A 122994-nucleotide genomic window follows, 5' to 3' on the forward strand; every position below is an offset into this window, starting at 1 on the left:
CCTTTACCCACTCGCAATATGTAAGTAAGTCTAAACTAGGCACTATTATTAGTTATTCAATTGACACACCATATTTCATACAAAAAGCTTTTTTATAATTAAATACGTACAACTATTACAGGAGTTTTACAACTTTTCAGATCAAACAATGTCATTATTAATAAAAAAATACACAATAATATCTAGATCTTTTGTCGTTTCATATTCTGCATTTGAAAAATAGGCTGTTATTTTTAAATTACAAAATAAAAATAATATGATCATTCACTCTAAATATTAGGTATATTTTTAAGCAACTCACTAACTTAATGATAAAATAAAATTCAAAATAGTTAAGTAATCGTCACATTAAAATTTTAAAAGATTGCATGAAATACGTAATTTCGCTAGTTGTCTCTATTTTTTTTATCTAAAAAGGCAAGAAGTTTTTACTTATTACAACGGTACCTAAACGTCGTACTTTCTTCTCCAATAACAGATGTTAATTACATGTAAGTAGTTACTTATTAATTAATAAAACACTCGCTCATTTAATTTTCTAAATAAATACAGTCAAAAATTAACGACAGTATAGGTATTTACATCCATTTCTATACAGCCCTTTATAAGTAGGTATTTCAAAACTGGTTCACGGAAATAAATGTTATTATTACATACATTAACACTATGCAGTACGGAGATTTTTGTATTACTTTCATACATAAAATCGTCAACAAATATTAGTATGCATATTTACAAACTTTAGCATTAATTTTCCTATTATTCTATTATTGTACTAAATTACTTACAAACGGGCTATCATACAATTCACTAGTGAAACGTTCTCTAATAACAATTCAACGTGTTGCATTATAGTTAGATTCTTACAAGCATTATTCATGCATATTATTTTTCTATTATTAGTTAGTCAAATTACTTCGGCATCGAATTGCCAATGACATGATAAAAAGTAGAGATGAAACGGATATCCGGTAACTATCCGGTAGGCCGGATATCCGGCCTAAATTTACTATCCGGCCGGATACCGGATAGTAAATCACTATCCGGCCGGATACCGAATATTAAAAAACTACGACAATTTCCTATTAATAAAATGAAACACACACACAACACATGAATGAATCTTTGAGGTAAACATCAATAAAATGGCTTATAATAATGACGGCTTTTATTTAAAGTCCAAAAAGTTTCAAAAAAGCCATATTATTAGGCCTTTAAAAAAAACTAATTTCTTTTTCTGGGCTATTCACTCTAATGACGAATACATAAATAGTAAATATCTGTTAATGTCGAAATATTGCCAAATAAAATAAGCGATCTTTTTTTCACTGATGGTCTGATGTCATGATGCAGTTCAGTCAGATTACGCAGCAAGTTAACTAATTTAATTTTCACTATTCAATCACACACTCAATATGGCAACTGAAATCGCCTGAATTGATCTGCCCCCTAGACAAGTGGCAAAATCTGACATTCTATTCGGACTGATTCGATTTTCGAAAAGTGTGACTAGTCTAGTCTACTAATCGCGTTCGAAGCACTTGTGCGGCGCTAAACTCGTCACGACATGCAACGACACAATGGGCCAACTATCCGGCCGCCGGATATCCGGCCAAACAACTATCCGTTTCATCTCTAATAAAAAGCCATAAAGAATTATTAAGATATTCAAGTCCTATTACAATTTGACCGTGAATTTTCTTTAAAGTTTCCGATTTACACCACTCTCTACAACTCAAACGCGTGATTGGCATTATTTCAATATTTAGACCAGGCTTGCTTTTGTTTTTTAAGTGAGTTTATTTTTTTCAATACGGGCCTAGCCTTAGAATTGCCTAATAAGATTTGTCAAAGAGTAGCATGGTGGTGCGTAGATCGTTTTACGTTTACCTACTAAGTAGTTGCAACGTGTTTGACAGAGCCTTTACAATTATTATACTGTTTAGTAAAACAAAATAAATGTTTGATTTTCCTCCTTATTAAATAAACTTTAGGAACATCGATTGAATATTAATTGATGCCAATTTTATCTCATCCCGTCGGTTTACTACTTAAACATTAAAAAAGACAAAGCCTATACTAACCGTTACCTACGTACCTATTCATATTATTGTTTCAGTAAATAACCACAAACGTAGTATTGTCATTGGCAACAGGTGCCATCATTGTTAATGCTATTCACACATCACGATAGATCACGAAAATAAATGAAGAATCAATGGCCGGTATCAAACGTTGAAGACACACAAGTATAAGAAAGACGAAGAAAGCACATTGAAGTAGAAAAAACAAACTAGAGTTCAGTTAATCCGTAATTTAATAGTTACTATTAACATGAGGTTACACAATACTTAAATCTAGAAGGTGCAGAAGAAATCGAAAATAAAAGAACATTAATAACTGGATTATTTTTAAACAGAATTTAGATAACTAATTTAACAAATTTTAAAATACATACTGAAGTTAGTAACTAGACTTTCCAGCTAATTTTTTAAGTACCTATAAAGTAGGTACAAGTACAATCGAGTTCATAAATACCTATATTGGCGATGCCAATTTATTTCAAAATATTGTAGCGAAGTAGCGCAGTCATTATCGCAACCTAATTATGAACTGTTTATATTATTAAATATTGATTTTGAGTTTGTATTGAAATATACTATCGTTAACACGCTAACAATACATATTTTGGAACATTAGCACTGCCAATATATTTATGAACTCGAGTGTACTGACTTATTCGTTATGAAAGTAAAACACGGAACCTAACAGAAATTGAAACTATCAATATCGTACAATGTGTAAATAGCCACATAATTTAAGAAATTATGAAGATAGTATTTATAGAATATAAAAATAGCCGTGACTAAGTATTATTCTTGAAAAACTCAGAGGTATACAAAAGTAGAAATAATAAACTAAAAATAGTTTTTAATTTTCACGACATTTATGTTGTGAGGTATTGAACATTTAACAAGTAAGAAGTAGGTACATGACCTATTTAAAAGATAAATACCTACCTACTTACATAATTTTGAGAAAAGAAAATGTTTCCCAAATAAAATGAAAATTAAATGAACAATAAGTAACAACAGGAATTAAGCAATTACAATGTTCAAATACCTAACTAACTCCTACCTAATTTCCAATATTCAGCCCTATTTTTGCAATTTCAATTTTCTTTTAATCATTAATTATTACCTATTATTATTTGTTAATTTGATATTAATTGTTCAATGTCCGCATACTTGCCTCGATTGCATTAACCATAAGCCAAAATATAGAATGCGTCCGCTTACATCTTCGTCGAATAGTTAATTTAATTCAATTAACTCACGTTAAGCCACTTTATTAACTAATTTACGTTTTATAACTACACCACAAATTCACAGCACTGTTTAGAAAGTGTTCGTTTATACTTTCACGTTGACATTTTGAATTCGTTTGGCGTTAAAATTGGGTATGACGCCAAAATGGCGTCGCATGATCACAAAATGGCAGATTTAAGAGTTTATTCTAGTGTTCGGTATTTTAAAAGTGGCAACCGGTCAGGGTCACCACGACGGGGTACTCAGGTGTTCTCGTCAGAGGAGTCGTCTGACGATGAGCTGGTGAGGAGGGTGGAGGCCATGGTGAGCTGCCGGATGAAGGGTTCCCTGGGCAGACTCTGCTGGCCCAGGGGCAGCCGCCTTACGCCCATCCTCTCACTCTCTGGCAGGGATTTGCTACACTTCTCTTCTGTTATCGCGTCGCGGGATAGGGAGCTGGTGGTAAAAAAATACAATGATATTTATTTTGTAATTAAATTTTCATTTTTACACAAAATTGTACGTTACACTTGTATTGTAGAGCTCAAGAGCTCTTTTGGGATGCGTTCTTTTACCGACTACTTAAGTGTGAGTACACGGTAAGTATAGGTCAAAATTTAGTCATTAAGTCACCGACCTTCATCTTTTAATATCAAGTACCAAGTAAAATAAGTGTTAAAATTAGATTTTTTTACAAAATTAGCGGCTTGGCCATAACACACACGACTTACTGAATACCTTTTACTGGTGTCAAATTAGCATATTCCCTTTTGTAAATTTAATCGAATCCGAATCGTAAACAAAATCCTTTTAAATCTACAAAAATACACTTAAGTAACTGTAAACTTGTGAAGGCATACATTGAATTGGTAAGGTAAGTACCTAACAGTACACACAAAAGACACATAAAGAAGGAAGTCTTACCCAGTGAGTTCCAACATTGATCCTCTTCTGCACTGTCCTCGATGTGGACCCTGCATGATGCTGGCTGGTCTGGTCGAGGCTCCCAGCGGGTCTGAGTGCGCTACGTCTTCCATCAGCAGTACCGAAGGTCCACCTAAGCTGGTACTCCTCTTCGATAGCAAGCTAGGCCCCTGCCTCGCCTGGCCTGCTTCCCTCGAAGACTCGCCCTTGCTACTCTCCGCCCTACCCCCCTCCGAGTCATACGCAGCTGCCTCCCCTCCACCCTGGGTCGAACTAGAGCTCTCTCTTCTAAATAGACCTATGATAGATTTGGGATGTTTTGGCTTTTCTATACCACCTAATGAGTATGAGCAGGACAAGGGATAGGAGAGAGAAAAAAACTCAAATCAGAATTTGTTCTCTTAAATACAACTACGAATAGTGCGTGATGTAAATATGAATATAATAATTAGACGGTACTTAAATAAAGTTTAAGCGATAAGATTAAAAAAGCTTTGGGCTGAAATTAGGGCATGAATATCGGAATCTCGGAATCTCGTAATATCGGAATCTCGGACAGCAAGATCCGATATTTCAATTCCGATATTGAGCGATCCAATATCGTAATATCGGAATCAGATAAAAGTTTTAATTGAGATTTTAAACAAAGCGTTTAAACTCGCCACAACCTGCCACAAAGCCCAAAGTACATGATTGGCAAATACTAATGATTTTCTCATGTCTCTCACCATCACTTTTTGTCCCACTGCAAATATTTTAATATCTTTACTATTTATAGTTAACCCATTATAGACTGAGTTTTCTGAAAGTGTCAGATTTTTGTTTTTTTGAAATGTGTTCATAATTATGGTCTACATAATGCTATACAAGCATAAAAAAAATTATTCGACCTGTAATCTGGAAAAAAAATGCTGGTACCATATGGTACCGCTAGCCTCTTACCGTGTCAGTTGGTTAAAACATAACTTTATCATGGACTTTATAAAAATTGGGTAAATTATGTATTTTATTATTATTATAATATGAATTAATATACAAGCAAATAACAGGAGTGATATTAAATGTAAAAAAGCTGTATATTGGGTAAGCAATATTCATTTTTATCTTTGAATATTCAAAAATTTGGAATGGAGCTTGGCATTGCACGCTGCACATAGCCCCACGTTACATTTTATATACTCTGATATTGTTCGAGAGTTGCAATTATCTTGAGTTCGTTCTATAAATTTCTGCTTCGTTTTGGGACCTTCATCGTCCTCCAAAACTGCCAATGTTTGTGAAAGTTACATCTAAAATAAATAAAAACCTATGGTTTTGTAAAGTATAGGAAACTATTTTACTTTATCTTCCTGTATACCATATATACCAGTGAATATATCACACACTTCCCAATAAATACAGTAAAAACTAAAAATCATAAAATAATTAAAAAGACACGGTAAGCGGCTAGCGGTACCGTACGGTACCAATAATTTTGACATACAATATTTCCCATTATTATTACCTATCGACGTAATTTTACACCATTTCACAATAAAAGCACTTATGGATTACAAGCATATTCAAGTTTTTTACCACTCTCTACAATTTTTGTAACACGTGATTTGAATGACTCTAAAATTCGTTCCGCCAACATAAAACAGTGTAATACAATGAAGGAGTAAAAGTTTGATTGATACTTGTGATTTTACCAAAAACTCTTTAATTATTTGCTAGTCCATCCATATAGGCTTATTATCAGCCACCATTCATTATCAGGTGATCCGTCTGCTCGTTTGCCTTTTGTCACATAAAAAACCAAATGCAATGGATACCCATAACGTAAAAATGGTTTTAAAATACTTCAATTTTATGAAGTGCTGTTTTGTACCAAATTAAAGATTTTGATTAAAATCATTATTTTATTGTAAACAATCCAGAATTCTTACGAATATAACCAAATATTAATTTTATAGCACATGAACTCAATTCCGATATTAATATCGGAATTCCGATATTGAGATCTAATATCGGAATCCAATATCGGAATTGAAAACCTTCCGATATTACATGCCCTAGCTGAAATGCATGCAAGATTTAAAGGTCCTTTTAGGACATCATGCAAGATGAACAAATATTAAACGGTAGAATAGAAGGTGTGGTTAACTTGACTATTAATGAAATCCTGAATAAACTAGAAACTTTTAAAGTTGTGCAACCGGGATGAATAAGCAGTGAGCTTTGATTGAATGCGAATATTGTAAGCATTCAGTAAAAGTCACCATTTTTACGCCTTCTCAATCGGTGGTGTGTTATTTACACTATTATTCACCACCATCACGAACGGTCAGAAAATCTAACAATTCATAATTAATAACAAAATCAATAAATAAGTATCCATCACTAACCTTTTAGAATTAATTTGCAATTTATTGTTGCTGTGCGTACTAATTTTACAATCAAATTAACTTTCGACCTTTGAGTTTATATTTTTTTCTTATTTTCTTGATTTCATTCCGATACATTCAATAGTTACTTATAACAACAAAAACATTCCAAAAGAATGATAGAGCTCTATTCTAGAAATTAACCTGGCACACTGTATCATGATGTATTAACCAAATTGATATGACTACTAAAAGTGTGCTTAGTGTGCAAAGTATTTTTCTGCTAATACTAAAAATTATTTAACTTTTTTTTATGCTCGACAAGGCATGTATTTGACCGCAATCGCACCTGTTATTTAACCACCATGAAAATAAGTAATAACAAATGCTATTTTCATATTTTATCTCTATTATGGAACCAATTTTCTATAATTATGATGAGCTCAAAAAATACAAACCTAGGAACGTAGCGGAGGGTGAGCTATACGCCAAATACTCCTTATTCGAGGCCCAAGAGGGGAACTCTGACTGCTTGAGGGCGGCCGTGCCCTCGGCCTCCTCGCGTTTCCATGGCAACATGGTCTCCGTCGCCGTTGGGGTGGCCACGCGAGCTTGCTCCGCTACCGTCATGTATGTATCTGCGGATTAATATTGGGGTTCATTAACCTAGGGTGATAATTTTCTAACAGATATAGAGGTAGGTACGTTTATCAACTGTTTTCATGGAAAAAAAATGCCAAGAGAAGTAACTTATTAAATCTGTGACTATAGTTTTTGATCATAAAAGAAACTTTAGCATGAGGTCTAGCATTTATTAAAGTTGTGAGTTATTGAGTAGAGTCATCTACATTGATTTTATTTTGTTTTCTCTATCCAATGTTGTACACGATTCTTCCGCAAAATATATTGATAGTTTAGCTCTTTTATAGTAATTACTTACCATTATCATCTGACAGTCTTCTTTCATCTTCTTCCAGAATATCTTCATTAGGAACTAAAAAAATATAAGCCACATAAGATGTATAGTACAAAATGAAGCTTTACATACCTACTGGGAGTTTTCTAAAAACTAACTATGAAAGTTCTCTAGCTCTATATTTCTTTTATATCAAGTTGTTTCTACGAGTATAATGAGTTGATTACTTGATTCATGCTGTATTTTTTCTGTTAGATAGAATTCACGTTTGAGATAGGTCTAAAGAAATGTTTATGTTACTGATAAATAATTATTCAAATAATTGCAAGCCCTCTGAAGACATTTTTTGGTAGAGTAATTTGAATCTTATTTCTTTCATTATTGTTATGTTGTTATGGAAATATTGCAATAAATACAATAATGTAACATGCGGTACTTACGTTTATGTAACTACTGAAGATGGAAAGGAGAGGGGTATTGTTTACAGTCATCCAGAAAACCATAGTAAATGTTTTGGTACCTTTAAGTAATTTTAAAAATCTAACATATTTTAAAATAATTTAAGCAGAAGCTACATTGTAAAATGGTTCTCTGAATAGTGAAGCCAAACTAAAAAGTATATAAATAGAAAACTACTAATTTAAAAGGTATACAGACACAAAATACACATACATAATTCATAATACATAGATCTACATAAATAAAAATAGTATGTGTTTAGTAATAACATGCGTATTTACTTCATCGAACTTTACTATTAAGTTAGAAGCGTCTGATGAATATATTTTATAGACGCGTTATTTGATATAATATTTAAAAACTATACAGAAGTGTGCGTGCTGTTTTAAAGGTTTGTCGTAATGCTACATTTAATACAGATATTATTGGACACTCATTGTTATATTACACTGGGTAAATTACCTATTTCATTAGACGTACCTATTACAAAAATTACTGAAAATTATCACGCGTAGGCGCTAAATTATTATGTTCATTTTCTTTTGTTTTGTAAAGTATTGTCTTTTGACAATACCACAAAAGATGAATAGTTAACAGTTCATTTTCGATGGAACTCAAATGAGAAGATACAACTAGGTACTTTAACCTAAAAATAAGCAGCTATACGGTTGCGTACAGTGTCTGCATTCAAATGTGTTTCTTTACTCATTTTCATTTGCACATTTATTGACTCTATTTTCAATTTAGCGTGTTTGTGAGTGTCTGTGAGAACTGGTATCGAGTTTGCTGAAGTTGCAGGCAGTTCTCATCGAAAATAAATAAATCCATTATACTATAACAAGGAGTGTCACGGACAGTGCACACGGCTAACTAACGAAATGTCGAAAACAATTTTGGAAATTCAAATATGTTGCCAATTAAAAAGCAAAAATTAATAAACATGTAATTTATGTTTAATTCAATTATTAATTTGATTTTATTGTCAGTTACAGAGACGTGTTTTAATCGCAATCCCTGCAATAGGTAGGTACGATAGATTTTGAAATAAAAATACTTGATTGTGAGTAAAGATTATGTTGCCGTGTGCACTACAAACGATCATCAGACGCATAAGCAATGTTTAACCATTATTTGTCATTAAACACATACCAAAGTTATACGTGGATCTGTCCCTTCTCCACGGTAACGATTTCTCAACAGCTGTCGGCATAATCTCTTCAGGAGTTTTAGCATACTGTTTTACAATCCTCGCTTTCAACGGATTGAATCCGGGCAGGTTAGCCAACTGGTTTAAAAGCGAACTACTATTCTCTTTATGCGAGGACGTCGGACTGACTTCTCTATATCCAGCTTTAATCGTCAGTTGTCGAGAGAATTGCGGTGCCACATGAAGTTGCCAGAAGGGAAGAAAACGACAATCAAACAAACGTTAAACAAGCAGAATTAGCAGTGGAGACTAAGGTTTGGGTTAGCTTCAACGGCACGTGGCAGGAGACAGATTATACAATTCTTGATATGCATGGAGAACTGCTCAACTTTAATGACTTAAGGATTTAAGTAGGTACATATGATTCTACTCACAAGAATAGATTCAAGTTAATGACATTCAGCCAATCACAGGCTTCAGTCTGCGTCTGGATCGAGTATTGAACTTTCTTTTCAAAGGCTTCGAGACTGAAATTCAACAATGACGAACTTGAAGCTATACTTGAGTTTCTATTCAGTTTTGAGCATCGTTTTTACAATACGTGCCAAAATAGTTTTAATTAGTCGGTGTTGGTTCTAGCTGTTATCTTGCTACCACTGCTGGTTGACTTAACTTGGCTATATCGAGCGAATCAAATCCGTATGCAAAGAGCATAAGGTCCATGTAGTATCTGAAGATCTGAAGAAAGAAGCCAAATTAACTCTACCAGGCAGTCAATTGTGACCAACGTTTTGTGAAATAGAAAGGGTACTTAGTACGTGAAAAGATTTCAAAATCAATACTTATTTAGTGCTTTTAACTTCGATTATCTAATTTACTTTAGCAGTTCTACATGCATTATGTTAGTAAGCAAAATCAACTCTGTTAAAAGAAATCATAGAAGAGGGAGTCAAGATTTTACATAGAAGAAAATGTTCATGCCACCACATTTAACGTCATTCTCACAGTAGTAGCCATCTCAGGAGGTCATCAGAACCCAGCAAAATAAGTTACAATCACCAATTTAGTACATTAAGGAATAATAACCCAATTAGATTTCTTTTTGAAAATCATAAAACTCAAGTGCAAAATAAGTGAGAAATACATGGTTACACAATACAATACTGGAGTCGTATGGATTTGAATTTGGACAATTTCAAATAAGTACCTAATGTACTGATACTGGTTAAGTAGTTAAATATTCAACGTGATAAATCATTAGGAACATAATTTTATAGTGTTGTCTACTTAAAATTGAGTGTGTCCAACTATCCAGGAGCTTTCTTATTTATCCAATGAAGACTGAGTAGTCCCGCTAGCTGTTTTGGACTCGCAAGAAAAATCATAAAAATGCGGGAGTAAGTTGTATAAAGTCTCTCTTTCAATATATTCAAATCCAAACGGCGCCGTGTGGAAGGGTGTCCATGCAGAATACCTACGCGGGGATTTTGCAGTGAAAGTAATACCGCCGTCTTCTCCCTCCCGTCTGCCCTCCCGCTCGTCACAGTCCTCTTGCAACACCTCGTCTATGTAGTCTGCAATCCACAAACTAAGTTGCAATCGCAGATCGACCATAAATAAACTAATTTGTTCTTCATACGAGCGTTACCACTATCTACGGTTTACCAACACCAAATGGTATGTTCCTTTCTAAGTGTGGGGTGTGAGAAGGGTTACGGTTCACTTTCGAGGGCTAAAGATCTACTTTGATAAGTGTTGGCACAAAGTATTGTTTTTCTTTTCGTCTAATTTCTTTGGAACGTTTGAAAGAATACAATGGAACTATGTCTAAAGTCGTGTGATTGAAAACTTATTTGGCTTATCATGATGTTACTCATTCTTCATAAGTAATTTATGCCAGTCAGTTTTATTTATACGTACAAATAAGCAAAAAGTGTATAAAACAAGTGAACAGTGATCCTTACATTGACAACTTGATCATGCGCTACAAACAAAATTTTGTGTTTCTGATGTTGTACGAGTAACTGATCGATTGATTTTTAATCGTATTCGTAATGAGTCTAGTGCACAAATAAGCGTTTGTGCCTGCAAATAAATATTACGATGATCACAGAATCAAATCAAATGTAAATAAAATTAAACAAAATCAAATACTTGACCCACACGTGCATGCGATCGACACTCGTGATAGTAATAAAGAATAGTTTAAGTACCTAATCTATAATACTTTATTTTACCGTGCGTGAACTGTTTGGCCGAACCGTTTTGCTGGAATTCGGGGAAGGTGACATGATTTTTGCCATCCTGTAACAAAATGGAAACAATACTGTAAAACAACCATTGCACATAATGCCCAGCTAATTATTTACTTAACGTTCTCAGATTTTCCGAGCCCAGGTAAAAAGCATATACCTAACTAGTTAAAAGCGCGAGATTTTCTACTGGCTTTTATTGCTACAAGGTCAATTAAGTAGAGTTTATTTTTTAGCTTTTAGTATCTTGAATATTATTAATTTTCCCCAGCAAAATTCAAACACATAGGCATAGCAGACTTGGCTATAAATATTTAAAGATTAAAAGTACCAACCTGCTTCCCACGTTTACTGCGCTTGTGGTGGTGTTTTCTGTCGCCGACTCGGCGGCGGATGTTCATGTGCGTTTTGTAGTTGACCTGCTGGATGCCGAGGTCGCGGTCGTTGACCGCGTGCCTGCTGTAGCTTAGCCGGCGATGCTGAGGAAATAAAGTTAAAAACATCATCAGCAGGTCATTTAGTCAGATGCAGGAAGAACTTCACTAATTTAGGTATCAGACACGGATAGTAGTCGCATATTCTCTACATTCACATATACTGCTTTGTCTTTAAACCAGGGTTCAACATTGGATACTTACTCGCCGGAAAGGTTTGCAAAGCTCCTCGGCTAAGAGATGGTGTATTTTAGCGTCAGTCAAGTCTTTTTTCGATGGATTGTACTCCAACTCTTGCATGTCAATATTCCATGTCGATGAGTCCAATTGACTGAAGCTGGGACTAAAATAGAGATAAAAATTATTATTATAGAAGATCCTGAAAACAATATTAGACTACTTGAAAACTATCACTGTACCTTCCATTGAAATTAGCATTCGTATAATTTTTAAATATAGCTGACATAGATTCAGCACCAGATATGTTACCAATAGTAGAAGCATTTCTTTGCATATATTCTATAGCATCTTTCATAGCTAATTTTGAATATGTCTCCAAAATTTTTGGCTCAGCACCCTGTAACGTTACATAGTGATAAAACAGTGCTTATTTTGGACATTGAGATATTTGTGTAAAGTATCTTACCTGATAATTTCTTAGCAAAAACGGTCTTATAAACCGATTATCAAATCTCTTGAATTTATCCCTTATATGGTGATTACCATGTTTACCTAAAATATCCTCTACACCTGCCATCAAATGGTCCATAAACTGAAAAATATAACATAAGCATATAGGTAACCCAAAACATCTCGTCTCCATCCAACCAAAATTTTTGTAGTATTAACTAATGTACGATTACCCTTTCATGTATCCTCTCATTCATCGTAGGCTTCCTCTTCTCCGCCGTCTTCACGTTGAGGATCTTCACCAGCGGCTTTATCGTGATGCCCTGGATGAAGACCGTGAAGTATATCACCGCTATGGTGGTGGTCACAAACATCGGCTGCAACTGCACCACCTCCGGGTCTATTAATAGCACCAATGCGAACGCTACCGCGCCTCGAAGACCTGTTACAGTCGAAAATCGTCACTCGTTGCCTTTTGATAAGGTTAAAAATACCGTTAGAAATATTCTTCTTACCTCCATAAGACATAACAAACTTCTCGACCGTATTAAGTTTGTGCAAACGGAACTTATTAGCTACAGCACTAAATATGTACACCCCTGAAACAATATTATATCAATATTATTTTGTAAAAAATCTAACAGTCATAAATTTATAGCTGTTTCCACAAAAATTTGCTCCATTTCTAATTGTTATTCTAACATAGTCATCTGTTCAATACGTAACAACAATAATTTCAATATTATTGCCATCTTTCTTTCGATATTGATTCAGAAATATTGCCCCTGAAAGTAGTTTTATATGACACTACCTATATTAGAATAGTCAGACGCAGATGGCGAATCGCTCGGTCGAGATAGCCGTGTTCACTCATGTGAATGTCATCGACAGCTTTTATATAAATCCATCACTAGAATAATAAACCTGTTTCCAAGTAGATTTTGCCTCTAAAACTTGAAAGATCACTTATTTTTATCGGTAGTAAAGAGCCAGTTTAATGCATTTTCTATTTAAGTGTCAAATGACCGTACTCTTGCTTATCGGGAAATCAGAAGGTTAGGGAGTTTACGATAGCTTTTGATGGACGAGCGAGACTATGTTATACAAGTTTCTTAAATATTAGGTATGTCATGTCCGCATTAATTTTATTTTGTGTTAATTCAATGACTATAACCACTACTTTAATTGCTTGTAGGAATAAAAAAACAAAAGAACTGACAGTTAAAAAACATACGTTCTTCAAAATATTGAATAGAAGAATATGGTTAATAGCACGAAACCACGCGTTCCAGTCGTGAGATATGTCAGTACCAAACTTTTTTACTGGTTAAAGAGTATCAGAAGAACAAAAAATTAGAAAAAAATCTTACCTATTATCCGAAATGTTGAGCAGAAGACGATGGTTAGCAGCACGAACCACGTGTTCCAGTCGTGGTTGTTGTTCACGGTGGCCACTCCCAGGAACATGAAGATTATGGTCTCCGAGGATGACGACAGCATCTTCATGGTATACTTGATGGTCGTGTGCGACTTGTGCGATATGTTGCCTTCCACATAGTTCTTCATTGTTATACCGCAGAATGTTATTCTGGAATGGTAGTAATACGAGTTGCTTTGAGTTAAGAATCCTATTTAGGTCATAGGTATATCAAATAACGATAGAAAAATAACAATCCTAACTTAAATGTACGTCGAAGGATAATTTGCATAGTTCCATTAAATTACTTCCTGGAAATGCCTACGATTTTGTCAGGGATAATACAGAAATAAAGAAACAACAATTTAATGAGTGATATCTCATCCCATAAACTAAAATACCCAGTTACTTGGATAATGAGCTTTTCTCATATCTACCACCTCATAAACGCTCCATTCAAGTACGGCTGGTCACTTTTGATTTATTGTCGTCACGTACGTGCTAAATTCACAACTTAGTTTTATTGCAAGGACCATAAACTGGGGCAATCTAATAAGACATTCCATGAGAGTATCTTATATCCTTCAGGCTTAACCCTAATACAGGACACTGAATAATTTTGTAACCGTCGCTAAAGTGGTTATCCCGTGGGAATCCTCAACATAATACGATAACTGCTAGTAACTATACTCGTAATCCAATTGAGACTAAAGTTCGACACAGGTAAACTTACAGAACATAAATTCAGATCACTCTATACATTTCAAAACATCTTCTATCAGTTAAATTTTTAAAAAGGTTCCGTAACCCCAAATTTTTCATGTTCACAAATTGATGCTTTTATCTATAACTTTGGTATTAAATAGATTCTTCTCTAGATGAAACGCTTAAAATATGCAATATCATTATTCCAAAAATCGCTTTAATAGGCAGTACAAAAAGGAGAACTTAATGCCATGTGGCATTTTCTTCCAGTTAACCTTAGGCAAAACAGAGAATTTGAATTCCGTTTTACTAGTGACCGGACCGAAGTGACTAAGAGCAAACAAGCAAATAAACGGACTTAACATTCCGTCCTCCCACTTTTATCCCTGACCGTTTCCGTACGGGACTCCCGGGAATGGCTTTAAAGGGATCCTAGCCAAAGAGAGGAAACAGGGTTCAAATAGATATCCGAAGCAAAAGGAAATAGGAATATTTGAAATAATAGGACACCTACCGTTCGATCGTTTTTCGCATACTCTCCGCAATAATACCTACTACCTACCTACGACCTAGATTGCCTTAATAAAATATGTATACAAATTAGGTACTTTACCCACATTAAAAGTAAAACCTCAACAAATTATTATTCATGAGTTTCTCCAAATCCTAACTTAAGTACTCTTGGAACCATGAATTTTTTATTTGGTCTAAATAATTATCACACTAATTATTGCTGCATTTTTTTGTGAAATAAGACTTCTAATTACACTGTTGTTAATTTATTTATGTTTTTGTTTTGCTCATTTTGCGACGTTCTCTTAATCTGGAATTGTATTGTGGTCTACAACTCAGGAATACAGTAAAAAGGGAAAGTTATATTATTCTCACAGAGCAATAAACGTGTCTAAACCGATGCTTTAAATTTCAGCGAGTACTCAAAAGATTTTTATTAGTGCTATTAGAAATAGCACTCTACCATGAGCACAGTTTCGCATTACTTTGAATTTACGGCCGATTTTATTGCAAAAAGGCCATATTTACGGCGCAACAATAAGTGTAACATTTCAACCGTATTCACACATAAAAAGTTACATTTATCGAAAGCTGTTCCTCTTTTATTATTTTCAAAAGTATAAAACAAAGGGGAATGTGTAATAAAGTGCGCTGGATTTATGTAGCTTGACGACTTTTCAACATTGATTGAAACTCATAATATTATGAAACCTAATACTTACGCTAGAATACCACTCATATGGAACATCTCGGCGTTCAAATACGCCAGGTACGCCATGACGAAGATGAATATGGGCTCGATGACCCGGACTTCGTTCGTGAACCGGGTCACCAGACCGGTGCCGAAGCCCCAGATGACGCCGATACAGGTGCCGCCTACCGCCACCACCAGGAATGAGGCCAGACCAGCTAGAATGTCGGTGTATACTAGCTTTGATGGTCCCATCTCTCTGTGGAAGAAAAAAACATTTTTTTTTCTCAAACTATTTAGACATTTATGAACAAATCATTTATAATGAGCATCAATTGATCTACAAACATTTTTCACAGATAAATGATAATAATTAGACAAACACAATTTTTCACAACATGCTTGATTTGTTCTAATTGATTAATAAATAATTTATTTCGGACTAAATTAACAATCATTGTATTAAATAATGTGGCTTAAAAACTATGTTAGTAGGTACTTTCATAAATGAAGCTTGATTAAACAATGATTTTTATTGATTTTTCCGACTGATAAAAAAATAGTTTAAAAAACACCTCTTACAAAGTAAAAAAAATACGTAAAGCTAAATTACTACGTCGTAGCAGTCGTAGCTACGAAAGTTTTCTAAGTTGTAGCACACATGACTACTACGCTACAGGTCTACGCAAATTCGTAGTAGGTAATCTACGACTACGACGTAATTTGCTACGTCGTAGCGTGCGTAGTAATTTGTGACCTTTACTTTATACCGCATAGCCCTAAATAATTAGGTGATCATAATTTTAAATTATAATATTCCATAAGCAATCTTATTGCTATCAACGTAACGAAACAGGTTTTTCGTCATCAAAAACGTGAGACGTTGATACCTACATAACTAGTCGGCTTATAGCCCTAGGGGGTGACGGATTCGTTCAATCCGTTTGAGTCAATTAAGTAAATTAATTGTTCTAATCAACGTTAGTTCGGGTGCGTCGTGTTGGGAAACGCTCCTAGCGAAAAATGGCTGTCTAATAAATTATTACAGAAAAAATAGTTGGTATTTTTGTGTTGAATGTGTTTGTCCGATTCTAAATGTAACAACGAAATAAATGGCTGTCTTTGATTACCTACCGTGCTTGCATTTTAAAGGGGTTTTATTTATTCAGGGTGGATAAAATACGAGTACATCACTATCAAGTAGTCAACTATTTTTATAAAATCTCACAAATAGACTTACGTGTAAGCCTCAAACATGTGGTAAAGCACGACAGTAACAGCGTCATTCAGCAGCGACTCCCCAAACACCACGATGTACAGGATCTCATCCACGTGGATCTCCTCGAAGACGGCCAGCACCGCCACCGGGTCCACTGCTGAGATGAGCGCGCCGAAGAGCAGCATGTCCAGCAGTGGGGTTGTGCAGCCGAACATACCGGTTTGACCGCAGGCCCACAATGACGCACCTACGGCGAAAGTGATTCTCATAAGAACATTTATTATGTTCAAAACCTACGATAACATACAGAAAAACAGCAGTGCGCAAAAAAGTATATTTAGGATAAAATATTTTTTGTAAATTCAAATTGTAATAAAAATAATCCCTTGTGGTATGCTAAAAATATGCCTGTGTTACGAGTGGGTTCACTACTATACTCGTATTCAAGCGGCGGGGATCGAATCCGCGTATCACGAGTCGGCTAGTCTGACCGACTATCATGATTTCGAATTCGCTTATAATAGGTATTTAATTGTGATGCTTAACAAATATATCAGATTAAGGATCATGTCTTTTTACTGCTAAAGAGAATTGATCGGTGTAGGTATAAAAATCGAAACATGGACAAAATCTACTGATATTTAGAAAAATGCAGTTAATCATGATACTCTTCCAGTGGCATCCATTCTCTACAGATGTTACCATCCTTAACACTAATTATGCAATTACATTTCGGTCGCTGAAGGGATTAAAACTTATTTTATGTTTCGTTAATGACCACTAATGACCAGGCGGCAATTAAAGAACGAATTTAGGAAGTCTCGCAAGCTGAATTACTTAGCCACTTATTATTGAGATACGTTTTAAAGTTATGCCCAGTTTTACCATGAATTTTCTCGAAATATTCTTGAGGATAGCATAAAATGAAGTAGCACTCAATTAGAAATGTAATCAGTATTTTTTATACAATGATCGAACCTATTACCTGTCCTATACATAAGGTGCAGTGATTATCTTGATGTTTGTTGTCCGTACAATTTAATATTAAATATTAAGTACATGAAGATAAAAAATTTACACTCACCAATCGTCAAAGTATTGAACACGGTCCCGACCACCGCAAACAGCAGGATAGTTCCCAAATGGTCGAAGAACAGCCTATTCGGCATGAAGTACCCGGCATCCAGGATGATTGGAGGGAGCATGTACAGGAAGAATGTGTCTGGAGTCAGCGGCTGCACATGCACGCTGTGGGTGCTTAACAGTAGGGCTCCAATGAGCACTCCAACGAAGATCAGCAAGCAGGACTCCGGGAAAATCTTCGACAATTTCGGCGTCATGTGGAAACCTGCTAGGAAGTTTAAGTCTTAATAATTATACTTGTAGGGGTTAAGAAAAAGTGCGAGCTGGTTAGATAGGTGCATTTTGTAAAAAGGTAGACAGAGATATTGTTTATAGTTCGAGAATTAAAGAGCTTCTTTGTTTATTGGGATCTTATGTAAGTAGGTCTATCACCTACAATTTACTTATATGGCCTAGAACAGCTAAACATTTTATAAAGCCTTGCGTGCCCTTCGGCTTTTTTATTAGAACATTAAATAATGTTAAACACTTTTTGCTTCGAACATCATTACATTACACCCAGTGAACAAAACTCTATAGAATTTAAAAGTAAACCTTGACATTGAGATAACATTGACAATGACATTGTGACATTCACCAAAAACTCGTAAAAATGGTAAAATGTAATAAAATTACGCAAGTATTTCTAGAAACCTGAAAGCACAAGTGTTTCTAAGTATTTTTTACTGATTACATCTGTTATGTTATGTAATGGACTTCCGAAGATTAGTGGTTTTGTACCGTTATTATACGATTAAAATCTACAAGTTATAAGAGCTAAATAAATTGGTTTACAAATTATAATGCGCGTTGCCGGAGAGAAGTTGCCTCACGCAAAATCTTACACGAGTATTTACGATCTATTTGGTTCTACACCTTTCAATAATATTTTATACAAGAATACAAAGCACAAACAGAAAGACTTGTCAGTTTTCCAAACTACTTGTGGTGATACTGAGAAAGCGAGGCTTGATACTAATTCACTGATGTTAAACACCACACAATACGTAACTAGTGAGAAATATCACCTCCTAAATAAAGAGCACAGCTTCAGATCTGTTGCTAGGTCGACAAGTACGATATTTTATGACCTTGATGATATCGCAAAAAGGCATTCTTTCCATTGTTTTAACGATGTGAGCTCGTCGAATGTGAATTTATTAAAGGTAATGAAAATACCTATGAATACAAATGGCTTCACTGGTAAATCCAACGCAATTGTACAAGAGTGTGCGACGCAAATACAACCCAAGCTTTTACCTAAAGATAGTATTGAGATAAACACGAAGAAAATAAAGAAGACGTATCCAAACGAATGTGTCCTTTCATCAGAAATATTTTTGCGAGATGATGCATATTATGATGATGGTCAGAAGTGCTATTACGGAAAAGATATAACAGATATGCAACAAAAATTTTGGTCATTTGCTAAATACCGAACCGAGTATACTAATCCGATCCCGGAAGAGAAAAAACACAAAAAGAAGGATCGCGGTAAGCGCACTGAAGACCCTTGTCCTTGTCAATTATTTTCTTACGCATGTCCATGTACTGACAAGAAATCTCTTACTGAACTAGCAAAGAACAGCAAATCTTTAACCGTAGCGGATCAAGTTACGAGCACTTCAAAGTTTAAAACACAAGAAGAAGCAGACAACAAAAGTAATACTAAAGCGAAAAAGCCTAAAAATACACCAAGAGAGGATAAACTTCTAAGCACTGATTATGTAGAGGTGATAGAAAAATATGAACTTATACCTACCAAAAATGAACCCATTATTAATGTTTCTAATAAACACGATATGCCTACTATAACTGATGTTATTCAGAATGATAATGTTAGTAAAACAAGCAAGACGAGTAAATCCAAGTCTTTAAAGAAACACCGTAAAATAACATGTCCAAAATGCAGAGAAAATGTTGACGTTTTGTTAAGTACTACGGATGAGGAAGAAAGCATGAAGTATGTCAATTCTTCACTGTATCGTTTCAAAGACAATTCTTCGAAGCATAAGTCATCTAAAACCAACAGACAGAAATCGTTAATAGCTGAAGACCACTGTTACCATGAGCCTCGATGCGAGTTAGTACCGGTGTGCCAGATATTGCCAACCGATAATATTTACATGACCCACAAATGCCTCAGGAAGCAATCTAACCAGAAAACATCGCCCAGAATAATCCGAATAACGAAAGCGTGTCGACACCACCCTCCCTGCACAGTCGTTCCCTCATGTCAGAGGGCAAACGTCCTAAAAAACAACTGCGAATATATTCCACCGTGTTTACATCGACCTCGGTGCGTTAATCTGCCGCTGTGTGTGCCTCTAAAGAACCTTCATTACGAGGAACCCGCGAAAAACGTTGATGATGTGGAAAGCGACGTTCAGTGTCCTCACATCCCGAAATGCAAGTATTATCCTGAATGTCAATATGAACCTCTGGGAAACAATATAGAAAATAACGTCAACATCGTTTCTCAAATGCAAAATGCATGTGAATTCCTTAGCGAGATTCAGCAACAGCCTTTCTTATTGAGCCCAAAGGTGACGTGTCCTCAAAATATATCTTCGCCGAGTCCGGTTATTTCTCCAACATCTTGCAACTGTTGCAAGTCGAATAAGTCCTGTCAGTACAATTGTCCGGACTGCAAGTGTAACTCGGGCAGCAACGCTAATAATATCGAAAGCAATGAAGCGGTTATATTCATAAGAGACGTCGGTTGTCAGTTCCGAAACAAGAGGTGTTCGCCGAAGGAGTCTGCTGACCAGTCAAAGGTGTCGAGCGCGTCTTTTGATTTCGTTGACGTGAAAATGGGCAATTACTACACTAATGTGCACACGTTGAGGTACGAAGATAAATTCACTAACCCGATGGTGGATGAGGAATTCTCCGAGACGAGTGTTTCTATTATTTCTTTGGAGATTGATTCCCATTGTCCGACTCACGGCGAAAGGGCGTCTCGAAAGCGCAGCGAGCGCACCACTGGGTTCATTCCAAAGCCGAATACATCTCCGTATGTAGCATTCACTACACAAAGGTCCCCGGTGGTGCCTCAGCAAATGTATCCGGGAAATAATGAAATGACCGATGTGAGATCTCCGGGGCAAGGATACGCCTACGGCGCTTATTCAGTAAAGTCCCGGCGGAGCTTTTTGAAAAGTAAATACAAAAAAATGTTTTCAGTCAAAAGAAGGAGAAAGTCTAGACCGGGGAGCAGTCACTTTAGCTTCCATACAAGAAAACAAACTTCTGTTCCAAATTAATGGTAAAGTGTTTTGTCGATTTATGTTTTGTGATGAGTTACAAGATAATTATTTCCAAACTATTTGCTTGTGTTTCCTTCATTATTATAAAAATCACTACTTTCTATATTTAACTTATTTTTTAACAAAATATTGTGTAATATGTTTTGTAACGCAATTGTATTTACCTACATGGACTATTAAATATTTATTATTACAGAAATGCAAGGTTTTGATGTATTTAAATATATTCAACCAAATCTATAAATGGTGTTTGTCTAAGGACGACAGCCCATCAAGCCAATCATAAGTAGGTAACTAATTGAAATAATAGGTACTATTTTGTGTCAAAAATTTGAAATCCTAAGGGCTCTGTGTGAGCCCAAAGCAAAATTTATTTAAATTTACAATAACAATTCTTAAAATATAACTAATTATTTAGTGGCTCATGAATTGACAGCATGAATGAGGGCAGGACTTATTTCGTTTTATCAAAATAAACAGAAGACTCTCAACAAATCACTTGGCCCAATTTGCTAATAAAGATATTAGAGAAATATTGGAGTCCCGAAGAACATTTACATATTATCTAGAACGGGGAATCCCTGAAAATGTCGCAAGGACGTCACTCCACATCGTCTGCGATTTGGGTCGAGGATGGGATTAATAAGGTTATAAATAAAACAAATATTTTATATATGTAATTAAGTTAATGTAAGGTATATGTACAAGAGAGGGGAATAGACATAGCCATATTGTATAGCTAGCTATTCCGATAACTTTGTACATGAAAGGTTTTCAAGTCATAGAAACAATAGAATAGACCTCTCAGACGCGTGTAATAGTCTCTCTATTCAAGTTATATCTCAAGTTCTATCTACATTAATTGAAATAGTACCCTACATCTTAAGTTACGTTACATAAAGCCGTAAATAAAAATTAAATGAAAATCCACTACATTACATCACACATACTAACTTCAGAACTTCTAATTTCCCGGCATTTTTTCTTTTACTTGCCAATAGAGCTTAATTTCTTACTTAAGCAGCATTTTCAGGCAAAATGTACCAGTGTCTACAAATTCTCAAAAACACCCTTTCATAGTCATTAAAGTAGCCAAAAATAAATTTAAAAATAATCTTTATGGCGAAAACCACAAACAAGCGCGATCTTTTGTAACCGATGAAAGATGATGAGCAATTTTGCACGTCGAAGCTTAGGGCCCAAGCACACAACTTGTTTTTCAGGCATCGACGACATCGACGCGCTTTTTGTACATAATAGAAACGCGTTTACGCAATGTTATCGCAAACAATGTAACAAACTTTGCAGCAATGCAATTGCAGAGTTCTTTCTATTTTTTTTCTAATTCGTTCTAGCAGCGCAGCAACGGGAACCAAAGCACGAGTTGCGTCGTTAGCGCCTGAAAAAAACGTGGTGTGTATGGACCCTTAGATGTGGTACATCACGAGCTCATCAATTACTGCTAAGTGTAAACACGCCTACATAGTACATATAGATGTAGGTATCTACGCAGTCAATTTTGTTTTGATCTAGACATATTTTAGAGTTAGGTAGGTGTATGTATATCCCCAATTTCCATGATTATAATTGATGAAGACAAATAAGTATTGTTAACAAACAACAAATATGTAAAACTCTGAACATCAAGTCGTGTATTTTCGCTGAATATTCCAAGCACATTAATAACACAAGTTTTCTGTAAGCCCTAACAAAAGTTTGTACTTATCGTGAAACTTCAAACATTAGCCTTGACATGCAAGGTGGAAAAAGTTCGAGGGAAACGAGCTATCCTAAATGATCAAGCTCGTTCCACCGCCCGTGTTCCGAAAACAGATGGGCGCGCCATTGACGGATGACAAGGAATTGGCGGATATCTAATTTATCACTTCTAGTTATGTTTAGTTTGGTTCAGGAAGGTAAATTGATAGGTATTGTATAACTTGCAGCGTTAATTTAATTCCAAGGCACTACTTCCTTGAAAAGTTTCTGTTTTTCCCTGAAACCTAATTTGTTTCCAATTAAGTTACTTAATTATGTAAAAAAACATACTAATAATAATTTTAGTTGTTAGTAGATCGAGCAAAAAGTAGTGAATTCATATTATAAGTAGCTTCTTATTGCTACAAGCAAAATCGAGTTTCGAGTGTCGAAATACGGGCCTGAGTGGGCCTAAAACTTAGTCGAACACGCAGGTTTCAAATGATATTACTTATTGATCTTAGGATATATCGTAGCTTCGCTAAGGCGCCTTTAAGTTGGTTGGTTAGGCTAATGTACATTCTTACCAGGGAAATGTAATAAAAGCTCGCCTTCAGAGTTACTTTCATTTATAAGATGAGAATATCAACATTAAGTACCTAAGTAGATTAGTAAAGATCCACTGCAATAATGTAATACATTGTATAATGAGTTATACTAAAGCCTGGTCCGTGAGTCACACTCACTACTGGCGCGCGTCGCACAGTCGCGACAGCAATATAATTACGCGCGAGCGACAAGGATGGGCAGCTTGGGGTCATTGGACGGGATTCTACGTGCTCACGGACCAGGCTTTAGTGCCCATAACCTCTGTGATGTAGGTATAATGATTAATTAGGCAGTTAAGTCACTGTTATCCATTCATTCATGGTCCCCATTTTCATAACTGAAAATCTCATGGAAAATTCGATAATCTTGAATTTTAGTTTCGGCGATTCTTAACTGCACTTGCTATGAAGCTTCCTTCTAAGCCTTTTCATGATCATACGTGCCAAATAATGGTCAAAATTTAGTAAAGATAATTTAATTTCATTTTGTAAACTGTATTTCCCAAGTCCCAAACGACTAACCTGTCAATGACTACAGTCAAAGGGGATGCTCAGGCTTTGATCTACCCAATATCTGCTACGGAACACGGTTTATGGACGGGAAAATTAGAACAGGAAGGAAGTGTAAAATTGCCTTACAAATAGATGAGTATTAGGGAATGTGATTTTCTGGGTCACTGTATTTCAATTTTACTAAGCGGTTAGGCTTTTCGCGACCTAAATACAGGATTTCGTCGAATTTAAAATCACACATTCCTTGAGTTCATTCTGTATTTATTCAAAATCAAGTATATGTTCATCCTGAGCTTGAAATTAATAACTTGTACCCTCTTGTACTCAGTGCCGGATTAGCCACGTAGCAAGAGTAGCAAATGCTACGGGCCCCGCGAATTTGGGGGCCCCGCGCTCCAGCGCCGGTCTGACCGAAATAAAAAAAGATTAAGTTAGATAGTTTCAACGATGAATAAGTTAGAAACGGGAATAATGACAATACACAGTTTGACACCATACCCCAATAATTGGAAACCACATCTTTTTTAAAAAGACCCTTCATTCTGGTCTTAAAAACTTAATTAATTTTAAATTACCTGTAAATTACGATTTTTGTTCGCATTGTAATTGAAAAAAGTAGTTTAATTGAGTTGACAAAATAGTGACGTCACTTGCTTGTAGTGCCATACAAAATCTATGGGATAGTTTCGTTTTGACAGTTTTAAAAAGTACGTCAATTGACTGGTGGTGTCAACATGTCTATTACATGGAACGCATGCAAGCTTCGCTACTGCAGTGGCGAACGTTCTTTTTCAACATTAAAACGTATTAAAAACTAGCGGCCGCCCGCGACACCGTACGCGTGGATCCCGTTTTACCCCCTTCATCTACGCGGTTTAGATTTTTTCATCTACGCGGTTTAGATTTTTTCCCGCTAACTCCCGTTCCCGTGGGTATGTTGCAATATCCTGTTGTAACTAAGCTTTAAGTTTCCTAAGTTACCTGCATGCCAAATTTCAAGCGTCTAACTTAAGCGGTTTAGATTTTTCATACAAAAGGATTTTCCCGCTAATTTCCGTTCCCGTGGGAATTTCGGAAATTCCTTGTTGTAACTAAGCTTTAAGTTTACTAAGGTACTATCGGGGACTCGAACGCCTTGACACCTTAAGGGCCTAAATTGTTTGCACACACACGCTCGATTTTGCTCCGCCCCCGTTCATTCATGTTACGAGTCAAGCAGCGTCGGCGCACCACTGTAGATGTTTGCCCTAGCAAACCAAGCTCTATGTAAAGCACTTAGGATTGAGTATTGCTTATTACCCGCATCCGTAGCGCTCGTTTGGCAACGTCGCATTTTAGTCAATTTGAAACCCAATTAAGAATCGCTACAAAATATTATATGAGGCTTCGTGTAAAATTTGAACTAGCGATTGCCACCTCGGGTCACAAAATTGCTATCGCACATTCCGAGGTAACTATGNAGATAGATGAATTAAGGAACACGATGGGACAAGAACGTCTTAATCATCTTACTTTGTTGAATATAGAGCATGATTTGCTTAAAAAAGTTGATATTGAAAGTGTTATCTCTAAATTTGCACACATTAAATCAAGAAAAGTTCATTTGTAACAGTTTTGTTTCATTTAATACCCTAAACTTGAGAACCTAAAGAAAACCAAGGGCCCCTTGATAGAAATTTGCTACAGGCCCCGCGCTGGCTTAATCCGGCACTGCTTGTACTTAATAACTTGTACTTGTATTCTTCAATTCAAAGGAAACCGATAGAACATTCTGAAATTTTAGTTGAGGCTAGTGACAAGCCAGATTGCATAATCTACTAAGTTAGGTGACTGACAGGTCGATAAATCTAAATCTTTGCCGGGTTTCAGTAACGGTTTGTAAGGGGCACCTTACGATATTTACGACCTGTCTGAACACAAGATGGGGAACGATGTTGTAACCGTCAGAAAGCTGTACAAGATAAGGTAAGTAGGGAGAGCGGGGCTGAAAGTGCCAGGGGTAAATTGTTCCGAGGCAAATATCTCGACAACAGAAAGAATTAGATATGTTATCGTATTATGTCGCATAATGCCTAACAGTTGGCCACATGCGACATAATACGATCACATACATTACCCCCGGCACTTTCAGCCCCGCTATGCCCTACACTCGTACAATTCAAGAACAGTGATAAAGGCATTGCTTTTTAATCCTAAACAAATGCTTTTGGCTAACAATCGGACAAAAACCAATAAAATGGCTATTATAACCACAAGTGCCCAAACTCTTTCATCGAAGAATGATCGGACCTATGATTGACTCTCTCAAGTACAGAAATCCAATTAATTTACAAAAAGGCAAAATCTGAGCAGAAATTTTATCTGTTGAAGACATACCATTTACCGTTCACCTAAATAAGATCCCAATAATGCTATGAATAGTAAACTCGTTAAAAGAAAATCATTAAAAAGCGGTCAAGCTGAAGTTAAACGCACCTGCCCACTCATTCAAATCACAAAAGATCCCAATATTCAAAGTCAGACATTAAAATATAAAAATGAAGATTAAAATTAAGTCTATTAATGAAAAGGGATAATTTCCACATCATTTGTTAGGCATGCACTATTTTAAAAATAAATGTAGTAAGTAGGTATAAATAGGAAGTAGGTAGTTATAAGATTGAGTTTAAATCATAGTCAAAGTTGGTAACAATCCACACGTGAGCGCAAGGATTACTTATTCATTAATATGGCGCAGTTACAACATGCGTGAAACTGATCGAATCACAGTGCAAACACGCAGTTCAGTTCTTTTCGCCGTGCGTCGCCCATACTTCCGTGCACGTGTTCGCGCTTCTGTTCGATCAATTTAACGCATAGTGTAACTGCCCCATACATTAATTTGACAGCCGTAAGCGTGACGTACATACAGCTGTCAAATTATATGGACCGTATCGCCGCGCACACGCAGACTGTATGCCAAATACTCAACTTACCTATCTTCGCAAGACTGGCAAAAAAGATCCATAGCCCGATCAGGAATGGTGTTTCCACCCTATGGAACTCGAAGGCTGCTATGACGAAGGTCCTTTCTTTCTTCGTCTTGACAGTGGCCGGCAGGTCGGTGGTGGATTCCTGGTTCTGGCGCAGCTGGGTGCCCAGGGGCTCCCCTGGTAAAGGAGCCACGGGACCCATGGGCCCGAAGCCGAGGCCTGGGTATGTGGAGCTCCCATCGACTGTTATGGACGGACTCTGTTTCGTGGTGCTCTGGGGACAAAAAGAAATGATTGTTATTGAGAGGAACTACCTGTTAAACATTTATGCACCGTTTGTAATCTGAATATTCCTTACCCGACCATGATAGATGGCCGTTATTTTTTTTTTGTTTTTAAATATCAAGCTCGCCACAGTCACTGACGACAAACAGTACATTATAGAGTTTCTATGAGCTATGATGAGACTTCTGCTTCCCCTCCTTAATTTCCAAATCTTCGGCGGGCTCTATTCTTCGAGTATGTAAAACTATCAGGTTAGCATCTTCCAAATTATATTAGGACGAACAACTCACATATCAAACGCGGAGCTGGTATTGCCTACGAGAACTAGTTCTACAAGATTACATAACAAACGCGAGCTTGTGCTCGCTCATAAGTATTCCAGTGGGGATCGTTTGCAAGAAAAGGGTTTGCAATCATATTTCGTGGCACAATCGTCTGTCTACCTTCGGGTATTCCCGTGTTGCTTCTAAAGCATTACGCATGTAAGGAATACGAAAAGGTTGGTTATACCTGCATACTGCATATCATGATTTAATTACAAAAAGAAGAATATTCAGGGCAATTATTACAGGTTCTTTATAAAGTTTCAGATATTTATTTGGCATAGAACATAGGAACCAATAAACGTGCTTTAGCTCATTATGCCTACTTAGATACGTTAAAATTTGTACATACAGGTAGGTAGTATGTTGGCTTTCAATTTAATTGGATTTACCTATTATTTATCATAATAAAGCCTTTAACATGCTCACATCAACTCACATGCAAACAGAGGATCTCTGTCACGTTTATCCTTTGTGCTAAATTAAATAATACAAAAAGTGATTTCCCAAATTATATTCACACTGCCTTATCTAGTGGTAATAAAGACGATAAGGGTAGCCAGAACACGTCATAGCGGAACGTGACTACGAATTTACCGCTAATGGGGTGACTATGGATTCGGCCTTAGGCCCGGTTTCCACCATGGCGCGGAGAAATGTTTTGAATAACCAATCAGATTTCGTTCTGTCAATTTTATTCATTCTGAATGACTTCTGATTGATTGTTCAAAACATTTCGCCTTGGTGGAAACCGGCCTTAGTATTTCAGTGGTGCCCTTCCCGCTGCCACTCCGGAGACAAAGCGATTTCAGCGCAAGGTCAAGTTGCCCGCACTCCACTTTGGCGAGAATTCAGCTGTACGATACACTAGACCCGCTCGTAATTATCAAACGGGTCTGTTAAGTTATTGTGGAATGAATAGCCATTGTACAAGTTTCTGGCAAAGATTTTCTGAGAAATGGCTGGTTTTTCTCAATTTGGTCAGAGACGTTATTAAAAGTTAGGATTATGAGATTTATTAAAACTTGCACCGAGAAAAAAGACCGTTCTAAGAAGGCGAACTTAACAAGATTTTTTCCTAGTAGGTAGGTACACTTTTATAAAGTTGTCATGAAATAAGCTTGGTATGAGTTCTGGAAGCTCTATTTTGAAACATTTTGCATATCTAAGCTAAAACAGGTAAAGTTTTATCATTCCAGTATTCGATTACTAGCAGTCCTTCATGTGGATCGAGAGTTAATACCGCATTTATAAACAGTCTTAGTATCAATTTCCCTCAAATCATTTGCAAGGGATAAACGAAAAGTTATACGGATATTGCATTTCGGAGACATTTTCGATTCGAGCCGAGCGATGATATCGAAACTTTCCGGACGACAAATAAAAATGATGAATATTTGAATATACTTGACTAATCTGTAGTTATGTTACAGACAATTTTAAAATATGTAGCTTCATTTTTTACCCACATCCGTCCGCCGTTGAACATAGGCCAGATTGGCCGGTTGGTAGCGGTCTGCACCTAGCGCTTTCCTGCAACCCTTATAAGGTCATCTGTCCACCTTGTGGGCATGGACCTATAAAAAAAGTCGGACGGAGTCTCATCAACAAAATACTGTGACATTAGGATACACCAGCTTGCCTGTACGTACAGGCCGGCACGCACACATTCACACCCTGTTACACCACTTCGAGAGCAAACTTCACACAGTTGACACATTTAAGCAGCGAAAAAACAACACGAATACGACATGTCTTGTGTGATGAAATTGTGTAAAAACCGTTCTGTTCGAACAAACAAAAATTAAGGAATCACATTTCACAGGTAAAATAATAATCCAATCACTTATTTCCCGACATTAAAATATTGAAATTAATTGAAATCAAACGTCATTCACTCGAAAAAATAATACGTCAAAGACCAGTGTTCTCAGTTATTTACGTGGGAAAATTACCCGAAATATGGGAAATTAATAATGATTTTAGGACTTTTTAGTTATGTATTACGCATACTATGGAAATAAAATAATTTATCATAATTATTGTGTTTTAATGGGATATATTTTCATAGGCAAATTTGATCCTTCCCAAAAATGTGGAACTGCGAAATTCAAATTTTCTTACATTGATTGCAAGTCAGTGTCAGGTTGTATGTTAAAAAATATCTATCAGAGATAATAATAATATATTGATGATGCATAAGATTATGATTATAATGTACACAAGATTCGTAATTTGTAACTGCGTGAATTATTTTTGATCAACATTATGTACATACCCTGACACACTGACTTGCAAACAATGTAAGAAAATTTGAACATTGAAAATTTCGCGCCTACCTCAACGCATACACCTTTCATCCTTTTAAAATGGCACGGAATAATTCTGTCTACATTTCCAAGTAACATCTGCCGATCTATGTTTTTCTTAAAATAAATGGGTAAAATGTTTTGGCTAACATGGCATCCCTAAATTCACTCACACAATAGACAAACGCCAAAATTTTGCGTCACAGTTTTGTTGTAGCGCGAGTTCCGTCCGCCTTTTTTTATAGGTCCATGCTTGTGGGTATATTATTAGACATCTCCTACGCTGAGCTTGCCAGTACATGACCTCCATATGAGAACCTTGCTGCCCCATCAGTCGCCAGATTCGATATCAGTGAAAGAAAAACGTCGCATACTATCAGATTAGTGATAAATAATTGATAAAAAGCTTTCTTCTTTTGCCGTCATGCCTGATATGGCTCAATTGGAAAGGAATTACTCTTCGAGATTTATCATCTTCCTTACAGTTAATCTAATTGATTTGAGTTGGCAATGTTTAATAATCAACTCGAGAGGCCAAAGAGCACTCAGAAAGAAAAGTTTGAAGGACCAATGAAATAAATTGGAAACATTTCTTTCTAATTTTAGCTATTACTTATTTAAATCTGTATAATAAAACATTCAGAAATAAAACCTAAAAAGGCACAGCTGCTAAGTTGATTCACTTAGTGAAAGCAATTTATTTAATTTGTCCGTTTATGTCGCTGTCGGCTATTATTGTACGGGGATCAAGGGATTTATCAAATTAAACGGTTCTAGCAAATGAATTTATATGTAAAGTAGGTACGAACGAAGGCTCGTCAAGCTAATATTTACTGGCATCTTATGTCTTTGAAATAGGCTATATTTTGCAACAACAATGTAGAGTCTGATATGGTGACGACTGTACAACACATATCTATTGTCAAGTAGTGTTAGTGTTTCACAAATTCATAATGCTTTTATTGTGGCTAAGCCCAACTAATTATACAGTATAACAGATAACACCAGCTAGTGAGCTTAGCGTGGCATTCGCGTGACGTAACATTAGCGCGACGTGACAATTGCTCACGATTTGACAAACGACAGCTCTCCGACAAGTGACGGCTGTCAACGCCCACACCCACCATTTAACAATGGGTAATTGTCTACGAGCTAACATCAATTAATAATGTCATTTAGTAATTAACGCGCTAATGCACGTTAGATACGCCTGCCCATCTGGCAGGGAGAGCCTCACATACCCGAGATACTGCAAAAATCCTAATGTCTTTATAGAAACCAGCGCAAATACATCACACTGTTGGCATTAATGCTGCAATGTCATTTTGTTATGACATTTTATTAATGCGATTGCTACAATATTGTTGGTAAGGCTTGCTTTACATATTTATCTACCACCTGTGTGTTATGACTTAGCTTTATGACCTCCTATCGTAATAAATTCTCTCTCCCTTTCTTTCTTTATGGACAGTGCGGAAAACTCATTCCATACATAATTTAACATTCCATTTCGCGAAGGATTCCCCCTCGACTCGTAAACAACTTAGCGCCGATAACACGTCAATCAAAACAAATGCATATCCTGTGTCTTTTAGGTTCATATTTGCAAATTGTTTTTATTTGTGTGGATTGTGCTAACTCTATTTTGAGTGGATGTGGGCATGGCAACACTGAGTAATCAGTAAGTAGTCCAGTCAATGAATGCTTTAACGACGGTGTAGAGAGAAATCCATGAAATAATGCTTTATTGACTGGACTAAAGGTAATGTCTTCAATGTACTAAATAGTTGTAAGCATCAATTTAACCATGTTGTAAGTAATTAAATAACATGCAAAATTCAGAAAATAGGTAGGAACTAGGTAAATTTTTCTTTAAACTTGGATTGAATTTAAAATTGTACCTATAAACATTTTATTCTAATTACCTACCTACTTACTTTTAAAGGGCAGTTTTCCCTCAAATACTAAGTACCCATTCATTACCATTAATTTGTTATAATAATTTATTATTTAAGTATTATGATCGAAGAATGCTCATCAACGAATGCCTATTAAATGCTTGGAACTTAATTTACGAAATGTTTCGTGCATAAATTATAAGTTGTGGATTCAATGTAAGCCTTAAATTAATTCCACGTTAAATGAAGAGAACAGAATCAAATTATGAGTTTATTACATTCGTTTCGTTATATACTTACATTAACAAGGTGTTTTCAGAAGCTTGTTTGAAAGCTCATGAAACGAAATAAATACAGACACAGTCGCCATGTGTAATGAACATGTGATCATACAATTCAGTTAATGTGCCGTGTCCAATGTTTCGCAAACTATTTCCATTGGGTAAGTATTTTGTATATGACAACTAACGGCCGCCCGCGACTTCGTACGCGTGGATCCTGTTTTACCCCCTTTTCCCGAATTTTCTTTGCTATAAACCTCACGGAGCCCGAGACCTTTCCAACGAATGCAAAACCGTGGAAATCGGTTCGTGCGTTCTGGAGTTATAGCGTCAGGGAGGAAAACCCGACTTATTTTTATATAGTAGATTTATAACAAATACAAAATGAAAGATATGCAGAATTGACTATTACTATACTTCAGATAGACAATTGTCTATCTGAAGAAAGGAAAAAGTAACTAGGTACGAGTAATATCAAGTTAGTACTAATTTTAACAGTCGGCTAATTTGTTAAATGCTGTATAATTTTCATTGAATGAGTAACACGGCTTAACTTAAATTCATAATCCGCTTTCTTACCCCTACTTTACCGCCTACGTTCTAATAACAATGGTAAAGTGAATCATCTGTAAATCGAGCCGTATTGTAAAGCGGATTAGTTTGTTAACGAAACGGTTGGCGATTTAGCCGCATGGCACGTGGAATTAATGACCTGGATACATTCTCCCTTATTCCGCCCTCGTTGTGGTTCAACAGCTGAGCTGTACTGAGCTGAATAGACTGTCAGAGACAGACTATCAGAGATTTGTCGAGACCTGTAGCGCTAGGATGCGCGCCCTGATAAAATCTTATCGTTGATTTTAGACGACAAACGTATAGTCTTAATGCGTAAAATCGATAAAATGACGCGATAAAAGCTTATTGCGGCACGCATCCTAGGCCTACTGAGTACTATATGTTTGTTGTTTAAAGAACACTGCTCTATAAGTACCTGGATGCGGTCGGCGTAGGACCGGCCATTTTGGGAATCCTTTGGCCTTTGTCCAGTGGACGTCATTTGGCTGAAACGATTGAACGAATTGAGCCGTTTTGTAACAAAGCGGTAGGCTTGTTCCGAGACATGCCACGTGGCATGACACATGCCATCCTAACTTGAATCAATCCACCCTTATCCTTTCATTCTTGTTTACAACTAAGCTCCAATCGCGAAGACCCTTCGCATCCGAAGTTTATGAACGAAAAACAATAGTAGGTCTCATATACCTACTTTAGATTTTACTGTTTTTTAACAACAGTCCGATATAAGTAAGGCTTAGCTGTTTAGTAACGGATTACTTGGCCATCTGGCCCTGCCCAGAGAATATGGTGTTAAATTGCCCACAGGTACTTTCACTATCGCACGAGAGTCGTTTAAACGCTTTACACCGGCATTCGAGACCTGGCGAAAGAAGCTGTTTATAGTTTGAAAACAAGCGCAAAAGTAAACAACATAGGCTTATATCGGTAACACAGTTACCGGTTAGCCCTGACATGTGCACGTGGCACTAATGACCTATATCCCTATCCATTCATAACAATCGTTATCGTCCGACAACACCTGCATCCGTGGCCTGTCCGCCTGTCAACACAGCAGCTTACAGCTGGATAACAAAGCTGCAGTAACGATAGAGTAGCTGTTTCGTAACGAAGCGGTTAGCGGTCTGGTTCCAACTAGGGTTGCCAAATGACCGGGAAATCCGGGATTGTCCCGGAATTTTGCGTCTTGCCCCTTGTCCAGTAATTAGATATTACTGTCCCGGATTTCCGAAAACCTAATAGTTTTGTGTCAAAATAAACTAATATGTAATAACAAATGACACGTCTGGCCTGCCTGTGAGCCCTATTACGTACGTTGACGTACATTACTTATTTAATAAAAGCCATGTATTTGAAAATAAATGGCTTTTTCTTTTAAAATACAAATGAAATCGTTTGAAAATAATGGAAACCAAGATATTTTAACTATGGCCAAGACACCGTTGTCCTAGTAGAATTGTCTCGAATTTGATATGTTTTCATTTGGCAACCCTAGCCCACACGCGGCACGTGCCTCTAATGACCTGAATTAGCCGCCCTTTATTGTCTACAGCTGGGCACCTGCATTCGAGATCTGTCAGGTTCAGGTGCTTGTGTGAACTGTAAATCTAGCCCCGTGTTTAAAAAGAAATTCACATAAATTACCTACACCCGTATTCATAAACGATACTTGCTTAAATGAAGCAGCAAATCGAACGCACAGCGTTGAATAGAGCTCTGTGATTGGTTCGTGTGTGACCCTGTGCGTCCACGCGCACTGTGAGATCTCAAAGTAATATTTGTGAATACGGACGTTTGTGTTAATAAAATTGGTGACTTCCACACTGATAAACGCGTATTTCAGGTTTTTTCAGAAATCATCTCCTAAAAGGAGAAAACGGGGTGACAAAGACTGAAAATCAACGTGGAGTTTATCATCGCTAGTTATTATAGAAAACAATACGTACGCGAGACTTTCTGTAACGGGACAAAATTTACGAGGGAAAAGCCGCGAGCATATACTATAGGTACATATCTTACGCCAATCTCTCACATCCAACGAACAACCTTTCTTTCCAAAGCATTAAAAATATGTCATTTTATTAATGTTTTCACAATATAATCTCCAATATACGCGTTTGAAACGGGTCCCGCACCTGTCGTGGGGTGAAGATAATAGGGGATGAGGGCGCACTCGGGCACACTCGGGCCATCAATCTTTCATACACGTTGATAACGCTAGCGATAGAAGCATCTCTATCAACCGCGCTGTTTTTGTAGGTGCGAACACGTTATTTTGCTTTGCCACAACCTAACTTATTATACCTACGTTTAGAACAGCGATGTTTCAGGCGAAATACGAGCACGTAATGTTACTAAGAAGCCATAAATGCATGGTCTTCACATTGCTTTTCAACTCATTGGTATACCTACCTGATGTAGTAACGGTATTAATGGCCCATTTATTGACCTGAAGAGTTTTCTAAGATCCGTTTCTAATATTGGAAGCGCGTAGTAAATTGAAATACTCATACTACAGTTTCATCAGAAATTGAAAATTAACTATTTATTTATTAAATTACCAAAAGACATTAGATTAATTGAACATCTAAATTCATTTAAAAAACTTTACTGACTTATTTAATTAATAAATGTTATTATAATATATCTGAATTCTTTGACGATAAATCTAATTAGTTTATGTAACTGCCAAATTTTATTGTTGTCTGACAAATTGTATGCTCTTTGAGCGGAACATAGTGATACTACCTAATGTAACATGTCACCATTTTACCTATGATTCACAATAAATGATTTTGTATTTGTATTTGTATTTATTATGTAATACCTTTTCGTATTCGGTTCATTTTATGCCATTTTAAGGAAGCCTTTGCTCCCATTATCCTTAAAAAGGATCGTTAGTTCCGGTTCGCACAGCCTTTATTACTAGGTATTACCACGGAAATAACAGGCAAGGGCAAGACGAAGCTTTAAATGGTTTAGTTAGGGTAATTATGGTTACATAGCCTTCGCGAAGATCGTTTACATAACTCTGCAATCACTCATTTAGCACAAAAAATAAAATTGAATTCAGTAGGGAAATGCTTTTTCGCTATTACATAATAGAAAGGGAAGATCTTATAGCGATTTTGAACCTATGTAAAAAACGGTTTAAACACCCATACTATACCTAACGCTTAACTCAGTCAGTGCCTGAGGTATGGGAGCGGTACGGTAAGGGTAATATTGACATATTATGACGTGACAGCATAAAAATCTGAAACATATCTGAAGTCTCGCTGACGTTTGACTTCTCAAAAACACCTGTGGCGACATCTACTATACGCCACTACAAACTAGTGTACCAACAGATGGCGCTGTTACGACTCCACTATGGCTATGGCATTCCACCGCGCGTACAATCCTGCATCGCGGTGACGGAGTTTTCTACCCTGCCAAGTATATTAGACAAACCAAGATGGTGTAAATTGGACCTTGGTCCCCGAGCACAACACCCGCTCGGAGGAAGGAAGCAACAGACATCTGTGAAGGAAGCACTAACACCTAGCTTCCTTATTGTGGTTGAACATCATATCCCACAACACTCTCCCCGTGTCGCTCCCATATCTCGGGCCAGTGCCCAGTGCCAGTGTTAGAAGTCAGTACTTCTAACACCATGATGTTTTCATCAACATAGGTTTGTATTGAGCGGGGATCAAATCCGCAAACGTAGGCGTGGTAGTCCGATACTTCAAACCATGCAGCTAAATTAGATCGTACAGTCACCCCGAGCACAAATTAATGTCAAGTACCTATAACAGGGGAAAAGACCAAAGGAAAGATGATTCATTCCATTTTCAGGAATACCCCAAACATGATGACGTCAGCTCGACGAAGCGTTTTGATGACGTATTTTAAAGAACCATGACAAACGAATTTTCTTTTTATGCCTAGTATCTTTTTGAACTGGATATTAAGTAAAGTTTTATGTGAACTGCAATTAACTTGTAAGTACCTATTAACCTATGCCTCTGCCGTCTGGTGCAGCAAAGTCAACCAAGTGACAACAATACAGAAACTGAGCAGCCTACAACGGCTAGCCTGCATCACAGCAACCGGAGCACTATCAACGACACCAGGGGCTGCATTAAATGCTCTGCTGGATCTTATACCACTGCATATGCATGTGCAAAAAGAAGCCAAGCAGAGCACATATAGAATCTGCACCCGCACGAAAGTCAGATGGGCTTCTCAAAATCTGATAAGACTCAAGGAATCAGTACTTGAAAACAAACTTTTGTGCATGCCCAGTGACGACATGCATACGGAATGTAACTTCACCAAACTATATTCCGTAAACATACCTCCTAGAGACAAATGGCTAGAAGGCCAAATGTCATTTAAGGAAGGTAGTCACGTCTGGTACACGGACGGATCCAAAAAGGAAAATAATGTAGGTTGCGGGATCTACGGAGAGAGGCCTAAGCTCAAAGTTAGCCTAAACATGGGGACTGAAGCCTCAATCTTCCAAGCCGAGGTCTTTGCCATAAACAAATGTGCAGAGATAAACTTGGAAAGGAAGCTCCAGGATCAACACATCTACATCAACTCAGACAGCCAAGCAGCACTGCTGGCCTTAACATCCTTCGAATACACGTCAAAATTGGTGCAAACATGCACCGAGACACTGAATGCACTGGGAAATACCAACAAAGTAACGCTTACATGGGTACCAGGACATTCGAATATAGAAGGAAACGAAGTAGCAGATGAACTCGCCAGAGATGGAGCCGATAACCCTCAAATCGGCGTAGAACCGTTCTGTGGCATTACCAAACAACGAGCCACCACGCTACTAACCGCCCTCTGCAAACAAGAGGCTATTGAGTGGTGGAAGTCTACATCGGGACAAAAACACTCAAAAGCACTCATTCAGGGATATAGCAATAAAGTAACTAAGGAACTGCTAAAGTTCAAAAGATACAAAGCCTGTGCAGTGACTAGAATACTGACCGGCCACTGCAAACTAAACAAACATAAATCGAACATGAACATGACCGAGGAAACTCTGTGCAGATTCTGCCATACAGAAGAAGAAACGGCCATGCATGTTCTTTGCTCATGCTTCCCGCTTATGAGCAAAAGAAGTATCCATCTCGGGCGACACATCATGCACCCGGATGAGATAGCAGATATCACGCTCCAAAGAATCTGGAAATTTATAGACTCAACGGGACTAAGCAGTGAACTTTAAAGACAAGGGCTGCCACAATAGATCAAACCTGGTCGAGTTGGCGCAAATAAAGGCCCAAAAACCAATAATAATAATAATATTAAGCTAACTGAATTTGTTCTGCCATTTCTTCTCAATATCAGCCGATAAATGTTATCCAGAAGTGTTTGGTATGGTAAAATACATAAGTAAGTATATTGGGACGTGTGTATGTGCCCTGAAAAAGGGCCTATCCAATGAATTTTTTTTTTTAAATTGAACTTGTAGATATTACCAACTTGAAAGAAAGAAAGAAAAAATTGGGAATGCATTTTAACAGCTGAAATGTTTTATAAGACCTCGTCAAGTTCCCGTAAATGCAAATAAAGTATGTTACATGTACAAGTAAAAGTAAAAAGTAAAAAATGTTTTATTTGACGAAACAGAGCGACATCACATTTACATAAATTACAAGTAAAGTCACTTACTGCATTTCCACAACTTCATTCTACACACTTATAAATCTCGTACATTCTAGAATCGTTATCTGAACGCTACCAGTTCGCCTCAGGTCATCCACTTCGAACCTGATCAATCGAGGGTCTACAGTTTGGCGGCTTCGAACGACATAACGTATAAGACACGTAAGTAATAGTATGGCTTCAGTACGGTTCGGTAAATGAAAACGAACGGTGCCACGCCGTCTATCGTTAATCGTTATCGACAGCACATACATTTTTGTTGAAAAATCGCCCCTATTACAACTCACATACGATGCCACAGTGTTTAACTTGAAGTGCTTTTGTCTGTAGTATTTAGACACCGAGGCACCAAGTCCGTTTTCCCACGAAAATCGTGGGAAAGAAAATGGGGTTTACATATTTTATGGTTTGATAGTTCGTAGGTAAGTGACTGAATGAGAATGGTTTAAATTAAACAGATGTGTAACTTCCGAAACTTTTTTGTTTAGTTAAGGCTTCACACGGTTTACCTACACTTATCATCAGCCACACACAAGTATAAACAACCATAAAATATTAAAATTTATACCCCACTGCAACTGCCATTATAACGAACATTACCGGAAAACACACCCATATACAGTAAAACTCAATAATGATTAATGAACGATAATGATTAAATGACACATGATTAGAAGCATAAATTGTTGTTGGTATCTGTGGCTCGTAGGTGCCGAAAAATCAAACTTCTAACTCTACGATGCTATTTTCGCGCAGTATGCGCTCCTATTCAAGTGATTTGAAGCTCAACTCCCAAGTGAGATGCGTTTCTAGGATATAATGGGATAAGTTTGACTGAAAATCCAATCTCTCAGGATGCCTGAAAATGTAAATATGATATAGCAACGATGCTGCGTCACTCCAAGGTTTATTCATCCGATAAAATATGTTTTGGCGTCACTTAAATGAGCTCATCTTCAAAAGCCATTACTTAAACATGCGTTTGAAGGTCGCGTCCTCCTTCTTACTATATTAAATTACTGAAATAAGATGTGCATGACGTCATACCCTTCAGTAGGACGATAGTGACGTCACTGCTGACATTTTATGGTCACGTGGACCGTTTCAATTATGGTATATTTATAAAATACGCCCACTGGCCCACTGGCTTGGGCATTATGCAGCGATTTGAATACCTCAAATTAATCAATTTTCAGGGATGACGCATATTATTTTATCAATAGAAGGCTCTATCTAGAGGGTAGAATTATGTGATTGTATGGAATCGCAATGACACATTAGGTATGTACATATATTGAAACGTTATATTAGGTAGTTGTCAGCAATAAAATAAACGTTACTACTGTTACTACTCTGCCCTCTAGCAATGATTCCGCTCGCGCTCCGGTGTTTAAAATGTAAGTATTTTTGTTCCTAGGAACACGCGCAAATAAATTTGGTTATCATAAACCTACATCTACGAGTATAACATTGATATTCTAGGCTCTTTTTACTAACCACTATGGTATGCAGTTGTTTTAATTAATCACTTTTTCTTCTTTGAGTTTCAGTAATTATTTAAAATCCCAGGCAATCTATTTTTATTTTGAGAAAATCACGTTCAACCCACAAAAGCTTAGTTATTGATGGCAAACGCTTATACAAAATTTAATTACACTTCACGACAAGAACAAAATAATTTTGTACAGCCGGTTGTTTGTAAATGTTAATTAAAATGGATGACACAATTTCTGAAGCCAGTTTTCCTTACACTAAAACACCAAGGGCATTTGTTCTGAATAATAACTTCGTTGGACTGAGATGAAGCGTTCTGACAGGGGCTAATTAAAAACAATTGAATACTGGAAGACAAGTCTAGTAAAGATAACATTGAGGTCTATAGCATTCATCTTTTTTAACTACTTTTTGTCTGTGAATCGCCTCGATCCCTAGAGCCTAAAGGGTAAAAGGGTATTGAAATTATTGGAACACGACACCGAAACGAAAGTTCATTGTCTAATTATCTAATAGAAGTTTTTTTTTATTTTAGTGATTTGTAAATCACTTTTTCTTAAAGTACCTACTGAATGATTAAGTCTCTTTTGATCTTTTTCATCATCATCACCATCAAACAGAACATCATCAGAATGAGTCACTCTATCATATACTTACTTACTCCGCGCACGTAGGAAATTGATAACTTTTTTTTATAAATAAAGCCATGTGTAGTCATTTTTAAACCTAAACTTGTCTTTGTAGACTGTCTGATGTTTATTATGAAGAAGGTGTACAAAATGACAAACTCTTTCATAACCCAGTGACGACAAACAAGGAGTAACGTCGGGCTAGGTTAATATGTATGTTACACATAATATCTCGTAAAGCGAGGTTTAATACTGTTCAGTGTGAGATGAAAACCGCAGGGCTAGTGGAGAATATGCAACTGCACTGAATGTGTACCTACCGCACGAGACATCTATGTCCAATAATGGTACATGTGACGAGCGCAATTCGGGTGACATTTGTATAAAACCACTGGTCTGGAGCTGGACATACACCAAAGCTTATGAATGTCACATGTCACGTAAAGAAAATATAGCGGAGTGACTGGGTCGCAAGATGATTTTATCTAAAAAAATCTAACTGACTAAAGAACCATACATACTAAATAAAAGTAAAGGAAACTGACCATGACATTACGGGGCACGTTTATGGTAACAATGGCATTTGAAATAAATTAGTTTCAGGTAATCCAACATATTAGAGACGCTGGATCTGATAAGATGATGAAATGCTAACATATTGTTTAGTTAGTTGCCAGTTCAATTTACCTACTTATAAAAGAATCAAAAAATCGTGAAGTTCCCAAAGTTATTTTGAAGTACTTCTATCAAGTTAGATTAAACTTAGATAAATTATTTCTCGTAAACTATTCAAAGATAGATTAAAATGTTGAGGAAATGTATAGTTTATAAATCGATAGCAGAATTTGATATTATTTTGAATGCCTCTAAGGAACAAAGGGATCTTCTAACTAAACCTTTCAGTGACAAAGTTGTTTCGAACTTACATTTATTAGTACCTCCCTACTTAAATATCATTTGAAACTTTCAGGAATCGGTTGGATCTGAAAAATTACCTAATACGTATTTGGCTGTTGTGGCCGCAAAATTATAGCTGTAGCAATAGCCAACTATTGCTACAGCTATAATTTTGCTTTACTGATCAAAGTCACAAGATAATGTTTTTTTTTATTTGTGACGAGACCAGTGGCGCATTGATAACAGCAGTGGTAAGATCATTGCTGGTACCTAAGCACAGTCGATGGCACGTCAAGATAATCACTGCAGCACCTTACACAGTTGTAATAGGGGTGATTTTGCGACGAAAAGATATGGCTCGATGTGCCATCATCTTTCTATCCTAAAATAGAAGAAGTAAAGAAGAAGTCATCATCATCAGGCCTTTTATTAGGCTCCACTGCAGGACTAAGACCCTCTCATTACCAAAGGCAAAAGGAGCATTTGGTCTACACTCCCCACGCGCTGGCCAGATGGGTTGGAAATAGAAGATGTAATAATTAACTTTTAAAAAAAATAAAACCGACTTCAAATGCGTGAACACAAAAAAAAACTAAAAATTAAAAATATTGCGTATAAAAAAGTTCATCTCCAATTTTCCACCCTTGGGGGTGAAATATTTTCTTCAAATTCGCATGAAACCACCCTTTTGATAATACCTATTCAACAAAAAAATAATCGTTCAAATTGATTTATAATCGGCGGAGATATTGCGTATAAAAAAGTTCATCCCCAATTTTCCACCCTTGGGGGTTGTTTTTTCTATTATTAAATTTAAATGGGACCACCCTTGAGGTATTACCTATACGCCGAAAAAAGATTTGTTCAAATCGGTTCATAATTGGCGGAGTTATCGCGTAACAAACATAGAAAAAAATAAAACATACGGGTCGAATTGAGAACCTCCTCCTTTTTTGAAGTCGGTTGAAAATAGACAAAAAAATGACTTACTTCGATAGGACTCAGCTGAACGATGGGCAGCAGAAGCACAGCTGCCACCACCAGGCCCTGCCTGCACGCCCGCCGGCTCAGGTTGACTCCATGCTTCAACGAAGTCATCTCCTCATCAGCCAACTAACACTTTAACCACACAATAACTTGGCGCATTTCGCAGTCCTCACCACTTATTACTCCATCTGCGCATTAGCAAGAAATGAGTTTTTATCACACACTTAAGTCACCGTTTTTAATTCAGCCATTCGCGACGCTGATAAGCTTGTTTCTGATTTTAAATTGGCATGCCGTTTGTCTGAGTATTCGAGTTTGTGCATACAACGTTTAACTGAATTTACATTAACACTGTAATTTTCCACTAAACTTAAGATTGGAAGAATGATCTAATTATCATTAATCCTTCAAGCTCCGCGAATCTAGACACAATAGATAATCAATTGTTATGTTAATATAGTTTAGACTTACTATAAGCATTCTAATTTTTATTCGTGCACGTTACCTTTATAATTGGCTATTATTGGATATTGATGACGACGTTTCAGTGTTCTTAATAATTTCAGCTTTGTAGCTACATAAACAAAACAAAACTACGAGTCTTTGGCACAAGAGACTTATGAAAATTAAATTAAATGATCAAATAAATACGGTTACTCTACTGACAAATTCCTAATGGCTTGGTTTGGTGAAGAACCTACATTAATTTACGTAAATTTTATGTAAAGCCTGAAAGCTCCATTTTGCTGAAAATTTCTTTTGAGACTGTTGGTAACTTCGGTTCCACGCAGTTCGTTGACAAATCGTTGTTTCATAACAGGTCTAAATTATACGCAAGGAGCAAATCGTTATGTGATGTAACGTAGTTGCGTAGTGGCGACTTCGGGACGCCTTCCTTTAGGGTTGCTACGAGTTCTCCTTACCTAATTAGGTACTTACCTAACTACTAAGGAATGATTGTTTTGAAAAATGCGAGGCTTTAAATACCCTAATGTTTGAATTATTCGAACCTGCACGTGAAAAAAAATAGGCACGAAACTTATTTTTAAACACTGATCCAAAGGGTTCCGACGTAGAAAAGTATGTAGTATACCTACCACTAGTTGCTGAAAATGTACGTACAATCATCAAAAGCGATTTAACTAATAATTTAGAAGACTCTGACCCGTAATTATTACGGAGATATCTAATGAAATGAAAACTCGTGAAACTAGATTCATTCTCAATCATAGATTTAAATTATTACATGCTATTTATAGTATTTAGATAGAATCTGTTCATGAACGTAAATTCATACTTTTCCTAAAGGCTTATAAATGAACAAATTTTTATTTCGGAAAGTTCTTTTTTTATAAGTTTTTTTGTAGTGAAAATGAGAACTTCAGCATCAGTAATAGTTACTAAATTGGCTATAACCATCGGCCATGATGGAACGGTTCGCTGCGCGTCGCGACAGACCGCAACTGGCAATGGCCAATCAGGGCGCTATCAATGCACAATTTGCACAATGGCCGGTGTAGTGGCCCAATTAAAAGTCCCAGCTTGGTCCCAACAAGCGCAATCGGCCAAGGTTTAATAGCCGGGAAGGCTAAATAATTCTCTTTGAGACTTGAGTGACGAATGTTTCTCTCTTTCAGAGGAAAAGTTTACAACACACTATTAATATCAAGAATATTGATTAAAATTATTGCAAAACAGTCAATTACCATTTTAGTAACTGAAACCGCATAACCTGAATTTATTTTAACTACGATTGATTGAACTGAACATACCTAGGTAATTATATTGTGAGTTAGCGTTTTTTAACTTAGATATCATTCCATCAAATGAGTAATTTATTTACAAGAAATGGCACCTGTCTGTTATTCAAATCTAAATTCACAATCAAAATGAACGGTGCAATAAAATTTGCATGAACAAACATAACGGCTTAATCCGTCTTGGGTTTAAAAGTGGAAAGTTCGCCAAGACACTAACATAAAGAGGTCGCAGCCCTGCGTCCTTGAGTGGATGTCGACTCCGCAGGACTTGTTCAAACGTCGTTTATTAGTATAATGGGGGCAGATACAGTGGGATTAGAAAAAGATACTATTAAGTACTGAGCTTTCGTGGAGTAATCCTAGGATGTGCCCCGATAAAATCTTATCAAGGCATTTCATCAATTTTAGACGATACATTTGTTGACAAAACTTGTTGTTATACCAAGTTAACCTGGCTAGACAAAAAAAATTACTAATTAGTTCAATGTCAGATGCAGGGTCCTTGCCACAAGAGAATAATAATGAAGGCATATGGGTACATACGCAGTTTTTAAGTGAGAAAGCTTAAGATTCTTTCGCCAAAATACGTGCAGTCCCTCATAACCTGTCGTTTCCTCTGTGACTAGCGTTAGCAATTTATTATTCCAGTTTAAAAAGTTTAAAATTCCTTAGTTCAATGAATCACCTGGCCTCACACCTCGACCATATCAATAAGGATACAAAAAAGCCAACAAAATATAAAAAAATAGATGTCAAATTGTTTTCATGGAGGTTACTCAATCTAAAGCATTTATGGCTGAAGTATTGCCAACAGTTCTGCCCTCTGAGCAAATGAAAATAGCCAATGTAAGCGTTGAGGTATGTAATAAATTCGTTGCTGTACCAATGCCGTTCATAGCGTTACAGACTGCTCGACCTACAATTTTTATATGAGTCACGGTTTTTTATGCCGCGAAGTTCGTGTTGAATTAAATCTAATAGGACGACAAATACAGGGTGAATGATTGAACGAAAGACTTGCTGACTAGGGTGTTTCCTATCTAGGGCCATGGATTTAGTATTAATATTGTAAAAACAGCTCTAGAGGCGAAGTGCAAACATGCATTTTTCGATAACAAACAATTTCGTCAAAATTTTACTCCGGCCTCATGTCAGTGACTATCCAGAGCTGCAGAGTGAAGATTAGTATAAAAGGGTTCCAACTTATTTTAGGGCTAGAGCCCTAAAACTAATCAAATCCAACCAACTGGAATACAAGTAAACACAGTACCTACTGAAAACATCTCGTAAATTCAGGAGTGATATCATTCACACGGATGACTGCCCATCAAGCTAACGAGGGTAGCACTTATGTATTTGTAATAGATACGATTTTTCAAGAAAAAATAGGTCATCGGTACCCTCAGAAACGTCTAAAGTAGAGCATACGATATCATGTTAGGTCACAGCAATTGAATCCACAATTTAATGTCGCTATCATGGCGTAGCACTCAGCATAGTCAACATATCCCATTGAATATGTAAATCACATCGCTCTGGCCGAGGCGCGTCGCTGCCTATGTATCAAACTACCCTCGACATTAATGTTCGTTTGCATTCATGGATATTGATTGAAGCTCTACTAGCTGACTGAAGGCGGTATTACCGCCCAATTGAATTAATTCGAGAACAAATAGAAGAAGGCTATGAATGAAAAAAGAAAAGTTAGGTATTCATTTGTTTTATTTTCAGCTAGATGTTCTTTAAGTTAGTTAAAAGCATAAGTAGTTAAGCACAATGTAATGTTTACCTGTAAAGGTTATTGTTATTATACAATACTTACGCTGAGTTGCACCATCTCACTTTAACTTTATCAAACGCCAAAAGTCTGTCAAGATCCTTACAAAAACATCATTTATTGTTATAGTTACGGTTAAAGTAAGTTGGTGCAACTCAACCTTAATAGAAAATAGCCCTCTACATAATTAACTCATTAGCATACTATTCGTTTTTACTTGTGCAAATTCACGCCATTTCGATTGCACCAGTCTGAAGTAATTTTCAGTAAAGTTTTAATTATAAGCATAAAAAAGCTATGAAACATAGTAATGCGTGACTGCGTCGTGCTTTAATATGCTGAAAACTGCAGAATATAAAACTGTAAAGTGTAGTTGTTATCTTCAAAGCACATTCAACTATGATGCACATCCTCAGACCATACTAATGCCGCAGTATGAATATGTATGAAACCGTTACTTGCTTGGCTGAACGGGCGCCCAGTGGGTATCTACTCGGCCATAGCCATTCAATTGAATTAAACCGCATACAAATTGAATTTTGATTGGAAATCTTTGAGGGCGGAGTTTTTAATCTGTCTGGAATTATTTTTAGATCCCTTTCGGACAATCGAAAAAGGTTTTACATTTAACTACATTATTTTATTATTGTTTTACCACTGAGAAAAACTGGATGTATTGAGTGTTTGTAGAATACTAAATATAGATTTTTCGATCTTTTTTACACATTGCCGTGTGCGTTTGTACGCAAAAGATTCTGTATTACGATCTGTATCATAATATAAAATTATTTTTTCTCCTTTTCCAAGTAATTAAGTAATTTATGCACCACTATTATGTAGATTAGATAATGTAGGAAATCAAAAAGTTATACTTAAATAGAAATTAAAAAGATATCGAAATAATTTTCTCCAAAATAATAAAAAAAGAAGTTTAGCATTCTGTCTGCGAGCTTTATTGATCCACTTTCGAAACTTTATAACGAAAAATCATTCAAATTTTTAATATTCACCAAAATGAGTTATGGTATTTCATTCAAGTATTTTGGTGGAAAAGATAAATTAATTACTAACTGATAATATCTAGGAGTACCAGCGAACTTGTTAACAAGTTCTCATAATATCAGAAAATTCTGTGAAAACGGTACGTAAAAATTTTGATATTGATCGCTGAGTTTACTTTTCTAATGAAATACAAAAATTTTCTTTATGAAAGAGAGGCAACCGGGCTAATGTATGAACAGATGAAAACGTATCGTAAAATATAAGTATTTTGATAGGTTAAATATTGCCACACAATTGTTATTGGGGTGGTTAGTTGAAATATGACGTGCTGTGTATTTCAACTAACCACCCCAATCTGCTACTAAACACGGTGGCTTTTTGTGTCCTAAGTAATAGAGGTGATTTTGCAACAAAAATGTATAGTCTCATCTGATGTAGGTACTGAAAGGTTTACCGTAATGTAAATATTGAAAACCACTTAAATATCCATCTGCTACTAACTCAACCTTGCCTAGTTCGGAATTCCCAGGAGTTATGAGCTAAAAGTTACTCGCAAACTGGTGTTATAGCACCTGCACAAAATGTATTTGCTCTAAACCAAGATGAATTAATCAATTAGGTACTTTTGAAATATTAGTGCAACTGCATAGGTATACAGGATGTCCCAAAATTAGCACGTCTCACTGACACCAGAAGAAGATAAGCTTAAGACGCATAGAACAAGTCTATTAAATCCATTTAAAAAAATCTAATATCAATTATATTTCAATACACATCAATCTTTCCTATGGACATTAGTAACTAAAATTTGTCATAATATCTCAAAATTTATGACTCTTCTATGGAAATTTTAGACTTGCGATGCTTCTTAGGCTCAGCTACCTCCAGTGTAAGTGTGACCTGCTAATATTGGAACACCCTGTATTACGTGCGTATAGTTTATGTTCAGCGCTAAACAAACAGGTTACGATGATTATCGCTAGCTTCGTATTCCCTTGACCGATTTTCCGCGCCTACCCTCTACTTATTACGTAAGGTGCTCCGGCACTTTCGAGTATCACAATTGTGTATAAACACATTTATCTGAGATAGGAATGAATTTTGTATGGTAATGCCATGTTTTGGAGCATAAGCAATGAACAATTAGCTAATTAAAACTGAGTTGCACCACCTTATTTTAACCGTAACTAAAGTCATAACCAGTGTTTTTGTATAGATTTTGACATAATATTGACGTTTTTTATAGATATCGAAGTAAGATGATTCAACCTACCCTAAAAGTTTGAGACAGAGTTCTAAACTGCTGTTGTTCTAACTGATCGAATTTTGATAAAAACAATGTTTTATCTTATACTGCAGAATAGTAACATTTTAAGCTTTATGAACAAGACATCGAAGCTTACGAGGAATGTCGCGGGCAAATGTTAACTTAAAATAAGTTAGCCTTCATTTTAAAACAGTAAATTCTCGTATGGCACATGCTTAGCAAGCCGAATCGCTGCAGATATGTTTAGCAGCCAGGTGCATAGCTGTGCCAAACTGCAACAGTGTCGGGATACACGTGCCGAGTTCAAGGCCACTGCAGCAGCGGACGGGTTGGCTGTCCAGGTAGGGTTGCCAGCACAAAATGGGAGAGCAGGACTTTTCAATTCGGACTAAGTATGCAAACGCTATTTCTTTAAACCTATAGGGCCATACAAAAAAGTTCAACCCGGGACTAACACTGGTTTAAAATGACATTTCCATACTAAATGTCCGAGACCAACCAAAGTCTAACTTTTTGTATTAAGGGGGGTAAAGTTAATTTGCTGTACGATAAAGGTACAGTTACACATGCTCTTTACTAGCACGAAAGTATGCCACTATTGAGAAATATCTACTTAGGGTGGATTCGACCAAACAAGAGTATAAATAATCTCAGAATAAATCGTCAGTTTTGACATATTTCCCATACTGATACTGTCAATGTGCCAGTTAAACCAGGAGTTATGCTCGGATAAAAGTTTGGTCGAATTGGGCTTTAGTAACTTAAGTGTGTCGAAACATTACTAATAATAAGCATGCTTTTTTCAAATTATTTGAGCGAGCTTGTTTTAAGCATGTACCTAAATAGACCGAAGAACCTTATCTGGCAGTATTTCACTGCTACTCAATCATTAAAGTAAACAACATGCGCTGCGTTTAAAGTGCAGAGATTCAGACACTGGTACCTACTACTACCTATCTTTTTTTTATGGCATAGGAGGCAAACGAGCTTCATTCACCTGATGGTAAGTGATTACCGCCACCCAAAGACACCCGAATATCTTGACGTTTGAAAGAAATCACGGTTAAAAATACAATGTGAAATTGCCAGCAACACGCTGTTACGGTAATGTCGTATTTTATGTAAACTGACAACCCTACAAGTCCACTCATAACTCTATAATAATATTTCTCCAGAATAGAAACTCGTAGCATTTGAAGTGCATACAAATCTATTTGCAGACCTTCACGCAATGTCAACTGACCGTGATATTGCAGGCACATTATCACGTGTTTATTTTATGTGGTTTAATGCTGTACAAATACCATAGCCCATACAATTTACTTTTCTTTTGAAAGAGTTTCAAAGTTACGGAATTTTCCTACAAAAGTTTGTACGTTTTCCTATTCACCCATTCAACCCAATTTTATTTTGAAATTGTGAAGGAGACTTTTATGGGTTTTCTTCACAGAAACTCCGAAAATAAGGGTTGAGACACTATTGATAAATTAAGTTGACACGGGCTGACAACCGAACTAACGCCAATGCATAAAATATTGCTGAAAATATTTTCAGCAATATTATATGGTAAGAAGTAGGTACCTAGTAATTAATCATACTTACCTACGCAGCAACATAAAGGCTATAATTTATGACGATCTGTGACAAACTGAATTTCACGCGGGTGAAGCCGCGGGCAAAAGCTAGTCTGTCATAAATTAGATGGTATCTTAAAACCTAATAAATAAATCACGAGTAACCAAAAATGTACATTTGGCTGACTACCAAGCACTAGCCTGTAGACAAGTAGGTAAGGATTAATTTATAATGTAACCTTGTTTTGTTAGTAAAAGCTCCGACTCGAGTTCAAGGCAACTCCGTCTGCATTCGTGACAAAAAGCTCAGTTGTGTGTCTAGCCATACATTATTCTATGGTCCAACCACGTAATTTTTTTTTTTTTTTTTTTTTTTTAATTAATTACTGGCTTGGCTGTTGAAGTTGTTTGGGCACATAGTTTATTGACATTCTACGAACCTCGGGAATCTACACTTTGTCTGGTTCAGCTATAACGATGTTCACATTTACCCCTTTACTAATAAAAATTACACGCTCGTTGAACACTGTTTAAAGGTAACGTTTAGTATGAAAATGTAACTTAAAAACATAACACGTAAGCTTTGTATTGTTCGATCTTTCTAATTTCACTTTAGGTAAAGCCTGGTCCGTGAGCACGTAGAAATTTGTCCAATGACCCCAAGCTACCCATCCTTATCGCTCGCGCGAATTTATATTGCCATCGCGACTGTTCGACGGCCGGGCGCCCGCAGTGAGTGTGCGAGCGCGACAGCAACATAATTACGCGCGAGCGATAAGGATGGGTAGCTTGGGGTCATTGGACAAAATTCTACGTGCTCACGGACCAGGCTTTAGCAAACTGTATCCTTTAGCAGACCGCGACCAAACACACTTTGAGCTCAGAACTTTCTCTGCCTAAAACTTAAGTGGCCTAAGCCAAACGGTTTGGCTGAAACTTTAGTTCAACAAACAACGAGCACATAATATTATCAGGTACTAACTGTAATACCAATATCGTAAAAGTGCCAAAGAAAAAAAAACAGTGTTCAACAAGCGTGTAACTTTTTATTAGTAAGGGTAATTATGGTAATTAATAAAATACCTATGGTTTTGCCATAGGATTAGACAAAATAAATAGAGAAAACAACATCCTTTCAGCAATCGGATGACGAATTGCTTTCAGACAGAACGTAAACATTATACTTGAATGAAGTTACAGTGTTTTTCCACGTAAACATTTTGTTGATAAAATTTTCCACTGTCTCCCGATAAGCAATTTGTGAATGGAAAATACATTCACCTTTACGTGATAACATCAAGGAATTTACTTTTGTGACATATTAAAATAAGGAGGCTTTATACGACAAATATGTCTGTATTTGAATGTATGTTTTTATCTACGAGTAGGTAATAGGTAAACTAGAGTAATGTGTAACTATGCTGACTTATTTTTGGTTCAATAAATTATAATAATTTAATCTCAGTGTCTAACAAAAAATCTTAGAAACCGGTATTTTATATTCTGCCGGCTCGTTTTTCTAAAAGGGACGTACCATTCACTCAGTCAAAATGCTAGCAATTATTTAAATCACAGTACTGAAACGTTAAGTATACTAAAATGTATTAAACAAAGCAGAGGGCAAAAGGCCGTCAACAATAATGAGATTAAATGGCTCTGAATGACAATCTCCACAAAATTAATAATCTTAAAAGCGTTAAGAGTCTCGGTCGTTTACCGTCCATTACTTTGACTTTAAAAATGTTTAGTTTTCTTAACGGATAATCTTGCTCAACAAAATACCTAAGTATTGTCCTACGTCAGACTATTCAATTTTGTTGCAAAATGGAATTTATTCCAACTACATAAGATCCCACGGTATTAAGCTAACCCTAAACGAAATAGATAACGCTGTAGAAACAAAAGAGTAATAGCGAAAAAATGGATTTCGTGCCGCGTCTCTACGTGCGTGCGTGATGCGATGGGAGCAGATAAGTTTTTGGGTTTACTTGTCTGTCTATACGTGCCCTCACACGCAGCTCAAATCATGTATCGGTGATGGTATAGAAAGTTACACACTGTGATATGGTTATGTAGTTGTAATGGGAAATGCACCAATAAAAATGTCGGTTTATTCAACAACTCGACACAAGAGTCTGGACTCTGTGCGTCCAGTTGGATAGTATCACTTAATATTTTGTTATCTGGACACGGCAAGAATTTAACACGGAGTTTAATCTTAAAGTGTGTCCTGATGGAGAAATAATAAGTGATACTAATCTTGCGTTTCATCAACTGGACAGACGTGTGTCCAGTGTCTTGTGTCGAGTTGTTGATTATCACAAAATATCTAGTCTCATTTGCTGTGAAATAATTTCCATTTACTTAGTTATTCAGTATCCAATTTGAGAATTTGCAAAGATCAATAACATAGAGTCAACAACTGAGGTAAAATGCTCAGTCACATTGTAAAATAATAAATAACTCGTGTAGGTTTCTTGGTAATGTTTACACACTGAATCCGCTAACGAACTTTGAAATTAAAATTAAACAAACGCTTGTTCCTATTCAGACACTGTAATAAGTAACAATAGCGTAACTCGTTGAGAATAAAATTACACTAGTTACACTATTCCTCTTTAGGATATTTTACCTACCTTCCTCCAAACGGTTCATAACTTTTGTACAACGTATCGTAGGGGAAATATATTAAAATATGTAGATACTAGATATAGTAATGGATACTTTTGACATCACCCGTATTTATAGATAATTACCGTGAATGTACCAGCGTTTATGTGCCCTCGTTTCTCGTTCCAGATAGCGACGCATTTCTGCACTCATGGACTGTGAAAATAAATATCTACTTACTTTTCATATTTATTCATTTACCTACTTATTTTCTCTGTAAATAAATTCTTATCGCATAGTAATCTTATTACATTGTTTTTCTTTATTTTTAAGTGTCTAATGTTACATTAAAATCTGTAAGCTGTTGATGTCCCTAATAAATAAATTTACACGTTGAATCTAAGTATTTGTATTAGGTTTACTTGGTGCTATTTACTAATAAATAAAATCAATATATCAGCTGAAGGACACATAGTAAACATTTAAAACCTCCATTTTAATACTTTAACTTGTGGGTAGACTGTGATCATGACGCATTTTAACCAAAAAGAGACTTGACTAAGATGTTAGCAAATATTTTCTTAAAAGCAACGAAACATTGTACGCGAAAAGCCCCGCGTTTTCGGCATATTAATCAAACAGGGGTGTATTTTATACCCTCGGTGGGTACCACGTGATTAAATCAGAAGGAGCAGCTGTAACCGTCTCAAGTAGCTCTACCTACCTCCTTATTTATCGATACTAATACCTACTATAATAATATCTATACCAATAATATAAAGCTGAAGAGTTTGTTTGCTTAAACGCGCTAATCTCAGTAACCACTGGTTCTATTTGAAAAATATTTTTGTGTTGCATAGCCCATTGATTGAGTAAAGCTTTAGGCTATATAACATCACTTTACAGCTAATAGGGGCGGAGCAGTAAAGAAAAATGTCGCAAAAGCGGTAAATATTTTTCAAACTAAGTATTTTCACGCGTACGAAGTCACGGGCACAGTAGTATTTAAATAATATTTTTAAAAAAAAGCTAAGACTCTATCCAGAACAATACTAATTAGCAATTGAAACTGGAAACTAAAATTCGACTGCTATCCTAAATTAAGTAAAGTAAGAGTTAATTAAGCTTTTTAAGTTTTGGTTGTAAAATCAAAGCGAATTTAGCTTCATGTGCAGTAGGTACATAAAGTTAATTAAGAAATTCCTTCATCAGAGTTTGTAATTCAAACTAATCCAGTAAAACTAGTGTTAAAATTACTGAAAGTTTAATAACGCTATCGTAATAACGGTATTCTACAAAAGTCCATTAACGTTACTCAATAAACGGAGTCGTAAACGAGTGTGTATTCTAAAAATAAAACTGCAACAACCATCCGTTTCATTCGCTAGACGTTCAGGCTTCTAACGCAACTATTGTATTGGAGATCTCATTCTGCCTTTTGAATTCGAATGACTGCTTTACTAGGTTGCACTAAATGCACTTTCACAACATTGCTCTATTTTTCAGTTTTGCCAACCCAAGAATTATTGGTGAATTTAATGCTATTTCTTCTTTAAATGACGTTCATAAGTGCCAAAATTCTCCAGTGATCAAAATTAAATAAAATATTTTTGAATTTGATTTTATATTACTTACTAGCTGATATGGCGAACTACCTATCATCAAAAATAATGTAGAATACTAATAGTGAAAGGATTTTTGAAATGTTTCCAATAGCTTTAGAGCCTACTTAGGTACTTATACAATACAAACAAAAAATTAAGTCTATGCTCTTCCTAATATTAGTGGAGATTTGAAAACACTTATGTGAAACACTTAACTGCCTATTTACATACAGCCTACACCTTCATCCGCGTGGGAGTTGCTCTTTCACAGAAAGTATTTATCGCACTTTATTTTTGGTGAAAAGATTATCATATCGCTTAAAAGGTTCTCTGTAGAAAATTTCGCTCTCTTTCAAAGATATTTTCTTTTACAAAACTTGTCACTTTATCAAAGGTTCAATCTAACTCTAAGAAAATTCATCAAAATTGGCGTTAAAAGGCAACAAATAGAGATACTTTCCGCATTTAAGTATTATTTTAGTATAAATCATCACCACCATCATCATCATCTCACCCATAGGACGTCCACTGCTGAACATAGGCCTCCCCCAATGATTTCCACAATGGCCGGTCGGTGGCGGCCTGCATCCAGCGCCTTTCCGCTACCTTAGTTACGTTACGTTTACGTTAGTATAAATGAAATCATTTAATTAAAACGTTTAACTACAGAAGGTTAATAATCTAATCTTGCACGAAAATCTCGACTATTTACTATCTCTAGACATTCGAGGACACTCACCTTTTGGCAAAGAAACTGTCAACCACTCACCCTTTGGTAATATTTCACGAGAAATTGTCGAACAAATTGCATTCTCTGTTAGTGAAACGACCAAAGTGAACACGCAAATTACTCTAAAGTCTAAAACTAAACAAAAATGAATTTTCCTCTTATAAGAACGTAAAAGAAAATCCTTTATACTATTTCTTAGTACTTTAGTTCATTATCTTTTATAACAAAAGCTTCAAGTTCATTCGTAATTTCTTATTTCAAAGCATACCTATTAATTACTCCTAACAATAATATTGTTTACCTTAATAAAATCTCTGTTTTTGTGAGTAAAAAATTACATTTCGTGAAGTAAAAAAGTTAAGCCCCAATTAAGTCCAATTTTAGAGCGTCTCTAACTGTGGGCTGGCTGAGGTCAAACGCGGGTTTGTAGCGGGTTTCTAGTAAAGCTGTTATTTATTCAGGTATTTTTATTGTCATCGTCAATTAACATTGATATTCTTGCAAAAAAGTGTACCTAAATATTTTTTTGAAAATAAAAGGTCATACATCGTCTATGGTCATCTTATACCTGACTATGAGTCTCACGAATAATTATTTATCTTTGGTGTGCAATAAAGTGTATTTATTATTATTATTATATATAATTTATAAGAGATACCAACTAACTTTATTCAAATTAAATCAGACCTTGGCTTACATTCTGAAAAAGACATTTTAATAATACGTTACTTTTACTGAAACAAAGTTATGCAACCTCTTTAGTCAAGAGGATACGCTACTGAATTACGTAGTAGGTACTTAGGGCTTACATAGCACGGCCTTGTAAGAACATACAGAATAAAAAGAACTCAAACTGTTGACATTAACATTATCGTATCTATTTATTTTCCAATCAAATGTAGCTAGCCAACAACATGTTGATTGCCAATAATATTTATTCCATTTCTATTCCAAGCAAACTTCTTTTACAGTTGGAATCACAAAACGTATTCCGTTTACGGCGACTGGAAAATACAGTCCTTTTTCTGAACCTTTGAAATCATGGAAAAGGAAATGATTTCGAACAAAAACCTAACTTCTAGTCCTCGGGGATACTAACTCTTTCATTGCGGGCGAAGATTTGTTTTACATAGTTCATAGCTCAGATTGGGTTTGTCGTTTGTTTTGTGCATAATAAAAATGTAGTTTGTATTTTAACCAATGTTTGGTAGGTTCACCATCAATTCCAAATTTTTAAGTGACCCCTATGGTAACACATAACAGGGATTTTGTTTTCACTTAGGGGTCACTTAAAAATTAGGGATTGTTGGTGAAAACGGGCATTAGTCTCTCTTACGTTTATGGATAAAGCGCTAAAATAATTTTAATGAATCTAAATAGAAAGCCCTTTATAGGTCGTGGGAGAAACAAGGGATTAATTTTATTACAAAAGCATCTTAAAGAGATGAAATTAAGGCGTACTCTTATATCTTAGGTTAATAATACTTATTAATAGATAAAGTGTTTTTGAAAGGAAGTCTATGATGTACCTAAACCCACACTGACAAAGTCGTAGGTAGCCTAAATTCTTAATGGGAATTCAAACAAAAGATTTGTCTAGTTATCGAATTAGAACCTTACGAAAGCCGCTCATCAATTTTCAATTTCAATTTCTCAAATGAAAACTCATAAACTTCGATCGATGCACATGAAGTGCATTCGTCGGTGACCCGAGGAGTTGGTAGTGCAATGAACTGTGTCAGACTGACGCTAAGGGTGCATGACTCTGTAAAATTCTAAACATCGTAAAGTTTACAGGCTGCATACTTAGTAGACTACACAATTTTGTTGCATTACAGCGCACAGTGGAACTAGACGAGATGCTAATGCTTAGCTTTATGTCATCTGTGAAAGTTGTAACTAACTTAGGAAATTTTATACAAAACAGTGGTAGATTTAAGTTAAAAAGTTATGCATAAAAGTCAAAGACATTTTTGGAATGTAAACATAGCCTGTCAAAATCATAACCCTCCTTTTGCTTTGCCGTAGTCGGGTAAAAAACTAATGTAGTTTTAACTCAGATATTTCACAGCTGTCAGGGCTTTTGGAATACAAAAAGTTAATGAAAAAATAATTTGTCACAGTCCAAAGCAGCAATGTAAAATCCTCTGACACAGTCGTAGTGATCGCATAAACATTTCAATTTGAAATCTCATCACTAAGGATAAAACCCGTCGTATTTATGAATATTGGCAGACTAAGAAATCCTAGTAAAGGTTTTGAGAAATATTACAATGCAGGTTTTCTTTTAGACTAAATCCATAAAAGTGTATTTCAATTTCAGATCGTACCCTCAAGAGCCATTGAGTTAACCTGTACTCGTACACTGGGAGTGCTCTGGCCGTTCGAATCGCATTATAAAAATTTATCGCCCCACCAATGCTAATCTGCCGGCGCGCTTAGGTTAAATCCACTAATAAACCGGCGATGTACACTGAACGAAACGACTGCCATTCGGATTAACGTCTTTGTACAGAGGACGATTAATGTAGCTACATTGTGGCATCTTGTTTTTTTGTAATAAGGGTGTTAGTAACATAAATGTAAGTAGACAGACATAGTCTGAACGCTGTGGTCAGTAATTTGGAATATGTTAGGATGGATAACATGCATGAATGCAGTCAGACAGAATTCACCACGGTTAAATTAAAAGTTCAATATCGCTTTTAAAGAGTTCTTTATTTCAATTTTTATTTGACCTCTTGTTTATTCAATCTGATAGTCAAACCATTATCCCTGTACCTAACTGCAAATTGGATTTTTAAAGTTCTTGACTAATAGAAATAACAGTGTTTTCGAAGGGATTAATTAATAGTTATGAGTCTAGTTTCTTGAGGCGACATGTCATGTCTGATGTAGATAAAGGTTTCTGTACAATGGAAAAACTGCTTTCTCAAATCGTTGGTACGAAGATATTAGCTCTACTATTCGAAGTAGGTACTTATTTTGATGAGAAAGTTACTGAAACTAGTCTAAAAGTAGAGACGCTCTCTAACTTCACAAAGTTAAGTCTTACCTCCTTCGTTTTATACTAATGAGTACCTGAGTTTCTAACGAGTTTAAAAGCTTTTTGGATTCCCTAGACACAAACAGTTTAGGTTCAAAGTAAGGACTATACATTAAGATGAACATGTAGCATCTAATTCAGTTGTTTGTAACTCTAAGGCTGGTTTGCACCATTTTACTTTAACTTTGACAAACGTCAAAAATCTGTCAAAGTCCATACAAAAACGCCGGTTATCGTTATAGTTACGGTAAAAGTGTACTCAGTCTAATATCGTCAGTTGCAGGTTCACTTGGGGTAACTGACAAAATACAGTTTTTCAGTAGAGCCGTTTAAAGTTTTTTTTCGTCTTAAATCGGACATAACTTTTTTCCTATTTAACCTTTTTTGGATCTGTTTTTACAGAAATGCTTAGAATTCTACGCGGTTTTAGATTAAATAAAAAGAATTATCTAAATGTCTTAGTTAAGGAAATAAATTGCAGTTACACCAATGTATTTTTGTACTTTTGACAGTTACACTAATTTTACACCATACTTTTGGAAAAAACATAGGTCAAATTGGTGTAAGTACTGCCCAAATTAAAATAATTTGATGTATTTGCTGGATTTTGTTTACTTAGTTGCTGTATAATTTATGTAAAAGTATTAAAAAATAAGAGAATTCATAAAAAAAATAACATTTTGTCGTTTTCTTTATTTATTTTTTTTATTTTATTATAAGTTACTTTTATTTCATTCATTAAAAATGTTAAAAAAGCCACGAAAATCAAGAAACTATGTGTTTTAAATTTTTTTAAGACAGAAATATTGAAATAACTAAAGTAGTACTGTGAAACTAAGTAATTTCAATATTTTTTTAAGCTTTGACTTACCGATACCGTATATAGCTCTACGGGGCAACTTAAACTGAAAACAAAATGGATTTAATTTCTCACCTCTTTAAAGCAATGTTGAATTAAGGTCATGAGTACTACAACAGTAAAAGTAACAGAGTAACAACAGGTTAATGTTAGCAACGCGCAGTGACGCCTAGTTGTCTGGATAGTTTGCTCAATTTCAATATTTTTTTGTTGAGCTAACTTTAACTTCTTTCACTGATACTGCTGGTATAATAATAATGTAATATGCCTTAAAACTTTCTAAATTCCTATTTTATTTCATGTTATAAACCTTAGCAAATCAGTGTAATTGCAAAGTTTTGTAGCAAAATTTTTACATTATTACAGATACACCAATTCAACCTGGTAAAATTATTACAATGTCAGTTACACCAAAATTGTGAAGGAAATCTGAAAAGTTCACACCTGAAAATGTCCGTGTAATTGTATTTTTTTTTAGCTAGAATTTTTTACGTATACCATTCGAAAGAGCAGAAAAAACTAAGAAAAACTGTATATTTAATTCAAAAACCGTATTTTGTCAGTTACCCCAAGTGAACCTGCAACTGACGATATTGTAAAGAGTTTATTTGCAATTTGCGCAAATCTCAGGAAATATTTGACCAATTTGAAAAAATACTTTTGTTTTGAATAGCCCATAGGAAACCTATAACGTAAAGCTAGCCTTCAATAAGTGCTACAAAGTTATGACCAATAGAAGCAGAGTATCAATGAAAAATGATGCGGTAACGAGAAAATTGATTCAAACGATTTTGACTCACACGAAGTTGCGATCACAGCTAGTACGAGTAAGTGATAATTTTGTAACTAATCTATACTTGTCTATACTAATATTATAAATGCAAAAGTAACTCTGTCTGTCTGTCTAGATCTGTCTATCTGTCTGTCTGTCTTGCTTTCACGCTTAAACCACTGAACCGATTTTGATGAAATTTTACATAGAGATAGTTTGAGTCCCGGGAAAGGACATAGGATAGTTTTTATCCCGGTTTCTGAAACAGGGACGCGCGCGATAAAGTTTTCTTTGACAGACAAAATTTCACGCGGGCGAAGCCGCGGGCGGAAAGCGAGTAAATAATAGTCTGATGAGTTAGTAACTAACTACAGCAAACTCGTTTTTATCGATGAAAAACAACGTCGGAGTGTTTACGAAGCAAACACGACAAATGAAAGCCGCGATCGCAATCGAATAGATCAACTAGATAAATAAATAATAAATAACCTTCACAACGTGAAATATGGGGGAATAAAGTGGAGTTATAAAAAAATATTCGAATAACATAAATTAATGAATCTGAAATTGATTAGATACACCTGTTTTATGTTAACCCTAGATTGTCAAAGGGAAAACAGAATTATGACGATTACTATTCATGAGGTCTATGTCAGTGACTTTCACCAGGTAATGAATTTTAGAAACTCTTTCACAACAGTACCTACCTACAATTACACTAACGCCCGTAAGTATTCACAAACGATGCTTGCTTCAGTGAAGCAGCAAATCGAACGCACAGCGTTGAATAGAGCTCTCTGATTGGTTCATGTGTCACCCTGTGCTTCCACGCGCACTGTGAGACCTCATAGTAATGTTTGATATTTTTAAATACGGGCGTAAGTTAGTAGGTACCCAATGATGCCAGGACTGGAAGATGAAACAGAAGTGATCACAACACAATAGCTTGACGAAATACTTCGGTACAAAGTCAAGCCCTGCTATTTAAGAAACTTAGTGCCTACTGAAAGACACCATATTCAGAGACGACACATGAAAAATCACTAGCACATGAAGTGTACCTAATTTTTCGAAAGCTCTAGGGCACACTTGAATATGCAACAAAGACTCAACCAAATCCATATAATGTTCCAGCAATGGCATGTTAGACATGAATGTACTGTATTTCATTGCTTTGTCCCTCTGCCAAATGCTATAAATAAGTTTTCCAGTCTTGCTCGTAATTTTGTCTACAAATGTTAGCAGATCGTGTTGAATAGCACTGCCCTTCAGCTGGTACCCTTGAAGATAACTACTTATCGACAAATCGAATGGGAACGACACCCAATCGCAAAAGTGGCTTTGAAAAATAAATATTTGTTTGAGCGTAAGCATAGTTTATAGGTTGGCCAGACCAATGGCTTAGCTTTGTCTAAGACAAAGGTACGAATATTTTTATTTTACTTCCATAGATGTTGGTTTTTTAACGTGATATTTAGAAGACCAATCCCCTTCTAAATCGTAAGTATCCAATAAATGAAACAGACAAATACCTTACTACCTAATAATTTCTGTGTTTATAATGCAAAATAACATGATCCTGCGTAAAACGCATTTTTCCACGGGCTTTTAGCGGTTAGAACAGTCGCGCTCGTGGGTTCATCTCTCCCAAAGCAGGCTATTAACCCATCTGACCCCAAGCATCAGTCGCATAAGACCTCATAACAATTGATTTCTGTGTTTCGATTCGCGGGAAGCGAAATTCATAAAACAAATTAAATAAAATTAGGAAATTCCTTATGATTGAAAGCTTAACTAGTTGCATAGGACTACCCCTAATCGACTTGCCAGTTACTGAATGGCTAGGGTAATTCTATTACAGCCAAGTGCCAATTACAGAAAGCTGCCCACGATAGTGGATAAATTCATACTGAATGCACATAGAGATGGCATATAACATACAATAAAGTATGTGGGAATGGGAACTTTTAAATGTAGCAGTACATCTACGAGTCATTCTAGTTTATATGATTATAGAACAAGTCCGTTAGATTTAACATTACCACTGACCTTATGTACATAAATACCTAGTCCTAGAGACTGAGAACTAATAAGCTATTTTTACGCGCTCTATACTCTCCTTACCACTTAGGTTGGGTTGCACTATCTTACTTTAACTTTGACAAACGTCAAAAATCTGTCAAACTGCCTACAAAAAACACCGGTTAGGTATAGCTATACTTTCGGTTAAAGTCTGGTGGTGAAACTCAGCCTAAAGGATCTAATTTTATTTTATGATTGAGTTTTTTCAGTCATCTACAAGTTATCTGACGAATAAAGTTTGCTTTAAACCAACTCATTGTTTACCATTTTTATCATTTTGTAGAGCTGTTTATTTCCATAATGCGAATATAAAACTTAAGTAGCATGATACTAATAGGTATTTTAGGATACATCATATATACCTTGAAGTAACTTTTAGGTATTCATTATGTAGAGTTATTTTTGTTCGATACTCAATCTCAGTATGTGGTTAATAGGTAGGTAATAATAAAGATACCGATCTACCTATTACAATAATTGTTGTCTAAGTACTGAATTGTAGAGTTCTTACACAAAAAAACTTCGATGATATGGAAAATTAACACATTTGAATAAAAAAAAAATATTTGTAAAATACCCTAGCCTTATATCATCGCTGCAAAGATGGGTTTTCTTTCATAAACAGTATTAGAAAAACAACTAAACACGTACTAACAGTTAGTACTACCACTCTCTTAGAGAATATTAGATCTTTTACGCCGTACATTTGCTAGTCATTTTCCCCAGGCGCTGAAACCATTCGGAAAATGTAAAAACGCGTTTTCGAGCCGTCTACGAAAGAATGTTTGCGATCGTTGGGGAAACGGCAAACACAGAGCTTGATTATCGACGTATCCTGGAAGGGTCTGGATTATTAGTAACAAGAAAGAAAAAACCTGTGCGTTGGTAGTTGAATCTTTTGGAAACATTTTCAGGAGCCAGACGTCCAATTATCACCTACTGGGTGGATTTTTATTTTTATTTTCATCGTATGAGGAGAGTTGTTTGTAATTCTATAAGAACGTCCCACAGTTAGGGTTTATTCCTGTTACTTCAACAGATTGAGTTACTGTTCAAAGGAAACCTTATTCCTAACTCTTGTAATCATCAAATTGAGAATATTGAAGAAAAGGTAATCAAACTTTAAGAGCATTATCAAAGTATGGTTAATTTAATTTCAGGAAAATCCTGTAATTCAGCAAGGGGTAGGTGTATATCCTTAATTTATACTACCTCCTCGTATTGTAACCACTGCTCTATGTATACCATAGTCTATACTAAGATTAGAATACGCACTGATACGCCTGACATTTAAGCCTACAACCCACCGAATTGAAGCACTGAACCCTATGGGTACCGCAGCCATAAAGTCTATTGTTACGGCGCCCTTCACATTACAGGCCGCCCCATGACCCAGATCTCACGAATAGTTTAACTCATCCATGTGATATAATTAAACGGGTAATGCCGATCGATCAGTGGTTGTGTGATATACTTATTAGACCTATTAGATTACATTCAGGAATATTTTGGTTGTGGTAAGGGTCTAAAGACTGACTGACTATAAAAGATACCTACTATACTCATACGACCGTATTCACAAACGATACTTGCTTAAGTGAAGCAGCAAATCGAACGCACAGCGTGTTGTGTCACCCTGTGCTTCCACGCGCACTGTGAAACCTCATAGTAATGTTTGTGAATACGGACGATAGTCATATTGGTTGGTAAAGCTCAAAGATAAGGACTGTTCTCCTAAATTTTTTTTATACATACACTGGTCATCACAAAAATCGACCCTCCCGCGACAAGCACTTTCAAACGTATGCATCCCCACTTCCCACTAATATTGGCACCATTTAAAAAAGCCTAGTTCTAAACTTCATTTCATTAAAGGAAAGGTTTTTACCCCAAAAATGTGTCTATAGAAGAATCCAGAGCCAATTCTTCCACAACTACTTTTAGTACAAAAAAAATCTGAAAGATAGGATTTTTGTCTATGAAGTTACGATTTAATTTCAAGGGATACATACATTCCTAGCTTTTGGAACCCTACGCATGATTGTATGTGCTGTAACTGTACCTACCCATCATTATTGTTTCTCGGTTCACTGCTACTTGAAGGGCTACTGTTTCAGTTAGTTGGCTACTTAAAAGTGCGTACTAAATTCAATACCACGCAGTTCGTGCAGTTCATTGAAAATTAGGCTACACATTCTTGCGCAACATAATAAATCGGTTCGTTACGACCTCACTTACTCGTAGGTAAGACAAAACAGTAAATATTGGTACCTTACATGAGCCTTTATCCAATCAAAATCTAAGTAGTGTTCCATTGTTTACAGGCTCTACCTTTAAGTGTGACCCAAAAAAGCTAATGTATATGCGTAAATCACATAGTATTGATTTGCCATTTGCTACGGAGTTTCACCTTAACCCTCAGAAAACTCCAATCTTATACTAGAAACAAAATGTTCGGTTGTATACGAATTCTATCGATTGTTCCAAGTACATTAAACAACACCATCAATTATTTAATTGAGACCTGTATTTAAAGCATTAAAGTAACAACATAAGAGCTTGATCGATTAACTGGCGAGCAACATTTTGTATCGATTGTTTTTACGTAAAGTTAAAATGTGTTGCATTAGGTACTACGAGTTAAGTATAAAGCGCTTCAATATATCGTTATTTATACGATAAATTGGAGTTGGGTTGTTGTGTGAACGTTTTAATTACAACAGCTGTTCTTTCATTGATGATAGACTAGAACTTTCGTTTTAATTACACTTGCTACTACGACGTAGGTATTACGTTCAGTATGGAAATGTAATTATTTTGAGATATTATGTAATTACAAATTTCTATTTTTAGTTATACGAAAGTTTCATAATAATTGTAAAACGGCAAATAGTCAGAACTTTTGTTATTTAAATGAGAATATCGGGGCAAAAAAATCTGAAATTGTGAAGTATGATTCAATAATAAACGTGGATGGATAAAATACCCTAAAGCGACGCCGCGACGTTAGCGCCTTGACCCTCCGATTTATTTGATTGCATTTTTGACCGTTGTGTCGACAAGAATCGACCCTTAATGACATTGGATGTTACAACAAATACCTACTAATTCAACCAGCTATACAATGGTCAAATGATGTAAGACACTATTAGAGGCATTATGAAAATTATGAATTGTAGGTATTACTTACTTACCTTATCAAATATTATACTCGTAGTTACTCACTTCTTTTTATATAGGTAGGTACTCGTTTTAAACAAAACTCATGCAAATTGGGTAGGTATAAGCCCTGTTAAATCACTCAAAGGAATAATTACGTTCAAGACACTGAACTGTCAAGTGAAATACCCCAAAAATGTTCTTAGTTAGACATCTTTAGCCCAATATTATCTTGTTACCGAAACCTAAACAAACAGTAACTACTGACGACAGACGCAAGATCGCTGGGGAGCCCGTCACTTACGTCACAACAAGGATCACGTTATATAATGACATTTTGTCCTGGGACCCAGGCAAAACCTAATTATAGTCTACCTAACGCGTACACAGACACTAACCTAATTTGGGCAAACATTTTATTCTTATCTAACCAAAGCTTCTACCCCATCCCTACCACTAATCACCAATAACTTAAAAATTACCTATTTAATACAGCATACAGCTACGGCAAATTGGGCATAATTCGGCAACAATCTTTAATCAAACCGTTCCATACAACATTTAATAACTTATCGATTTACCGTCCGCGTACCATTTACGTAACGGCCGAAAAAATACACAAACGTATACAAACTGTATGGGCACATAAACACCGCGTTCTGGGGCACGCTGAGAATAGCTCTCGTTGCAATTGCGATCATGTGTTCGTGGTGGTGGCCATGTTTCATGGTGTTGACAATCAGGGTCGCGAATGACTGAATTGGCGGTACGTACGGGTTTCGTCCGGCGTTGGGTGGTTGCTCTTTTGTTTTTTGATGTTTTTTTGTTTGGTTGTTGGATTAGTTATTTTTTGTTTAGGTTATTTTGTTCGCGTGGCGCGGGACATACTCGCGCGGGCGGCAGGCTGCGCCGCGACTGGGGCGGGCGGTGCGCGCCGCCCGCCCGAGCGCCACGGCTGCGCGGTGGAGGGCGGCGGGACTCTATCCGCAACGGTTGCCGGGGGGACGATGATCAAATCCACGTGAACGCTCTGGAAACTTGATCGGTATTTTTAAACACATGAATTGTTTTGAGAAAACAAATGCGTTTGCGTAAAAACAATGAACACGTGAATTAAAAGAATTAAAGCATTATCTATAGCACAATAAAGAAAAGGAAAACTGAATTGAAAAATATGACAAAATTAAAGCTCTTCTTTCCTTGAAATTCGCTGCCCATTTATAACGTATCACGTGCATTAACTTAAGTCATCATTACCTAAATGTTTTACTTATATTCTTTTGTTTTTAAGTATTTACCACATGCAAATTGATAGGAAAATACGTAATCACAAAGACAGTCAGCATAATATTTTATTTTACTTTTGTAAAATGGTTACCAAGACTTCAAAAGATTGTTTTCAATCCATCAAGGAAAATATTAGAGACAAGAAAATTACTTACATAACGAAACGTTCTAAATTTTTTGGGGTTACTAAATTAAATTTTCCTTAGTTTCCCTCTTTTTATTTCGTAGCAACTGTAAGCTCATAAGAAATCAAAAACTATCATTATCAACCACTATTTACTGATCATTATTTTAATCGTGTGATACTTTTAATATGCCCTATTGTGCAAATGCAAAAACTGTATACGTCACTATAATTGATATTATCGCCAGAAGCAGTTTTATTTTATCACTAAGGCAGCAACATTTAAGGCCAAACGAATTTTCTTTTCCACTGTTTTAAGGAGTGTGTTTTCATAATTCACAGTTCTGACACGTAGTCCAGTCAATAAAGCATTATAGATGGAAATCCGTGGAACACAATTTTTGACTTCGGGACTTTATTTAGACTAGTTAGGAGGTGAACATAGCAAAAGTCCCCGCCCTTAGCCCTTGAGCCGGCGGGGTGAGGGGGGTTTAAAGGTACCACTTTTCGATTTTTCGCTTAATCCTCGGAAACTATGCGTCCTAGTGACATGACTACTATGAACCAAAAAAAGCTTATTCAATTTGCTACAGGTGAGATAGTCAAGTTTTTCTATATCTTGTATAGTTTTTGCGGCATCTATTCTAGAAGGTCTGTAATATTGGAAATTTTATTTTTGTCTTACATGTTCCCATCAGGAGAAAATCGACTAAATCAACATTGAGCAAATATTTTAGACATGCGGAAGCATGTTAAGCCTAGTTCCAGGGAGAGGACTGCACTGTGCGTATATTTAGACGAATCAATTGGAGCCACTTTTGACTCCACATCACTCAAAAACTACTGTGCATTAACACTTCAAATTTGGCTCATGTGTTGAGACTTGCAAGATAAACATCAGCTTCAAATTTCATAAATATACCTCAAACGGTTCTTTAGGTATTGACGTCCAAAAATCTACATATCTGACCTATAGACCAAATTCTAACAACTTCCAGATGACCTTGTAGGTTCAAATTTGGCATACGGATAGGTAGATGTGTAAATACAAAGGAACAAATAAAAAACCAGTAAATTTTAACATTTTACATTTTTAGATAGATTTTAGTGTTCTAAATGTCGATTTTTGAACGTCAATACCTAAATAACCGTTTGAGGTATATTTATGAAATTTGAAGCTGATGTTTATCTTGCAAGTCTCAACACATGAGCCAAATTTGAAGTGTTAATGCACAGTAGTTTTTCAGTGATGAGGAGTCAAAAGTGGCTCCAATTGGGTCGTCTAAATATACGCACGGTGCAGTCCCCTCCCTGGAACTAGGCTTAACGTGCTCCCGCATGTCTAAAATACTTGCTTAATGTTGATTTAGTCGACTTTCTATTGATGGGAACATGTAAGACAAAAATAAAATTTCCAAAATTACAGACCTTCTAGAGCAGATGCCGTGAAAACTATAAAAGATATAGAAAAACTTGACTGTCTCACCTGTAGCAAATTGAATAAGATTTTTTTGGTTCATAGTAGTCATGTCACTAGGACGCATAGTTTCCGAGGATTAAGAGAAAAACCGAAAAGTAGTACCATTAAACCCCCCTCTCCCCGGCGGCTCAAGGGCTAAGGGCGGGGACTTTTGCTATGTTCACCTCCTAACTAGTCTAAATAAAGTCCCGAGGTCAGAAATTATGTTCCACGGATTTCTCTCTACACCGTCGTTAAAGCATTCATTGACTGGACTAACGAGCTAATGCGGTCACGGGTTCGAATCTTACAAGTCCAGTGAATTTTAATGGAATCTTAATAAATTATTGTAGTCGTAGTTAATACTTACGTAAGTTAATACTTATTAGAATTGTTATCAGGTAATGTAAGAGAGGAACTAATACAGCCAAGTGTATGTAACAGATTGAACACTTTGACATAATGCGAATCTAGGCAGGGCCGGATCTACCATAATATGGCTTTTTAGGCTTCAGCCCAGGGCCCCCAGCTAAGTCTTGGTCAAAGTCAAAAATAGACGATAATGCGAAAGAGTATAGTAGGTGGGCCACCTTAAAACTCTCGGTCCGGCCTTGAATCTAAGGTTGCCAGACGTCTGTATAACCAAACGTTTGACTTTGTAAACCTAGCCAAAGCAGACTTACTCCCGGTGTTTATTAGGTGTACAAACTCAATATCGATAAACGATTCAATAGATTTTAGGGATCCGGTATTTCGACTGTTGCTGACAACTCCGTCTTAACGTTTGAAACCTGGCAACCCTACTCGAGCCATAAACAAACCTCCACAAAATATCATTTAGAGCAGCAATGCACCCAGGAATACTCGCTAATTGAACAGAACCCAATTAACTGCGTCTTCACAAACGGCCTCGCGCTGCTGAACCATAACACTTCATTAACTCACCAACAGAATCTAGGGCAAACAACACGGGAACATTATGCTGGAGTAAAAACTGTGCTATAAATGTACCACACTCACGACAAACGAGGGATTTACTATTATTTATTACCTACACGCTACACCATCAATAGTCTCATTGTCAAACTTGAAATCTCCAATTTCTGGGAACGAAGGAAAGCACAAAAAGCTGTAGTGTGGCAGCTAATGTGAGTTGCACCATCTTGCACTATCATTAACGTTAATAACGTCAAAAATCTGTCAAACTCCATACAAAAAGCACCGGTTATTGCAACTCAGCCGAAGTAGCGATTTTGTAACCAAGCAATATAAATTAATAATTACATACTATTACTGTGTTAAATTGACCTGTGTGTGGTATATACCTACTTGCTTGTAGCTGCAACAATATTAGCATATCATTTTACAAGGTGCCTGTGAAACAAGGTTCTGTTCTTTTAAAATTGCTAGTCTAAATAGCTAGACGCTGAGCTCAATATGAATACGAAACAGGATGGCAAATAAAATACATTTTGTCTCGCCCAGAAAAATGTTTACTGAATGCTAGATGAAAAATGTTATACTCATACATAAGGGATGAAATCTGAAACCAGCAAAATTTTAACATGAACGAAGCTCTAAGAAATGTGATACTGCTATTATAAAATCTCATAAAGTTCATGTAACTAATACGTAGGTACTTACCTAGTATAATTACAAAACTATTAGAAAACTAAAGTAAATCCAGCGTAAATCCTAGTTACCTAATAATGGCCGACAAAGTTTGTATAGATTTTCGCCAAGTTACAAAACGAGGAAACCAATTGTTTAGCGATTATCCGCAATTTATGGTGACATTTCGACCATGGTCTGTCTGCAGTCCGCTGTGAGGCGAGCGGCGCGCGCGCATGTCCCATCAACACGTCGCGACAACAGAATAATGGCAGGAGTATTGTTTATAGTCACCGTCCCTCAGAAAGATTACGAGCATGAACTACGCAAAAAAGATAAATCAACGGCCATCGTCATGGAAAAAGAGAAATATGAGAAAGCTTCCAAAATAATCCACGAGTTGAAACAGAGACGATTTGGGACCTTAAAACCAGTAGAATCGTTTGCAAAAGATGACGATAGCATCACAATGTCGAAGTGCAAATCGAGCGATTGTTTGGACAAGAACGAAAACGAAGATTTGTACAAAAGCAAAAGTGAGACCACTTTAAATGAAGTTCGGGATAGGTACGTGAAGTCTCCTTGGGGAGAGGTGAAACAAGTTATGAAGGCAAAGAGGAATAAAGTGAACATAACTAGGCCGGTGCGAGGGGTTGACATTTTGGGTGCGTTTCATTGGGACACGCCGCTTGAAACTGTGAGTATGCGAAAGTGTAGTATTATGGACACTTAAATTGTGACTAACTTTTAAAATAGCTTATCTGTCGTGCTTAGTCCCTTTAGGAATCAAACAAAAAAAAAATATAGCATTCGACATTGCATTGCACTATCGCTTTGACTTATCAGTAAATGCCTTTTTCCTGTGATACCAATTTAACTATAGAATTCAATTATAGCCACGATAGCCGAACGGTGAAGGGGTCGGAGTGGCCGACTCGAGATCCGAGGAACGCGAGTTCGAATCCCACCGCCGCTCGACTATTGTGATGAGCCCACTCGTAACACAAGCTATTTAGCTTACCACGAGGGGATAACGGGACTATTAGTATTTTGTGCAATACAAATTGCTAATAAATCTTTAAAAAAAAACGGCATGCATGCGGATCTGGCCCGCATACCCGCATACGTGGTTGCATGCAGGACAAAGATTTCGTATATGTGCCCGCAGACAACCGCTGCATGTAGCTCGCGTAATGGGAAAAACATACGTATGAGACAATGAAATGCGGGCAGTCCGCATGCGGATTAAATCTACGCGTGCCGAAATCCGCATCACAGAAAAATAAGGCTCTAACCCTACGCCAAATAGCCATCAACAACATATCCTAAGAAAAATGTCTGACGTGATGAGGCTTGGGATAGCATCTTCAAAACTCAATGTCGTTCACAAAATTGTGTCAACTTTGAAACAAAAACAACAGCAAAAACTTTAATCAAAACTCAAAGTTTAAAAAAACTCGGTTACACTGTTTATTTATTTAAAAGCTTTTAGTGACCCACATAAAGTTTATGTTCATCAGCAAATTAATCTTGCTCCTGTGAGCGGTGGATATACGCAAACTTCGAGTTTGTCCTATACTGTGTTTGTTTGTAACTTCACTTTAGGCTTTTAGAACAATATTAATTTATAACATGCTGTGTTAGTTTGGTCCACATAATGTAGAGACAAAAATCGGTAAGGGTAAAATTAAATAACAAGCGAACCGCACGGTTTTCAACATCTTCTTTTGGTTAAAATGTAAGGTAAATGTTTGGAAAATTGTTTTTGGTTATGTAACCTAATTTGTAAACAAATGATTAAACCTGATGTGAAAATTTTTAGGGAGTCAATATTTTTCAATATTTTATTTATTACATAGCTGGGTAAGCTTTACAAAGTTGCATAATATTATCAAATTGTATTTATTTGTGTCCAAAAACAAAGAGATTACCAAATAGTTGCCGGAGACCGTAAAAGCCTTTTAATTCGAAATTCCGCTCATTATAAACGCTCTATGTACTTACCTAAGTAATTACCAACATTTTACAATTGTTTACAATCAATTGAATGTGCAGCCGCAATCAGTAATTTGTACTTATAATGAAGAATAGTTTTCGGGTTGCTTTTGTTACCTATTTAACAGGTTAAAATCCTCATCCGGAGTGTGTCCGGAGTCTTGAGTAGTTTGAAACTTGGAACAAAATTATCTGAGTTGGTACTTGATAAAAGACATCTAGTGAAATAGGTTTTTAGATAAGAACTCATTCATTTCCTTAGTAGATTCTCATTGTTTCAACTCGACAAGATAATTATAGTCAAAGCAAATGCATGTAAAGCATAATTACAATTATTATGAAAAGTCGTTTCGAGATAGGTACCTATACCTACTTATCAGGTAAACAGTTCCTAAACACATTGTGAAATAAATATAATTTTACATTTGAAATGTTTTATTGACTATTCTTGCTATTGTTTTTATGGATGAACTGATTTACAGTCCATTCAGTGCCTTTAAATGGAAAGTAGTAAAATTATATTAATATTAATTAGTGACAACTTATACATACACCCGGCTAAGAATGATATTTTGCCAACGAGTTTTACTGAAAAACTTTGTTTCAATCTTCAGATACTTTCGGAGATACTGGAGCGTCTTGACATCAATAGTGCGGCATGGAATGCTACCAGGGACAACAAATTCTGGAAGGTAAGCATTTCCTCAGTTATCTATCCATCTAAGGACAATCAAGTAATTAGCATTTGGTGCATTTTCATCGACTCGAGCTGACTTATTAAATTAATTCCTTTGGAGCAGTTTCTCTAGTTCTCTACTCATCGTGAAACATTACGTTTAGTCCTTAGAACGGCATCGCCTCATTACTTCCTTTAGATGATAATCATAAAAAAAATTGTAGGCTTAAAAGAGATACAATTTATATAAAAACCGAACATTTAAATAAAATGACGTTACAAAGAGATACAAAAACAAACAAATTATGCATTATGTCATTTTTCGAAACATTACCTAGATTACGTTGTTTACAAAGAATACGCTATTCCGCAGTCATTAGTCTGATACTAATCTTAACTGACTGCCATCATCACAGTTCCTCATTATCACGTGCTAGGAATGACAATCAAACTATTTTAACTTTCTATGGAACAAATCGCTATCAAGCCTAAGTAGGCGGCTGTAAAATTATAGACTCTTTGTTTGCGAATCGTTCAAAATCGTAAACAATCGCATTGTACCTAATTTGATTCGGTAGCCATTGAAATGATTCACGAAACAAGGAAAAGACATTTCCGATCATGCATCTTTGATAAGGCTAATGGCTGCCTTAAATTTAAGTTAAAATTCATCAGTTCCTTTCATTCTTGGTAAAAATGAGGAAAACCCTTTTTTGAACTTCGATTCTAAACATTAATGACGCTAATTTATGTTTGGAAAATGTAATTACAGTTGTGGAATGCTCGGGAGTTCCCCTATTGAGTAGGTAGCCCTACTAGAGGTTCTTTTAGAAATCAAAATGAATAAGTAGGTACTACGACTACAGCTATCGATAGCGACTTTCTTTATTGTCGTAGATATGATTGTGTGGCGTCTCTAGCTATAATAAATACAATTCTGTAGAAGAAAAGACCGCAACTGAGGCAATAAAAATTATTACCCCTGAACATAGCAAGTTCAAGGGTAAATAACAAACAACCCATGGTAAACTTCCAAGGCAGCTTGAAAGGGTCTAGTTTTCAACTAGTCAAAGGAAATTTTTCCATTGTTTATACGGTTCATTGAACTCTGTCGCCAAAAGGTTTCCTTCAAAGGAAAATAGAAGGTCGTGTACGTCATTTACTTTACTTGGTGCTTGAAAGCTGCTACATACCTTATAGATCATATCACACTGGGATGCCAGAGCATAGTAACAAATTATTTTTCAAGGTTACTTATCATATCTTAAAACGCAGCGGCAACCTCTGTCTAGTAAACATAAAACCCTGAGGGGTGTAAGTACGATCACTTGAAGCTGTAAGCATGCTTTTGTCTAGGTAAATATCAATCCTAATGGGTAATACGGTAACTTGAACCTGTAAGCATTATGACAACAATAAAAACATGCAAGAGTTAGTATTATTGTTTTTGTGGACTCAAAAATACTACCATAAAAAAGAAGAAAGAGATGTAGGACTGAGAGTGAGTATACGGACTCCTCAGTGCGCAAAACGAATCTCTACACGCGCAATAAAACCATCATATTTTTATTGAAATGAGCCACCACCGCGACCATGGCACACCATGGGAACCAAGTAAGATATTGCACTTCAGAACCCATCGATCACAATGTAACATGTAGCAGTGTAGAATGAGTGTAGAGTTATCTGATACTAAACAGAAAAAACACCAATCTATCCCCTTGATTTGATATCGAACTTCATCATAAAAAAGGGACAAAGAATGTAACAAATACTGTGTTTCTATAAAATTGAGTGAAGTGTTACATTGTATTGAAGTAATTATCCATTTACTGGAGTATTACTGTAGTCGTAATAGAGTTATAATAATAACGTTACCCAATCTACACTAATATTATAAAGAGGAAAACTTTGTTTGTTTGTTTGGTTGTAATGAATAGGCTCAAAAACTACTGGACCGTTTTTAAAAATTCTTTCACCATTCGAAAGCTACATTATCCACGAGTAATAAAGGCTAAATTTTGTATAATGTAGGCCATGCGGGCGAAGCCGCGGGCGTAAAGCTAGTTACATATAAATTATAAAATCGATATCGTTTTAACAGCGTAGACATCTACGTGATATTGTCCTCTACGAATGTATTCAAAAGCAAATCTCAATGTACTTATCCTTTAGCACACACTACATTCTTTTGTTTTTATTCCAGGTGACTTTCTCCTTAAAGTCGGGCAACTTATGCGAGGAGTTGCTGCAAGTTTTGAAGACTTTTGGCATCGGCAATCGGTACCAGTCATCCATGAGCGTCCTACCGTGCAATTTGTTTTACCAGTGCAATAAAGAAGACAAGGAAACGTCGTACAGAGATAATTGGAAGAGGTAAATCTTTTTTACAGATAAGATAAACACTGTGGTACGATGTTAGGTACTCATATGTGTCACTTCGCGATGAAACCGAAAGTATCGAGTCTTTCAGATATAGACTGCTTACTTTGCTACCTATCTTGCTAAACTTTGGGAGAATCCATAGTCATACTAATATTATTCTAGTTACTCACAACACAAGTAAACAATTTTCTGCTTCGAGATCGAAGCCTATGGTCTCATTATACTGAGCGCAACATCTGGCGAGAGGAGCATACAACAAAAATAATTAACTATAAATGATCAATATCCCAGACCCTCTTCGCTCAAATTAATTCGGTTACCATTCAGCTAGTAACCAAAGATCTTAAATATATAACAGACCAACGCACAGCCTAAACGGCAAACGTAGGCACTTGAAATTTGGAAGGGACGCAGCTTAGGTACCGTAGAGGTGCACTAAGAAAGGAATTCCCGAAATTCCCACGGGAACGGGAAATAGCGAGAAAATCCTTTTGTATAAAAAATCTAAACCGCTTCAGTTAGACGCTTGAAATTTGGCATGCAGGTACCTTAGTAAACTTAAAGCTTATTTACAAAAGGATATTGCGATTCCCACGGGAACGGGAGTAAGCGGAAAAAACATTTGTATGAAAAAATCTAAACCGCGTAAGATACATAGATGAAGGGGGTAAAACGGGTTCCACGCGTACGAAGTCGCGGGCGGCCGCTAGTTCTTATTCTTATAGAAAAGCTTTATCGCACAAGTTCAACATATTCTAGACTTTCCAATACTCCAATAATACCGCAAAATATTTCTGCATAAAATGCAAGTGCAGCAAAGAGGATTTCGATAACCTCACAAACGACAAGATTTTCTACGAACATGCTTTGAAAAGCTCTTTCATGGTTTTACTTCATATAAATAGAGAAGGTGTGCTTTGAATACGGGTTTGCAAATACCAGAAGAATTGTAACAAAATCGGATTTTACGTTCTGTTTCTGTACTGCAGAACAGATCTAAGAAATTCACAAACGATGCTTGCATAAGTGAAGCGGCAAATCGAACGCACAGCCTTGAATAGAGCTCTGTGATTGGTTCGTATGTCACCCTGTGCGTCCACGCGCACTCTGATACCTCATAAGTTTGTGAATACGGGTGTGAGTTTTCACTATACTTTTCGCAAATAGTGAATTACGTAATACACATTACGTACGTAGGTTTAAGCCACTTACCTAAGTGATTCCAAACAAACGTTCTGTAAACGGAATGTAAGTTTTCTTCATCGATCACTTGCGAATGCGGCTTAATTAATTAGCTGGTGTAAACAGTAAAATAAAGCCAAACCCTAACACCATAGGTGTAGGTATAGTTGGGAAATTCATTATAGTAACAAGACTTTTTCTGAAGATACAGAAGAAAAAAATTTAAATTAAACTACGTTTATGTCTATTCCTTATACACTTTGTAAAATCCAATCATTGGACATTTTGACTGCTAGTATCTAGCACTCTCTAACAGCTATCTACCTACCTATCTCTAAGTCTGTTTATAAAAGGAGCATATTGGTTCCCAGCTTCAACGGATAATTACTGCAGACGGAGGATACGGCATACGACAGAAAAAGTAGAAGTTTTTACTTGCCTTGCCATTTCTTCACAGTGGGAACTCAGCCTGGTCCCGCTTCTCATCATCGGTCCGCGCTCGCAACAACCTTGCCCAAGTGCTCCACGACGTCCGAGCTGAAGCCTCCCTGACCTTCGACTGGCTGTTCCTCCTGCTGGTGGCTGCCTTCGTAGCCGCCATTGGCCTGGTCGAAGACTCCACGGTCATCATTGTTGCTAGCATGCTGATTTCGCCTTTGATGGTAAGAATAAGTTGAAGAAAAACGCTTCAAACCTTCGAAGTTACAGTCTCAAGTACCTACTTTATTCATTATAAATAACTTAAATAAATCGAACTGCCTAAGGTGGAAATAGAACCGATCTTTCGCTTGCCGGGCGAATGCTCTCTGAGCTACTTAGACACTGGTTGCGGCCTCGTTTGTTTCATCAATGTTGGGTAGGAGTTACCACCCTAACATCAAACAGAAAGATTGTCAAGTAGGTACAAATATTTGACTGTCACATTAGATGAAACAGCTCATTCAATTATTATTAAAAGTCGTTTAGTCGCTAAACGCTAAGTTTAAAACCACTTTCATCAATAAAGAAGAACGGTCACGCCCCATACAAAAAAAACCCAGATCCGACAGAAACGAGACATACATCAGATTTTTTGTCATGTCTTAATTAGTTAAATTATATATTTTTAATATTCGAAATCTATGTATAACACCAAAATATTACCTTTTGTTTTTGTTCAGGCGTTATACAAAAACTAATACAAAATGCCTATTTATCACCAAAATTGGTAAATGTATGTGTCTATTACAGCAGCTGCTAAGGAATGTATCTAGGTGACCTGGAGATGCAGCCGGATTATACAGGGTGGTTATACATATGGAACGATAAGTGATCTCACTCGATTATTTCTAAACTATACAAGATATCGAAAAACTAGTTACTGATTTTGAAAGTGCTTCACGAGCTCTTTCAAATGGTACCAATAATAGGTTACAGATTATGGAAGCAGGTAACATTGAATTTTTGGATTTTGTAACTTCTCGTTTCCACCCTGTATAATCCGGCTGTATCTCCAGGTCACCTAGATACATTCCATAGCAGCTGTAATAGACATTTAGGTACATACATTTACCAATTTTGGTGATAAATAAGCATTTTGTATTAGTTTTTGTATAACGCCTGAACAAAAACAAAGGGTAATATTTTGGTGTTATACATAGATTTCGAATATAAAAAATATATAATTTAACTAATTAAGATATGACAAAAAAATGAGGTATGTCTCGTTTCTGTCGGGCCTGGGTCACAGATGACCGTTCTTCTTTATATTTTCAGGCTCCTATCACAGCAGCAACTCTAGGCACTGCAGTCCGCGACCGCTCGCTCCAACACATGGGTCTTCTTCACGAAATCCTGGGCTTATTCCTTGCTCTTGTGATGGGGTTCATCTTCGGCCTTACCATCTGCGCGGTCGATGACCGTTACGGGGTAGGCGAGTGGCCTACTGAAGAGATGACGTCAAGGTATTTTTTTTTCTTTTACAATTAAGTACTTATGTTCTCTGTATGTGACAGCAGTCTGTTTTGATCAGCTTTTTTGGTAATTGACTTAATTAACCTTAGTGATTGAGAACTTTGTATGACCTGTATGTACCGTAGACTATTGTGGTGAAACAATATCAACAATCAAACAAAACAATCTTTTGTCTGATTTTTTTAATTACTTGTACTCGAAATTAATTACAGCCCACATAGCACTTGCTCATTGTCGGGTATGCTAGTGTAGATGAGGTCACCCTCTTCATACACTGAATGGAATGAAAGCATACATTTGAAATAAGGTCGCCACTCGCCACTCATTTACTTTCCTGGTTTTAAATTCCATGTAGAGCCGCAGAAATATGAAGTCTAAATGGAACACTACTTTTAATACCTAAAACTATTCGAATGTATGTAGGTTTTTAACACTTGAATCAGGTAAAGTTCAATAAAAAGTCACTTCTATTAGCCTGATAACCATAGATTAGCAATAAAAGTAAAAACAAATGTTTTGTAGAGTTGTGCGTTTGCTGCTTTGTCTATGGCAAGATAGTCATAAACTGGCCAGTGTATTATCTACCTTATGTTTTTCTTTCTAGGTGCGAGATCCGTTCGCTATGGCTGGGCGTGCTCGTAGCGATTCCGAGCGGTGCAGGAGTGGCGCTGGCTGTGCTCAGCGAATACACTGCTTCTTTGGTGGGCGTAGCCATCTCAGCTTCTTTGCTACCACCTGCAGTGAATGCTGTAAGTCATATCAATTGACTGTTATCAGAATTTATTTATTTTCGAACAAACTAAGAAACGTGACAATCCCTCAAGAAAATGTGGAAATGTGGAGGATTTGATGAGTGCTACTGACAACGCCACTCTTGTGGCGGAGTTTTGGGCTGACACTGTGTAGGTTTGTTGTCGACACGAAAAGAAGAAGAAGAAGAAAATGTGCGTCAGGCGTATTACCTCTTTTACGTCAAAGGTTACACTTCCCAGTCTTTCTGCATTGCTCTACTATCGCAAGCACCTTTTTTTTTTTTTTTTTGCGCAGGAAAATACTTTGCGTATACCCGCCGCCTCGGGGGAAGCGACGGGTTATGTGGGACTCCCTTGTCGGGTGGCAGCAATAGCGGCTGTCACCCGACAAGTATACCCACTAAAAACCTGCGGTGCACCCTCTGCGTTTTACTGGCACGACGTGGGGTCCTACAGATTCAGACCACGCCGTGCCGACGACTATCGCAAGCACCTATGCTTGTAATGGCTATACCCAAAGAGCACTTTTTCAGCCTACCAGCTATCTTTTAAAATTCGTCGATTCATCAAGCATGTGATCTAAAGAAGTTACCTTGGCCGAGATGTGGTCTTCACTACATAATCGTCTACTCCATCTTTCGTTGACTCTACGAAGTTTATGGTTGGCCCACTACCACTGGAACTTAGGCAACATAATATTTCCTTTGTATTCCAGGGTCTGCTCTGGTCGATGGCACTGGTACACCTGGTTTTCGCGGAGGACGAGACTCGGTTCTCCGGGGTGATCACCTCGTACCGCTACAGCGCGGACCCGGCGGCTGAGTTAGCATTGCTGGGAACTGTCTCTCTCTGTCTGACGTTGGTCAATATACTCTGCATATTCTTGTCTGGAGTTGCTGTTTATAAGGTTGGTGCAAAATTAACAGACTGGCATAGAAAGTCTTGAACGCCGCGGATCACGAATTCGATTCTTAGTTGCTAATTTTCTCTTGTCCTCGGAATTGACTGCTAAGTATTTCTTACAGGTCAAAGAAGTATGTCCGCTAGAGAGAAGAGACATATCATGGTGGAGAGCTAATAAAAATCTTCTACGAGCTTCAAGAGTCAATAAGGATCCGGCTGCACCTTGGGACATGTACAGGTACATTTAACACCCTTAACACTTGGCTACGATGGTAAAGACAAGCTTTTGTTTTGTATTAGGTACTTTGCTAATGTAAAGAAAGACGTCACTTGCTAACATATTACCTCTACTTTAAATGTTCAAGAGACAATGTCACAAGCGTTTCATCAACCAATTGCAGTAAATGGTGTAACGATCAAATCGAGGCTCAGAAGACGTCGGACAAGGCTGTGCCTCCAGTCCAGAGTGACACAGTGACGTATCGCCGCCACGTGACGGGCTTACGACCGAAGGCCCAGAACCTTGAGGACTACCTGCAGGGTTCTCAGTGAGTACACTATTCATAATCAAGAATTTACTCAAACATTCTCCTAAATACTTTGCAACCCAACTGAGGTGGGTTATAACAGAGGAGAGGAGAGTTGTGACATTGTCGATTTTTTGGAACTTGTTAACTACTAGCGAGCACGTACTCAGTGGCGGCGTAAGGCGTAGGCGACGTGGGCCACCGCCTACGGCCTCGCGGAACAAGGGGCCTCGCGCATCAACAATTTTGAAACATTGACTATTAAATATAAATTATTGATAGCTAAACAATGTAGATAAAAAAAATTGTTTTTCCAAACAAATTCAGCCATAATCAGACATAAAATTAAGCAACAACACGGTTTTAAAGTGACAACATTATTCTTTGGCGCAAAATTCCTTTAAAATAATCACTGAATCAAGAAATCAGAAACTGTCAATGAATAGACCATTGACCCGTTTTTTTTATTATTTCATAAAATCCGTCTTCAGGTCGCCACAGAACAAGGCCTCGCGAAATCTGTCTTGCCCACATCAAATTTAGGTCTTGCCCCGCCACTGCACGTACTTAACTGGAATTAACGAATGCGCTCTGTTGCGGTGAGCAATATCTCTTGCGTGCTAACAGTTAATGGGTTCCCAAAAATCGACAATGTCCCACCCCAACTCTCCTATGTTACAACTCACTTCGGTCTCCCCTGGTAGTGTCTTGCCTGTTTCTATCAACACCCGCTTATTTACCTACATGAAATGTTTTCAACTGTTGGATGTAGCAACTGAATTCTTATTTGCAGAACCACTGACAACTTGACTCCACATCATTTCGAATCTCAATCAACACTGGATATAGAAAGCCGAATGGAAAATGAAGAAAAGTGCGGAAAACCTAGTTTAGACTCCAGCGTGTATTCCAACGAAAACAAATCTATATGTAACTTAAAATCTTTAGATCGGGAAGACTTTAGCTTGTATGACACATGCTTTGAAGGGAAAGAAGGGGAAGAATCATATAAAACACACTACCCGACGATAGAACCATCGTCAAATCTAACGGTAGACGCTAAGCAGCAAGGTGTTATTTTAGGAAATAAAACTTTTCATGTTTAATATACCTACTAGGTACCTCTAAATTATAAGGGAAGATTTTGTTAACTTATGTTCATAAACAGAAACACCCACTTAATCAGAGTCACTTTTATATACGACTATTATTAGTTACTACATCCATATATGTTACCTTTATAGCGAATGTTTTTATATTGTAGTGATATCCAGAGTTAAAAACTTAAAAACAACAAACTTACGTTACACGCCTTCTTGCTTTTTAACCGACTTCAACAAAAGGAGATGGCTCTCAATTCGGTTGGTAGGTAGGTATAATCTTTCTTAGCTTAGTTCCTTAGTTTCACAAATCTTGATTAGAGATATCGCTAGCAAATAGAGTCACCGGAAATCAGCTGATAGATACTCGGCAGATAGCTGAAACGTAATCTAAAGGGACAACGGAAGCTATTCCCACCTCTCGTTCCCACCGCTGCAACTCCTGTGTAGCCAGGATCTACAGCTTGATCGCCAATAAAAACCCAACCAGTGAAGGTCAAGTTTGTCCCGGGGGAAAGTTAAGTAAACAGTCATTGGACCCGCAACGAAATTAATCAGAAGAACATAGGATAAATATAACTACATAAGTACATACCTACAAGAAACTTTAACATCAGGTCAGGAATAATTGTGCCCCTCAATATTAATTGCTTAAGACAACTGCCTTCTATTCCGACTTTCGAACTTGATTGATTGAACTGTCCCATGTGCGGTAAATCTGTGATGCAGTGATTGATGGACCGCCAACCGACATTAGGGACTATTAAGGACTTTGTGATTAAACTGAACTACTTAGTTATTTTCATCGAAATCAATCTCTACATAAGTATTCTGTGATACAGTTTACAATATTTATTTTTAATGTTTTTTTTTTCAATAAAATTATTTGTACGACTTGCGGTTGCGACTCGTATTGTTATATTTTTTATTCAAACAATAATGTAGCACCTGCTTTATTTTTACTATTTTGTTTAATTTAAGATTTAAGACATAGGAATATTTTTTATTGAATAATCTTTACCATCTTATGAGTTCATAGAGCGAAATGAAAGAATACGCTTAGGTTTAATCCTATTTAAATAAACACTTGTTAGAGATATTGCTGATGGTTTTATTCGTTAACTACTAATCGCCTTTGTTTAAACAGTCAACAGCACATCAGACTAATATTTTGTTGCAAAATAGAACCATTTCAGGTCCACTGAAATGGACCTACCTACTTAACTTAGATACTCGTAATGATTTTGATTACGAATTCGAATGTTATTTTTCTACGCTCTACTTATCTGCAAAGCGATCCCAATAATTGTGTTAACGAAGTTCGAGAGGCCTACTCTATAAAGCCTACCCTTAATTAAACTGTGTAAACTCAAAAGTATTGCTACCCAACTTGTAGGTAAGTATCGAAGATTCTTAAGAAGATTAGAAAGATTCCAATTTTGCGAGGATACTTTAAGTGGATCGAAGTAGATCTTGGTCAGCCGGTGGTCGTTACACAAGCCATTTAAGGCGCTTAAAGTCGGCTCATGAGCCTGCATCTAATCTCTTTTACCTGGTTTAGCTCCATTAAACTTACATAAAGCGGCTTTTAAGCATGGAAATATTGCCCAAGATACCTAATATGCTCTATTTTCAGCACTAATAAGTATGACGTGGACATGTGATGGATATTTGTTAGGCTCTGGATTTTTACAATTCCTAATTAAGTAAAACATATATTGACGATCCATCTACTTAGTATCCATCACGTGGGTATTACTTACCCAAGATGTAAGACTTTTTAATTCAGGTTCTCTGTCACTTTTGGCTGGTGAGCTGTATTGTTACCTACAACATGAAGACAACTAATAAGTACTAACTTATGTAGAGCTATCTATTGTAGATTTGTCTATCTAATATGTAACACAATTTCATATTGCGACGCAGAGAATCATTCAATTTTAACTGTAGTGTTTCTAATTGGTAAGCCTCTTGTCTTCAAATGTCCACTACGGAAAATTATCTAGGTAAGTAGGTAGGTACGCAGTTTTTCGGCTCACCTGCTAAAGGTTTTGCGCCCTTGACCTCCGGATCGATTGTGAGGTTGTGTGTAAACTTATGCAACTTTCGTAGACGTAGCTAAGGTCAGCCAGCGTAAATACTAAAACATGTATATAGGGGTCAAAGTGGACATTATGTAGGTATACCTAATCTGTTATGTTTATTTCATTGTAAGAGAGATGAAATTCAAAGTCTGCCGCAGCCGTTATATAATTTGCCGCAGTCATAATCACCACACATAGACTCTAATGAGCTATAACAAGCTGTTAACTACGGAAGACACTGAGATGTCCTCAGTCACAATTCTCAATCCTATGACATTACAACCCATGCAAAATGCCGTCTGGGGTGGTCTTCGTCATTTTCATACCGTCAAGTAACTACGAGCATATCCTAAGGTTTGGAAAACCGAAGGATATGATATCAATTGAGGATGTGCCCTACAAACCCTGCCGAATGGAGGTCGAGTTGCGAAATAAGAAGTCCAAGAGCATCCCGATACATTTGACTCAAGAGTATTATAATGAAGGGTTCAACCCCACTTTGGAAAATATAAAGGAAGATGCTGAATACTTCACTATGGAGAGCGTGAGTAACATTTTTATGAAGTAGGTATACACACCTAATCCTTACTTCATATAGGTAGCGATAGAATTTGCCCCCGTATTTAAAGTCACTTTTGTTCGGATTGTATGGAAGAAATAGCATCATAGCGATAACACCACCTAAATGTGCTATTCTAACTTATTATTCAATCTGATTTTCAACTTCGTATAGTACCTTTATGCTTAAAATTGAGCTATACCTAACCTACAAGGCCTTTGGGTATTCAAATTCAGTCTATCACATTGATAAATTATTTATAAAACTTTCGACCCAAGTTGGTGTGAAGGGCAAATAAGAAACAACGCGTAATTTGTTGACTCAATGTTTTGTTTAAATTGGTAGGTAAAACATTGGGGGAGATAGTTTCAAATTGGTTTCAAAATGCAAATTTAACGATAATAATTTATGAAGTCGGTCAAAAATGGTATCTTTTCAAGATTTCCACTTTTTACTCGTATGAAATAAGTCAAGCAATATCAAGCTTTACAAAATTGAGTCATATCAGTCATAATATGCAGATTCTGCAAGAGCTCCTGAACAAACTCTATGTTGAACACGTCTCATGGATGAGTGACAAGGCGGGAAACTATTTCGAAGTGACCTTCCCGCTCCCTACGGGAGACGAATGCGAGACCATGCTGCATTGCCTTACGCAACTAGGCATCGGAATTCAGTGCAAATCCATTGTGAGGCAAGTTCTTTGAAAATATTTTATATAAAAACAGACTTTTATAAGCAGCTACGAGTATACCTACGTCTGACATAGCTCAATCGTAGGAACAATCTAATCAAAAGGGGAACCTGAAACATAAACAAAGTTATTTTAAACTATTTGAGAATCAAACCCAGGACCTCAACTACATAGGTAGGTGTAGTAGGTAGGTATATCGTCAAACCAAATTTTCAATTTCTTTTTGTACAGTGTTCTACCGTGCAACGTCGTACATTCTGCTATAGAAAACGAACAACTCGACGAAGACACTTTATTGTAAGTTTATTAACATCATCATAAAGCATCTCTCTTTCAATAAAAGTTATATTACTTAATTGCCATTTTTAAGTGACTCTTCCGTGCACAGACGTAAAACTGAAGACGCAAAACGATGGAGAGCTTTCGTAGAGTCAATAAGGTCGAAACTCACAGTGAAGCAAGTGGTCGATGGTGTTAGAGGCGGTGGCGAACTGTCTTTCGACTATTTAACGTTAATAATAACAGCAGAGTAAGTAGCCTTTAGAACTATTGTATCAAAGTAGATGGTGAGTCAATCCATACAAGTTTTCAGCCAAGAAATTACAAGCAGGTACGAGTACCTCCCCAAATGATTATATATGTTAAGCAAATGATTCGTCTATGACTCTACAATACCTATTCCTTTTTTTGCAGCTCTTTGGCAGCTCTTGGCCTGGTCGAAAACAATGCTTCCAACATAGTAGCAGCTATGTTAGTATCTCCACTTATGGGCCCAGTGATGTCGATCACATTCGGGACAATCATCTCCGACAGAAGCCTGGTCAGAAGTGGCTTCGAGAGTCTCATCTTAGGAATGTTCCTCTCATTACTATTTGGATTCATATTTGGACTTATCTTGGGCACGACTGAGATGCCATGGGGTTTTGGAGATTGGCCAACAGAGGAAATGAAGTCGCGGTATTTATAATTCATTAATTAGCTATAATTATCATTCAGATTGTTTACACTGAATGATTCAGTGTAAACAAACGTCTGCTATAATTGTCTCTGAACAATGAAAGGTAGTTTGATTTTGTTTTATTTTTCAGAGGGAATGTAAGGTCGCTCTGGATGGGTGTTCTCTGGGCTTTGACATCAGGCACTGGAGTGGCCTTAGCCCTTTTGCAGGGCAGTGCGGGTCCTTTAATCGGCATAGCGATATCGGCTTCCTTGCTGCCTCCAGTCGTAAATTGTGTAAATCTTTTAATACCTACTTCAAAATTTAACATTATAAACATACCTTTCATTTAGGAACATCTTCTACAGATTGTTTTATTGCAGGGTCTCTATTGGGCACTAGCATGTATTTGGTTGTTGTACCCTGGTGTGAAAATTCCTCATATCAAGGGTGAACCATACTATGGCAATTCAAGCTATGTGCCACTCTACCACGACTACTTGCCGATTGAATTTGCAGTAAACGGTAAAAGAAATCTTCACATAGGTTTTGGCATTAACTTAAGATGCGTAGGTGTTAATTTAGGTCTCGTTTAACGAAGAATAATGAAACCCCTGTTTTATTTTAGGTATCGTAAGCTGTTGCCTCACAATAGTTAACGTCATCTGCATATTCATAACGGCTATAATATTCCTCAAGATCAAAGAGGTGGCTGCACCCTACACTTCCACGCCAGATTTGCGCAGGTTCTGGGAGCAGGACATCAAAATAGCTAGAGAGGCTAACAGAAGCAATTTGCATAAAGGAGAGGCAGATGAACGCACTGAGTAAGTATTAAGATACTTTGAAGAATAAAATGACGCACGTACCCTACACTACTTTACCAAGCAATTTTGTAATGAATCCCAACGGCAAGTCTTTATATCTTTTACAGATTGGTGTTAGAAGAACTGAATCAAGTGTCAGATGAAGAGGTAAAAGAGAAGCTGGAAGCAGCAGTTCAAGAGGCAGTAGACGACGAAACTTATCGCAAAGTTAAGAGGATGAGTTATCAAAGTCACAATGCTGACGAGGTAATCTCACCCTGATTAAATTTCTTGTAGCCTTTTAGGTACCTAATAACTAATTTGGTGTTTAATATAAACTGCGTTTCAGGTAATCCGCACTATTGGACTTCAACCACGCACTCCCGTATCGAAAAGGTCCAGTTTAAACCTTACTGGTGTATCTACCCCGCGTTCAGCAAAAGCACATGCTAAGAACTCCAACATTGCCGATATAGCGACTTTGGACAAAATTCTCACGTCTCTTCTGGAAATGAGGGACAACAGAAGATCGTTCTATTCACATAGAGGAACCCCAAGAATGAGCAGGGTGCCTACGAGTTTAGGCCGTAACAGGCGCTCCGAGTCTTGGTCGGAGAGAATTTTCGAGAATTCTGTGGTTAACAGCGTATTGAATAATCTAAAAGCTAACAAGCGAAACTCTCCCGATGAAGAATTCTTTTTAACTCCAAAATAAGAAAATTATTAAAAGTTAGATAACTTTTAGATGGCAAAGCAAGAAATCGATATTAAGTTAATTAGTAAAAAAGATGTATCGTTAAGAAATAGCATAGGTAAATGTTTACAATAAGTTACTGAAGTGTAATAACACTCTAGCTAGAGGTAATATAAACACAAACAACATATTGTAATCAAAATAAAATTATATTCTTTGTATAATTGTTGTATGAGTTAAAAATTAACAACTGTCACAGTAACAATAAATTACTATAATTTATATTGCTACGTATTTAATTAATATCACAGCACTTTTCCTTTTTAAGTTACATCAGTGATTTAACACTAAACAATGATACTTAATTATTTGGGGGCAAAAAGCCCCAAGTGCTATTACTCATTGACTACTATTACTAAAATAATTATTTAATTGAACCTACATAATTTGTATTAGTTGTCAACATGATTTGTCACAAGGTTTATGGACATTACTTGCTTCTTTACTTACATTAGGTACTACAGCTTTTAATGATTTGCTATGTTTAACTTGTGATGTGTAAATATCGTACCCTAATGATATTGTATTATCATATAATACTCTAAACCTTGTTGGCAGAAAATAGAAATTAATTACTTGTGCTGGTGGCCACACCATCCATTCTGCACGATATAGTGTTACAAACTTGTCTCTTACTTCCTCTTTAAAGTTTTCCAAAGGGTCATCTTCAAGTAATGCCAAACTCCCAAAAAAAGTGATGATCATAACAGGAGAAAATATTAACTGGTCCAAAATCAACTTTTTTATCACCATGTCTACTGTCTTTCCTATAATAAACTTGTCTAATACTTTGTACCAATGGTGGCAGAGAACTCCTACTGCTGCCCCTGAAAAGCCCATGTGCATAGTTCTCTTCAAGTCATATTTCTCTTGCTCCTTTGTATAAATTTCATATGATTGTTCCAAGCTATCTCCTAATGCTGATAAGCTTATAGATATAGTGACATTTGTGTACAACAAATATTTGTCACTAAAAGCAATTCTAACTACTTTTTTAAATTTAGAAAATGGACCGGAATTTTGTACATTTGTGGCTAACTTTCTCCAAGTGATTCCAAGAGCTTGCATTGTGTCTTGTCTGAAACAAAAGAAACATTTAGATAATGAAGAGTGTGACACTCAGTCAAGTTATGTAGAAACAAGAAAATATTTTTACTAACAATTTTAGGTCCCAAGATACCAAGTAAATGCTTTTATTATTTATCTTGCAAATAAATTATTTTGAAAATAAGTCCTTGAATTATTCTTATCTACATTATATTATCAAATCTACTAAAGGAAATACTTCATATGAACACTTATCAATTTATTACTATGCAACTGGATTATCTCACACATAGCATCAATACATGAACTTTTAACTTTCACTTTTAAAAGACTTGCTGTGTTTTACATGAGATGTATAAATGTCATATCCAAGAGATATGGTGTTGTCATAAGCCACTCTGAACCTTGTTGGTAAGAAGTAAAAATTAATGACCTGGGCCGGCGGCCAGACAACCCATTCGGCTTTGTATAATGTCCAAAACTTATCTCTAACTTCATCAGTAAAATTTTCTAAAGGGTGCTCTTCGAATACAGCCACTGTCGCAAAAAACGACATGATTATCACAGGTGAACATATAAATTGGTCTAAAAATAGTTTCTTGATCACCATTTTAAGGGATCTGCCAATAATTATCCTGTCAAGTACTCTGTACCAGTGGTGACAGATGACACCGGCTACACTTCCAGACAAGGCCATCTGTGTGGTGCGACCCAGGTCTATCTTTTCAATTTCTTCTTTGTGCATTTCATAACTTTGTTCCAACAAATCACCGAGTGTTGATATGCCCATGGATAGCAAGACATTGGTGTAAAACAGATTTTTGCGATTGAATGCATCGTCCACAGCCTGTTTGTATGTTGTATATGCCTTTGAGAAAACTCTTCTCAATGTCATTAGCAAATTATAACACACCTAGAACAAATAGACAGACTGTGTTAATTAAATAAATACTGTTTTACAGCAATGTCTGCTACTCTAATGGCTTCATTATTAGTCTAAGCACGATAATTAACATTACCCTATCAACCATTCGTTTAAAAATAACATTGAAATAAGTTATTAAAATTAAATGTCGCACATCAAAAATTGACGAAAAATTGCCGCAACACACAGGATTTGTATCTAGAGGCCATGCACTAGTAGAAAACATGAAACATACACACGGTACATAACCTATGTTTTCTTGTGGAATTAAATAAGACTCAAAATTCGGTAAAACTTTGCTGAAATGTCAGCTGTTTAATACTTACATCTTTTAGTCCAAAAAACTTCGGTAATTTAAAGAGTGACGCTGCGTAGAAGAAACTGTAATGTAGTTTGAAATACTGCGTAGCGTTGCATTAACTTATTATGTAATGTCAAAGTAAAAATTGCTTTTTACTTTTGCACCAACATGATAATAACCTCCAAAAATAAATCCACGAAAGTATGAAACTTTAAAATGTCAATTTGACATTGGTGACAAACAACTTGACATGACAAATGACGGATACATTTTGCGTTCGGAATCCATCGTAAATTAAAAATAATCAATCTAAAAAAACAGATTTTTTTTTTAAAACTAAGGCAAACTTAACTCTAAACAAAATAAAAATATAAACTTATTTTACTCAAAAATAAAAGTGTGTCCGTGAGGCAAAGAGGCGAGAATGCTGGCTGCATTTCCTCGCTGAATGGCAATACTAAGCCTTTGTGCAAGGAAAGAAAATAAAATAATCATAGAAAGTTTAATCAAGAAGTCATATTTTACAAATCATCAACATTTGTACGAGGTGTGATTAAACTTTACCGTCTCCATAAAGCTTTCTATTCCAAAACGTCTTCGTTATTTTATGTAGTTTTTAAATTTTTAATCTGTTGCTGTCGTCCGTCAGTTGTAAAGATGTGTCGTTATGGGTTTTTGAAATAACTAAACGCGACGGTTTTCGAATCACGAATAACGTTTTCAAAACTAGTTTTTTTTAAACGAAGTTATTTCCACAACTCTCAAGCAAGCGTGATAATTATAACGTTAGGTGTTTGGTTAGCTGCAAGGCATTTAGGAACTTATGACCTTCAAAATAAGACTCAAATTCAATTGAATATCTAACGTACGACGAACATTATACCTATTGATGTGATTCAAGGATCTTACCAGCACAGTCCTCTGATCTTTGAAACGCAGAGCGCATGCAGTTACGAATAATATACTAACACACTTTTATAAATTCTAGTTAATTTCGCGGATGTTTTAGATTTTAAACGGAATCACAGTTTCTTTCTATTCTTGTTTATACATGACACTTTTTCAACTGACAGAAGTTTTTTCCTTCACAAGATTGTCACTATCTATGTCTATGTTTACTTTTGTAAGGAGTTTCTAAGTCTATCAACTCCAACACTTTCCCTAAACATTTACATAGTAGGTACACAATCCTAGCGCCTGGCGTAGAACTGCATATGACGGACGAGGTAGTGCTTGTACAGTAGCCAGGCGTGCCACAGGACTGAAGGTTTGGTCATAGTCTACTCCTTTCCTTTGTCTGTATCCTTTTACGACAAGTCGAGCCTTGTATTTGTCGACCGAGCCATCTGGATTTCTTTTGATCCGTAAAACCCATTTGCATGGAAGTGCTTTTCGTCCTTTTGGCAGTGCACACGGTGTCCAAGCGTTCAGGTCTTCGAAGGATTTCAATTCGCTATCCATTGCCCTTTGCCATTCTTCGCGATCGTCCCTTTTCATAGCGTCTGCGAAATTGTTTGGAAATGTTTCAGTAATACAGACGTAATCTCTTAGTCTCTCAGGACGTCGAATCAGTGAACGATCTCTAAGATTATAGCCGGTTGGCGGTGGTTCAGCGTCATAAAATACTTCTGGAACTGTCGTTTCTTCTTCATGTTCATGGTCTTCATGGAGGACTTGATCCGATTCTTCTCCCTCGAGAACATGATCATGGTCGTTGGAAATCGGTTCGGGTGTATCTCCCTCGTGAACGTGAGTTTGCTCTGGAGCTGTAACTTCTCTTTCTATGTTCGGTTTTGGCGTTATGAAAACCGGATATTCTCTTGTCTCAACTTCTGTTCTAGGAATTTCACTATCACAGATCGAAAGAGGTTTCTCATCAAAGATTACGTCACGAGAGCGGACGAGCGTCGAGTGTTTCCCGTCTGTGACCCAGATACGGTAGCAGTCTTCATCATACCCGATAAGTCGACCTTTTATCGCCTTTTTTTCGAGTTTTTTACGCTTCTGCTTTGGGATATGGACGTATGCGGTTGAGCCTATTATTCGAAGATGTTTAATAATAGGTTTCTTTCCATACCAAAGTTCATACGGAGATTTGTTACCTGAACTTGTGGGACCTGTTCTGTTCAGAATGTATGCCGCGGTATTAATGAGCTCTGCCCAAAGCACTTGTGGTAAAGGCTCATGAGCATACATCAACGATCTGCCTGTCTCAACTAGGGTTCTGTTCTCCCTTTCGCTTACTCCGTTTTGTTCCGGTGTGTACGGGGTGACGAGTCGCTGTACTATTCCATGAGTGTCTAAAACACTTTTTATGGACGCATTATCAAATTCGCCGCCGTTGTCACTCAAAANGGCAATAAGGTCCAAATTTACGTGGTAAGGTATACCTTTTTCATTCGTTCGTTCGGTTCAGCCGAAAGACGTCCACTGCCTGGACAAAGGCCTCCCCTAAGGATTTCCACGAAGACCGATCCTGCGCCGCTCGCATCCAGGCACCTCCCGCGAACTTCACCAGATCGTCGGTCCACCTAGTGGGAGGCCTGATCACGCTACGTCTTCCGGCTCGTGGTCGCCACTCGAGAACTTTCCTGCCCCAGCGGCCATCAGCTCTACGAGTTATGTGCCCCGCCCACTGCCACTTGATTTTAGCGATTCTGCGGGTTATGTCAGTCACTCTGGTTCTCCTACGGAAGGTATACCTAGTGGGACTATTCCACCTCCATCTCAGGCGCGCCCGGCGCTGTGCGGAAATAACACGTAAGACATGTCAACAAGGTCCAAATTCGCGTGGTGAGGTAAACCCAATACGGAACTATTTCACTGGCATCTCGGCAGAGTAAATACAAATGAGTAGGTCATCTTCATAGAAACGCATCGAGCGCGGTTTGTATGTGAGCGCGCCAATACGTAAGCGGCGCGCACGCACACACTGACAAAATTTAGCGTGGATTAACAAAACAATAAAGTTCAAGTTACTATACAATCATATCATAGAAGTGGAAAAGTCAAATGGTTTAAAAGGGCGCTATTTCCATGACAACTTTGGATGCTTAGAATAATCATTGAAAAAACTAAATTTAAACTTATTTCTTTTTGAGTATGTTCCATAAGTTAGAATTAGATTATAAGGTAAGTGATACAAGTAGGACTTATCCAAGGCTAGCTGAAATGCAGTATTTAATTGCCAGTTCTTTCCCGTCAGTAATTGCTAGGTAATTGGCTCCATCAAGGATTTCTAGATATTACACAACATTTACTAGTTAGGTACTACGATTAAATCACAACACACGTTTGAGTTGCGTAAAATATTAAATAGACTTCATATAATATTCTTTTCCAATGAACTTAGGACTAGTTATATTACCTGATGATTTCATTTGTTGCTCTATTGCTGCATTCCCAGAAAGCATAAAATATTTGTTTATTTTGCATAAATCGGTACATTAAATACAAATAAATAAATACATTTTTAATGTCATTATATTAGTGACACAATTTATTTAACCCCCCAGCAAACTAAACAGTGCCAAAGGACAATANGTCTCTTCCCTATTAAGCATACTTTCCCGTTGACAATGACGTTGCATTCAGTTGTCTTGGATGAAAAGGTGCTATTCGGGACTCGGTCGTGAAGTGCGAGTACGGAGAAGAGGTTCTTGCTTATGGCCGGAACGTACCAGACGTCTTGCAGGCTGATGTCGATTTGTTTCCCGTTAACATATCCTCTGAGCTGTACTGTTCCTTTGCCTTTGGCACGGACTTCATTACCAGCGGCCGTTGTAACAGTGTAGTTCTCATTGAAATGTTCGTAGGTTTGGAAAATGTCAGCTCTGTTGGTGACGTGGCTTGTTGCGCCATTATCGATGTACCAGTTCTCGTTGTCCCGTGAAACTGTGAAGATTTCGTTGTCTTCTAAAGACATCAGTAACAAGTTAGCGGTCTTTGAAGTAGAAGGCGTTTCTGTCTGGGTCGGATTTTGACTCTTAGGAGGTCTACCATCACGGATCCATTTTTGACAGTTGCGTACTCTGTGGCCAATACCTAGACAGTAGTTGCATTTAAGCTTCTTGTCCTTCTTCTTCTCCATATTCGAAACCAGGGCTTCCGATTGATGCGAGAGTGCGTTGTTACCTTGCAGTGCTCTTTCAAATGCGCAGAGATGACTGGTTAGGTTTTCTATGGTACGGTTGGATTTGGGCAGGAGGAGCCAACTACTTCTGAAGCTGAAGTATGAATCGTCAAGCGTGTCCAGTATTTTACAAACAAGTAGCAGTTCGGGTAGCTCTTGGTTACTGTCCTTCTTGAGTTCTTGATTTAATTCAGTCCAGATGTTCTTTAAGTTTGACATGTGGGTGGCTAAGTCGACTGCTCGATCCTTCTTAAAGCTAAAGAAATTCATACACAGGTTGTAGGTTTTATCCTCATTTGTTCCGTCGAACAGCCTGTGGAGTTCTAACCAGACATCACGTACTTTAGTGAACCGCATAACTTTTCGAAGTGTGTCTTCTTGCATATTGGTGGTAAGTATAAGGATAGCACTGGCATCAGCTTTATCAAACTTATCTTTCTGTTGTTGATAAGCTGCCAATTCAGCATCGCCGCATCCGGTAGGTGGACGAGTGGGTTCCTGGAACAATCCTTCTACTACTTCTAGAGCCGACGGTACGGTGCGTAGTAGGCATAAGGCTTTGTACTTCCAGGTGTCCCAGTTTTTTCCATCTAGTAGGCCGATCTGAAGCTTTCCTGTAATACCTTCCATTTTCGTAGTCTGGGCCCGTAACCTGATGTGATTCAAGGATCTTACCAGCACAGTCCTCTGATCTTTGAAACGCAGAGCGCATGCAGTTACGAATAATATACTAACACACTTTTATTAATTCTAGTTAATTTCGCGGATGTTTTAGATTTTAAACGGAATCACAGTTTCTTTCTATTTTTGTTTATACTTGACACTTTTTCAACTGACAGAAGTTTTTTCCTTCACAAGATTGTCACTATCTATGTCTATGTTTACTTTTGTAAGGAGTTTCTAAGTCTATCAACTCCAACAAGTTCCCTAAACATTTACATAGTAGGTACACAATCCTAGCGCCTGGCGTAGAACTGCATATGACGGACGAGGTAGTGCTTGTACAGTAGCCAGGCGTGCCACAGGACTGAAGGTTTGGTCATAGTCTACTCCTTTCCTTTGTCTGTATCCTTTTACGACAAGTCGAGCCTTGTATTTGTCGACCGAGCCATCTGGATTTCTTTTGATCCGTAAAACCCATTTGCATGGAAGTGCTTTTCGTCCTTTTGGCAGTGCACACGGTGTCCAAGCGTTCAGGTCTTCGAAGGATTTCAATTCGCTATCCATTGCNGTTCCAAAATACTGGACTGTCCTGTCGATGACATTGACAGTGGGGCGCCACCGTCAATACCGGATCGCTGGTTCCGATTTTTACCATGTTGGAAACCATATAGTTGAACGATGGTAGCGCCCCCCTGTCATTGAGTTTGGTGGGACAGTTCAGCGTGGGTCATCTATAGTAGATGACCCATGGGGAGTTTTGTCACCAAGATTTTTTGTCTGTGTTTCTTTGTCAATGTGGGCGTGTTCCTTTACATGTATGGAGATTTGCTATTTTTGACATCAACGTTGATAAATTTAGCGATATCTGTGATATTTCTTTAATCTGTAAGCGTTTTGTGAGCGATGTGAAAAAATGTTGAAATGGAACACTCTCAGTTTGACATGAGCCGTCACACGTCCGATTTTTGAAGTGTTTATTTTATATAGAAGAAACATTCTATTCTACAAGTTATTCAATTTCGAATTGCATTATTAATACTACGGTTGTATCTTTTCAAAGAAAATTGTATTTTAAAGTCATAATACGTGGATTAGTCCGCACTCCGCACTAGTCGCGTCAAGTATGGTAAATTACTACGTACTAAGTGGAACAGGTATTTGGATCACGTATTAATAAATACTTGGAATAGGTGCACCTAGTATCAAATTTACCTAGTATAACCCATCTCTACCTCCTATGTTCTTCTGATTAATTTCGTTGCGGGTCCAATGACAGTTTAACTTTCCCCCGGGACAAACTTGGCCTTCACTGGTTGGGTCATTGGCGGTCAAGCTGTAGATCCTGACTACACAGGAGTAGCAGGTGGAAATAGTCCTGTATCTTCATCATTTCAGCCACAGGACGTCCACTGCAGAACATAGGCCTCCCCCAATGATTTCCACATCGCCCGGTTGGTAGCGGCCTGCATCCAGCGCCTTCCTGCTACCTTTATGAGGTCGTCGGTCCACCTTGTGGGTGGAGGTCCCGTTTAAGTCAGTTACTTACCAATGTCAGCATACAGCGAAGCCTTCATCAGCTGATGGCGGTGGCTTTGTCTGTGCTCCAAGCGTGCTAGCTCGCCAGTGGGACTCTTGACGCCCAACGCTGGGAAACAAATGACATCAGTTATTTGTGATATAGTGGGTAGAGTTTGGAGTGGTATTTTTACTATGGTTTTCACAAACTTGAAGCTTATTACAAAAAGTGAAACGCCTGCTAAACAATTCATCATCATCATTTCAGCCATAGGACGTCCACTGCTGAACATAGGCCTCCCCCAATGCTTTCCATGTTGATCGATTGGTAGCGGCCTGCGTCCAGCGCTTCCCTGCTACCTTTACCAGGCCTGTTCATCTCCGCGAGTTTACATCAAAAACAAAACACGCACGATGGCCCACCTACAGGATACTATTCGACAAGGCCTCACATACGAGCGAACATTGACTCACGCACGCGTATTCTTGTGTATGATGGAAGAAAATAAAGAAAATGGTGTACTAAATACTGTGCAGTATTTAATTGCCTAAATTATAATAAAAACACAGAATGTACTTTTTTAAATTGTCTCAAGACACTGAGAGGTAAATAAGTAGTTAATATATTTCATGATAATTCATGCTAAATCATGTATTTCCTCCGCCATTTTCCGCAGTTTGGCACCTCACGTCACATCATTTTACCGAAGTCAGCCCTATANAAAACCCATTTGCATGGAAGTGCTTTTCGTCCTTTTGGCAGTGCACACGGTGTCCAAGCGTTCAGGTCTTCGAAGGATTTCAATTCGCTATCCATTGCCCTTTGCCATTCTTCGCGATCGTCCCTTTTCATAGCGTCTGCGAAATTGTTTGGAAATGTTTCAGTAATACAGACGTAATCTCTTAGTCTCTCAGGACGTCGAATCAGTGAACGATCTCTAAGATTATAGCCGGTTGGCGGTGGTTCAGCGTCATAAAATACTTCTGGAACTGTCGTTTCTTCTTCATGTTCATGGTCTTCATGGAGGACTTGATCCGATTCTTCTCCCTCGAGAACATGATCATGGTCGTTGGAAATCGGTTCGGGTGTATCTCCCTCGTGAACGTGAGTTTGCTCTGGAGCTGTAACTTCTCTTTCTATGTTCGGTTTTGGCGTTATGAAAACCGGATATTCTCTTGTCTCAACTTCTGTTCTAGGAATTTCACTATCACAGATCGAAAGAGGTTTCTCATCAAAGATTACGTCACGAGAGCGGACGAGCGTCGAGTGTTTCCCGTCTGTGACCCAGATACGGTAGCAGTCTTCATCATACCCGATAAGTCGACCTTTTATCGCCTTTTTTTCGAGTTTTTTACGCTTCTGCTTTGGGATATGGACGTATGCGGTTGAGCCTATTATTCGAAGATGTTTAATAATAGGTTTCTTTCCATACCAAAGTTCATACGGAGATTTGTTACCTGAACTTGTGGGACCTGTTCTGTTCAGAATGTATGCCGCGGTATTAATGAGCTCTGCCCAAAGCACTTGTGGTAAAGGCTCATGAGCATACATCAACGATCTGCCTGTCTCAACTAGGGTTCTGTTCTCCCTTTCGCTTACTCCGTTTTGTTCCGGTGTGTACGGGGTGACGAGTCGCTGTACTATTCCATGAGTGTCTAAAACACTTTTTATGGACGCATTATCAAATTCGCCGCCGTTGTCACTCAAAAGGCATTTTATGGTGTGTCCGACTGTTTTAGTTTGAGCGATCATCAAAACTAACTTGTCTTTGACCTCGGACTTCTTGCGTATAAAGTACACCATACGGTAGCCGGTAAAGTCGTCTTTAAACAAAACGTAATACTTATAGTTTGAGAAGCTAGGTTGAAACGGTCCACAAACGTCGGTGTGTACGATTTCTCCGGGCTCGGTAGCTCGGGTTCTTGTACCGAATTTAAGTCGATGCGCCTTTCCAAAGATGCAGCCTTCACAGGTCTCTTTATCCATCGGCAAGTTTAGACCTAGTTCCCGTTGGATAGTCGCTCTTACGTGTCTTTTATTTTGGTGAGCGAGTCTCTCGTGGTACAGTTGCATCGTTGCTGTAGTTGCAAAGACTTCGGGTGGTGTTTCTGGCAGTACGGGTTTTACTTCCAGTCGATATAGACCACCTTGTTTTTGTCTCTTCNTACTTATTATTATTCTGTGCCTTTACGATGTCGTCGGTCCACCCTAAACACTTGTTTAAAGTCATTTAGTTTTGAACCAATGCGTGTTTAACTTTTTTGTGATAAGGCACAATAACATCAATCAATAAAATATGGAAAAATCTTAGGAACAGGGCTATAAACAAAACCAGATGTATAGGTGACTGCTAGAAAATAGCAGTTGTTTAATACATAAAGTTGGTATTTTTAGAGGCCGGTAGATCTATTCTCATAAATAAAACACTGGGTACTCATCTTTCACATTATATTGCCTTATTTTAGATACCATTCATCACTTAGCACAAAAGCGCGGGGAGTCGTCACCGCGCGTCTCTCTATTCTAGCGTGACATTGACATTACGTCAATGTCACTATGACAGCATCTCATTGGCCACAACGATATAGATGACCCACGCTGAACTGTCCCGCCAAACTCAATGACAGGGGGGCGCTACCATCGTTCAACTTTATGGTTTCCAACATGGCAAAAATCGGAACCAGCGATTCGGTATTGACGGTGGCGCCCCGCTGTCAATGTCATCGATAGGACAGTTCAGTATTTTGGAACTATACCGTTATTTTAACGTTTTAGATTTTTCATAATTTATTTATTTATTGAAAAAGATACACCAACGACATATAACTTTACATATAACAATAATACAGTGTTGAGTTGGTACAATATTAAAATATATGCCTTTACAGGTGGATACATCATTTCCCATTATCGAACGTTGACTCGAGTTTAAAGTAGGACATTAATAATTAATAGTATGTATCGACTCTACAATTTATTTATTTAGTTTTTAGAAATAAAATAGATTTAGCAAAGTATAGCTTACCTCTGCTGTCTTGATACAAGCTCTGAGACTCCGTATTGTCTTCAGTGGTGTCCATTTCGAATGCTGAAACAAATCCACAAATAATAAGAACAATCTAAAGAAATGATACTGTTGTTAGTTGATACTTATTTGGTTTACCATTATGATGAAATGAAATTCAATATCTTAGTTAAAACTAAGATTTGGCATTTGATACATTGATGTGCTGTGACCTCAGGGACCGCCGAGACCTCTGAGACAGCTGTGACCTCTGAGACCGCCGAGGCATCATAAGACTCTTGAGGCCTCTAAGACCACCGATACTTAATTTTATTCCGTACTCACCTTTCCCAGCTCCATTGAGTAAATTAAGCGACGTCTGATGCATAGCCAACAACGTGTCTTCGGACGGCGGCAAGCCTCCCAGACTGCTAAGACCGCTGAGGCCTCCGAGGCCACCGAGGCCTCCGAGGCCGCCTAAACCTCCGAGGCCGGGCGATTGGACTGCAGTGGGCTGTGGTGCTGGGGAAAAAAGATGTAATTCGAAGTTGAGTTTTTTGTGTTTAACATATTATTAATTTATTACATACAAGATGGCAGAAATAGGAAGAGGTACAACAGAAGAACTGCGTTTTGAAAGGAAGAGAAGAAAATAAATTTAATAAGAATTTGGCCCACATTATTGTTATGAAGTAATATTAGAGTTTAACTAGGATAACACTGATCTTTAAAAAATATTAATGAGGGCCATAACTATTTATTAAGACGAGATGTGAGGAAACAAGACGTAAAAAAATACGATTTTCTATTGGTTGATTATAGCACTTATCGCACGTATAAGCTTTGGCGGAAATCGGCCTTAACACTTAAACTGGTAAAGAAAAAAAAAATTTCATTGGTTTTGAACTGTATGTTATTTCAATAAAGTTCAAAATTCATTGGTAACAATTCAGTTACTACCAAGTAAAAGTTTAACCACTGAACTACTTTAGATAAGTTTTATTATAAACATACCTGGTTGCGCTGCGGCTTTCTGCACCGTGTCTTTGACGAGCTGTCTTTTCAGCACTTCGGGTGTGGGACCGTCGTCTTCCTCATCCGAATCGGTCAAGCCGTATTTGCTGAAGTGTTCCACCTGTAGAGAAAAATGTTAAGGTTACACACGTGGTTGCAAAAGAAAGACTGAGAAGAAGGTTTTAAACGTTTTGATAACAATCACTCTTGGCTCAATGGCTAGACTGTTCCATTCGATGGCTAGACTGTTCCATGCGATGGCTAAACTATTCCGTATGATGACTAGAGTTCCATTCGATGGCCAAACTGTTTCAATCGATGTGCTAGACTGTTCCATCCGATGACTAGACTGTTCCATTCGATGGCTAGACTATACCATTCGATGACTAACCGTTCTTAACGGCTTAGCAGTACTACAAAAGGTGATGGTTGTCGCGGACCGGTCTTGACGCACAGGAGGAGACGTGCGGGAGGAATCCTCCTCGTACTCCATACGTAATGGCTAGACTGTTCCATGCGATGGCTAGATTGTTCCGTGTGTTGGCTAGACTGTTCCATATGATGGCTAAAATGTTCCATGTTATGGCTAGATTATTCCAGGTGATGGCTAAAGTGTTCCGTTTAATGTGTGATGTCCATTGTAATAAATGTATCTTTCTTTCTTTCTTTCTTTAATGGCTAGACTGTTCCATTCGATGGCTAAACTATCCATGCTATGTATAACTGTTCCATGCAATTGCTAAACCATCCATGCGATGGATAACTGTTCCATTTCATGGCTTGACTGTTCCATTTGATGGTTAGACTATGCCATTCAATGGCTAACCGCTTAACAGTTCTACAAAAGGTGGTGGTATTGGCCTCTGCTACATTAGAGGGTCGTTCTCCAGCAGTGGACTCTACAGGGTGTTAGGTAAATTGGTATATGAGCCGACACTAGCCCATGTTAACATGGGCATATAAATGGTATGGTGAAGTCAGAAATTTGATATCATCATTTAAATTTTTTAAATGTTCATACAAAATAAAATTTATAAAATAATGTTTGTATGAAAATTAAAATAATTAAAATGATGTCATCAATTTTCTGACTTCACCATACCATTTATATGCATATGTTAACATGAGCTAGTGTCGGCTCAAATACCCATTTACCTAACACCCTGTATATGACCTAATGATGATGATGATGATGTTGACGATGGTGCTACGTACCCTGAACACCCAGCTGCCAGTCTGCGGGCGGTACTCCACAAACTTGGTGTCGTGTTTGTCGCACACGCGCCGCAGTTTGGCCTTGTACTCCATACGCAATGGCTAGACTGTTCCATGCTATGGCTAGACTGTTCTATGCTATGATTAAACTGTTCCGTGTGATGGCTAAACTTTTTCAAGCGATGGCTAAACCGGTCCATGCTATGAATAGACTGTTCCATGCGATGGCTAATTATCCATGCGATGGATAACTGTTCCATTCGATGGCTAAAATGTTCCATCCTATGGCTCGACTGTTCCATTTGACGGCTAGACTATACCAATCGATGGCTTTTTTCATAAAAACAGTTCTACTAGAGGTGATATTGACTTCTACATTAGAGGATCGTACTAGACTATTATGACCTGATTTCACCTGATGCTGATGTTGATGGTGCTACGTACCCTGAACACCCAGCTGCCAGTCTGCGGGCGGTACTCCACAAACTTGGTATCGTGCTTGTCGCAAACGCGTCGCAGTTTCGCCTCGCACTCCATTAGAAGCAACCTGTGGGAGAGAGACAGATGTAGTTTACAACTTTAGGTCTATCGTATAACTGAGTGAGTGCCTGAGGTCAGTGCTTGTGATAATGTCAGCGAGACTTCACATATGCTTTAAACTTGTGCTCCGTCACGTTATGAAATGGGCCATGAAATGTCTTCTAATAAATCTAAACTAATAAATCAATGGACCATACAATGGCCAGAACTGCCTCATTGAGGTTTTTCGCGATTGAAAAATCCGCCAGATGGCAATACGTAGACGCGAGGTCCAAATGCTGCGTGACTGGTGGATTTTGACATATCTGTCAATGTCATGTCAAAAATAACCAATCATGCAGCATTTGGACCTCGCGTCTACGTATTGCCATCTGGCGGATTTTTCAATCGCGAAAACCCTCATTCGAGCGCTAGTCTGAGTCAACCAATAACAATATTATTATGCTTAGATAAATAGTAGTATAGTCTGGTCTGCGAGCACGTAGAATTTTGTCCAATGACCTGCGGGCGCCCGTCGCACAGTCGCGACAGCAATATAATTACGCGCGAGCGATAAGGATGGGTAGCTTGGGGTCATTGGACAAAATTCTACGTGCTCACAGACCGGACTTTAGTAGTGTGCACTCACCTGTCCGGATCGGTGATGGGTCGCTTCTGTGTCTTGTCACGCGGCCAGACACGGTCCAATGTGACAATTGCACGACGGTTGAGCCCTGATCCCACGGGCGGTTTGTCCGCGTCTTCAGGGTATATTATTACTTCTTTGTTCAGGAAGTGGACTGAAAAGAAGGGTAGTTTTAGATTTGTAAGCTAAAATTAAACTCAAGTCTGTGACTGGTTGAAGTATTGAGATGAAACTAATCAATGGTTGAATAGCTTAGAATGATGATATGAATGATGACGAATATTGCTTTACGTTATGTCTTTGTGAATAATAGGTACTATTTCAACAATATTTTCGGTATTTACCTGAAAAGCATTTTATTGCACGTCATAGGTTTATCTTAATAATAATTTTTATAAAAAAAAATAAAACCGACTCCAAAAAACATACACTAAAAAGTAGAAAAATAATTACTAATCTTATTTATTAGGACGAATTAATATTTATGTATACCATGATTGATACTTTTGGAGTCGGTGCAGGCAAACTTCACACGTTTCATAATCTTGGCACCGACTCCAAAAGTATCAATCATGGTATACATAAATATTAATTCGTCCTAATAAATAAGATTAGTAATTATTTTTCTACTTTTTAGTGTATGTTTTTTGGAGTCGGTTTTATTTTTTTTTATAAAAATTAACTTATTTCTTGCTTTTTGGTTACTTATTTTTACCTTGATGTTACCACTGTAGGCAGTACATTGAGACTATATTCTTCATGTCAAGTGTAAAATAATAATCCCTACAAAATACAGGTTATCATATCGGCAACCTAAAAAGACCTTAAACCGTCAGCCCACCTTAAAAACATGAAAAAATACAACTGTTGGTCTATTTGTACCTATAATATTTCAAAAATTATCCTCCAACTCCTAAGCGTTAAGGAGTTGTACGTACCATCATGACCAGTTCATCATGATGAGATGATCGTGAAACGTTCATCTGATGCAAACACTTGAATAACTTTAGAAACTATACTTATCTATAAAATTAAAAGAATCATCCTCCAACTTCTAAGCATTAAGGAGTTTTACCTTCTATCATCAGCTCATCAATATGAGATGATGATTTCCAGACGCAAATACTTAAATAACTTAAGAAAACGTTTGAAAAACGATATACGTGCCTATAAAATTTGAGGGTTTCCCTCGATTTCCCTAGGATTCCATCATCAGATCCTGACTTGGTGACAATGGGACCACCTCAGAAGTGTACCCTATCGACCAAAAAAAGAATTTTGAAAATCGGTCCACAATTGACGGAGTAATCGGTGAACATACATAGAAAAAAAAAAAAACATACATACAGTCGAACATATAACCTCCTCCTTTTTTGAGTCGGTTAAAAAATAGGTAACGCAATTTAGCTTAAATGTCATGCACAATGTAAATATATCATTCAACTTCGAAAATATTTTATATCTCTTATTAACAGTGAGGTGTTGGAGCCTGAATGTATTTTAAAGGACGAATTAGTTTTTCTTCTCTCATAATTTAGGAATTTCAGACGTTTAGTGAGAAAATACAAGTACATAACAGTTTTTATATTTATTTATGTAAATTACCGGCCAGATACATGCTTGCCACTCACCGAGTTTGTCCAGGTCCAAGTTAGCCACGTCCATTTCGCACTCGTAGAATACGTTCCCATAGTTGTGTCGTCCGACCGTGAAGTGTGGCACCACGCACGAGCCGTCTGGCCGCATGTACGCTGAGAAATACAAATCAATTTAGGTCACCAACAACACACTATACCGACTAAAAACAAAAACATTTGGTGTGAAGTGAAAACTTAATTAAAAATCAAAATGACAACTGCATACTTCAACCGGTCCCGGGCTCGATTTCCAGTGGGGGCAGATTTTTCTGTTCGGTTTGGTTGGTGGTAGGGCTTGTTCTAAGTCCGCCTGGCTAGCTACCACCATCTTACCTAAGTCTGTCGCCATAACAACAATGTTAACAGCATTGTTGTGTTCCGGCAGCTAGAGGTAAGGTTAGGATTAAGGATTAAGGTTAAGGTTGAGGATTCCGGGTGAAGCTCGCTTCCACCTCCGGCCTGATCGTCACTTACCATCAGGTGAGATACAGGCGCTTACTCGTTGTGGATAAAAAAAAAACTATTTTAAGATGTAGGCGAAATAAAACCACTGTCAAAATTAACCACAACGTGTAATATGTGCTCTAAACATCGTTCACGTTCACTTACACAATTACGCCCGTATTCACTAACATTACTGAGGTCTCACAGTGCGCGTGGACGCACAGGGTGACACACGAACCAATCACAGAGCTCTATTCAACGCTGTGCGTTTCGATTTGATGCTTCACTTAAGCAAACATCGTTTTTGAACACGAGTTTTTGTTAACTTACACATTTAAAGTAGGTACTACAACTTTATCAACGCGAATTAAAAGCATACAACGCCATCAAGCGGTGAGCAGTTAGTTTCGTAATTGAGTGGCGTAAACATACTTACTGTATTTACATGTCAGCAGCTCTGGTGAGATAAGCTGCACTTCTCTTTAACATAAGGCTACATTTTATTGTACCATACTATATCGGTAATCTTTGAATCAGTTACTTTGAAAACACTTTTATATTCTGTCATCCAGAACAGTTTAATCTGATTATGTTGTTGGTAAATATTTCTAATAATATTATTATGTCACTGTTAAAACCCGTTTTCCTTGGTTAAAACTAGTTTCCACTAAATACTTTTGTAAAACCTAATNTTAATATAGATGACCCACGCTGAACTGTCCCACCAAACTCAATGACAGGGGGGCGCTACCATCGTTCAACTATATGGTTTCCAACATGGCAAAAATCGGAACCAGCGATTCGGTACTGACGGTGGCGCCCCGCTGTCAATGTCATCGATAGGACAGTTCTGTATTTTGGAACTATACTACGGTTGTATCTTTTCAAAGAAAATTGTATTTTAAAGTCATAATACGTGGATTAGTCCGCACTCCGCACTAGTCGCGTCAAGTATGGTAAATTACTACGTACTAAGTGGAACAGGTATTTGGATCACGTATTAATAAATACTTGGAATAGGTGCACCTAGTATCAAATTTACCTAGTATAACCCATCTCTAGGCCTCACCCAATGATTTCCATGTTGCCCAGTTGGTAGGCGCCTCGGTCCAGCGCCTTTCTGCTACCTTTATGATGTCGGTCCACCGTCCCACGCTGCGTTTTTGGTACGTGGCCTCCACTCCAGAACTTTGCTGCCCCATCGGCCGTCAGTCCTGCCCATTACCACTTCAGCTTGCTAATCCGTTGGGCTATGTCAGCGACTTTAGTTCGTTTATGGATTTCATTTCTGACTCGATCTCATAAAGATAAGCATGGCCTTTTTCACGCTAAGTTGTACACTAAATAAGAACGTTGCGATGTTTTCAGACGAAAGAGAACAATGGAGCGAGGCGCTGTGCGGCGTAGTGTGCGAGTTACTTGGCAGGGGCGCTCACGTTGACGCTATGGATTCGGACGGAATCACGCCCCTCGTGGCATCTATAGGAGGTCAGTCTTTAGAATGAAAGAAAGATAACAAATCCCACCACCACCCATGGCCATACCAACCTAGCAGTTATTGTGGCCGAATCTTGAGAGATGCACGCGAAAATTGCGTCTGCTAGGTTGTTGGCACTCCACCGCGTGTAATTCTTGACTTTCTACAAGTTTAGTTTTTTAATATTAAAGAAGAGTTAGGCTTCGGGACAATAAATGAACCAGTGTTGAGAAGAAGCAGCGCAAGAAACTCAATTACCTTTACTTATTTATATTCTGTAATTAAATTGTCCACAACGCATGCCGTGGAAGCCTTTTTTGGACAACACTTAATTCTTAGCCTATATTTAGTTACAAAAAAATCATTTTTTTCTTTGCAACAAACGCGTCTTGTAATGAGGGCTATCGTTTTTATACTTAACAGTTGGCACCCCTGGCGATTGACAGGACCTTACTCTACAGTGGCGCCATCTTGATTAGTGCAAATGCGATAGTCCTCCTACCACTTTCGCGCTCACCAGTTGGTGCCAGTCTTCGCTACTAGCAAGTGACAGGACCTTACTCTACAGTGGCGCAAACTGGTGAGCGCTAAAACGATAGCCCTCATTGATTGTTAGTGTCAAAAATAGGTACCCTTTTGTTTCTTATGGCTGTCCAGCAGAAAGCGTAGTCCGCACGGCGCAAAAGGACATCATCCATTTTGGTCCAAAATCAAAAGTGCCGGCCAAAAAATAAAAGTGCTGTATTCTGATAAAATACGTCCGCCTTAGCATTTATTACTATGGCACCAAAGCTGTAGCACCACTGTGCATCGTAGTATTTGAGTTCTAAAAATATATGAAACGACTGACTTTGATCTCAAATACTACGACGCACAGTGGTGCTACAGCTTTGGTGTCATAGTAACAAATGCTAAGGCGGACGTATTCTGTCAGAATACAGCACTTATTTTTTTATTGGCCGACATTTTTGATTTTGAACAAAAAATGTATGAATCGTCGATGAATTTTAGATCTCAAATACTTGACGCACAGTGGTGCTACAGCTTTGGTGCCATAGTAACAAATGCTAAGGCGGACGTATTCTGTCAGAAGACAGCACTTTTTTTTATTGGCCGACACTTTTGATTTTGAACAAAAAATGTATGAATCGTCGATAAATTTTAGATCTCAAATACTCGACGCACAGTGGTGCTACGGCTTTGGTGCCATAGTAACAAATGCTAAGGCGGACGTATTCTGTCAGAATACAGCACTACTCGACGCACAGTGGAGCTACGGCTTTGGTGCCATAGTAACAAATGCTAAGGCAGATGTATTCTGTCAGAATACAGCACTTTTTTTTGTAGGCCGGCACTTTTGATTTTGGACCAAAAATATATGAAACGTGGATGATGTCCTTTGTTTTTTGCTTCTCCTGAAAAGTACACTTTGTCCTTATAAATAAATAAAACTTACAGGCCCAGCAGAGAGCGTGGTCCGAGCGGCGCTCCGCCCGCGTCTCTCGTGCTTAGCCGCCGGCGTGCTCGCCCGCCACGGCGCCACCTACGCGCCCGCGCACGTGCCACGTGACCTGCACGCCTTCCTCGCCATGCACGGCGTGCGGAGCGTGCGCGAGCACTAGCTACGCGTGCGGGAACAATGGCGGCGAGCCATGCGCCGCGCGGTCATTCCCAGCTGGATGTGGGACGAGCTGGACGAGCTGGACTGACGATATAAGAAAGAAAACTCTTGGAGTGACGTATGGAGGGGGGGCTGAGTCGACAAATTGTGATAGAAGCGACTTAGCAACAAAAAATAGTGTACAACAACTGAGGGACCGTATAACAGACGACAGCACATCAAGGACACCCCTTAAGCGGTTGTAATGGGAGCGATTTTACCATATATGCGCCCGCGCACCTACCACGTACAACTACTTTAGCTTCAGTTCGTGCAGTAACAACAGACGACAGAAAATCAAGCTCACCTCTTTGGTAGTTATAATAGAAGCGATTTTTCTACCTACACGCCTGCGCAAGTGCCAAAATGTGTCGGTGCATCAATGTCGCCTCTTAGGTACTAGTAATAGGAGTCATTTTCCATCAATGCGCCCGCGCACGTGCCAAAATGCGTCTTGACATGCCGTCGACTGTAGAAGCAAGGAAGCACTGGCATCTTAATTAGAATAGGAGTCATTTTTCCATCTACGCCAGCGCACGCCACGTGACCTGCACGCCTTCCTCGCCATGCACGGCGTGCGGAGCGTGCGCGAGCACTAGCTACGCGTGCGGGAACAATGGCGGCGAGCCATGCGCCGCGCGGTCATTCCCAGCTGGATGTGGGACGAGCTGGACGAGCTGGACTGACGATGTAAGAAAGAAAACTCTTGAGTGACGTAGGGAGTGGGGGCTGGGCTGACTAATTCGTACAGACGACAGCACGTCAATCTAAAAGTAAATTAGTTGTAATAGAAGCGACTTTGCAACAAAAATGTGTAACCTAAGGATCGTATAACAGACGACAGCTCATCAAGTCAAATACTAAAGCCCGGTCCGTGAGCACAGAATTTTGTCCAATGACCCCTAGCTACCCATCCTTTTCGCTCGCGCGTAATTATATTGCTGTCGCGACTGTGCGACTGGCACCCGCAGTGAGTGTGCGAGCGCGATAGCAACATAATTACGCGCGAGCAATAAAGATGGGTAGCTTGGGGTCATTGGACAAAATTCTACGTGCTCACGGACCAGACTTTAGCATCCTAATTACTTATAATAGGAGCGGTTCTACTATCTATGCGCCCGCGCACGTGCCAAAATGTGTCTAAAATGACGTCGACTGCACAAGCCCTCGCTTGTGCAGTCGACGTCATTTTAGACACATTTTGGCAAACTAAAGCTAAAGTAGTAGTATTAAAAGCGACTTTTGCAACAAAAACGAGTCTACACTACTGAGCAACCATGCCACAGATGACGGCACATCAAAGTCGCCTCTTAGCTACTAGTAATAGGAGTCATATTGCCATGCACGGCGTGCGGAGCGTGCGCGAGCACTAGCTACGCGTGCGGGAACAATGGCGGCGAGCCATGCGCCGCGCGGTCATTCCCAGCTGGATGCGGGACGAGCTGGACTGATTGATATAAGGACGGATTGAAGGATATAAGACATTATGTGACGTATGGAGGGGGGGGGGGGGGCTGGGCCGACTAATTCGTACAGACGACAGCACGTCAATCTAAAAGTAAATAAGTTGTAATAGAAGCGACTTTGCAACAAAAATGTGCAGCCTAGGGATCGTATAACAGACGACAGCTCATCAAGTCAAATACTAAAGCCCGGTCCGTGAGCACAGAATTTTGTCCAATGACCCCTAGCTACACGTCCTTATCGCTCGCGCATAATTATATTGCTGTCGCGACTGTGCGACTGGCACCCGCAGTGAGTGTGCGAGCGCGACAGCGATATGGGGTCATTGGACAAAATTCTACGTGCTCACGGACCAGACTTTAGCATCCTAATTACTTATAATAGGAGCGGTTCTACTATCTATGCGCCCGCGCACGTGCCAAAATGTGTCTAAAATGACGTCGACTGCACAAGCGAGGGCAAACTAAAGCTCAAGTAGTTGTAGTAAAAGCTACTTTTGCAACAAAAACGAGTCTACACTACTGAGCAACCATGCCACAGAAGACGGCACATCAAAGTCGCCTCTTAGCTACTAATAATAGGAGTCATATCGCCATGCACGGCGTGCGAAGCGTGCGCGAGCACTAGCTACGCGTGCGGGACCAATGGCGGCGAGCCATGCGCCGCGCGGTCATTCCCAGCTGGATGTGGGACGAGCTGGACGAGCTGGACTGACGATATAAGAAAGAAAACTCTTGGAATGACGTAGGGAGGGGGGAGCTGGACGAACTGGACTGATAGAGGATGTGAAGTGACGTAGGGAGGGGGGGCTGAGCCGACTAATTCGTACAGACGACAGCACGTCAATCTAAAAGTAAATTAGTTGTAATAGAAGCGACTTTGCAACAAAAATCAGTGTACAACAACTGAGGGACCATATAACAGACGACAGCACATCAAGGACACCCCTTAAGTGGTTGTAATGGGAGCGATTTTACCATATATGCGCCCGCGCACCTACCACGTACAACTACTTTAGCTTCAGTTCGTGCAGTAACAACAGACGACAGAAAATCAAGCTCACCTCTTTGGTAGTTATAATAGAAGCGATTTTTCTACCTACACGCCTGCGCAAGTGCCAAAATGTGTCGGTGCATCAATGTCGCCTCTTAGGTACTAGTAATAGGAGTCATTTTCCATCAATGCGCCCGCGCACGTGCCAAAATGCGTCTTGACATGCCGTCGACTGCAGAAACAAAGAAGCACTGGCATCTTAATTAGAATAGGAGTCATTTTGCCTCCTACGCGCCCGCGCACGCCACGTGACCTGCACGCCTTCCTCGCCATGCACGGCGTGCGGAGCGTGCGCGAGCACTAGCTACGCGTGCGGGAACAATGGCGGCGAGCCATGCGCCGCGCGGTCATTCCCAGCTGGATGTGGGACGAGCTGGACGAGCTGGACTGATAGAGGATGTGAAGTGACGTAGGGAGGGGGGGCTGGGCTGACTAATTCGTACAGACGACAGCACGTCAATCTAAAACTAAATTAGTTGTAATAGAAGCGACTTTGCAACAAAAATGTGCAGCCCAGGGATCGTATAACAGACGACAGCTCATCAAGTCAAATACTAAAGCCCGGCCCGTGAGCACAGAATTTTGTCCAATGACCCCTAGCTACCCATCCTTATCGCTCGCGCGTAATTATATTGCTGTCGCGACTGTGCGACGCGCGCCCGCAGTGAGTGTGCGAGCGCGACAGCAACATAATTACGTGCGAACGACAAGGATGGGCAGCTTGGGGTCATTGGACGGGATTCTACGTGCTCACGGACCAGGCTTTAATCATAATCGGACCGTATGTAATGACATGACGTGACGTTGACCAAGACAACCAACTTCTACAGACGACAGCACATCAAGCTTAAAATTGTCATCTTAAGTATTTGTAACGGGAACGACTACGACAAAAATGTGTCTACAACAACTGAGGGACCATATAACAGACAATAGCTCATCAGTCGCCTCTTTGGTAGTTGTAAAAGGAGTAATTTTGCCATCAATGCGCCCGCGCACGTGCTAAAATGTGTCTGACATGCCGTCGACTGCAGAAACGAGAGCAAACTAAAGCTAAAGTACTTGTAATAGAAGCGACTTTACAACAAAAACGAGTCTACACTACTGAGCAACCATGCCACAGAAGACGGCACACCAAAGTCGCCTCTTAGATACTAGTAATAGGAGTCATTTTCCATCTATGCGCTCGCGCACGTGCCAGAATTTGTCTAAAATGACGTCGACTGCACAAGCGAGGGCAAACTTACCATCAGGTGATCAGTCTGCTCGTTTGCCTCCTATCACATAAAAAAAAAAAACTAAGTAGTTGTAGTAGAAGCGACTGCAACAAAAACGAGTCTACACGACTGAGCAACCATGCCACAGATGACGGTACATCAAAGTCACCTCAAAGTACGGACGACAGCACAATAAGCTAAATACTAGCATCTTATGTAGTTGTGATAACTCTTCGCTCGTAAAATCGCTCTATTGCAACTAAAAAGACTTGACTCTTTTCGTCGACAGCTCGTTCGACTGTTATAACGTGGGATACTACGGGTAGCATATCAAGCACTACACTAGTATCTTAAGTTGTTGTGATAGGAATAATTTTGCAACAAAAATGAGTCTTGACGTGCTGTCGACTGTATGACTATGGGACCGTGCAACAACATTCACTTCTCACTTATGCGCCATCTGGATGCACAGACTGAAATAATAACAAGTGTTGTAACGTGACGTGGTGAACGGTAACCGAGCCAAATAACCGAAATGGAACCGTGTGACAACACAACTTATGCCCGTTTTCACCATCAATCCCTAATTTTTAAGTGAGCCCTATGGTAACATATAACATGAATTTTGTTTACATAGGGGTCACTTAAAAATTAGGGATTGATGGTGAAAACGGGCATTAGTCAAGCTGTCAATAGATGCGACAAGTCCTTACTGTGCAGCTGTGTGCAATGATGACGTGACTTCTGCTTATATCTCTCATAAATATATATCGACGATGATGGCGCCCTCAAACACGTCTAAGAATAGATTGCGGCATTTGAATTGGCCATCTGACCACTGAGAAAATAATAAAATAACACGTTCGCATACAGTACGTGAATAGGCGGGGTTATAGGTATATCCACATTCAAACACAATTTGGTTTCGCACATCCCTTAGCAATATGAATATATCTTTTATGAGTTTGCAATACAGATTTCTTGAAAACCTAAATATAGTTCCTATTGTAATGCAAACTCGCGTCACGTGATTAATGTAAACGAACGTGTTATTTTTCAATATGAGCAGATAGATGTGAATATTGTATTGAATTTCGCGTTGGAACTGTCAAATGCCTGTCAATTTGACAAGCATCGTCAATGTCAGTCCGTGACACAAAGTATTGGCTTCTTCCAAAGGTATATTATCGATATATTCAGTATAATGTAGGAAATATTGTGCCAATGTGTATCCACAGACATTTTCTACCTTATACTTTAACAATAAAATATTGAAATAGATAACAGAGATTTATTAATAATAATATGCATTGACGATTAAATATATTTCATGTATATGACGATTGTTTATATAGAACAGATGTCGTTTAATTTTGTAATAGAATACTCAAAGATATTATCACACAGAAAGCAATAAATAATGTTAATTGAAAACTATATTGGACTGCTATGCTATTCATTTATTCGTTAAATGTATGTGCCATTACATATATTTCCCGCCAGTTTTAAATCTAATAGAGTGCTATTATATTGTTTACAAAATAACATATTATGTAATGTGATGATGCATGTTATTGAATGTTCAAAAACGGGCATTTAAAATGTAAACTAAGTTTTTCTCATTAATGAAAATACTAACTGATAATGAAATTGTTTAATATAGATACGCTTTAGTAATATTACCATATTAATGTATTTTACCAATATTTTGTCCTAATTTCATCAAGAAAAATTGTCCTATGTACTACATAAGCGTATCTATATTAATTATATTGTAATAATGAGAATGTTTAAAAGAGTATTTCATCGAATATAGTTTCCGATAGTAGTAAATATGCGAAAATGAGGTTGAAATTGAAATTACGATTGACATTTATACCATGCGCATGAGTATCAACTTTACAGTGGCGCCATCTAGGTACATGATAGGTGAATCCAGAATGGTTGAAATAATTAAAATCCTATTCTGGGAAACCTATTTATGAAAAACTAAAGTCTAAAGTATTTTAAAACATAGTGTTGAAACTATATTCGTAAAAATACTCTATTTATTAGAACACAGGGTCCGAATGTGTTCAAGAAGTGGTATTTAAAGTGCGGCTCAAATATATCGTTAATAATGAGAGTTATATCAATCCAATCTTATGTAGGGACGACTGTTGTGATAGTAATATAGTTTAATATCTAAGTTAAGGTTTAATGAGGTCACCTCTAGATTAGGCAAGATGTTGAGTTTACTGCTATTACTGCAGAACACAGTACTGTTATGCTATATTATGCTGTTAAAGACCGACATACTGCATATAGACAATAACCAAGGCATAAATTAATCACTGGCTGTATAAACGTATAATTTGTGAAAACCCTCGCAAAGATATCAGTTAACATCTTTCACGAAGTGTATCATAACCCTTAAATAAAACAAATGACGAATGACGCTTAGTGTCAACAATGCAGGAATTTGGCGGGTATTTTTTAGACCAAAGAAAATTGATCAACCATCAAATTTTTAAATGCTAGAGACACATTGGAAAGCAAATACATATTACACTAGCGATCACATTATAGACACAATTTTGTAGCTTGTGCGTTTGCCCGTAGTTTCAAAATATGTAGCGTAGATCGTGTTATCAGTTATTGGCCTAATTTATATTAAAAGTATTACAAATAATCTGTGGAATGCACAAAATGTAGATTTAAATTATGGTCTTTTCATGGTAGCTAAATAACATTTCAATAAATACTCGTAATAGAAACTCCGCAGCTAAAACTTGATCGTGGATAAGACCCATAGTGCCTTCCCGTTCACTCTGAATAAATACGCTTACGAAAGACAGTGATAGAAGATGCTAAATCTGTTAAAAAGTTTTCTCAAATATTCTTTAAATATTAGAAAATCAAAGATACAAAAATTTGGTATAGTCATCAGCACATTAACCGATAAAATTACGAATTACACTAAACGTATTGTATTGTAAAAATTTGGAATTCACTGTGGATTCGTCAATTTTGTGGTGATGTTACTGTATATTATGCAATAGCAAATTAATGTGAATATAGTTGAATACCTTGTACGATGATGAAATAATAAAAACAATTCTACGATCGAATATAAAACGCACAACAACATCGATATTAGGTGAATTTAGTCGCCATTTTTAGTCAAATGCCTCATTTAAATCTTCTCTATGTGTGTATTGTTGCAATGCAATATGTCTGACTCTTCTATTTTTTTTTTACATAGAAACGCTATTTTTACTAAAACAAATAACACGATTTGAATGTGTGTTTGACTAATTAAGTATATTATTACGTTTGCAGCTAAAATATGTTTAATTTTGTAATAAATTAATTATGGTATATAAAATTAGATAATAGTAGAAATGTAGAGAGAAATTAAATATAGCGAATGGTTTTACATGAATACAATTACTTTTCAATGCAACCTCGGTATTGAAACTATTATGTAATTTTAAAAAGTAGTTCATGCTTGTCATTAATATACACTTGAAAAAATAAGTGTATTGAATAAGGTGGCCCAAGTATAAAGAAACTAGTTTATAGTTGTCCAGGGCCTTAATTGCATATTTTCAATATCATATCATCGACTATTATTAACTTGGTAAATTCTAGTCAAAATGGTAATTTAGCTAAGGCGGTATGTGTAAATAACTTTTATTTTCCTATTACATTTAATTATGCTTTAAATTAACCAATTTGTGTTATATGAGATTGAAATATTTTTACATCATCATAGAATAATCGTTCAGTGATGAGAACATTGCCTTGCTTTTGATTGCAATTTATTTACATAGTTAACAGGCTCAAAGGATGTGTAAAATTATTATAAAAATCCGTGTAAATCGTGTAATTAAGATGCAAATTATATTTATGCCATCAATTGTATAATAAGTATATTATTTTTCTCGAGGATCGCATTATTTTTGTAAAAGAAACTGTACTTATCAATGTTATGTACCTGGCTTATGTACAACTGTACAATCATACAAGCAAATACTAAACTATACACGTGTATATTGTATAATATTATTATGTTGGAATAGATTGTAATTTGACACTGTATTAATGGTTTTATTAGAAAAAAAACTGACTATTATGCCCTTTTTACTCACATTCTATATATTTTTCTTGTGTTATCTAAAGTAAAATTACTAACATTATGAAAGAACGAAAGAAAAAAATATTTGACACCAAATTACATCAAATTCATCAATTATTACTTAAAACTTATTATGATCATTATTAAAAGTGCCAACAACAATATAATTCTAAATTACTTATTCATGACATTTTCTATTTTATTTGCTTTATACACCTAACTGTCCCTTTCAACCGCTAAAAAGTAGTGTCTAATAATAGTTCATGTATCTTTAAAATACATAAGTATACTTTAGAAGGCTAAATGAATATATTTATCAGACCCAATGTCATGGACGTTAAATCTGTGTTTCCTGAAATAAAGATTATTTTGTAAGATTACTGTCTTTTTATTCCACCATATCTTCACTGAAAATAATTATTTGATTTAGTTGTAAAAGTAAAAACACAGAAATATCTGAATTATCACAATGGAATAGAACTTTAGGAACGTTTCTACTGTTTATCCACCAGGGCGGCGCCACTGAATGCATTACGATTGTAAAAATTTTTTTGTGTTGGTAAACTTTTACCAAAAAAATACGTTGGCTTTTGTAGGAAACTGGTTTAGATTTTGATTTTAGTTTTCATGTAGAACGAACTTAAATTTTATTATATTAGTCGTAACGTAATAACTACGAAAACTATTTGAGCTGAACGATTACTATTCGGTTCGTGCTTTAGAAGTTAGTGTCAAAACATGTCAATAGATGGCGTTGTACCAATTCATACAAAAAGCTGTACCGCGGTGTCCAGATTTTTTTTCCCGCAAAGACTATCCCGACCAAACTTAAACAAAGCATACTTACCTGGCATAGGGGACACCGTGATCATGAAGGCGGTTCCCCCAGGGCGAGGCTGTTCCATTGCACTGCGGAACGGTTGACCCCTGCGATTATCCCTAATGCGGATAACTCGGATGCGTAATTTTTGGTAGTGGGGACTGCGTACGCGCCGTCCCCCCAGAAACTCTTGCTGAAAGCGGTTGGTCATGGTCAGTGTTGGTGAAGAAAATAATGTCATTTACCTACAATCCAAACGATATAAAATAGAAAATTACCTATCAAAATATTTATTAAATTAACAATACAGTGATGGAAATGGTGATCGATACGTTTTTGTTACCTACCCCACGACCTAACAAAATTAAATTTTATCGATCGACTGTCTTTTACCATAATGATAAGTTTTCCACATAAAGCGAGCGTCAGAAACCGCGTTCGAGAGTACTTAGTCCACAAACAATCAATTATTCGGCTACCTAGCTTGTTCCGAANCTAGGAAAATCCAAAATAATTCAGTTAAAATTGTTTTTGCCAAAGTCTAGGTTAGGTTAGACTGGTGTTCAGATGTTATAAAACAAAATTTGGTGACAATCAGCCTCAAATGGTTCGTGACACCCCAAGTCAAAAAGTTGTTACACAACCTTATTCCAATAGGCTAGTTTCCTAAAAAAAATTTTTTAGTCCGTCATGTTTAATATCAAAAAATATTGGACACATATATTTTTATTTGTCAATCTAACAACTAATTACATAGTTATGGTGCGTTGAAGTTCCGCACGACGTCACAACGTGCGGCACTTTTATGCACGCATTGACGTCACGGGCCTCTTCTTATGAACTTTGACTTTGACTGAAAAGATATACCAGTCAAAAACTCGTGTAGTCAAGTATGGTGTTCCCCAGGGCAGTGTTCTTGGTCCGCTGTTATTCTTGGTGTATATCAATGACTTTCCAAAAGCTACCAGTCACCCTATGGTCCTCTTTGCCGATGATTCAAATATTGTTTTTAGTTCAGATAATGTTTCTACTTTAACTTATGAGATTAACAATTCTCTACAGTGTTGTATTAAGTGGCTGCAATCCAATAATTTAATAATTAATTTAGACAAAACTAATGTGATGAATTTTAGAATTAAAGAGAATAACAAACCGAAACTTGACATTAAATTCCTTGACACAAATATTGACGAGACTGAGCAAGTTAAATTTCTTGGGTTGGATTTAGACAATAAATTAAGATGGACTTTTCAAATACAATCTTTATGCAAAAAACTAAGTAAGTTCTCTTATGCCCTATACATGTTGCGGAAGATATCCAATGAATCAACAGTATTAACGGCATATCACGGATACGTCGCGTCAATCTTACGATACGGGATAATCTTTTGGGGTAATGCTACTGACCGAGAGCTAGTGTTCAGAGCACAGAAGAGATGCGTACGTGCAATCTGCCAGCTAAAACCCACAGATACATGTAAACCTCACTTTATACGGTTGAACCTTCTAACTTTGCCATCTATGTATATTTATGAAGTTGCGGTCTTCGTCAGACAAAACCCAACATTATTCAGAAGTCATCACAGATCACGCGACAAGAATTTAATATGTAAGGATCCTTATAAGACAACTTTTTTTGCTAAGAATATTGTAGGCATGGCACCCAAGATTATAAATAAATTACCAAAAGACATTAGATTAATTGAACATCTAAATTCATTTAAAAAAACTTTACTGACTTATTTAATTAATAAATGTTATTATAATATATCTGAATTCTTTGACGATAAATCTAATTAGTTTATGTAACTGCCAAATTTTATTGTTGTCTGACAAATTGTATGCTCTTTGAGCGGAACATAGTGATACTACCTAATGTAACATGTCACCATTTTACCTATGATTCACAATAAATGATTTTGTATTGTATTGTATTGTATTGTATTGTTTGGCGCGCTTTATCTCTTTAAATTTTCATTAGTTTGAAAAAGTGAAAAATACGTGTAGAGTATTTTTTGATAAGTTAACTGACGGACTAATTAAAACTCTTGCTTTTTGACCCAGGAAACATCCCTATTGTAACAACGACAACGAACTTATTGGCTACTTTGGGTGTCACGAACTATTTGACGCTGACTGTACATAAATTAATTTTAAATACAATTTACTCACAAATCAACTCGTCCAGCGACGGTATAGTGTAGTAACCAGGGCGCGTCAGTTTGATTCCCGTCGGGTGCGGCGGCATTTCGCGCGGAGGCACGTTCTCTTCTTCTGAAACTGTTGGGAGAAAGGCAATTGGTGAAACACATAACCCTCTTTTTGGTGCAGTCGGGTGAAAAATCTCACTGCGTAAGGCCCGGTTTTCACCGAGGCGGAGCAGAGTGGAAAAATGTTTTGAATAACCAATTTCGTTCGGTCAATTTCATTCATTCTGAATGACATCTGATTGGTTCTTCAAAACATTTCTACGCTCCGCTTTGCCTCGATGGAAAACGGACCTAAACTGAAATTTTTAAACTTCCTACAAACTATAATAGAAAGGGCACGGGTCTTAACGCGATGTTTATTAATGAGTTACATATGTACTCACAGCTTGACGTTTATTAGCATAGCAGCCGAAACGAAACGTCAAGCCGTGAGCACATAATGTTACACTACGAAATGGAACGCGAAAGTTTAAAATCTTTCTACAAACGTTAAAAATGTGAAAGTTTGTGAGGATGTATGGATGATGGATGGATGCGGATGAAAAAATATATACGATATCCGAAACTTTTTCCCGTATACGAACGAGTGAATTTCAACTCTATTACTGTAAACTTAGAGCTTATAAATTCTAAGTATTCTAAACGTACACGAACGAACTAATTTCAACTCTATAAATCAAAATCAAAAATATTTATTCAGTTTAGACCACAAGTGGCACTTATGAACGTCAAATATATAAAAAAAAAAGAAAAGGTAGCCCTTATGGGGCACTTTACATGTCTCCTTATCTTTTGGGCCCTACCAGCGCTTCACTTTCAGGTCTCGGTCGCGCGGGGTGCGGGGAGTGTGGTCCGAGCAATCCGTAAGGCATTACTGTAGTGTGCGTGTGCACTCATGGATCATTTAGCGTGTACCGATAACACTCAAACATTAGCGGAAGTATGGTGGGGCGCGTCCGAGTGGATGAAACCAGAGTAAATACAAATGAGTAGGTCATCTTCATAGAAACGCACGGGCGCGGTTCGTACGAGCCAGTTGTGGTTGCGCCGAATTTTGTCAGTGTGTGCGTCATCATAATCATTTCAGCCATAGGACGTCCACTGCTGAACATAGGCCTCCCCTAATGCTTTCCACGTTGATCGACTGGTAGCGGTGTGTGTGCGCGCCGCATACGTATTGGCGCGCTCACATACAAACCGCGTTTGGTGCGTTTCTATGAAGATGACCTACTCATTTGTATTTACTCTGATGAAACGATCTATACCCCCAAACTAATTTCAACTCTACCGGTGTAAACTTAGAGCTCATCTAACCGTATACGCCTTGAATCTGGTGGGCAATCTTCTCACAGTTGCAGTGTTATACTAAAGCCTGGTCCGTGAGCACGTAGAATTTCGTCTAATGACCCCAAGCTACCCATCCTTTTCGCTCGCGCGTAATTATGTTGCTATCGCGCTCGCACACTCACTGCGGGCGCCCGTCGCACAGTTGCGACAGCAATATACACGCGAGCGATAAGGATGGGTAGCTTGGGGTCATTGGACGAAATTCTACGTGCTCGGCGACCGGACTATACCGCTATAAACTTAGAGCTCATCTAACCGTATACGCCTTGAATCTGATGGGCAATCTTCTCACAGTTGCAATGTTGGACGCCGCCGCGGTGGCAACAGAACTGAAGCAACTCGGATATACCTTGGATGGGAGAGGTAAGGAATATTATAGGGTATTTAGGGCAAAGGGAAATGGGTGTAAAGGCCAGGTTGGTGATATTTTTATTTATTAACTTTTTATCAGCCGGCGAGGCCCAGCTCTCGTACTGAGTGTATAAGTTTGAGTGTGAAAGCAAGTCCACCAAGAACAATAGTAAGTAAAACCTATTTTCTATTTGGGATAACAGATGGCGCTGTGCTCCTTTAGCTCGCGCTAACATTTGTTTTTTTCCTGCCTTTATATACCTCCTGGAAATGTGTGCCTACCCAGGTTCAACTATTAGCTTAGCTTGAATCTCAATAAATGATGCTATTGCCTGTAAAATAGCTATCATTTTCCCATGCACACTTCGCCATCGTAGGGTTGTACACTGAGCTCTCGGCGCTCTCTCTTGGCTTCGTCAAGCTGGTGGCGTACTTACAAGAGTCGGCGGCGTGAGGCCCAGCTCTCGTACTGAGCTCTTCTGCGAGGGTAGCGGCTTCGTCAAGCTGGTGGTATACTCACAAGAGTCTACTGCGTTGTGTTGCCCACTGCTGGGCTTGAGGCCCAGCTCTCGTACTGAGCTCTCCCGCTGTGAAGGCTTCGTCAAGCTGGTGGTATACTCACAAGAGTCTACTGCGTTGTGTTGCCCACTGCTGGGCTTGAGGCCCAGCTCTCGTACTGAGTAGAGATGAAACGGATATCCGGTAACTATCCGGTAGGCCGGATATCCGGCCTACATTTACTATCCGGCCGGATACCGGATAGTAACTCACTATCCGGCCGGATACCGGATATTAAAAAACTACGACAATTTCCTATTAATAAAATGAAATACATTAATCTTTAAGGTAAACATCAATAAAATGGCTTATTATAATGACGGCTTTTATTTAAAGTTCAAAAAGTTACAAAAAGCCATATTAAGGCCTTTAAAAAAACTAATTTCTTTTTCTGGGCTATTCACTCTAATGACGAATACATAAATAGTAAATATCTGTTAAGTCGAAATATTGCCAAATAAAATAGGCGATCTTTTTTCACTGATGGTCTGATGTCATGATGACGAGATATACCTGACATAAAATATATGTATCAAAACGCAACAATTAACCTAGAAATTAGCACGGCACTAAAGAAATATATTCAAAACTGCCACGCGGTCTCGTGCTAGATGGGCGTCTTAAAGGCCACCTTCTATCAACGGGAGCGCGTGGTAAGTAACTTGCTTCTGAATGTATGTAACTTCCTACTTTTTTATATTTTTTTATATTTTTAAACCGGCAGACAGTGGTGACTGAGTTTGTTGCGGCGCTTCTTCTCAGCAATTGCCAAATCTTTGTCTCGAAGCGCTGGTAGGGCAAAAAAAGAATGAGACATGTATAGGCTCCTTAAGAGCATTTGACGATTTGCAAGAACTAATTTAATTAGTCTAAACAAATAAAGATAATTTTGATTTTGATGCAGTTCAGTCAGATTACGCAGCAAGTAAACTAATTTAAGGACATCATCCATTTTGGTCCAAAATCAAAAGTGCCGGCCAAAAAATAAAAGTGCTGTATTCTGATAGAACACGTCTTAGCATTTGTTACTATGGCACCAAAGCTGTAACTCCACTGTAAAACAAATGATGTCTTGAGTGAATCTTGCCAAAACATGGCATTTATAAATGGCTTGGCATGACTTTGGTGCCATAGTGACAAATGCTAAGGCAGACGTGTTCTGNTGATGTGTAACTTCCTACTTTTTTATATTTTTTTATATTTTTAAACCGGCAGACAGTGGTGACTGAGTTTGTTGCGGCGCTTCTTCTCAGCAATTGCCAAATCTTTGTCTCGAAGCGCTGGTAGGGCAAAAAAAGAATGAGACATGTATAGGCTCCTTAAGAGCATTTGACGATTTGCAAGAACTAATTTAATTAGTCTAAACAAATAAAGATAATTTTGATTTTGATGCAGTTCAGTCAGATTACGCAGCAAGTAAACTAATTTAAGGACATCATCCATTTTGGTCCAAAATCAAAAGTGCCGGCCAAAAAATAAAAGTGCTGTATTCTGATAGAACACGTCTTNAAGCGAAGCCGTGAAACGTATCATTAGTCCTAATTAGGAACTAAATATTACATTTATAGAACTGTTCATAATATTTAAAATTTAGTCAATAAAGATATTTTATGTAATTGAATAATTCACTGTGTTTAAACGAGCAAATCAAAGTCTAAATTAGTGACCGCCATCTATTGACGTGCTTTTGACGGTCGTTAACATTCATGAGAGCGAAGCCGTGAAAAGTATCATTAAAAACTTGTAATGACATTTATTCATCAGAATAAAGTAAGCTATAGATGACCCACGCTGAACTGTCCCGCCAAACTCAATGACAGGGGGGCGCTACCATCGTTCAACTTTATGGTTTCCAACATGGCAAAAATCGGAACCAGCGATTCGGTATTGACGGTAGCGCCCCGCTGTCAATGTCATCGATAGGACAGTTCAGTATTTTGGAACTATATCGATATAGATGACCCACGCTGAACTGTCCCGCCAAACTCAATGACAGGGGGGCGCTACCATCGTTCAACTATATGGTTTCCAACATGGCAAAAATCTGAATCAGCGATCCGGTATTGACGGTGGCGCCCCACTGTCAATGTCATCGACAGGACAGTCCAGTATTTTGGAACTATAGGTAATTTTTTTTTTTTTCTTCTTTATGGTAGGTAATTTTTAAAAATGGAAATTGTGAAAAATGACGCAAAAAATCCATACGCTCATACGATTCAATGGCACGCAGAGACGCGATTGGGGTCTCCGCGGTGGTATATTTGGCGATTTATTCAAATAAAGTGTACGTGTTGTTAGAGTCATATCTTCTTCCAAGTAAAATATAAAAATGTATAAGTATTAATTTATTTACTTCTAACAATAAGGTATAACTTCTAACAATAAGACATTGCTATGAAAATCATTTCGATGTACACTTAATACTAGAGATGAAACGGATATCCAGCCTAAATTTACTATCCGGCCGGATACCGGATAGTAACTCACTATCCGGCCGGATACCGGATATTAAAAAACTACGACAATTTCCTATTAATAAAATGAAATACATTAAATCTTTGGGGTAAATAAATATCAATAAAATGGCTTATANTTCGTGCCGGCCTGTACGTACAGGAAAGCTGGTGTATCCTAATGTCACAGTATTTTGTTGATGAGACTCCGTCCGACTTTTTTTATAGGTCCATGGATCCAGAGTTACTTCTTCAAAAAATAGCCTTCAGGTTCAGAATGTCCAATTCCCAAAATGTCCAACGGTTTCAAAATGTCCAATTCCCAGAATGTCCATTTCCCGAAATGTCCAATTCCTGAAATGTCCAGTTCCCGAAACGTCCAATTCTCAAAATGTCCAATGTACTATTATGATGGGTTTATTAAATAAGTCCTCATAGCCTTTCTTAAAAATTAGTAATTAATATAATTCTGTACGAATGCGTTTAGTTTTTGCAAAATCGGCATATAAACATAGAAAAATTGTATTATTTGCAAAAAGTACCTACGTAGAAATTTTTTGAAGCTACTGCACTTTATACTCATACAATGTATAGTTATTTATATTTTTTTCTATTGACCTAAAAAGGAAAGAATAATTTGAAATAAATAGTACAAG

The 122994-nt window shown here is 37.5% G+C and overlaps 6 protein-coding genes and 1 non-coding gene across 16 annotated transcripts; 3 read left to right on the forward strand and 4 right to left on the reverse strand.

Annotated features, from left to right (window-relative positions):
* Window positions 1-1986: 1986 nt before the first annotated feature.
* Window positions 1987-65659, reverse strand: Nhe2 (Na[+]/H[+] hydrogen exchanger 2). Of its 7 annotated transcripts, none has more exons than XM_028300395.1 (20): window positions 65532-65659; window positions 42519-42703; window positions 27167-27437; window positions 18066-18329; window positions 17003-17228; window positions 15794-16021; window positions 13807-14024; window positions 12952-13035; window positions 12670-12878; window positions 12453-12578; window positions 12226-12383; window positions 12011-12149; window positions 11708-11851; window positions 11358-11424; window positions 10599-10694; window positions 9123-9323; window positions 7539-7592; window positions 7057-7236; window positions 4233-4569; window positions 1987-3764 (listed from the first exon to the last, which is right to left on the reverse strand). In XM_028300395.1, the coding sequence occupies exons 2-20, from the start codon at window positions 42624-42626 to the stop codon at window positions 3572-3574; spliced, it is 3303 nt and encodes a 1100-aa protein (XP_028156196.1). In that variant the 5' UTR covers window positions 42627-42703; window positions 65532-65659; the 3' UTR covers window positions 1987-3571. The 7 variants fall into 7 exon arrangements, with proteins under 7 accessions (XP_028156196.1, XP_028156194.1, XP_028156195.1 ...); XM_028300393.1 differs by having other exon boundaries at window positions 11334-11424; XM_028300394.1 differs by having other exon boundaries at window positions 18066-18332.
* A 3792-nt stretch (window positions 65660-69451) lies between these two features.
* Window positions 69452-80791, forward strand: LOC114349887 (uncharacterized). Its single transcript, XM_028300479.1, has 10 exons — window positions 69452-69935; window positions 71848-71925; window positions 74116-74285; window positions 75934-76138; window positions 77232-77419; window positions 78034-78178; window positions 78897-79088; window positions 79207-79322; window positions 79486-79632; window positions 80405-80791. The coding sequence occupies exons 1-10, from the start codon at window positions 69507-69509 to the stop codon at window positions 80715-80717; spliced, it is 1983 nt and encodes a 660-aa protein (XP_028156280.1). The 5' UTR covers window positions 69452-69506; the 3' UTR covers window positions 80718-80791.
* A 2229-nt stretch (window positions 80792-83020) lies between these two features.
* On the forward strand, window positions 83021-86506 carry LOC114349732 (uncharacterized). Its single transcript, XM_028300209.1, has 10 exons — window positions 83021-83339; window positions 83876-84048; window positions 84280-84345; window positions 84437-84577; window positions 84742-85005; window positions 85137-85281; window positions 85369-85510; window positions 85614-85812; window positions 85920-86058; window positions 86141-86506. The coding sequence occupies exons 1-10, from the start codon at window positions 83088-83090 to the stop codon at window positions 86504-86506; spliced, it is 1887 nt and encodes a 628-aa protein (XP_028156010.1). The 5' UTR covers window positions 83021-83087.
* Window positions 86507-86776: 270 nt separating this feature from the next.
* LOC114349868 (mpv17-like protein 2) lies at window positions 86777-89037 on the reverse strand. 4 transcript variants are annotated; one of them, XM_028300456.1, is made up of 2 exons: window positions 88844-89037; window positions 86777-87623 (listed from the first exon to the last, which is right to left on the reverse strand). In XM_028300456.1, exon 2 carries the CDS (start codon window positions 87611-87613, stop codon window positions 86945-86947), a length of 669 nt encoding a protein of 222 aa, XP_028156257.1. In that variant the 5' UTR covers window positions 87614-87623; window positions 88844-89037; the 3' UTR covers window positions 86777-86944. The 4 variants fall into 4 exon arrangements, with proteins under 4 accessions (XP_028156257.1, XP_028156258.1, XP_028156260.1 ...); XM_028300457.1 differs by lacking the exon at window positions 88844-89037 and adding an exon at window positions 88246-88505; XM_028300459.1 differs by lacking the exon at window positions 88844-89037 and adding an exon at window positions 88200-88279.
* A 684-nt stretch (window positions 89038-89721) lies between these two features.
* LOC114349733 (uncharacterized) lies at window positions 89722-93689 on the reverse strand. Its single transcript, XM_028300210.1, has 2 exons — window positions 92349-93689; window positions 89722-91165 (listed from the first exon to the last, which is right to left on the reverse strand). The coding sequence occupies exons 1-2, from the start codon at window positions 93578-93580 to the stop codon at window positions 89980-89982; spliced, it is 2418 nt and encodes an 805-aa protein (XP_028156011.1). The 5' UTR covers window positions 93581-93689; the 3' UTR covers window positions 89722-89979.
* A 217-nt stretch (window positions 93690-93906) lies between these two features.
* LOC114349734 (nuclear pore complex protein Nup98-Nup96-like) lies at window positions 93907-117718 on the reverse strand. Its single transcript, XM_028300211.1, has 9 exons — window positions 117592-117718; window positions 103159-103278; window positions 101531-101681; window positions 100807-100909; window positions 99148-99268; window positions 98479-98655; window positions 98155-98217; window positions 95160-95258; window positions 93907-93977 (listed from the first exon to the last, which is right to left on the reverse strand). Exons 1-9 carry the CDS (start codon window positions 117665-117667, stop codon window positions 93907-93909), a joined length of 981 nt encoding a protein of 326 aa, XP_028156012.1. The 5' UTR covers window positions 117668-117718.
* On the forward strand, window positions 115439-115600 carry LOC114349890 (U1 spliceosomal RNA). Its single transcript, XR_003655660.1, has one exon. It is a non-coding gene; the product is annotated as a U1 spliceosomal RNA (small nuclear RNA).
* Window positions 117719-122994: the final 5276 nt, after the last annotated feature.

Source organism: Ostrinia furnacalis, unplaced genomic scaffold, assembly GCF_004193835.3.
Source record: "Ostrinia furnacalis isolate ACB-3 unplaced genomic scaffold, ASM419383v2 OfSCF0710, whole genome shotgun sequence".
In the NCBI taxonomy this organism is placed as follows: Eukaryota; Metazoa; Arthropoda; class Insecta; order Lepidoptera; family Crambidae; genus Ostrinia; species Ostrinia furnacalis.

What these genes read in the sequence shown, in the direction of transcription:
- Nhe2 (XM_028300392.1), bottom strand. Translation starts at nt 42,626, where the DNA reads ATGACTTCGTTGAAGCATGGAGTCAACCTGAGCCGGCGGGCGTGCAGG. An exon ending in GCAGTAAACGTGGGAAGCAG is followed by an intron (nt 11,425 to 11,707) that starts GTTGGTACTTTT and finishes ATTTTGTTACAG; the next exon opens with GATGGCAAAAATCATGTCAC. An exon ending in AAGACTGTCAGATGATAATG is followed by an intron (nt 7,237 to 7,538) that starts GTAAGTAATTAC and finishes ATTAATCCGCAG; the next exon opens with ATACATACATGACGGTAGCG.
- LOC114349887 (XM_028300479.1), top strand. Translation starts at nt 69,507, where the DNA reads ATGGCAGGAGTATTGTTTATAGTCACCGTCCCTCAGAAAGATTACGAG. An exon ending in TACAGAGATAATTGGAAGAG is followed by an intron (nt 74,286 to 75,933) that starts GTAAATCTTTTT and finishes ATTTCTTCACAG; the next exon opens with TGGGAACTCAGCCTGGTCCC. An exon ending in TGCTGATTTCGCCTTTGATG is followed by an intron (nt 76,139 to 77,231) that starts GTAAGAATAAGT and finishes TTATATTTTCAG; the next exon opens with GCTCCTATCACAGCAGCAAC.
- LOC114349732 (XM_028300209.1), top strand. Translation starts at nt 83,088, where the DNA reads ATGCCGTCTGGGGTGGTCTTCGTCATTTTCATACCGTCAAGTAACTAC. An exon ending in AATACTTCACTATGGAGAGC is followed by an intron (nt 83,340 to 83,875) that starts GTGAGTAACATT and finishes CATAATATGCAG; the next exon opens with ATTCTGCAAGAGCTCCTGAA. An exon ending in ACAGAGGAAATGAAGTCGCG is followed by an intron (nt 85,006 to 85,136) that starts GTATTTATAATT and finishes TTTATTTTTCAG; the next exon opens with AGGGAATGTAAGGTCGCTCT.
- LOC114349868 (XM_028300456.1), bottom strand. Translation starts at nt 87,613, where the DNA reads ATGCAAGCTCTTGGAATCACTTGGAGAAAGTTAGCCACAAATGTACAA.
- LOC114349734 (XM_028300211.1), bottom strand. Translation starts at nt 117,667, where the DNA reads ATGCCGCCGCACCCGACGGGAATCAAACTGACGCGCCCTGGTTACTAC. An exon ending in GTCGCTGGACGAGTTGATTT is followed by an intron (nt 103,279 to 117,591) that starts GTGAGTAAATTG and finishes TGTATTTCTCAG; the next exon opens with CGTACATGCGGCCAGACGGC. An exon ending in CTTGGACCTGGACAAACTCG is followed by an intron (nt 101,682 to 103,158) that starts GTGAGTGGCAAG and finishes CCTTCTTTTCAG; the next exon opens with TCCACTTCCTGAACAAAGAA.